The sequence below is a fragment of the Ahaetulla prasina genome, chromosome 1 (genome assembly GCF_028640845.1).
Source record: "Ahaetulla prasina isolate Xishuangbanna chromosome 1, ASM2864084v1, whole genome shotgun sequence".
NCBI lineage: Eukaryota > Metazoa > Chordata > Lepidosauria > Squamata > Colubridae > Ahaetulla > Ahaetulla prasina.
The window spans coordinates 275,171,193-275,293,444 of NC_080539.1; the positions used below are offsets into that span (position 1 = coordinate 275,171,193).

Below are 122,252 nucleotides of genomic sequence, written 5' to 3' on the forward strand. Positions count from 1 at the left end.
GTGTTCATCTACCCAGCAACACCCAGGCTACTGCATGCTGGATCAAGTGTGGCTCCTGGATGATCTTTAAAAGTGGCTGTATGTAGACAGAACTACATGCTATTAACTACAAATGACAATCTAATAAGAATAAAAGTCATTAAAACATTTTGGATAAGGTTATATTCCAACATGATTTTAAAAAATTGCAGGTATATGCTAGAAGATAAGGAACCTTACCAATCTTACCAATTCAGCTCACAACTGAATACCTTATGCCACCAGGCTTGAAATTTTGGGCTTAAACAACTTAGAACTATGCCGCCTTCCATCTGACCTAAGCGTAGTACACAAAATTACCTGCTACAACATCCTACCTGTCAATGAATACTTCCGCTTCAACCGCAATAATACACGAGCATACAATAGATGCAAACTTAAGGTAAACCACTCCAACTCAATTGCAGAAAATACGACTTCAGCAACAGAGTGGTCAATGCCTGGAATACATACCTGACTCTGTGGTTTCATTCCCAAACCCCCAAAACTTTAACCTTAGACTGTCTACAGTTGACCTCATCCCATTCCTAAGAGGTCTGTAAGGGGCATGCATAAGTACACCAGCATGCCTACCATCCCTGTCCTACTCTCTCCATTTATTCATATCCATTTCCTGTATTCATAATCATGTTTATACTTACATCTGTTACCTTATACATGCTTGACAAATAAATAAAATGAAATAAACAAATAAATAAATCTAGTATATCTTCCTGAGAATAACTCCCATTTAACAAGGGAGATGTGTTCTGGATTGTATTCTAAAATATACACCCATCTACCTATGCAATTCTGCCCTCTTGTGCTTTATTTAATGTATACAAAAACCAGGCCTTTTTTCAATGTGGGAGTTGATATTTGTTGAGATTGGCATTTGAAATGATACTTTAAAAATTTGCACACCAGTCTCAATCCTGCCAACCTACTGAAGCTTGTTTTCTTTTTAAAAAATCCTAATCACATTAAATGTCAACATGCAAATTGTATGTCACCCAACTAAGGGCCGCGGTGTGGCTCAGGCTGTAAGATAGCCTGTTATTAAACACAGCTGCCTGCAATTACTGCAGGCTCGAGTCCCACCAGGCCCAAGGTTGACTCAGCCTTCCATCCTTTATAAGGTAGGTAAAATGAGGACCCAGATTGTTGGGGGGGCAATCAGTTGACTTTGTATATAAATATACAAATAGAATGAGACTATTGCCTTACACAATGTAAGCTGCCCTGAGTCTTCGGAGAAGGGCGGGATATAAATGTAAATAAATTAAAAAAAATAAGTACTCAGTCAAGCTTGGTTTAACTCAAACATTCATACAGACTCAGTTAGTTAGTGCTTCATCTGGAAACCATCAGAGAATCTCAGGGCTGCAGACAAGAGTGGGAAATAGGAAAATCATAATAGAAGTTAATGGTAAGTGGCGTACCCATGTAAACCACTCTATGGACTTGTCCTGAAATCAAATCAAGTCAAGTTCAGTTTGGACCTGTTCCTTATTGCTATTGTTGTTTAGCTGCTAAGTTGTTCCTGACTCTTTGTGACCCCATGGACCACAGCACACCAGGCCCTCCTGTCCTCCACTATCTCCTGGAGCTCACCCAAACCCATGCCCACCATGTCAATGACATTTTCTAACTATCTCTCATCCTCTTCTGTCCCCTTCTCCTTTTGCCTTCTATCTTTCCCAACATCAGGGACTTTTTCAATGAGGACCTGCTCCTACTTTATTACAAAAACAAAATGAACATTATTTGTTTTATAATTTTCTCTATTTTTCCAGAGTCCTCCAGAAACATAGATCTTTCTGATCTCAAACAGTTTAAAACAGGTTGCTCCTGAAAACAGAGAGAAAGAAGAAAATAATCAAATGTTTTCATGCAGAGCAACTGCCCTTCTCTTCAATCAAATTGTCACTTGAGCATTGCTTTCTGTTCGCTGTGTGGGCATAGTATGCATATGATTAATGGGATCATATATCTTACTCAGTCAGTTGGTTCATATGATATATTGAATTGTAAAGGAACTACAGATATTGGATTTGCACAACATAGGCAAAATGTGGGTTGCAGTTCACTGTGGAAGCACAGGAACTTACATGGAAAGTGTGGTTACTGTGGGGCAAGTAGAAAAAAAAATCTTGATCTTGTAACCTCAGATAATCTGAGTTTGCAGGCAATTTTCAAGCAGCCCTTTTATTTCTACCTGAACGCAGATAGAATGTTCACATAGAATTTTCCATCCACTGAGTTTTTTTCTGAATAAATAATACATAGATCCAGGGGCATGGGGAGCAAATATGGTCCTAGGCAGTGGTGGGTTGCTCCTGGTTCTTGCAAACCGGTAGTAAGGGGGGGGCAGGAGGCTCCGCTCACCCGGACAGATGTCATCACAGATGATCTGTGCATGCGCAGAAGCGCATGCACTCCTGTTGCGAACCGGTAGAGGAGGTAAGTAGAACCCACCCCTGGTCCTAGGACCTCTGGAGATCCTCCAAGATCTTCTCAAGGATTTCAAAAGAAATACTATTTGCTAGCCTATGTTGAAAAATAAGCAATATAAAAATCCCATCAAACAATGGTAACAAGTTGCAGAGGAAGTGAATGCACCAATTTTAAATTCTAATACGGTAAGTATCTATAAATATAATCCATACAAAACAAAAGCTGTTTTGAGATCCTACATAGTTTTTGAATGTGGAAAGAGGTCCTGAGATAAAATATTTAAGAAACACTGATTTAGAGGATTTTAAATTCAGTTATTCCCAGTTTTGTACATCAGATGGCAGTACATGACTGTTCTATTGAATGTAACCATAACTTGGCTATTATCATTAACTTTCCCAATAACTGTTAATCATTCTGAATCTTAAGCAATTATCCGCTAAATACACCTGATAAAATGGCAATACTCAGATTGAGTTCTAGTTATGCACTTATTCAAACAAATGATAGTGCAAATATATTTAAAAAAAAAAAAAACCTGTGTAGATTGCATTGCAGTTCTTGGCCAGGTAGGATGAGTGTTAGTAATAGAAGCAAAGAGAACTTCATGCTACTTTGTATTTTTCTCCCCAAAGTGGTTATATTTATATATTGTTTTCCTTACCTATGATGAGTTTCCTTCTAGAAAACACATCTTTTGAAGAAGATGGAGAGATCCTTAGTAGCACTTTGCATCTAGGTGTTCTCATTTGTCCAGAATGGTATATAGCTGTGATGGCGAACCTATGGCACGCAGGGCCCTCTCTGTGGGTACGCGAGCCACTGCCCCAGTTCAACTCCGTCGTGCATGCATGTGCGCCTCCTACTGGCCAGCTTGTTGTTGGGTCTCTGCCGCGCATGCGCGGGGGGCGTGCGGAGGCTGCGCACATATGCGCAGGGGGCATGGTACTTGCAGGGGGCATGCGGTGCATGCACAGGGGGCAAGGCACATGTGTGGGACCATGAGCACATGCGCATGAGATGGGCTACATGCATGGGGGCATGCGCATGCATGGAGGCGCACGTGCATTGCATTTTGGGGGTTTGGGCGGACACGCACACATTTGCCACGCACACATGCATGCTTTGGGTACTCAGCCCAGAAAAGATTAGCCATCACTGGTATATAGGGTCTCCTGCTTGAGCAGGGGGTTGGACTAGAAGACCTCCAAGGTCACTTCCAACTCTATTATTCTGTTATTGTTGTTGTTGCACAACCCTCCCATTTTACCAATGACATGAACCAACAACTTCAAACAAACTATACACACCTTACAAAGTATCATTCAACCATATCAGCAAGTATCTCCCTTTCTCACCACCTGTGGAGTCCCACTGTCTCTAGGATTCCAGATTCAGCTTTCCTGCTAGCTTCTGTGTTTCACTGTATTAACACTGAGGAGCCAGTGCTGTCCAAAGGCGTCTCTATGGTCATGTAGCTGACATGACTCAACGCCAAAGGCGCACGGAACACTGTTACCTTCCCACCAAAGGTGGTCCCTATTTTTCTACTTGCATTTTTTTAACCTGCTTTCGAACTGCTAGGTTGGCAGAAGCTGGGACAAGTAGCGGGAGCTCACCCTCTTACGTGGCACTAGGGATTCGAACCACTGAACTGCCGACCTTTTGATCGACAAGCTCAGTGTCTTAGCCACTGAGCCACTGGGTCCCCCTTAAATGCCTTTCTAGTCCAGCTTTTTATTACTACAGTAGTGAAGCAATTATCTGTGGAAGGCTCATAAACACCATATCAGCCATTGTACTGCCTCTTGTTCTTGTTGCCCAGCAACTGGTTAGAAAAGACAAATTGCTCTGAAAAATGCATGTGCTGGGGTTAAAAGCCAGTGATAGCTTTACCTGTCATTAATTTGGTTCATCCTCTGTGGGCCTCATGATGCTGAGTTCTTTGCCCTGTGTTGGAGTGGCAGTCTTCTGCACTTGTGTTTCTGTAATGTGGCCCACAAAAGATCTACAAGGGCACTTCACATCATGAGTGAACAAGGCTGACATCTGAAGGTGGGATCTTTATAACTGGGTTTCTAAAACTCATGTGGATGTGCCAAATTGTTTAAGCAGTTTGTTTCGTTTGCCTCTGAAACCTGACAAGAAGTATTGCCTTTGGGAGTTTGCCATTGCATTTCAACTACCGGTATGTGGTCTTGAGATGTCCAGGGTCCACACACAGCTATGGCTTACCCAAACCTGCACACTATGAAATCCTTCTTCACATCTATCCTGAGTCTTCCAACAAAGGATTTGGAATTATAAGAAAGGAACACAAGTTTTTCCCTATCCACTTTTTCCATCTCTGCATTTTTCCATGTTCTGCTCAGCTCTAATAGGTTTTATTTGGTGTTATTCACAAAAGTGAAGTTAGGTGACATACCTGTGGCAAAAAATCACAGCATAGGAAAGGATCCTCCTTCTCAAACTCACTTCCCACCATAAGTATTTGATCTAGAACAGGGGTCCTCAAACTATGGCCCACCAAAGCCATTAATCTGGCCCATGCAAGACCACAAGGTTGCCCCACCCATATCGCCCCACCTACCCACCAGCGCCCACCTGGAGGCCTCAGGAGGCCAAAAACGGGTCTGATTTTGGGTGGCAGTGTGGTACTGGAGGCCTCGGAGGCCAAAAATGGGCCCATTTTTGGCCTCCCAACCTCCAGAGAGAGAGAGAGAGAGAGAAAGACAGAGGGAGGGAGGGAGGGAGGGAGAGAAAGAGAGAGAGAGCGAGAGAAAAACACACACAGAGAGAGAGAGAGAGAGAGAGAGAAGTCCCTCTCAGACACACATCCCTAGGCAGCCACATCCCTTCACTAATCTGTTTTCCTCGCCCAGGAGCATAACAAATTAAAGTGTAATTTGGGTGTATTGTTTAATGGACTGTTAAATTGGCCATGCCCATCCAGTCACATGCCCACCTAGCCATGCCCACCCAGCCATGAATTGGCCCCCTGTTTAAAAAGTTTGAGGACTCCTGATCTAGAACTATCAGAGCTCCAAGCCAATACAGATGGAAATCTATTTATTTATCTCTTTTTGAGATTTATAATCTTCATCTCTTTCAGGAGTAGAAAATGATATATACTTCCTCCTATTTTTTTTCTCATATCAACAACCCTGTCAGGTAGGATAGGATCAGAGAGTGTCTGGCCTTAAATTATCTGACCCAGTGAACTTCCAGGGTGTAGGATGTCCTAGAACCTGTTAGTCCACCTCCTTTGCCTCTGCTTTGGAACCTACAGTTCCAAAATATATGGATGACACAGGTTTGGGAAGGTGTTTTATGTTATTTGTAAAATGAACATCTTATTAATGATATTTAGTGAATAGATAGCTTAATGAATTGGAGAAAAAAGTAGAGAGTAAAATGACCTTTTGGTATAATCTAATTGAGTAGGTCATGTATTATGTTTTTAAAAAAAGAATAATCAGTATGCTAGTTGAGCAGATTTAACATAGTGAGGATGACTAAGAGTAACTATGGAAATGAAAAGATTTCATTTTCATTTGCCTGGTATATGTAAAGCCTAATAATATAAGCTTTATTGGTATCCTCTCAGAACAAGAGGAGCATAATTAATTTTGTACATATCAAAGCAACCTCTCTCGGTGTACAAAGAAAAGGGTCCTTAGAGTTCTTGTGGTGGTCCCTCTTGCAAATAATTAAAAAAGCCTTTGATCTCACAGAAAATACAAAGTGGAGACTGATTTCTGTTGGTAGAAACCCAAATTGACTAATGTCAATAAGTTCCTATTTCTATCAGGAGAAGAAGGAAGGAAGGAAGGAAGGAAGGAAGGAAGGAAGGAAGGAAGGAAGGAAGGAAGGAAGGAAGGAAGGAAGGAAGGAAGGGTCATCTTAATCTGATTTGTCTTCAAAAGTGCTTTCAATGATTTGTAAATTACTCCTTGCCATTATTTCTCTTTGCTGGGTTGCCATCTGCTATTAACAGATGGTATAACTTTTAGTAGCAGAATGGCTACAAAATAAAGGCACGTAGAAGGAAAACAGTAAAAATTAAGAGGGAATATGAAGGTTTGGGGAAAATAGATATCTGATTAGTTTTCACAAGAGAAAAACAGAATCTGCACAGAATAATTTAGCTGCTGAACACTTCATACAAAGCATTGACAACATCAGTGGAAGAGAAGGCAAATGCAAGAAAAGTATCTTCACTTTGTTTTGTGCATTTAAAAGCAGCACATCATTTATTGACACTTTGATTTTTTTAAAAAATCACAGCATCTTGATTGTGTAAGTGTTTGAAGTTATGTTCTATTTGTAATTATGATAGGCAGAAATTATGAGTATGTGTTTAAAATGGAAAATGTTATTGTATTATAAAGTATTGCTGTTTTAAGTGGGTGAGGGAGGGACAAGAAAAAAATTACTGCTTGACTGAACATCAAATCTGACTTTGATCAGATATTTATGATAAAACCTTAGCTAACACTAAAATCAGACCATCATGGTCCTTTTGTCGCTGAGAGAATTCTTGCATTATCAGACGGACAAATGTGTTGAACTAATCTTTGTGATAGATTTTAGTGCCTCACTCCCTGCTTTGGAATAAGTCTCAACTCAAGGGTCCTTGAGTGGCTCAGACTGCTAAGACAGTCTGTTATTAACAGCAGCTGCTTGCAATTACTGCAGGTTCAAGCCCCACCAGGCCCAAGGTTGACTCAGCCTTCCATCCTTTATAAGGTAGGTAAAATGAGGACCCAGATTGTTGGGGGCATTAAGTTGACTTTGTATACAATATACAAATGGATGAAGACTATTGCTAACATAGTGTAAGCCGCCCTGAGTCTTTGGAGAAGGGCGGGATATAAATGCAAATATAAAAAAAAGTTTAAAAAACATGGCAACGTTGATATCTATATTTTATAGATATTTGACATCTGGATATTTGATATTTTGTTTTGTTTTTTGCACAAGAAAAGTATCACAAGAAGGCATGGATTGTTCAACTATTCCTGTGTAAGTTTCTGTGCATTAAGCAGCTGCATAATATGCCCTTTTTATGGTTCCCAAAGTTCATTTGAGGTTAAAAAAAAAAAAAACTTGGAGGGAAGGTAAATAAGTAAGTACTGTGATTCATGGAGGAAGCCTCTAATGAAAGAATCTAGATGACATCAGCGTTGAGAGGTCAGAGTAGTAAAGCTGGAAAAATCAGTGGGATGTCATCAAGCAATAAAAACTAAAATGTCAGTTCATAAGGCCAAAGTGGACTAAAAGATCTGAAGATGGGTGGGGTACAACCAGGAGAACTAGAAATGAACTTAGACAACAATCATCCCTGGAGTGAAACCAGGAGGCATCTTGGTCCAAGAATAAACGAATTGTAAGTAGATACAGGTAGTCCTTGACTTGCAACAGTTCACTTAGTGACCATTCAAAGTTACAACAGCATTGAAAAAAGTGACTTATGACCATTTTTCACACTTATGACCCTTGGTAGCAGCCCCATGATCATGTGATTAAAATTCAGATGTTTACCTATAGATGAAAATGTAATAAAGTAAATACTAGACTGCGCTGAAATGGACAGGTTAACAATCAGAATTAAGGACGAAGAGGAATCAGAGTATTATTTAACATGTTGTTTATTTTATAAATGGTTAGAAAACAGAAGCAGAAGTTAGTAAATTTATAATTCAGAATGATTAATAGACTAGAGTTAAATGTATATATAGATATATACCTTATATATAAGCATAATATTATAAGCAATACTAGCTGAATACCCGTGCTCCGCTACAAAACTATGTGATCGGGCTTGATAAATCGACACTTAGAGTTTGAGAATTAATGAGTAGTTATGGCCTCTCCTCTCCTCTTCTCTCCCTCAGGCTGGCCCCATAGATCCTCTCCTCTCTCCTTCTCTCCCTCAGACTGGCCGCTGGCCCCATAGATCCTCTCCGCTTCTCTCCCTCAGGCTGGCCCCATAGATCATCTCCTCTCCCCTTCTCTCCCTCAGACTGGCCCCACAAAAGCCTCTCTTACTAACTTATCAACTGCCGTGATTTACTTAACAACTGTGGCAAGAAAGGTCATAAAATTAGCCCAAACTCACTTAACACATCTTTCACTCAACAACATAAATGTTGAGCTCAGTTGTGGTCATAAGTCAAGGACTACCTTACTTGGCTATCAGAACTCAGAAGAAATTGACATTATAATGTTAGGTTTAGAGAGGTTTATACTAGGGGTGTCCAAACTTGGCAACTTTAAGACTTGTGGACTTCAGCTCCCAGAATTCAGTCCACAAGTCTTAAAGTTGCCAAGTTTGAGCACCCCTAGTTTATATCAATGTAACTATAAGAAAGTTCCCACTTCTATTTCCAAACCAAAACATCTTCAAATGCGATTTGGTGAGGGTATTCTATCCAAAACTTCCAGCTATGCTTATGAGCACAAGAAAGTGTAATGTTTATGGCTGGCTGGAGCAACTAGATCCTATTAACATTGATATATTCAGAGTTCTAAACAACATGAAGAAATTGTTGGAAAATATTTTCCAGGTGTCCAAGAGCAGTGATGGAAAGCTCCCCCCCCCCATTCTTCACTGATAAGACACAGAAGATCATCCAGATAGCCAGTGCTTCTTTATTCCAAAACATAATAGTATAATTAGTTTTATCCTGACAATCAAGCTCTCATTTGCTTTAGTAACAGGGTCAGAAAGTGATATTGTTCTTTCAGTTTGATGTGGGACGCATTAAAGAAAGCAATAGGTAGATTTCCTGTGGATGGGGACAATACATGATAGGTCTAGAACTAAGGAAAAATATTTTGACTTATGGGCTTATTGGGCAAGCTATATAATTTGACCATGATACAGTACATCAGATACCTGGCGATTATTTTAACATTTCTCAAGGACTGGTAGCAGGTTGAAAAACACTCCTGTCAGCCACCAGCCCCTCCAGCAGCCAAATCAGAGGAGGAGGAGGCATGAGTCAGGGAATCAAGGCAATCTGAGATTGCCAAGGGGGAAGAGGGAATGGAGTTGGCAGAGAGAGAGAGAGACAGAGGCAGAGTCTGGGCCATCCGTCAGCTCTCAGATGGAGAGTCAATAACCCCCAAATCTGGAGGTAGCTGATGAGGAAGAGGAGGGACAGCTGGGTCCAGTGCCTGATGCATGGATGTGCAGAAGGCAGAGGAGAGGAGAGCAGTGGAAATCTGTGGGCCAATCCTTGGGAAGGAAGAGCCACCGTTGATGGAAGTTTTAATAATGTTAATGACTATTGGGAGTTACTTTGACTAATCTGGGATGAGTTATTTCATACATATACTGTATGCTGCTAGCGAAGCCCCATCCTAGCTCTGGGGATAAAAGGCAGAGGGCGGAGATGAATAGATGTGGCAGACAACTATTCATCTCTCGGCCGGCCGAACTTGTTAGCCTACGGTGAGAGAGAAACTTTTTGCCGGGGCTGCTGGCACTCCTAAAAAAGGAATCTTTGAGTTAACTTCAGAGGGTTTGTCGTGTTTTGGGAGCTGGGCCAGAACAGAAATGTTGCCACAAGCTTTTTCTTCCTACCATTCCAAGGTAATGGAGATTTAGTGGTTCCCTTGAAGACCTTGGACTACTTAGATGTACTTTTGTAAGTCCTCTCTAGTCTCGGAGCTGCAGGTTACCACCTTGCCAAAGTCAACCTTACACAAAGGTCTTGTGCAGCTCTTTAACCTTTCCTCCCAAATGGATTTTCTGTGCTAAGAAAAAGAATAAGAACACCGTGTGATGACAGGGGAGAGGAAAGAAAAGCATCCAAACCTCATTTCCTTCCTTAAAATTCCTTGAATGAAGCGAGTTCAGTCAAACAATGCTGTAAAAGCTTTATCTGGAATTCAGCGAAAAGCTTCGTCAAGCTACAAAATGCTTTGTTATGCTACCAACCCAGTACCGTTGATGGAAGTTTTAATAATGTTAATGACTATTGGGAGTTACTTTGACTAATCTGGGATGAGTTATTTCATACATATACTGTACGCACTATACTGTGAATGATTCATTTAACATTTAACGGATTGTGTTTTTCCCATAACAAAGGCTGATCGAAATTGCAGACAAAAAGGGATTTGGCCCTTGCTTCTATGTTTATGACACAGAAATCTGATAATTTAAACATTCACCTCCATTCCAATCAACTACTTCATATGAACACTGTAGTCTTCTCTGTCCAGAGAAGATGGAGCTATTGGCATCTGATATATAAGCTTTCTAGATGCCTATTTACACAATAGTTTATCAGAATGCTTAGCATCACAGCTACTCTGCCATTTACAGCTGCTTTGTATAAACACAATCCATATTGAAAGGAAGAAGAAAGGCAAATATGCAGACCCAACTGAGCTACGTGGCAGATATTGGCAGATAGGGACAGGATTGGTTAACAGAGACATGTGTTTAGCCTACCATGTTTCCTCTCAGCAAACCCACTCTCTTTGGATGGGATGGGCGATACTGGTTTATCACTGGCGCTGAAAGGAGCCTCAGTTTCCTGTCTGAATGGTATGGGTTGGACTTGGTGGAGACAGGGAAGAAATTTTGTCCTTTGTCCAGGCAAGAAAATATATTGGGCTAGTTTTGCAATAATTTCAGCACAAATCTCTGTGTGGAATATACAATATTTATTTATATTTAAAACATTTATATTGCTGCCCATCTTGATGCAAACCGTGGGAAGCTCACAACCCAAAAATAAACAATAGGACTAGGTGGCCCCACATTTAAAATATGCCTCCCTCTGTGGAGTGTTTTGAAAACAATAGCAACTGAAATATCCAATAGATCACGTAAATAAAAGACTGACTGATTGATTGATAAATACTAAATATGAGATTTGCATTGTGTCTCTCTAACGGGAATGCTTTTTTTAGTCAAGAAATATTATGCAGAAATCTTCAGATGAAGCACGATTTCTGTATGAAAACACATTGTAGAACTGGAAATTATTATTTAAATTTTATCAAAGCACTTGGCTCACAAAAGGGTCAAGAACAGGTTTTTAAGTTAACAATCTCTCTTTTATGCCATTAAAACAATATGATTATTTATTTTACTGTATTTATGCTCCTAATTCAGGAAATTACACCCACAAGAAGAAATTATCAGGAATCTGAAATGGCCGTCAGCAAGTTCATAATATTCTGTTTATAGTGCTGATTTATTGTTCTACTATTTCAAGTATGAAATTGTAAATGCTAGGTTTTAAATGCTAGGTTTTGTAATGATATTTAGAAAGTTGGATATTTGGGGCTGGTTGTATTTTCCTTTCTTCAATCATAAACTGTTGCCATTTGTAGTATAGCGGTAAAAGATGGAGAAAAGTCACCATTAGCTGTAGCTCTTGTCATTCACAATAATGTTATGAAATAATAATGAAATAATATTTTCTCATCCATGTCAATAGTGATTTCAACTCTTTTTGAGTCTTGGATCATACAAAGTTGAAATAGTACCACCTATTAGCAAGAATATAATAGCAGTTGATTTGAAGGGAAATATATACAGCATGTGTACGCACAAACAAGGACTGGCTTAGATTTTAAATTTTAGGGGTTTTAAATTGGTTTTAATATTTATATTTCTATTTTTAATAATTGGGCATTAGAATAAGTTTTTTAATGATTATTTTAATTTGTATATAAATGTTTTATATGCCTGTGAACCGCCCTGAGTCCTTCGGGAGATAGGGCGGTATACAAATATGAATAATAAATAAATAAATAAATAAACACACACACACACATACACACACACCACACCACATACGATTAGGGGAAGTAACCTTGAGGCCAATAGGTAAGACACAGAATGCATATGAACAGAAAAAATGTATTGCTAAATAAATATTTAAAAACCATAAAGGAGCCGCTAGAATTCTGTACAGAGAATATTTCGCACACTTTCTTCCAGCCCCTTTTCTAAAAGTTAAACTTTGAATGAAATTTAGTTTTAAAAAGTGTGAAATAAACTGTAAAAGAAGCTTGAAATAATTCATTTTCTGAGCGTCTGCATGATACCTAAGGAGGCTGTCTAAGTTTTCCAGGATGAATGACTCTGCTGCTCATATGGGTGAGATCGAGTTGCAAAGGATTGTTCAACACTTCTTGGAAACTCCCTTCTTAACTACAGTCTGATTCACCAATAGGAATGAATAATCCCCCTTGGAATGCTTTTCCAAGTACTTCCTATCCGTCTCCATGTAAGGCGGATAAAATATAGGGTGCTTCTTGGTTTTGCATTAGCCAGTTATTAAACATTCACCCTTTGGTAGAATGAGACTACATTCCCTGGTATGTTAGTTAGAACAATCCAGACAATACAATCCAGACATTTTGAATCCCATTCACTTAACAACAGCATAAACACTATTTTCTTTGAGTTTAACTTATACTGCATCCATATCCCTAAAGGTTTACTTCTGTTTTGAATGAGTTGTCTGTCTCCCAGTATAATATTGAGAAAAAACAATAGTAAAGAAACAGCACCCATAGTCAAGATAGTACCAATTGTATGATGACTGACTGTAAATATTCCAACCAAACACTTTAAATTTTGTCTAAAAAAGAAAACCTCTATCTATAATTGATGGGTGGATTTATTTATTTTATAGTATTCCTATAACACAGGTCAAAACAACTTTCACAGGGGCACTTCTGATTCATAGCGTTCAGTTTCCACAATTGTGTAGCAATCATCTCTGTTTTTTAAAACTATCCCTAACAATTGAGAGACAACTAACTTCTGGGATAGAAAGAGAGACTTACATTATCTATTTTGTTTTCTTTTTGGCTACAGGGTGATGTTTATTCCACTTGTTTCTGAACTGTGTTCACATTTCTCCCTCAAGGTATTTCATGATTGCAGTATAGGTTTTTTGGAGGAGTCTGTTGACAGAATATTTATGTATGATACTTCCTAGTTGTAATTTAGACAACTGAGAATGCAGGGACTCGATCCCCGCAAGACTATTCTAGTTATTTTTTCCCCCTGCATTTCCTTATATCTCCAAAACACAAAGCAGAGAATGTTCTGAATACAGTGTTCCCTGGCAATGAATAATATGGGGCAATTTCTTGTGTGTCAAATAGACCAATACACTGAATACAGTGAATATCAAGCTATTTCTGGCTATAGCATATTAATCATAGGTGGCTTGATCACCTACCCCAGTGGTGCCAACTTTTGTGGCTTGGTGGCCTGGGGGGAGAGGGGAACTGGGCCACGCACATACACATCCTTTCAACTTGTGAGATTGGTGGGTTGGTGCACACATGTATCACGCACAGCTCAACTTATGCAAATTGAGCTCTGCATGTATGTGCACAAGTGCCAGCTTACTGCTTGTGCAAGTCAAGCTCAGTTGCAAATAGGCCATGGGCCGATAGTGGGCTGCAGCCCGGGAGTTGGGGACCCCTGACCTACCCTATATGTCCATTTCCCCCCATTACAAAGCATATGTAAACAGATGTGAACAGAACTGTCAACTTGGTCTTGGGACAATTGAATTAAAATCCTTTTATTAAAATCCTTGAATTAAATTATATAGATCACTGGGTGACCTTATTCACACATTACATTAAGCCATGGTTTAATTAGCAAAGTGTTTGTTGACTAAGCATTATTTGGCTGGGTCCATGACTTCTCCCAATGTTTTTTCCTGACACTCACCTATTGCCCTGGAGCTCTTCCCTCCGAGCCCTAAACAGCCAAGTCCTCTTTAGTCTTTTGAGATCATCCAAGATCATTCAGGTGATGTCACCTACAAACACTGGTAGTCCCTTAATTAAGGATGTTCAACATCATTATGCATGGAAATTCAAAATCAGAACATTTTATACAAGTAATAATGCTAACTAATGATGCTGCAGCAACATATCGGGATATCTAACAAAGTAGACTATCAGTCCTGTCAGATAATGTTGGTAGAGAGCGCAACAGTGAAGTTGTAGAAATTTTGATGTCAGGAAAAGATAGGGCAGCCATTGGAGATGATGATTTCAAAGGAAAAAGAATTAGACATCATGTATGCATTCTTTTGCTGATATATCACCCACAACTGTTTTAGAGTCAATGTGTTGTTTTGTCAGCCATGTCTTTCGGTGCCGTCCCTACTTGATGGTACAGTTGGACAGCATGATGTCATTTTTAGGCATTGCAGTACTTATTCTAAGGCATTTTGTGGGGGTTGACGTTGCCATGGCAACTCAAGTTGCGACTCTGGAAGCGTGAGGGGGTGGATGCAGTTACTACTGTAGCAGTGACATTGACTTTGGGAAAATCTTACAGCACTGTGTTATCATGAGGAACCAGAGATAGGCTGCCACGGAACCCTTGAAGATAAAGGGCTTCTAGAATTACCAATTCATAGGCATCACGCAGCTACGCTGTCTCCCTAGCGTCTTTTTTGCTTTAATAAGAAAAAGCTCACCTCTTCTATCATATAATTCTCTGAAATCAGAGATGATTGCAGAAGAAAACTGTTGTCTTAAAAGCACCCTAAAAAAACCCAGAGGACACTATTAGACTCATAGACTTGTGATGTCAAAAATCTTAAAGATGGCAGAAGGACAGCATGGAAAGAAATTCTTGAATGCTAAAATGTTCTCATTCTCCAAGTATAAATTTGCTGCTGGACAAGATTATATAGTTATAATGGCACAATCCAAAATAAAGAGGATGGGCGGACTGGTTGAATGACGAGATTGTCATAATTAAAGGATTGGAGCAGTGGTTCTACCAGTTTGACCCGATTCAGGCGAACTGGTAGTGGCAGCAGCTACCAGGAGGCTCAGCCCACCTGCCCAGATGTCATCATGGATGCTCTGTGCATGCGCAGAAGCACCATGCACGACTCATGTGCAGGTAAATGGAACCCACTACTGCAGTGATGGCTAACCTTTTTGCCATATCATGCCAAAAGTGGGGGGATCATGGGAGGGATTGCATGCATGTGTGCTCACACCTATAATTCTATGCGCCCCGTGCATGCATGCACGATACACACACCCCGCGCTCCCCCCACTTTTGTCATGGTGGGCCTGGTAGCCCCATTTTTTTGCCCTCCCCAGGCTCCAGAGCCTTTCTAGGAGCCTGAGAAGGGCGACAATGGCCTCCCCCTGGCCCATTTTGGGCCTCAGGGGAGGGGAAGGCTGTTTTCATGCTCCTCAGGCTCCTAGAAAGGCTTTGGAGCCGGGGGAGGGCAAAAAACGGGCCTTCCTCACCTCCCCCCCAGGTCCTCTGGAGGCAGGAAACAGTCTGTTTCTGTACTTCTGGTGGGCCCAAAAGGCCCGAATGGAGGTGAGCTCGCATGCCCACTGATATGGCTCCGTGTGCTACCTGTAGCACGCATGCCATAGGTTCGCCATCATGCCACTACTGGATTGGAGGGAAGAACATATGGCGAGAACCAATTCTGTTAACTTTTAAAGGGCGAAGCAAACAAACCCAAAATATCCGAATTAGGACTGATTTATGCTCAGTGGGGAGGAAAAAGAAAGGCCACAGCTGACTGCATCATTGAATAGGAACACTGCATTATGCATTTTATTGCAAGTCCCAATTGTGTAAATGTAATACCTCCAATTTCCTGTTATTTTGCTATACTTTAGAAAAGTTCTTTTGACATCCAGTACAGTCATCATTGCTGAATTCACTTAAAATAGTAAAGAAGAATAGAAAAGTAGAATAGCAGAGAGTGTTTTAAGATAGAGAAGCTTTAGGCCAAAAATAAAATAAAATAGAAATTACAACTCATTTTCATCAATTTCAAAGTGATAAAGTAACAGTAGTGGAACTTATCTGGTTTACAGTTACATTCTTCACAACAGCATCTTCTTGTTTTATTTCTTATTTCCTTAAAATCCTAAATAATTACCAAATATTTCTTTACTTTGGCAAAATTACATAATTTTGCAGAAAGTTCATTAACTATGGTAGCAAAGAAGCATTGAATAAGGGATTCTACTACACATTTCTGCAAAGGGCAGACAGTAATATGGAATGGGCAAGTTACTTCATATATGTGAGACTGGCCTTTTTCTATTTGCTTCTCTGTTTTGCCTGGAACAATAATAAGATTTTTTTCCCCTACAGACTTTAAGTCTCAAAAATTATGAGAAAGCCCATGGTCGACATTCTTTTGAAATTCAGTGGGATGATCAAAGGGGGGAGTGCAAAACTTTAAAATTCTGTGTAAAATAAAATTAAGAGAATACTGCATGAATATTCATTTTTAGTAAGATTAATTATTAGTATTTTAAGATACTTTATGTTATTTGTTTAAACGTAAGATAGTCTTTTTGTTATCTTTGCACTAAAAGAAAGCCAGAGGTCATCTTATAAATTTGTTTGATATAGTGTTTTTTGGTCACTTTCAATTTGTTTTGTTATTCCCTTTCCCTTTTATGTTGGTTTGTATTTTAATCTTTGATGTTGAAATTTAATAAATATATTACTGTAAAAAAAAATTCTAGGCATGAGCCAATCAGATCACAGTAGGATTCAGTTATTGATGTCATGTATTGAAGCTGAGAGGAGGACATTTTGTCAGTGTGTTATGTGATTGCTAATAAGTTGTTTGGGTTTGTTTGTGTTCTTTCATTTAGTGAGCTTGTAAAACGTAATAAAATTAAAGTAATAGTGCAAATGGTGCAAAGAGTTGACTGGTCGCCCAAAAGCGATGTAAAGTAGTATTATTAAGTGAACAAGACTACAGTTATAAAGAAATTAGAAGAAAATTGGCGGAAACTTAACCAAAGGTGGCATTTCTAAGTTTTTGAAGAGGTATAAGGAGACTCGGTCACTACAAAACCACACTGGTAAAGGCAGGAAAAGGTGCACAACAGCAAGTAATGATATAAGAATTAAGAGACTGCCTACGTGACAGAAGAAAATCATCTGGGTGTATACAAGATGAAATGGCGCAATGCAAAGTTGAGTGCAAGGACTGTTTGGTGCAGACTGAAGGAATTTGGCCTAAAATCTAGAATTCCATGAAAAAAGCCACTTTTTATCTCTCAAACAAAGGTTGAAAAGAGTAAACTGGGTTAAAACCCATGTTACCTGGACAAAGGAACAATGGGATAGTATTATTTGGAGTGATGAGACCAAGATCTCCCTTTTTTGTATTTCAGGTTACCTTTTATCTGATCGTTTCTGATTATTATCTGAAAAATTAATTCCTTTAGCCTCTCTCTCATATTAAATCTTATCTGGGACATTCAAATTAAATGACAATTCATATGACTTATCATGTACGTTTAATGTTCCCTATAAGGTATTAGATTATCAAATGCATTTTCTCACTCTAGGTGACTCTCCTCATTGACATATGGCAACCAAGAAACAGCAGTTTATTTGAATATATACTGTTGTCTACTGAGTATTTCAGCATGCAAGTAACTAGGCAGCATGGCTTTGTAAATTTATGGGGCTGTCATCTGAACACATACGAGAAAATTTTAATATTGAGCAGAACTGGGTAGTATATTGTTGGGACAAAATAATTTATAAAGTTCATTATGAGAGTCAACCAGCAGGACTTCAGTTTAAGAGAGTCTGTTTTACTTGGCAAAATTTAGTTAAACAGCAAAATGAGGATAATTCCATACAAGGAATGAGGCAACTTAGCATAATTTTATCAAGAATGGAATAAGCAAGACTTTTCACAGTTCATATTTTTTCCCCATTAAAGCATTCTTTTGTTTGTGTTATTACAAAGCTGGGCTAGGCACTATCTCCCCCCCCCCTTTTTTTTTTTGAAGTGGAGTAGTGGGGCATGTTCTTTGCCAGAAAGTTGAATGGCAGTCAGGCGGATGGCAAATGGAAATTTCTCTGCATTGGAGATCAGCGATGAAGAAAGCCACTTTCATTGTGTCAATCTTCTTAGATATATTTTTTTCCTGTATGTTTCTTATAGTAGGCCTAGGATTTATCAACACAGAAATGGGGTATACTGGAAACATAGTTACAGAGCACATACTTGGAAAGAAAACTAAATGAATGAGGTTTCACATAAAAAAAACTATAAAATTTGGGTTTCATAAGGATTCCTTAATTCAGAGATAGGAAGACTTTTGGTCTGGAGGACTGTCTTTTTTTTTTATTAGGGCATTGAGATCAATTAACCAGAGGTTGATTCAAAATATATTAAAGAACACTTAATATCCCAAGATGTTTTTGTTTCAGATATATGATTTGGGAGTGTAACTTTCTGCTGGTTTTATAGTTAAAAAACAGATGAGTCAGAAACCATTGGCTGGTCTACTGGTATTCAGACACGCTTTAAATACCATTGATTTTTCCCTACCATTATCTACCCCAAAGCTTTGAAAAGGCTAGTCTCTTTCAAGTTACAGTCTATTCCTGGAGTCTAAAATGTGCAGTTTTTGGTAGCAATGCCAAATTCTTTTCTTACTTTCTTGCGTTCTTTTGGAACATGTTTCACTACCCAGTCCAGCCTAGGATTTCCTAGTGGTTTCCCATCCAGTTACTAGCCAGATACGACACTGCTTACTTTCAGAGATCAGCCGAGCAATTAGGCGCTGCTACTAGCATTTAACAACGGAGGTGTTAGGATCTGTCACAGGTAAATGTTATTTGGAGACAGAAAGTAGCTGCCCTACGAGGCAATACGCAAAAAGCGGGGAAAAACGAAGGCTGGGTGGAGGGGGAAGCAGCGGGCTATCGGTCCGCAATCCGCAAGGAGCAAACACAAGCAGAAACAGACGTAGGTAGCCCAACACTGCTCAGCACAGCCGGAGGGGGGATCACTGGGCAAACGGAGATCCCGATCGGCAATCAGGACCTCTAGATCCGGGTCTCACCCGTTCCAAGCAGCCACTTACGCAACTCCTCTCAGGGCGGGAGGGAGCGCGAGAGCGAGCGAGTGCGCACGCACACCCGCACGACAGTCCTCTTGCTCGCTCGGTCTCCCCCCCCGCCCCTTCTCTCGCAAGTTACAATCATTTAAGCGGGCGGGCACGAGCAGAGTGTTATCCTCGTTCTGAGTCGTTTACTCTTCAGCCGCACGGTTCGGATTGGTCGGCCGGGTCGAAGGCGGGACCTAAGCACCCTCTTTTGAAGGAGTATTGGGCGGCGGGCGCAAACCCCGTCCCGCGATTGGCCAAGAGGCGGGCAAGGGCTTGATGCGGGGGGAGAAGCCATTGGCTGGAAAGTAGGTTAGTGGTGCGACGTTCAGCGGCAAGCCAGGCGGAAAGTAGGTCAGGTATAGGGGTTGCTGGTGCCGGCCGTCGTTTGCTTGGGCTACGCCGGCGAGTCGCTGCGAGAGGAGGCCACGGACGAGACCCCCCCCCCCTTCTCCTTCTAAGCACGGTGAGGACTGGGAGGTGGCGGAGGGCTGCTGCTACCTGCAGTCGGGCTGGCAGGAAGGGATCGGGGCGGCGGCGTTGAAGGAGAGGCGAGGCGGTGGAGGAGATTCCCCTTTGATGCCCGCGCGCGACCAAGGGGATTCCTCGTTTGGAACGTTCCCCGGCAGGATGGGGGGGGGGACTTCTGCCGAGGTGGTTCCCGTGCAGGCTGCATTCCACTTCGGTCTTCTGTCCCTGGACAGGTGGGCGGAGGAAGCGAGCCAGCGAGCGCTGGTTTGTAATGGGCACATTGTTTTAGCGAGGTGGGTGGTTGTGTGTGTGGGGTATCCTACGGACGAGAGAACCGAGGGCACGAGAAGTTTCAGGTGCGGCGGGGCTTTTTTTGGGTGGGTGGGTGGGTATGGTGCTTCCCGTGGCTTCCCCTGTGCTGGGAACGACGGGGGAGACGTTTCCTCCTTGCGGGAGGGGGGGTCTCCGGCGGCATTATCGGGGCGCCACCTCGGGAAAGGTGTGGGGAGGGGGATGGAAAACGGGGGTGGTAGGGGGAGGAATCCATACTTAGGTAGAAAAAGAATGGTCCTTCCCCCCCCCCCCGCCTTCTATCGCGGGGCATTTGCTCCGGAGAGATGTGGAAGTGAAATTAGATGCTCTTCCTCTTGATTGGAGAGCAGGAAACAGCGTTTATTTACATAGGGTTGTCCTTAAAAAACCCGTAGCCTTGCAGTGGCAGTTCCTTGCCGGGTTGTTTTTCTTTTTGTACGGGATTTCTTTCAAACTAAAATCCAGTCCGATATACCTGGGATGGAACTTGACGTCGGAATTTGTCACCCTCTCCCCCCCCCATCCCCCGGGTTTACTCGCTCGCCCCTTTTCCCTCTTTTCTTTATTTTTGGAACCGGACTTATTTTGGAAAACTCGGCTTCTAGGAAAGCTGTAGTTGACCTTTTCGCTTTTAATGTTTCGGAGTGGAAATTACGGCAAACGTTAGGAGTTAATTCGTAAGCGTGTGAAAAAGCAGATAAGCGGAGAGTCGAGGGGAGCGAAAGAGAGAAAAGATAGAGCGGGCTCTGTTTCCCTAAGAAGGAAACCTGTTTACGATATTGAGAGTGAAGTCCTAGTGATTTTCATCTGGACGTAACTTTCTGGTAATTGGACATATGAGTCACTTTTCTGGATTCTGATGCTTTGATTTTTTTTTTTTCTATGAGAAGAGATGTCAGCTACGTGTTAATGGAGTCTTCCCTGGTTTAGATTTATAAGTAAATCTCATGATGTTATAATTGATAAAATGTTGCTCTGAACTACTAACAATTTAATGAAGAACGCATGTATGTTTTACATGTGATTCTTGCTTTTAATGCGTGCCTATAGCAACCACATTTTTTAAAAAAAACTTGACACATCAGACAATATTTCATCATTTCTTTAATGCAGATCTTGATGCATAATTATATACTGTGTTTCCCGAAAATAAGACCCTGTCTTATAGTTTTTTAAATCCGAAAATAAGCGCTTGGCCTTATTTTCGGGGAGATCTTATTATTTTGGGGTGCGTGGAGCGAAATGGGACTCCTTGCCATCTTACCTATTTCCAGCTCTGTCTCTCTAACACTAACCAGAAGAAATGGCGGGGACTGGCTGTGGATGCGGTTAAATATTTTCAGGGAGGGCTTATTTTAGCACATGCGCTCAAAAACCAGATTGCGCTTATTATCCAGGGAGGTCTTATTCTTGGGGAAACACTATATTTCATGGTATCACTGAGCATAAGTTTATCTCATTTCAGCTTGATGCTAAAATAAGTGGTTTAAAAAGTAAAGCTCCAAACATGCTGTTAAAATATTTTTTTTAAAAAAAATTGGGGGCATTAAAATATCTAGAATGGAAAGAAAGAAAATTATTGCGTTACTATTTATGAAATTTCTATCATAATTTAATAAGCCTAACAATGTATTCTTTTATGTATTTGGAGGAATTCCTACTGTGTTTAATGACACTTACTTCCTTATTAAGCATTGCTTCTTGAAATTTATTGGCAAGATGAGCTTTTAAAGGTTAAGATAATAATTTGAAATCTCATCTTGATGTCTGGATAGTTTGAACTTTGGAGTATCTGGTGCTCTTCTGAATGTGGTTGCTTACAGGTGTTTCATACCCAACTAAGTAACATCATTAGTAATTTGGACTCTCCCCCCACCCCCACAATTCTTAAGGACCAGTATCCCTTTTTAAAGCCATAACATGGAAACATCCATTTCCTCTTTATTTGCCTTGTTTTGAAATACTCTTTCTCACATTCTAAGAGTTTTCTCGCATCTCTGTCTCTCTCTCCCCTCCCTCCCCCCCCCTCATTTCTGTTAGAGCTCTTTTAGATGACTTTTCTTCCACATACATGAATACTCAGGGCAACTGTAAATAGTGTCTTCATTGTGGCATCTCAGAAGTGCTCTCTAAGCTTGGTTGTTTGCTTGCCAACTAGGTAGCATCATCACTGCTAGTGAGTGTTGATTTGTTCCATGTTTATATACAGTAGCTTGTCCTCCCTTACCACTAGTCATCAATAGATACGTAAAGATAAATCACTTTTACACACCATTCAAAAGAAACAATACTCTAAGAAGGAAACAAAAATACCAAAACACATCCTCTCCAGCAACCAGCTCCCAGATAAGTGGGAATTAACACTGGACAAACAGTACACTAATCAAGAAATGCCAAGGAGAAAGCCATGAATACTGGTATTGTATATAAATAGGGAGCAAACCCCACATTCACTAGCATTGTGGGAGTAGAATATAATTCCAGTCCAAGAAGTTCTTTTGATTATTAATATACTTCACTTCTGGGGCAAAATGTATAATAATGTGAGTTTTGGAAACAGACATCACAAAATATGCCCTTATCTATCTTGCTCAGACAAAGAATTTTAGGAGGCGCCTCAAATGCAAATATACCTCAACATATGGTTAGGAATTCAATTTTATTTTATTTGTAAGCAAGATCCTGTTAATGAGAGAGATATCCTTGGTCCACATAATGCAGGGAGCTTTCCTTTCAGTGGAAGTAATTATGCTGCAATTCAATGGTTATTAGTAAGTTGGTTGCTTTAGCTCTTGCTTTATACCATACCAGAAAATCTTTGACCCATTGGGCCAAGGGGCCATTGTTTCAGAAATATTTCCTTGCCAGATTCCTCAATGAATTCAACAATGGCAGAGGTTCTAATATATTGTCTTCACTAGAGAAGTTCTTTAAAAACCAGGGAAATATTCAGAAATGCATCTATCTTAAAAATAGCCCATGTTAAACTGTATAGCATAGTCAACATCAGGAGTTGACCACAGGAAATGTTTTATAAAATTTGGCCAATTTCTTTTCTATAAGAGTCACAGGTCCCTAATTTCGGATGCATTCTATAAGTTAGCTCATTTGAGGTACCTTGGTTCAAAACTTGTCCCATGAAGTACCATTTTGCTCAGTTAAAGGTTAAACACAGAGCTTTAATATATAGCATAGTGGTACATGATAATAATTGTAACTGTATACACAATTTTCCAGCGAATTGAACTAAAATGTAATTGTGTACACGACTCTATTGCAGATAACGACCCACAAAATATAGTTTTTAAAATGCTAGCCATATGACAAGTAATTAGTGGGTGGATATTTTTTAAAGAGAAACAGCTCCTCTCCCGCATGTATTTCAAAAGTATTGTAGTTGGTGGCCATGTGTGTTGGTTTCATTACTGTTCTCACTGACAATAATACCCAGTGAGCACCTGACGATAAACTATGCATCCACTTCCCACCTAATAAGATCCTGAAAATGTTTGTTAAGATTAAGAACATTTTCATAGCAACAAAGTATTTTTATCTCAATGCTAAAAAAATATAATATTTCTGCAATTAAAACACTGCTTTAAGGGATTTCACCTTGATACTGAATGTCATATGATAATTTTTGATGCATAGGCTTCTAGTATAAACTCATCATTAGAGGGGTACCTGTACTAAAATTAGTGTTAATTACTTACAAAGAAGTGTGTTCAAGACTATGCCCAATTAAAAGAAGAGAACCTTGACATTATGACTAACATATTATTTGTTGTAGCCATATTACTTCCAAACAACATTTAATTAATCTGAATACCTGCTGAAACTCTGGGTTTATAAATTAGAATGTAATAGAGCAAATAAATATAATGTAATTACTTAAACTATCAAACCTTTATCTAAAATGTTACATTGCTTCATAAAATGTTCATGGATTGGAGTAGGGATGATTATTGAAAGTATGCACTGAAGTAATCCAGGTTTAAGATTGTTTTGGTTAACTTTTAGTCAACTGTATGAGAAAGATGGAAATATGTTGAGCCCAAATTATAACAGCTAAGAATTATTTTAATGAAATACAACAGGAATTAGAATGCAACTAATATATTTCACTAGACATTCTCAAAACTCTTTTTGAGCAATAACTGCAAGACAAGAAGGACCCCCAAGTTACCCACTAGTCATGAAAGGAGAAGTACAGCCCCATCCAAAACCACCAGTGGTAACATTCCAAACCCTGAGGGGTCCAACAGCAACAGTAACTCAGCCATGTTAGGATAGAGCTGAGGTCTGCTTTGCTCCACCCAGACCCAAATAGCCTCCAGATACTGGGTCACTACTTTAACAGATTCACCCGTGAGGCTCCGGACTGTGGTATAGAGCTAGGTATCATCAGTATACTGATAATATAGAACTCAACACTAGTGGGTGATCTCATCCAGTGGTTTTATGTAGATGTTGAACAGGAGAGGGGAGAGTGTTGAGACTTGAAGCATTCCACATAAGAGGCCACAGGCATGGTCTCTTCTCCCTGCACCACCAATCACTGAAGAAGAATGTGAATTACTCGAACACAGTGCCTCCCATTCATAAGCCCTATAGCCAGGACAGAAGAATACTATGGTCAACAGTATTGAAAGCCACTCCAAGATCAAGAAGCATTAGAAAGGATGCATCAATTAATGCATCATCCACATGCTGCTCTGCCAAAAGTCATCAACAAATGTGAATAGTGCTCTCTCTGTACTGGATCCTGGCCTGAAATCAGACTGAAATGGTCCAGATAATCTGTTTCTTCCAAGAACCTTTGTAACTATCATCCGGCCAGCTTTTCTACAGCCTTCCTCAAGAAGAGAAGATTGGAAACTGGCTAATAATTGTCGAACAAGGAAGGGTCCAGTGATGACCTCTTGAAGAGGGGATGTACCATTGTTTCATTCAGGTCTGATAGGAACATCCCCTCTCTCAAAGAGGCTGAAGCCACCACATGAAGCCACCATGTGGTCATCTCCCATATTGCTTTAATAGAGCCAGCATCTAACAAAAAGGTGGCTGAACTAACAACCAGTATCCACTTTCTTGGATACAACAGAATCAAATTCAGTCCAGATAACATCACAAGATTGTCCCTTGGACTTGCCTCATTGGAATCTAACTCTGAGCGATTTTGTCTGTCAAGTTGCAGGAATGTTCCTCAGTGTGGCTTTGCAGATGATTCCATGCACTCCCTGCCCCCTGAACAGTTTACCTTAAACAAGGCCATTGGACAGCTATCAGGAGATGCAACAGGGTGGAGGAATAGCAACTTTTCACTACCCTTATCACCACAATGTAGACTCCCAATTCTGGTTGGTCGGATACACTCTTTGACTTTCTCACACAGTACTCCAGGCATCACCTCTAGCATTTCATCTCCAGGAACTCCTCAGAAAACTGAGGAGGACTTTCGGATTGGTGGACAGAAAGAGGCTGCATAGGAGCAGTCTCATCTAGGGTGTCAGTCACATGCCTGAACCCAACATCTCAGCCAAACTGTCTTGATAAAATCCCCAAGCTCTTTCTGGGACCCAAAACGGACCATCAGTTGCCGGGGTGGGCCAATCTGTTAGGTCCTTTCAGATAACAGAAGTGACAGATTATATATAGTAGCGATTAAGGCTACAATTTTTTTGTGCCTACTTAAGTAAAAATAAATTCTACTTTTGAATACAAATATATCAGATTGCTGAGTGTGATGGAAAATTTGCCTGAAAAGAATTTTCTTTACTTGAATGTAGTTATATATTTTGACAGTAATTTCATCTATTCTTCTAACCACCAGTAGGTTATGGGCTATTATGTGAAGAGAATAGGAAAAATGTACTGCATTAGTGACCTTATCCTATTACACAACACACTATAGAGAACAGTATAAAGTAGCCCTTGGCACAGTCAGAGTTCTGCTTGGAACTAAAGAGAATACAGTATATAAATGGGCATCTTTGAAAAGATTAAAAAAATACCTCCTCCACATTCACAAATGAGAGGAAAAGCTAATAACTTACTGAGGTAAATGGGGGGGGGGGGATCAGTAATTTCTCACACCCCCTGAAGCTAAATGTCTATAGGTACATACTTAGTATGATTAAGCTGTCACTGATGCACATCTCTTTTTTTATGTACAGAATTCCAAAAACTAGTTGTTGTTTCTCGTTGACAGGAATTCCAGCTGTGCTTCTTTCTTCAGTACTTACCTCTTAAAATATCATTGGATAGTGACTGTATAGTCTTTATATCTTGATATGTTGTCATGGAGAACCTTTAACTGCAGGAGCATTCGGCTTGATAACGTATTAATTTTATTTACATAAATGTGTTGACAAAGTTTTTGCCATTATTTTTTCCTGATTTTTTTGCCCAGTTTAATATTATGACAGTCCATGCCATTTCAAAAAGGTGAGATAATATTCAAAGAATAGTTTCTACTTTATTTAGATTATATATCTGGAGAAAAAGATTTGCTGAATGAGCAGTTGTGTGTTATTGTTTTTGTGACCTGACCCTAGCCAAGGGGTCATTTTTTTTTTGTTTTTTGCATTGAAACAAGCCACTTCCAGTTCATCTTTTTTTCACATACAACCTCAATAGGTTTTACATGCTGTACATGAACATTATAACCTTTTCAACCTTGTGCTATTTGAGAAGCTTGGTATTAAGAATTTCAGCAGCCCTAAGATGTTTCCAAGTCAGCTGTACAAGCTGGAACAATTTGTAATATTGGTTTGATGCCATGCTGTGGTGGTCTAGTTGATTTCTAGTAGGAACTATGCCATTACGCTTATCCTGAAGCAAACAATATTATCAATGAATGGCATTAACAGTTCTAAAAGTCTTGTAAGTTCAGTCACAATTCAGTGAAGTTTATTCACAGACAAAACTTAAATACATTATACAAGTCAGACTATCTACTTGGAAAAAAATCTTCAGGTCAACTGGAATTAGAACTGACCTCAAGTCGATCTTACAACTTTTTTTGAAGATTACTACAAGTCTCATTTATTCCCACTAAGAGTAATAAGAACAATGTTTAACCTAGCTTGCAATACAGTAATAAGAAATTTAGTTCCAATTACTTAAAATGCATCATGTGACAAGGCTGCAGTAGGCGGCTTGTGAAATTCTGGCAGTGGAAAATGATCATTATTTAGCTTAAAATGCAGCTTTGAGCTCTTTGAGGGAAAGATCAAACAAAGCACCATATCTAATGTGGCAGAAGAATAAAGTACTTGCCTAGCTTTCTCTTCCATGTGCTTTTGGTTCAGAGACTGTATTTTTAAAAAATCCTCCAGGAATTACTTCTTTAATCTCAATATATATATGCAGGTTTAAAACTTCTTTAAATACAAACATTCAATGATATCCACTTGATTTATATCCTTCCTTAGAGGAAAGTAGATGTGTGGAGTTTGTCATGTTATATTTTCACAACAATATCATGCCCTAGTAAGGGCTGAAAGAAAGAAACTGCCCCAAGGTTTTATTTATTCTCCAAAGTAAAATTAGGAATGTGCTTCTATGGAATGGAGAAAACAGATTTGCTTGTATGTATGAATTCTACTAGGTTTAGAAAAATTATTTGGGAAGCTTCATTAAATGGGCCTAATATATTCTAAATCAAATTCTTTATTACCAGTATTTATCAAAAAAAATTGAAAGTGACAGCATTTTTTTAATGTATTGAAGTGTACTTTTCATTTGCTGGAATGCTAAAATAGCATTGAAAAAGTAGAAATAATAATTCCTTGATTTTTATTTTGTTTTAGAAGGACAAGCAGTTGCTATGAGGCACATGAATTATTATTGCAATTTGTTACAGATTACTTGGTATTTTATTGACTACTTGATAAGCACAATCTATATGCAATAAATGCTGCTTTGCCTCTTTAAAAATGTCATTCTTGTTTTGCTTAAGCCAATAAAAATAAAGATGTTAAGGCCATTGTCAGTTGTAATATTTGTTCTAGTACATAACAGCCTAGCTGTTGGAAGTGTAGCTGTACTGCAGCTTTGGTTTTCTCTTTTTCTTTTATGGAGAGTACTGATAATCTGTGTTTATAAGTAATTCAATGCATGGAATGTGGATTAAGTGTGAAATATGGAATGTTTATGACAACTTGCTGAAGTAGAAAATGCACAGAACTCTTTCTCCTTGTGGATTTATTTTTGTGCTGTTGTGGCAATGTGCAGTGAGTTCTCGGCTATAAAGGTAAAGGTAAAGGTTCCCCTCGCACATACGTGCTAGTCGTTGCCGACTCTAGGGGATGGTGCTCATCTCCGTTTCAAAGCCGAAGAGCCAGCGCTGTCCGAAGACATCTCTGTGGTCATGTGGCCAACATGACTCAACGCTAAAGGCGCACGGAACACTGTTACCTTCCCACCAAAGGTGGTCCCTATTTTTTCTACTTGCATTTTTACATGCTTTCGAAACTGCTAGGTTGGCAGAAGCTGGGACAAGTAATGGGAGCTCACCCCACTACGGTTCGAATCTCTGCTATAGTGTAATCTATTTGATATTCTCATTGTGCTCTTTCTTCAGTGAGGTATTTAGAAAGCAGCACAGGGAAGATAAGAAAGAGTATAAGGAAGAAATAGCTGTAGAAAGTGTTGGATATTGCTGATTAGGGGTTAGGTCAAGGAAAGTTCACTGAAGATTGTTAGAAAGAAGCAAATAAGGCAAATAAAAGAGCAGTTTAAGCTGAGCTGAATTTATAGGCTTTGGAACATTTGAGGCAAAATAGTAGATCTATTTTAAAAACCAATCTGGGTAAAGAGCCAAGTGGAGATGTTGCTGTTTTTATAAAGACGCATGTAAATAGGGCAGTTAAAAACAAACAGAAAAAAAGCTGAGGAAGAAATTGCAGCAACCTGGCAGTGATACTTCTCTCCCTCCCCCCCCCCCCCAAAAAAATCTCTCTCAGGAATCTTAGTAGTAAGTGTAGTGTTTGCAAAGTTCCTGAACGGTGGAGAAAAATAGAATGAAAAAAATTGTGCTTGCTGTTAAGCCATTAAATATTTTATATATTTATATGCATATAATTTTGTGTTGAGCACTGGATCTGGAAATCTGCTGTACAAATCATTCCTTTCTACTGTTTGTATAGATTATCACTACTCTAAGCAATTTTGTGATTTTATGCCATAATTATGCATAGCTTGCTAACTTGATAATGTGTGTACAGCAGACCAATGCCTTATACCGCTTTTGAAGATGGTAAGTAGCAATAATGATTAACAGGCCATGCCTTATCTCTTGTTTGTTTCTATGTCATCAGATTGTATACTACAATATACAGCAGCTAACAGGTAGTCTAATTAGTGGTATAGGTTTGCATAAATATCACAGTTGTGGTTTGCTGTGTGGATGTGAACTGTCACACTCAGTCATGTAGCAAAGAAAGACTCCTGGCCATTTGATTTTGCCAAGAGTATACAGATAGTCCTCGACTTTAACAGCAGTTCATTTAGTGACCGTTCGAAGTTACAACGGCACTGAAAAAAGTGACTTGTGACCATTTTTCAGAGTTACGACCTTTGCAGCATCTCTACGATCATGTGATTAAAATTCAGACGTGTGGCAACTGGTTCATATTTACGACCGTTGCTGGGTCTCAGGGTCATGTGATCCCTTTTCACAACCTTCTGACAAGCAAAGTCAATGTGGAAGCCAGATTCACCCAACAACCCTGGGTTCCTGACTTACCAACTTCAGTGATTCTTTTAACAACCGTGGCAAGAAAGGTGGTCAAATGGGACAAACTTCACTTAACAAGTGTCTCACTTAACAACAGAAATGTTGGGCTCAATTGTGACTGTAAGTTGAGGACTACCTGTACTTTACTGCAGCTTAAGCGGTTACAGAAGTAGTGTAAGCTGAATCTGAGGTTTTCTCATGCAAATAATACAAAGTAAATTTTCCTCTCCCACCCCCCCCATCTGTAAATGTCCAATTAGGTGCTTGCATATTGTTTAGGAAACAGGTTCTTGGTTTCCAACTCTGCAAATCTATCTTGCCTGGCTGGCTGAAGCTTCTCATAAGGCACAGCTGAGCTTCTATCCCCCACTCTCTTCCTTACATTCCAGTCTTTCCCTCTACGCCCCCCCCCTCCAATGGCTGATGTCATGCTGTCAGATCATGAAGCTTAGATAGGAGAGATGCAGCCATGACAGCGGAAGTTAGATTTAGAGGAACAAACTTCCCAAATCACTATTTTACAGAGAGTTACGATATGGGGCAACCTAACTTTTTCTATGTTTGGTCCCTTTAAATTTACAAGTTTCTTTGTCTAAAACAATTCTCAGCAGTGCCTCACATTATCCGACATTTTTTTAAATCCTTCCCTGGATAATAAAGACTCTCCATTATAATCAATCATAACAGGAGATGGACAAAATTCTCTTATATATACAGAACAGGAACTATTAGACTAGTATGCATACATGCAATACGTTTATTTCCATTTATAATAACCAGGCAAAAACATATTAAAGACATAGCTGAAGATCTTTTTAAAAAACAAAACTGAATTCAGAAGGTTCATTACCTACAGTATACAAATGGGCCACTCTGAAGATGCATTTTCTGCCACACTTTTGGCTCCTTTGGTAATTGTAACTGTGTAATCCTATCATGCCTCAAAATATGCTGTGGAAAATGCAGTACTGCAAGCTACTTCAGCTGCCAGCAGTTCAGCAGTTCGATTCTCACCGGCTCAAGGTTGACTCAGCCTTTCATCCTTCCGAGGTGGGTAAAATGAGGACCCAGATTGTTGGGGGCAATATGATGATTCTGTAAACTGCTTAGAGAGAGCTGTAAAGCACGATGAAGCAGTAGTCTAAGTCCTATTGCTATTGCTAAATGATAAAGAAACTTCCATGAATGCTCATTAGGTTTCTTTTGAGATAGCTAGCATAGTAGGACTGCCTCATGGGATGCTGTCCTGTGAAATATACCTCATGTGATTGATAAGATAAATTACTCGTGCCAGTTTTTATCACATAAAAATTAGTGTGGAACAAGGTCTAAGATGGAAAGATCAACAAGATGTTTAAAGCACAACCCCTGGTCTGTGGATCGGAACTAGTCTGTGGCATGCCAGCAACCAGGCTGCGCAAGCAAGTGAAGCCCCATCCACGGGAAGCAGGCAGTATGTGAAACCATGCCCCTTCCGGGCCCCAAAAAAAAACCTTTCTCCACAGAACCAGTCCCTGGTGCCCAAAAGGTTGGAGGCCATTGATTTAAAGACTATCAATGAAAATGCTCTTATTTATATATTTGTGAGAAGATACTTCAAAAACTGCCCCCATTTAGTAAATGCATTTTTGTAATTTCTCTTCTGAACATTTGTTCCTAAAATTCAAACATATCATCCATAATGAATGAATATGCACCATGGAGATAACCACCAAGATTTTTTTCTTTAAGTAACATTTCATCAACAAAAATGTTACACTCAATCTGATTTGATAAATGAGCAAATGCAAAAAAATAAATAAATCCTAACAATTCAAATCTGTCCTGGAAGATTCTAACCACTGTGCCACCATGGCTCTTGAGATAATATTTAAGTAATATGTCCATTAAAATAATTGCAAGCACCACTAAAAGGAGTCTTTTCTCTGTTTAGATGAAGAAGTTCAGCATTGATTAATTTCTGTATGTGTGGAAAAGCAATGAAATGACATGTTTACCATGCAATCTATATCTGTAGCAATGCCACAAATTTGTAAATAACTGCTGTCTTAATTGAGCAGCAGAATTCCTTACCATGGGCAACCAGGCAAAGATTTACTGATTGAAAAAGAATAATCTGATTTTTTTTTCATAGAAGGTACTTATGTGCCTTGCTTACTTAACAATACTTACAGTCAAGCAGAAAAATAGTTTAATGTATTCATTATTTAAGGTAATTGGCTATATATGTTTCTGATTTCACAAATCCACCTTTTCTACATATTTTCTGAGTTCTTAATGAGTCCTGGTGGTGCATTGATTAGAATCCAATATTATAGACTGACTCTGCCCACTGCCAGTAGTTTAATTCTGACCAGCTCAAAGTTAACTTCCATCCTTCTGAGGTCCTTCTGAGGTCAATAACTTCAATATTGGGTTTGCATTGGTAAGGTAGAATGAAAACAAATCATCCAAATCATGCTGCTATACTGTACTAGAACTATGAAAGTACATCTAGAATTGATCATTAAATAATAATGGCTTGATATTTTGCTATAAGCATGTGCTGGGGTCATAATTTGGTTATTCTGAAACAAAGATGAGTATAGACATCTTGACTTGCATATATTTCATGATTGTGCTTTAACTATACCAACATGCATTTAGTCTTGTTCATATCTTTTCCAAAGTATAGTATATCATTTTTAATATACCAGCGTTTAATGTGCCAGTATTTTGTTCTCAATTAAATGTGACAAGAAGTCAGAATAGTTCGAAGGCTTTCAGTTAGAATTAAGTCTATTCGTTGAAGAGTATTGGCCGTTAGAGGAATGCCCTTGATGAAAACATCTTAGAATATAAAGAACTTAATCTGTCATTCCCAGTAGTGAACACAACTACTATAATACAACAATATTTGGAAATCTGAAATTGGAAAATGCTGAACCAGGGTTACCATTCTATTTCCTCACAAGGAAGATGGAGTTTCCCCCAGTTTTGTAAATTGGGAGACAGGCTATTTTCCTAATTCTGCTGGAAAATACTGTTGAAAGCTGGAGAATGGGTGGGAGATGCAAATAAACAGCTGAAATCGAGGTAGAAGAAGAGAGAAAACCCACTGTGGTTCTTTCTGTCAAAAGGAAAAGGAGAAGAAAATAAGCATAGCACATTGTCTGAACAGAATTAGAAGTGTTGAACATATTTACCTCAGAGTAAGAGTCCCTAAAATTAGAATCAGACTTACTATAGATTACACATACAAAAGTTTCTTGTGTTGCAGTCTAACCTCCAACAACTTGTTTCCTTGTTGAAAACAGAAACAACTCAGTGTTAGAAACTTTTCCCTTCAGTTTTTACCAGTTATCTGGAGAAAACAGGGCTAAATAACTATTTCCATTATATATTTACCAGAATATATACTGTGGTCCAGTCCATGGACTTGTTACAGAGTATGTCTGTCTATCAGTCATCTATCCATCATCTATATATCCATTTATTATTTGGGTGGTTGGGGGACTTCATAATTTGTTTCAGTGGAGATTTTAGTTTTAGATGACAAAGAAGTAGAACTAGACAGTACACAGGATTTTTGTATGTGTTTTTAACCTTTAATCTTCCTTTGGAGAGAAGATTGTCTTAAATTCAGAACTGTCTTCTTTTGGGATTAATAGAGCATGTAATCATCCTTGGCCTCTAAATAAGCACTATTGTCTGCTTCAAATATTTCTATTCATCCAAATTTGGACTGAATGTATCAGCTTGTGTTCCCTCTTTCTTGACTGAGTTTTAGATAGCCTCCATAAATCTGTACTGCACAAAGAAATAAAGATAACCAGGATGAAGCACAGGAAGAAGTGAAATATTAATAAAGTATTTTAAGTAAAAAAATAACGACAATTCTTATATATTGAAATATAGTTAATAAAATACAAAATATTCCAAATAATGTGGGCAAGATCATGGTATGCCAAAAGATAGAAAAGTAATGAAATTTCTACAGTGGAGGATTGTAAAATTAACTAAACTTGCAGAAATCGAGAAACTGACCAGTCTAGTCAGGGGGGAAAAAATGATAAAGGCTTTTTTGAAACCCTATATGGAGATTTTGTTCAAAGAAGAAAAGACTGAATTGATGGTTTCTGGATTTGGGGATTAAAAAGGGCCAAAGAGGATGGGGAAAAGAATAAGATGATAATCATCCAATAGAAGGGTGGCAAGCATAACTATGTTTTTATTTCTCTTTTCTTTTTCTTATTTTATTTGGATACTCAATAATTTTATCTTCTCGAAAAATGTTAAATGCATATGTGTTTTATTTAATGTAGGAAAAATGTTTAAAAAATGAGTTACTGCTAGTAAAGCTGACATTTATTAACTATTTTCCAAATGTTTTGCTTGCAACCCTCCATCACTCTATCATCTATGACTAGAAGTTCTCATATGTTAAATCATAGCATGATTTTTCTTCGAAGTTTCTGTATAATATGGGAATTTTTTCCTAGAATATGGAAATTACATGATGGTTTCTCACCGTATAAAGGGTTACTCTCCAATGATTGCTATCATGGTTTTACTGTCACTGTATTTCTTTCCATCCTGCTTAGTGTCTTTCCTTTAAGTTGAATTGTTTTAAAACAGCCATACTTGAGGGGAAAAATATCATTTCAAAAACCAGGTTTGAGTTGAAAATAATAGCAGTCTGTTTGTATAGTACCTCCCTAAACAATAGTAGTAGAATAGCTGTTATTCATGGTGACCATATGCTATATACAGAAGCTAGGAGGGGGCATAAATGACAAAAACAGCATCATGTCATAATGCAAATGTTCTGTCTTTTTTGTATGTGTTTCATAATGTTGCACACATATCCAGCTTGCATTGCAAGGATTGCTGCTGCTTTCCTCATTTTGACAAAAGCCTTTGATTCTGTAGAGATTTCTGATTACACATTTGAATAGTAAATTGGAAATTAGTAGGAGAGACTATTATCTTTCAATCCTATTTGCTGTTTCCTATAAGGTACCTCTCAATTAAAAGATAGTCATTCCTGACTAGGGGGCGGGGCTCATCTCTGTTTCAAAGCCGAAGAATCAGCGCTGTCTAAAGACGTCTCCGTGGTCATGTGGCCGGCATGATAAATGCCAAAGGCGCGCGGAACGTTGTTACCTTCCCACCAAAGGTAGTCCCTATTTTTCTACTTGCATTTTTTTACATGCTTTTGAACTGCTACATTGGCAGAAGCTGGGACAAGTAAAAGAGCTCACCCCGTTAAGCAGCACTAGGGATTCAAACCGCTGAACTGTCGACCTTTTGATTGACAAGCTCAGCATTATAGCCACTGAGCCACCGCATCCCATAGCCCTCATTTATTGACCTTTAATTTAGCAACCGTTCAAAATTGTGATGGTGCGGAATGTGTGGTACCTACAATGGGTCCTTAAAGTTCCATCCATCATATCTCCCTCGCAGTCATGTGATTGCCATCTAGGCGCTTGGCAACTGGCTCCCACATGATGGTTTCAAGATCCCTCAATCATGTGGTCGCCATTTGCAACATTCCCTGACAGCTTCCCACAAGCAGAATCAATGAGAAAGCCAGAAGGAAAGTTGTAAGTTACTCCTGCTGCTTTTCCCCCCCCAAGGCGCCCTCCTTGAAATTGTAAGGATCTAGTAGTGATCTTTGTAGTGCATGCGCCTCACTCCCTAGCCTTTATACACTTGCATTGCACTACAACACACCCAGGTGCTGCCCAGGATTTAAATCTTCCAGCTGTTTCCCCATTGACTTTGCTTATGGGAAGACAGCAGGAAGTTGCAAGACACAGTCAGTGAGGTCTTGGGTTAATGATCCTTAATTTTCACTTAAAATTGGTGGCAATGGGGACTGCCAGGATTGCTAAGCAAAATGGTAATGTGATTTCATGCTTGACCATATCATTTAGCGACAGAAATTTTAGTCCCAATTACTGTGCTTGTGCAAGAACTATCTTTATGATATGATATATGATAATCCATCATATCTGGTCTCTGACCCAGAAAAATTTTCAACTTAGGCAACACTTTCAAACATGTTGAAAACAAAAATTTGCATTATATATAGGGGTGAAATGTTCCTGGTTCGGACCGGATCACCCGATCTGGTGCGATGGCAGCAGGTGGTTCAGAGAACCAGTAGCAAAAATCCCTGCCCCTCCATGCCCAGCTGAGCTGCGCGATTATCAGTAGGTTTTTTTTAACTTTTAAAAGCATTTTTTCTTTGGACGAAAAAATGCTTTTAAAAGTAAAAAAAAAAAGAGCCTCTGATGATCGTTCGGCTCAGCTGGGATCGTCAGCCTTTTAAAAGCATTTTTTCTACAACCTTTTTGGCTGAAAAAGTTGTAAAAATGCTGTTAAAAGGCTCTGGCGATTCCAGCTGAGTTGCCTGATCGCCAGAGCCTTTTTTTTCTTTTAAAGGCAAAAAAAAGGCTTTTAAAAGAAAACAAAAGCCTCTGACAATCAGGCAACTCAGCTGAGATCATCAGAGCCTTTTAAAAGCATTTTTTTACAACCTCTTTGGCCAAAGAGGTTTAGAAAAAATGCTTTTAAAAGTAAAAAAAAAATGGCCATACCCACCCAGTCACATTAATCCCCCCCCTCTCCGCCATGCCCACAGAACTGGTAGTAACAAATTTTACATTTCACACTTCACAACTTTTCATCTTCATGTCAGTGAGTACAGTGAAACTCTGCATATATTTCATTGCTACTGAATTCCTTGTCTGAAACGTTGTCCTGCAGACATTGCTGGTACAGTATTTAACATATAATTGTTTTCAGGGTTCATGGGGCTTGAGAATTTGGTCTTGTTGGATGCTGACAATGAATGTTCTCGTAGCCAGAAAGAGAGGTCTATATATACATCGCCTGTTCAAATCCTACTAATTAGAAGGGGTCTTGGCAGGCTTTTTATGGTTGTGGTTCTGACCTTGATTTGCTCAGTAGGATGTTTATTTTATTTATTTAAAATGCTTATATAGCTGTCCATCTTGAATTGAACCTTGGCTGGCTCCAGTTTTGATGCTTGTGGCGCTTATGATCTGATTTGCTGCATGATTAAGCTGATTCTGTGAAAAGAGGCCATCTCCAAAGAGATGCTCCAAATCAAACCACTGGCTGCCTTCTATGTGGGGAAGGAATAAGGAGGAAGACAGCATATCTATGCCTTGGCCCTTTATTTATCTATTTTTCTCTCAAAAAAGGTAACATTTCAGAGGAAGCACTGAAGAGAGAATGGCAGTGTTCTCGTGTGAGATTGTCCTTGGAAGTATCTTGGCAACAAGCTTTGGTCACAACATGAAGAAAGTTAAGGGTGTTTTTGCAGTCTGTTACAGCAGGCAAATGTTTTTTTATAGTGTTTCAATAAACAAGTGGTATAAATCTATTCACAGTATCTCATCTAATTACAGTACAATAAAACGGACAGCTGTTGCCTCCACATTTAAAATAAATCACAGCAGAGATTATAAACACTTTATCAAGTTACAAATCATGGAAATAATACTTTTTAAGGTTACCTGAAACCGGATTTTGAAAAATATATAGCTTTTCCACTTCGAGTGACAATAAAATAGTTAAATGTTGGTATAGATTTTCCCTGCAATGATGACTAGGAATTCTGGGAGTTGTAGGAAAAGAAGATTCAAATCTCTGATCATTTATGGTTTGGCCTTGGCCAAAGCTCAATGCACTCAATGTATGTCATGGATCGCTTTAGCACAATGGTGGAAAGAAGGAACCTTGGAACTGTGAGAATGTGCTGTGGAAGAATTTACATGAAATCTTGGAACTGTAGCTAAGATCCATGATTATATACTTGAGGTTTGTAGGGGATTTTAAAAGGGAAAATGAGATAATGTGAGTTGATGTTTGATTTAAATCTGCTGAATAATGATAAATGTGAACCATAGTTGAATAAGCTCTGCAGGCCGGACATTTCTTACACAGTGGGGATGAAGGAGAGTAATTTTCATTGATGCTGTCTTCTTTAACTTCATTCCTTAATAATGAGACACCAACCAAGTCAGCTGGAATTGCAGTCACTAAGCAATATGAACACTTGATGTCATTTTTATGACCACATTACTTAGCAAAAGAAATTCTGGTCCCAGTTACTGATGTTAAAGAAGAATTACCTATACTCTCAAATAGAGTTCCTTCTTAAATATCCATAATTGGGACCAGATTTTCTTTTGCTATGTAATGTGGTTGTAAAATATGACATCAAATGATCACTTTGCTTAGTGACTGCAACCCCAGCAGTCCTGGTTGATCTCATTAACTGAATCCCATTCCACCATTAGGCAAGGACCCATCCCAATCCAAGCCATTTCTGGCTTGATTCCCTCCCAGCCTTAAGCCTCAGTAGCAACTGCCTTCTTCAACTCTTCAACCTGCCTATCTCCTCCCCATCTCTGTCCCTTTGACTGCCTTGCACTCTGTTTGCTCTGCCACACGGCTGGCGGTGTGCTCCACTCCCTGCCCCTCTACACACCAGTGATTCTGCCAATCCTGAAACCCCTAGCTGTCCTTTGCTTCTTCCTCCCACTGCTAACCTTCTTCCCATGAGGCCTTATCCTGATTGCATGGGGGCCTTCTTGCTAGGCTTGAAGCAGCAGGGCCAATGTCGTGCAGGGTAACTGGACCAGCAAAGATGGCAGAATGCAGGGCAGCCAAAAGGGCAGAGATGGGAGGGAGAGTACATAAAATTATCTGCTACAATGTCCTACCTGTCAATGACTATTCAGCTTCAGTCACAACAATACATGAGCACACAATAGACACAAACTTAAAGGAAACCACTCCAAACATGATTGCAGAAAATATGACTTCAGCAACAGAGTGGTCAATGCCTGGAATGCACTACCTGACTCTGGTTTCTTCCTAAAACCCCAAAACTTTAACCTTAGACTGTCTACTGTCGACCTTACCCCATTCCTAAGAGGTCTAAGGGGCGTGCATAAGCGCACCAGCATGCCTACCATCCCTGTCCTACTGTCCCCATTTATTCATATCCATTTCCTGTATTCATAATCATGTATATGGATTATTTAATACATGCTTGACGTAAGTAAATAAATAAATAAATAAAAAATAAAAAATAGAGTTAAGCAGGTGGGGAGAATCGAAGTACCTCTTATGTGTACCTCTTATGTGGTCTTATGTGTGGGCAGATTGCCAAGAGCATGACTTTTGATCACGACCATGGGAATAACTGCACTTGCTATAACTTTGGAGACTGCGCATAACTACCATTCATTTAGTGCTGTCATAATTTTGAACTGGTACTGAATGAGGGTTCATTAATTCATGGCTACCTGTACTGAGCAACTTGATAGGACAATATCAATAAGGCGTGCTTAAGAGCACCAGCTTGCCTACCGTCCCTGTCCTAATGTTCCCTTTAATTGTATTCATTTTTTGTATTCAATTCATGCTTATACTTATATATGTTGTTTAATATGTATTTGACAAAATAAATAAAAAATAAATATGTTTTAGGGTCCTACAGTGGAAAAGGAAATAGGAATAAAGTTCTTTTTCTGTTCAGTATTTGAAAATAATTGATTAAAAGTTCTTCTGGGTTAGCTTTAGTTAAGCAGATTGGAGCCCCTTTTTTTTCTTGGAACAAAAGATTTGGATCCAATTCAATATCTATAAATTACTTTAGTGGTGTATCAAATAAACAAGTGGTAAAGCTTAAGTAAGAATGTCAGGCTTACAGGCTCAATTTGTATTCCTTGGCAGCAATCATACTTATTTTACAATCCAATATGATAAAATCTAACGAAAGGTTAGAATTAATCAGTGTTTAAATGTAGTATAAGTAGTGGAAAATAATGTTGGCAGCAAGGCTAGATCATATTTTAATGGAATATTCCTTAGATTTTGTATCAGTATGTAATTATGGAATGCAGTTAGTTAGCATTGCAGCTTTGTTTGCAATATTCATATGAAGTTATTGAGCTGCCAGGGTGTATGCCTCTAAAATATGCATTATGCAAGGCACGAAATGCTAATCTCTTTAAAACTGGTGCCCAAGGTTACCTCTAAAAATAATTCATGTAAGTGTTTATGGCATTTAGAAGACCTCCCAGGTAGTAATGGGAAACATTTAATTTGGAAATTTTAGTAATCCTGCCTTTATCTTTTTAAAACCATTCTCAACAAAACTGGAGGAGGAAAAACAGGGATTTTCTAGCAAAGAGTTTACTATGTCTTCTGTTTATTGTTTATTTTTATTGTTTTTTATTACTTGAAGTCACATTGTTTCATTTGGCTGGCCTTATAAATCCATTAAATATACAAGTATATAAATATCCCATGTTTGTACAGATCTAAGATAACAGCAAAAATAAGTTCATTTGACACTGTGCAATTTTGTTCTGCATTAAAATGAATTGCAGATAGCATTTCATATAGCTTGTATGTATATCAAATATATTGATCGATTACGTGGCATCAAGATACACTGTGCATATCAAATACATTAAACATACTAGAATATCAGAAGAAAGAAGTGCTTGAAGGCATCCTTTAGGAAGAAGTCATAGATCTGTTGCTTCTCAGTAGGAGACTAAGCCAGAGATGTCAAACTTGATTTGATTGTGGGCTGCATCAGGATTGTGTTTGACCTCGGGGAGGCAGGGGCGTGGCCAGGGGGGGCATGGCCAGCTCGAAGTCAGCACCTGTGGTGGCCCAAGCATTCTGCTAGTAAACACCAAGCTCCATTTTCATTGGCAGAGGGTTGCAGGAGGCCATTGCAGCCAAAAATGGAGCTCGGGAGCTCTGATTTCACTGGCAGAAGCACTGCGGGCCGGTCCTTTGCTGTTTCCAGGGTGGCTTCGCAGGTCAGATCTAAGCCAGGATTCGGTCCATAGGCCTTAAGTCTGACACCCCTGGTCTAAGCATATATCTGATGGTTTGAATATATGCATCTACTTTGCAAAACACTTGGTTATCTTGGATTATTTTCTTTTGTTGATTGTCAGGAAGAAGGAGATTCCTTTTGCAATCTTCCCAGAAGAACCAAGTTTTTTCCTTGGTGCAGATTAAGTGTGGGAAGCAATAGAGAAAAAAAGCTCTGTGTATTAATGGAAGACCTCTGTATATTAGACCCCTAACTTCATGCAGTGAGTTATGCCATGTAACTCCAATATGAGTTACCAACGTAAATCTGGTAAAGGTTCTCCTGTGCTCAAACTCTCCTCTGTAACGCAAAACAAAATCTCCTTCATGAACAGGTTTTATAAATATGAATATAAATAGTGCCCACTATTAGTAGTGAGTTAATAGATTTTATTGGCATAGTTTCAAGTCAGCAAAAGCAACCAATATGTAAGCAACTCTAATTTAACATGGATCTGTGAAATTCACATACAATGAGAATCTTAACTAAGGCTTCTTTTAACTGCACCGAAGGTCTTCTTGTACTTTTGACCATATGGATTGCATTAATTTATGGAGAGAAATTCTAGTTTGTTTGTTTGTTTGTTTAAAGGTCAAAGACTATATCCAGTGATTGGCGGTGGTAAATTGACAGCTTGATATTTGTTTTCTTAGCACAGAGGCACCTTGAAAGTGTTGACAAGCAAGACTGGAGGAAATGAAAGGACAGTTAAGGTAACTGGGTTGCTTTGCCGTCGGCAACGGTAGAACAGCACATCTTTGCAAAGTGATTCTAGGATTAAAGAGATCAAGTTTACAGGTAAGCAAAGCCACAAACTTAACCACTGCTATTTAATCATATTTTCTTTCACAAAAAAGAGAATCCCAAATGTCCCCTTTTCAGATGTTAACTGAAGCTAATTAAAATTAATTGTATTGCCCCACTTTTATTTAGAACTTTAAAAGTTATTTTTATTTTTTCCCCCTGTGTTGCTTTCTCTTACAAATTGTGTGTTGTTGTTTTGTCTTCTTTTATTTCTTAATTAGAGACATCAAATAATTACTCAGTGCATTCCAAGAGCTTTAGGCACACTTCTTAGGAATACGAGCATGTTATGCTACTTCAAGTGTGATAAATTCATAAGGAGCTAAAATCCTGAAGTGTTTCATATCATAATCCTGTTACCGTAGCTTCAGTTTATCAACTGATACTTTTGTTTACCTAATTATTTATTTATATTTATATTTCAGTCAGATTTGACTCTTGGACCTCCATAGGCAAATCCACACCCTTTTTGTTGGCAACATTTTTCATAAATCTTCCTTTTATAGGATTCTTCCTAGAGTTAGAGAAAGAGACTGGTTCAATGTCATCCAGCTGGCTTCCATGACTAAATCAGGATTAGAACACACAATCACCTAGTTTCTAGTCGGGCACCTTTAGTCTTGACACCATCTTGGATTGCATAATACTGTATTATGATAGGAATAATATTAACAAAGACTCTTGTGACAGCTAAAATATTGCATAGAAAGACACTGCTCTTAACAGATTCACCTTTTTTTTTTTACAACGTACATCAGTATTCAGCATTTGCCTCAAGAACATGAGAATTTGATTTTGACTCAAATGATATGTGTGCTTCCTAAATTCATTTACAAGCTATGAATGGTCCCTGGGTCAGCCAACTATCTGTTGGCATTACAATGTTAAAAAGAGATCTATCATTAGCAGATATAACCAAATGTCCATAGTTAGAACCTTTGGGCCATAATTAGTCTTTTGTTTATAAGCTCCCCAAAAGCATATAGGAGACCATGATATAGCATGGGACTTTTAAGAAAAACTGTTCCTTCTAGCACAGAGCTTCTCCATTTTTTCCTTTGTTAACCCCAAACTGCTTATCAGAAAGTCCTTTCTACCCAATGAAGGTAAAACACTTCAAATCTATTTAAATGTCCCTGTTGTGATTGGGTAATGGTTTTGCGTGTCATTGCCTAAAGAAAAAACATTTTTACCCCATTTGGGGTAATTTACCCAGGTTTGGGAAGCTTTGTTCTAGCAGGTTACTTTCCTGTTTGATGCACAGGAATACTAAGGGATGAAATAATAAATCAACTAAGCATTAGAATACAAGTCTATGTAACTATTCAAACAATTGACTTTTTAATGTAATCCTTCAGAGTTTTCCCTCTTAATAATTCCAGGCAATCCAATGGCTGACCAAAGGATGGACATTTCCTCTACGATCAGTGATTTTATGTCACCTGGTCCCACTGATTTGATCTCTAGTTCTCTTAACTCTTCAGGAATGGATTGTAACAGGAAAAGAAAAGGAAGTTCTACTGATTACCAGTAAGTATTTCCAACCCATATAACACTTCAGCTGTGCTTTGGCTTGGTACTGCACTTCTGTTTTGGGATTTGCACCTTACTTTCAGCAAAAAGAGTTAGGTCTTCTTCAAGCAGTATAAAGTGCTTGCGTAATAAATACCTATCTGTCTGTCTGTCTGTCTATCTATCTATCTATAAAAAACACTTAGCCATGTCTGATTCTTGGAGACTGTCTGGATAGGTCCCTGCAGTTCTTTGGGCAAGAAGTGGCTTGGCACTGCCTCATTCCTAGGGATGAGAGAAAGTGATTAACCCAAGGTCATCAAGCTGACTTCATGCCTAAAGTGGGATTAAAACTCTTCGGGTTTCTAGCTTGATGCCTCAACCGCTATATCAAACTTATATGTTGAAGGTTGTTAAAAGTAAAATTCAAAGTGTTGTCACTATTGCAGTTGTATTATTTTCACAGTTTGAACAAATGTACCAAAAATAAAGTATTTTCATAATGCAATGATTATAAGAGGCATTGCAGTCATTCGTGTGTGTTTGTGTGTGTGTGTGTGTGTGTGTGTGTATGTATGAATCCAGATAGGATTTCTTAATAAATGTCTTCAGGGTGCAATTTCTCAGCTAACAGTGGAAATTAAAATAAATGGATAGTATGCAGATAGACATTTTTATTAATAATACAATGTACGATTTATCTCTTTTCAGGCTCGATGGGTTTTCTTTTGAGTAAGTATAAAAATTGGGTGATGATGGGGGTATCTTGTTATAGAATTAACTATTTAAAAGTGCCTCAAATAAGAACAATGTGAAATAGATTCAGGAGCACTAAATTATATAATCCTGATTCAGTTCTTTTAAAAAGCAAATACTTGGGATCATAAGCAACAAATAGGAAAAGTTTCCACCCACCAAATCATACTTTGAAGTGTGGTAGAGCAGGGGTGGTCAAACTGGCAGTCCGCGTTGGCCATGCCCACCTTAACTCCGCAAAGGGGAAAAATGTCACGTGATGGCAACGTGACGCTGTGAGTTTGACACCTGTGTTGTAGAGGGAATATAATTTAATAAAGAAGGTATTTCAAAGAAACAGGTTTATAAAAACCATTTTTATGTTGTTGGAATCTTGGGGCTTGGTGAGCAGTGATTAATTGAAAAGAATAAACAATTCAGCATTTCAAAACATTTTTTATATTTCAGTAATATATTAAAATGGCTATTATAATAAATGATAAAATATAAATCAACACCCCAATCGATTAATAAAAAGCCACATACAGCCAGGCACTACATAACTACTACACATAGAATAGCCTATATTTCTGGTGTGAGAGAAGTTCCCTGAGGATGGGTTCCAGCACGTGTCCAAAAGCTTGGAAGACTAAATCTCTAGTCTTGGTGACCGACCCATTGGATCCTATTGGATCCTGAAAAAATATATAAATGATTACTGGCAGTTTAATACATAGGGTTATATGACTAAACCTTTACCCGCAGTTTTTATTTGTGCTGCTTAACATCCCAGTATATATTGACAAGAGAGGAAGATAAATGTCTATAAAACCTATTATTCAAACCAACAAAAAATCATATTGTATATTTCCCTTGGAAATAGAAAATTTAATAGCTAAACTTACAAGAATTATGAAAATTGTTTTCTTCTAGCAATATACAATATGTGCCCCACATGGATTTCATACTCTGGTAATAATATAAAATCACACTAGGCATGCCAAAGTTGCAGATATGAGGAAAAATGTCCAGTCTTCATTTCTTCTTACTGAGGGAGTAGGGAGGAGTAGAGAGATGAAAACCTACCCAAATCTTTCTCATTTTCTTTCTGTGCTTTCTCATTTTTAGCCATGCCTTTGATATAAAGGCTTACTGAGTTTTGGACTGTCCCTGTTTTATCATTTGGACCAGCATGGTTACTTTTGATTTTTTTTTCTTAAAGATGAACTATCAGTGGAAAACTTAAATGTTGAAACACAGTTTTACAAATTAGAGGGCAGAAAGTACTACACTACACATATAGTACGTACAGTACTCATTCTTAACTGAATGAGTACTATGGTGTATGCATTAATTCTGTTTTGCTAAATGCATCTGCTGCTTCAAATAGTAATGGAGTGCATGCTGATTGTTATTTTTTGAGGAGAAATTTAAACCCCCTTGTTTTGATTCATACATACCAATCCAGCACTGATTGTTGATGGCAACAGAAGCAAGTATTGCATTGCATTGCTGCAAAACAAAAGATACCCAGATGGAGCCAACACTAGAGATAACCCTGCTGTTTTTTTGTGGCAACCATCAGTGTTAATATTTATTTGATCTTCATTGATCTCTTCTGCTAAACATGGTTTCCCCTTCTTTTAATTAATAAAAATAATGTATCAGAGTATTAAACGGTATGGGCAGGTTTAGCTATTTTGGGAAGAAAAGGCTGTATGTGGCATCTCAACTGTTTATTTCACAGTACAATTTATATATTGACTGTATCATAACATTTGATTCCAATGACATGAATGTTTGTGTTTTACCAAGATGGTATAAAAAGTTACAATTTTTACTTCATTTAGTGTCTTGTTCACTTTTCTTTTGTTTTGATTTTATAGCGAAGGCATGGATACAGATAAGGATGATCAACATGGAAGGTATTTATTTGTTCACCATTGACAAATTGATTGGATTTTTGAAAAACCTTTTAAAAAAAACTTTTCCAAAAGTATAACTTTATAATTATTCTGAAGTAGGAGATAAAAGGATGGTTTTACTCTATGTGGACTGTAGTTACAATCTCTGGGAATCTAGGAATGTTCAAACGCCCAGAAATGGATTAATATTACTGGAGTGTCAGATCCTAATAGAACGCCCTCGTGACGTCTCGTCTGGATTACTGCAATGCTCTCTACATGGGGCTCCCCTTGAGGGGCATCCGGAGGCTTCAGTTAGTCCAGAATGCGGCTGCGCAGGTGATAGAGGGAGCCCCTCGTGGCTCCAGTGTGACACCTATCCTGCACAGACTGCACTGGCTACCTATGGCCTTCCGGGTGCGCTTCAAGGTTTTGGTGACCATCTTCAAAGCGCTCCATGGCATAGGGCCGGGCTACTTACGGGACCGCCTACTGCTACCGAATACCTCTCACCGACCCGTGTGCTCTCACAGAGAGGGACTCCTCAGGGTGCCGTCAGCGAGACAGTGTCGTCTGGCGACACCCAGGGGAAGGGCCTTCTCTGTGGGGCTCCGCCCTCTGGAACGAACTCCCCAGGACTTCGTCAACTTCCGGACCTCCGAACCTTCCGTCGCGAGCTTAAAACACACTTATTCATCTGCGTAGGACTGGATTAGTTTTTAAATTTGTTGGTTTTAATGGGTTTTTATTATTTCTTCTAAATTTTTAATCTAGGCCAATTGAATAAGTCTTTTAATTGTATTTTAATAGTATTTATATTGTAATATTATTGTTTATTTTATTTGGCTGTGAACCGCCCTGAGTCCTTCGGGAGAAGGGCGGTATAAAAATCTAAATAATAAATAAAAAATAAATAAATAAATACTCAATGAGAAAGAAATGGCAATGTTGGCGATCCATCTGAAACTGAAATAACGTCAGTGACCTTGCATCTAGTGCCATGTAGTCAGTGAGGCTTTGGGTGTCACTTTCTTCAATGCCTTCTTTCTCCTGCTGCATTATAAATAGAGAGCTGCTATCAAATCTAATTTCTGTCACTTCGCTTTCCACTAGATTGGAATATACAGACCAACAGGGCAGAATAAAAAATGCAAGGTAAAGTAATAACAATTTTTATAATTATCGGTTGTGATAAATGCAGATCTTTTCGATGTATTCCTAAATGGAGTTTCATGCTTGTTTTTTTTTATTATTACAAAGTTTTTACGTTCATCAGCACTAATTTATATTTTTAGACAATATGAGACTATATTAATCTATTTGAAAACAAAATGCTCTTATTTGCATTTACTTATTGGGCACAACAGTCTCCAGTCATCAGCTCTTAAATTAGCTTGCATTGGCAATCTATTTTGCAACTAGCCCGCTGAATTGTGTTCAGTCGTTAGATAGCAGTTTTAAAAGAATTTTTATAATCTGAAAAAAAAGAATTAAATTAACCATGGAAAATAAGTCATAGTTTAAAATGTGATTTATACAAATAATGGTGGTCACAATTTACCATTAATGTTCCTCTTGCAGTATGAAAGATCTGTTCCTGATTAGTTGAGAATGCTGTTATCCAAGGCTTATTTTTCACTGTGTAATTTGTTTCAGACTTGATGAAACTTTCGAGCCTCTTTCTTTCTTTCTTTCTTTCTTTCTTTCTTTATTTATTTATTTATTTATTTATTTATTTATTTATTTATTTATTTGTATTAGCTGCTTAACTCCAGGTGAATTAAATGTTTATGCATTTGCAAAAAACTGCAAATGTTTATAATCATGTCCTACAAATGCTGTAGATAAGAATTGAACTATAACACTGGGTACTGAAAATGTCATGATTTTTATTTCATGATTGGTTAGAGAGGCTCACAGTCAGATTGAAAAACGGCGACGTGATAAGATGAACAGCTTTATTGATGAATTGGCTTCTTTAGTGCCAACATGCAACGCTATGTCCAGAAAACTAGATAAACTTACTGTTCTGAGAATGGCGGTTCAGCACATGAAGACTTTACGAGGTAAGTATGTTTGAAATAAATGTTTAAATAGAATGGTTCCATGTATGGGTTTCAGGCACTGAGAAATTTGTGAGTGCTTTTGTGTAATCAAAACACTTTGGAAATACTTTGGATAGTATTTCAGGAACACTTATAAGACTACAGTAAGGAGGATCAGCATTAGTATTCCCTCTTGTAAAAATCTACTGGGAGAATGGTGGTATGCCTGAAGATAGCAAGAGTGTGACTGAGAAAATATTCTTAACTGCTGTTTTTCTTAGTTTCAGATTAGCTAGTAATAGTCTCCTATTGCTGAAAGGTCCAAAATAAATATGAGAGTTGATCATGGTATTATTGTATACGCTGATTTCAAACTAAACATATTAAAATATAGCTTGGTGATTCCGAAAAAACATCAAATTTATTTTAGAATTTCAAGCAGATGATACCAAAAATAATTAAGATACTGAAAATAGCTGCATACATAGGAGTTTAACACATGTCTATAATACTATAGATTGTTTACTTAAAATACTTTCCCTTTGCCTTAAGGTGCTACAAATCCATACACTGAGGCAAACTACAAACCTACTTTTCTCTCAGATGATGAATTAAAGCATCTAATTCTTAGGGTATGTATAAACTTCAGCTACATGAAAGAGGGTGATGAAAGAGAAGGTTTTCTTTTACCAGACACATTAACTGCAGTTTCCTTTAAAGTAACAGGTGGATGCTGTAAGCCAGGGGTGTCAAACTGGAGTTCTTTGAGGGCCAGATCAGCATTGTAATAATAATAATAATAATAATAATAATAATAATAATAATAATAATAATAATAATAATAATAATAATAATAATAATAATAATAATAATAATAATAATAATAATAATGGCTATCCAACATTTTCTTAAAAATTTCCAGTATTGGAGCATTCACAACTTCTGCAGGCAAGTTGTTCCACTTATTAATTGTTCTAACTGTAGTTCACCTCCACGGGCTGGCGGGAAGGGAGACGGGATGAATGCCCCTTTTGGCCTGAATCGCTTCCTGCAGCACTTTACTAGCCAGAAAGGGGCGCGGGGGACCCTCCCTCCCCGCTTACACATTCTGCTGGCCAAAAACAGGCCATTTTTTGGCCACCCCAGTCTCCATCAGCCAAAAACGGACCATGCCAGGGCCTTGGGAGGCCTCAGTGCAGCATGTTTTTGGCCGGCAGAGTGCTGCAGGAGGCCGGGAAGGCCGAAAACAGGCCGTGCAGGGGCCACACATGGCCTGTTTTAGCCAGCAGAGGCCCCATGGGCCGGTCCTTTGTTATTTCCAAACTTTGGTTTCCTTTTTATTGGTTATCTTGTCAGGGCAAATTATTTAGAATTGGTTTTCGAAGGATGTGGGGTGAGCAAAGCAATTCTATTTGAAGTGTTGTGTCAGTTAAATTTAACAATTCTGAATTATTTGATACTTTTTAATCCTGCTGTGCTGTATACATCTTCAAATTATTTGAAACGAGTCCTTTAGAATGTTTGGTAATACAGCACCTCTCCTCTTTAGCAAGCAGTGTTAACTACTTTGATGAGTAGTAGAATAGATGTTGCACTTGCCCTAGTTCCAAAACACCTCTATGAAGCCTTTTTCAAAGTGTACATCAATGTTCTATTTCCCAGTTACTTTATTGGCTACTAATTTAAAGTCCCACATTACTGTAAAATCTACAATGCTCTTGTTTTAGCATGTCAGTGTTAATACAGTTGTTGTTTTTTAACATTGTAAACAGAGGTGCACAGCATCCATCCTCAAAGGTTAAGGCAGCCAAACACACAGAGATCATTTTGGATCTTTGAATTGGCCTAACACTAATAATACATTGATTGCATTTTATAGATAGTCCTTTACTTATGACCAGTCATTTAGCAACTGTTACAAAGTTACGATGGATTTCTCCAGCGCTACTAACAAACTGAATTCGAAGTTCTGATGGCCATGCTCCCACCCCACAGACATATGATCATATTTTGGTCACTTGGCAGTTAGCCTGCGTTTATAGATGTTTGCAGCATCTTGGGACCATGCTTTACAATGTTTTTTACTGGAAACCGGCATTTACCTCCAATTTCCAGCAAAACACCAGCTATTGCGGACAATAGGTTTGCATAACGACTGTGGTGATTCATTCAACAACTGCAGCAAAAAAGATCATGAAATCAGGCTGCCATCATGGTGATTCCCTTAACAGTCAGCATAACTTGCAACCCTAATTCCAGGATTAATTTACAATCATAAATTGAGAATTACCTGGATTTTTGTTTTCATATGACCAGTATTGCTGTCTTTTCTTTTTAAGGTGAGCACCTTTCACTCTGTAATGGAAGCTTGGTCGGATCTTCCTAATGAGATATCCTTGAGATGATCTGTTGAAAGATCATATTCTTTAGCCAGTCGGCTCAGTGACTTTGCTGACTGGCATTGTATTAAAATTGAACAAATATGGAAAGGGCTAGGTTGGCAAAAGTTCAGTAAATCCCTCAGCGGGTCCAAAGATTACAGACTTTATTTGAAGCCACAGTTGCATTGTTTTGCTTTTGTTCTATGGTATATAATATGGCATATAAAACCTTTGTCAGGCCTATACTTGATTACTGTTCACCTGCCTGGAACCCTCACTGTATTTCAGTCATCATTACATTAAAGAGGGTCCAGAGATATTTTACTAGAAGAATACTCAAATCTTCTGCTCGAAATAAAATTTCGTATACCACCAGGCTTGAAATTGTAGGTTTGGATAGCCTTGAAGTACGTCATTTACGTTTCAACCTATGCTTAGTTCATAAGATTATTTACCAAAATGTTCTACCTGTGAATGAATACTTTAATTTCAACCATAATAATACAAGGGCCATCAATAGATTTAAACTCAATGTAATTTGCTCTAATCTTAATTGTAGGAAATATGACTTTTGCAATAGACTAGTAAACGTCTGGAACACTCTACCTGATCCTGTTGTTAGTCTCTCTAATCTCCATATCTTTTACCGTAAACTGTCTACCGTGGACCTTTCATGTTTCTTAAGAGGTCCCTAAGGGGGCATGCATAAGTGCACCAGAGTGCCTACCATCCCTGTCCTACTGTTCCCAATTATATGTAATTATCCTATGTGTTTATGGCTATGTTTTGCCTATTTATATCCTTTTTTTTTAATGCCAAAATTTTTTCATGTGTCCATGTCTGTGTCTACTCTGTTACTTGTTTTCTTGTATTTGTTGACAAATGAACAAACAAACAAACAAACAAACAAATAAATAAATAAATGTCTTCCAAAACATGCAGAATGAAAGTTCACAAAAGTAAGGTGAATTAAAGTGACCTATTTCTAAAACATACTTTTCCCCTGTATGATTGCAGATCATGTCAGCAATTAAAATCAGGCATTTTGCCTTCTGTGTTTCTGTGGCCTTTCCAAACACACATTGGAACTACTCCTGGCAGCTTTTAATAACCTGCAAAGATTTACAACAGAAAGAGGGGAAAGAATGAATTGCCTAATCTTCCTCTTATAAAGACAATAACAAAAACATTTCCCCATGGGAACCTTAAAAAAGTCAGAAAAACTATTTTTGCTCTTTCATTTTTAAATCAATATAGTTTAAAGACACTGGATTATATATTTTTAAGTAGATATTTAGCTATGACATGTGATACTGCTTTTTTTGTTTTTAGCACTACCGAGACAGTATAAAAAAAGTACGCAGATCTACTTTAGCATTTTATTATGTGTTAGTCTTGTTATCTTCAGAGAAAACAGTGTAATTCAGTTGCACAAAGTTATAATTAATTTCAAAAATATGTAAATAAGACATAACAATTATTTTTTTGTATACCATTAGGCAGCAGATGGCTTTCTCTTCGTTGTGGGTTGTGACAGAGGGAAGATACTCTTTGTTTCAGAATCGGTCTTTAAAATCCTCAATTATAGTCAGGTATTATTATTATTGTTTGCCTATTGTATGATTTTGAAGAAAAAGAAATAGAAGATGATGCAGAAATAAAATATTTGAAAAAATTGGAAATGGAAAATATTGTTGAACTAGTCACTATGAGTGAGATGGACTGTTTCTATATCTATTATCTGTCTGTCTGTCTGTCTATTTATCTATCTATATGTCCCACTATATCTATCTCTATATTGGGAGAAATGTTGTAAGTTATAGTTTAGCAACATCTGGAATATCACTCTAAATTTAATGATGTATATAATCAAATGAATGCTTAAAGATTGTCTCCATTTTATGGTTAAAAAGACTTTTAGCAAACTTAAGACTGGGTTGTTCTGCCAGATGATTCCCTTTGGTTAGTTATTAGTTGGTTGGCTTTGGGGTGGTTTTTTTGGTTGCTGTTGTTTTTGGTCTTTTCTTCTTGATATATTTTGTTTTCATCACTATGGCCTTCAAATTTGAAAGAATAAAAATCAGGTAAATAAATCAGCCTATTCTTGGTACAAAATATATTAAGCAATCTATTTTATTTTCCCACTACTTTGAATATCAATAAACTTAGTGAAATCAGTGCTTTTCTTTGCTGAAAGCACCATAGCCGATTATAATGACTTTACTAGTTGTATGTATTTTCTATTGATAGAATGATCTGATTGGCCAAAGCCTGTTTGATTATCTGCATCCTAAAGATATTGCCAAAGTTAAGGAACAACTCTCTTCTTCAGATACTGCCCCACGGGAAAGGCTCATAGATGCAAAAAGTGAGTACTTGGGGAGTTTATCCAACTTTTATTTCATTTTTATTTTCTTTTGGAATAGCCCAGAATAAAATGCTTTATAACAGTAAAGAGCTATTTTTAAAAAAAAAAAAAAAAACCAGAGATTTTTTTTCTAATTACAAAGGACTGTAGATGGTCATTTAATATATCAATATTATATTATACTACCTATAATTTTAGAGTTGATATTGGTTATCGGATGTGCGGTTGATCTGGCTGAAACATCTATCACCCCATTGATCACCAGGATTGACTTGGCTGATCTGGCTGGCTAGGAGGATGTCCCCTTCCTCTCTCCATGCTCCATGTGTGTCCCACCTACTGCGCTCTTGATGAAAGACCCAGCAATCTCAAATAAGAGGAAGGTTCCATTTTTTAGTCAATGCTGTTTGAGAGCTGTGCTGCCCAGCTAGAACCTTCAGACGAGCTTAAAGTCCCACGTGTAGGAGAACGTAGAATACTATTAGTTATAATTCATCTTAGAACTCTTTGTAAACTATAGTCCTATACTAATTCTGAAGTTTTCTGTTATTAATATTATAATTAATTGGTTAATTTTAATGAGTTACATAAAATAAAGGTGGGATAAAAAATATATAATCATTAATATGTTAAACTTTATTTTTCTCATAGCTTCTATAGTTTTCTTTTATATGGGACATTGTATGTACAATATGAAGAGAGTCTGAAAGAGAGACATGGTCTTTGGTTATACTGCTGTTTTGATCTAATTAGAGTTGTAGATTTCTCCATATATTTGACCTCTGGATATGATTTGACATTTTCCTTTTTTTTCTTATTCATCTCTCTATTTTCTCTCAAAATGCACCTGAGGAAGGGATAAACCACTTCTGCCAAGATCCCAACAAGGGGAAAATTACCTAGCTTACTTCTAGATCATTGTCATATCACTCCTGTTAAGATTTTTCCTTTTTTGGCGTAGCAACCACGTGTTTCGTCAGTGTGCCATTTTAAAAACAGCAATTAAAAACAATAGAGACATCGAACAGAACTAGAATACATTCCACACAGTGGGAAAAGGTAACAAATTCCCAAGGATTTTAAAAAAAAGGGAAAAAACAAACAAACAAAAAAAGCACCAGGAAGTGGATCGCTTTATCCTATCTCAGGACTTGCTGAAAGAGATTTCAAGTTTTTACACAGTTCAAAAGTTTGACCAGGTGGATTTGAGTACATTGTTTCATAGGGCAGCACAGCTGCAGACTAGGAGCATTTTATAGGTCCTACAAGATGACAGTACTTTAGCTTTACTTATAATTGAATGTATTAAAATTGATAGCCATTCAGATATTTCAAGAAAGTTTCAAAGATAGACTCATTCAATTTTAGTGTATCCACTAATTTTCATTTTCATTCAGTCAGCAGATGACTTTTCCATAATATTGATAATTTTATTGCCATTTCAATTTATCATTCATATGAAAGCATATCCCATAGAATTGTGCCCAGTGTTCAGATGAATTTTTCAACTGGGCTGCTCATGCAGCCAAAAAGTCTGTTTAACCTTTTTGGTAATCACATGATACTGATGATCAAAGTGAAAAAGTCCGATCTTGAAGTCCTTCAGAAATATTTTGCTAACAACCTAGATACTTATATTGGTACTCTTTATTCATACATAACTTTAATTTTCTCTCTAATGAATTCCATTCCTGAATTTCAGTTCTCCTTTTTTCTTTTCTCCTTGGTCTTTCCAATTATCTCCCCTGCAAATTGGAGAACGAACCTCTTTATCCAGTCACTGCATTTGTTGGTGCTATGTTAAAGATCAGTAGGGCTAGGACAGGGACCGATAGGTTGTTGGGATTTTTTTTTTTGTTTCCCATTAAAATGTAACACCTAACTCAGACTAAACATAATAGAAGTTTGTAGACTTGAAAAATAAAGCTTGGATCAGACATACTCAACCATTTGGAATTAATGCTTTTTCTCTTCATGCAGCTGGACTTCCAGTCAAAACAGATATTACCCCTGGGCCATCACGACTCTGTTCTGGAGCAAGACGATCATTCTTTTGTAGGATGAAATGCAACAGACCCTCAGTGAAAGTAGAAGACAAAGACTTTCCTTCCACCTGTTCTAAAAAGAAAGGTATTACAAAGATTTAAGTAGCATTAGGTGATGCAAAGTTGTATACAAAGTAGGATAAAAAGCTATTTTTTACAGTCTCGGACAACAACTCTTCAGATCACTGAATCCAGCAAAATCAAAATTATTTGGTGTTATATATTCCTTCCACCTGTTTTTTTTAAAAAGGTATTACGAAGATTTAAGTAGCATTTTGTATGCAAAGTAGGATTAAAAAACCATTTTTTATAGTCTCGGACAACGACTCTTCAGATCACTGAATCCAGCAAAATCAAAATTATTTGGTGTTATATAGAAAATGGGTATTAACTTCTTGTCATGATTTATGCAAGCCTGCATATTTAATGAAGAAAAGCTGTTGGGGGAAAAAATTTCTTTAGTATCCTAGGAAAATATCTTTCAAATGGTATTTATTAAAGAGTAAAATACAAACTTACTAAAAATTTAAAAGCAGAATTTAACTGTGTAATGTTTATTTGAATGGCAGGATAACAAGTTTTCCTTGCTGGTACGATTTACAAAAACATTAGGTTTATGAATAGAACTTAAAATTATCTCAGTTTAAATAAATTCACATTGAATTCAAGAATAGATATAATTTGTAGTTTGTTTTTTAAGTAAAATAATGTTAATTAAAACACCAAATGCAAAGCAAGTGAAAATGTATAAAAATAGGATTCAATTTAAAATATATGGAATACAAAACCCATTACTACATCTTTGTTATAGAGAATGATGAAGAGGTAGGTTTTCAACAGGCATCTAAAAATATTGCTGTTGGTAGCTCACAAATCATGTAGGGAATGCATTTCAAAGTGAAGGCAGTATGTTGAGAATGCCTGATAAGAAATTACCAGAATATGACACTCTGTGGTTCTGGGCACAGTCAAGAAGTCCTCCCCATTCAATTTTAGCAATTGATTTCCTAGGCAATCTGTCAACTATCATGGTTTATTCCTGGCTTCAGAACAATACAGCATGTCTGTGGCCACCAAATCAAGTGTCAGGCAGTGCTGATTAAATGTTATTTTGTTTGTATCTATCTTTCTGATGCGTTTGAGTTAGTGTTGACTTTTGGTGACTGCCTGAACTAGTTCCTGCAATTTTCTTAGCAAGATTTTTAGAAGTGTATTACCATTGCTCTCTTCCTATAGACCCCATTTCTGTCTCTAGTTACTGGTTTACAACATGCAGTTTCTCTTGATTCCAATTTGTGAATGTAATTGTTTGCTTATTTTTTTTAACCTTTTTGTTTTTGTTTTGTAGCAGATCGCAAAAGCTTTTGTACTATTCACAGCACAGGATATTTAAAAAGCTGGCCACCAACAAAAATGGGACTAGATGAAGACAACGAGCCTGATAATGAAGGCTGTAACTTAAGTTGTCTTGTTGCAATTGGACGTTTGCATCCTCACGTAGTTCCTCAACCATTAAATGGAGAAATCAGGGTTAAACCAACAGAATATGTTTCTCGACATGCAATTGATGGCAAATTTGTATTTGTAGATCAGAGGTAAGAACAGCATTTAATTCTTGCTTTGAGGATAATAGTTATTATTTTGAGATGGCCTAGGTGGCTTGTTAGAAGAAACAGTAATGTTTGTATGATGATGAACAAATTGCAAAACACTTCAGCACTTATAAATATAAATGAAAGGAGTTTGTTTACTCTTTGTAATGTAAAATGCAAACTTGAAAAAAAAATGCTTAAGGATATTGATGATTAGCTGAAGGATGACAGTGGTAATGTCTGAATGGAAATACTGGCACAATCCACAATCTTTCCTTGCTGTGCTGAAGTGACCTTTGAACTACCTACCACTGCCCAACTCCCAACATAGTACAAGAAGCCAATTTGAGAATATCATTTCACAGTTCAGCGTCAGCTGACACAGCCCTGATCACAGGAGTCATGAGAGGTCTCTGCCTAGAGATACATAATCCTCAATTAAATTGCAAAAATACACTTGATAGATTTTTAAAAATGGTTCCTTTGATATCTGTTGATCTATAATTATGTAGGAGGGAGTAAAAAGTTCCATTAATGAGCTTATTTTACTTTTCTAATGGGGAAAGCAGAGGAAATTAATCAAAATGCAGGGGGCTACTGAATGTGTTGCATCAGCTGTAATTAATTTTCAACAGTTGTATTAAGCCAACCAATAGCTGTATTAAGCCAATGTCAGATGTATTGCTGAACATGTATTTTATTTTATGTATATATTAAAAAAAGCAAAATAAAAAAAATATTGTATGTCAATATATGCAACCTAACTCTCTAGACTGGCAGAAGCTGAAGTTATTTTGAAGAAAGGTTTGCGTGTGTGTATATATATATGTTTGGAGGGAAGATAATTTAAAACCTCACTGACAACTCTTATTTCAAACGTCCCCAATAATTAATTACAATAGGTTGTCATCAGTCAGGCTGAAATTCTGAGCTCTTTCTCTGAGAACTTCTCTTTCCAATGCAGCCATAGGGGAAAAAGTAGAGAGGAAGATGCTTTGGATTGTCCCACTCGAAATCCAGTAAATATAAAATACAAGGGATAGCTATGAATAACTACGCTGCGTTTCTCAGGAAGAAGCTTTTTTTTTAAATTAAACCAATGAAATTCCAGTGTTAAACCAATCCACAATAAATAAATCTTTAATTGAGGTAAAGGGAGTAGAGGAGAGTGAAAGAAAGTAACATTCTCATACACAAGGAATTCCAGTTAAAATCAATGTTAAACCAGTTACTTGAATTCTGGCATATGTGCACTACTCACGGCTCAGAGAATATTTACAGATTATTGGTATTTTCTGTTTAGCTAGACAGACCTTTCTGCCCTAATACCTTTTGAACTTTTCTCAGCTTTTAGAACATGGAGGGTAAGCAAAAGCTACCCTTAGCTTTCTCCAGTCAAGCAAAATGCTCCTAGATCAAATCAGCAAATTAGAAAATCTTCCTGATGACCCCTTGTTGAATGATAAAGTTGCAGATTAGTACCACCAGATTATAATGAAATGGTTATGTGTGGGGGAATAAAAAAACCAATTTTGCATAGTCAGGTTTTTCAAGATGGGATCCAATTACGAGCTACTCTAGGCGTATGCTTTTATCATGCTGGCATTTCCACAGCTACAAGTGTATAATGGGATATAACTGTTTTATGTATTTGCTGTGAATGAGTTTTGCTGTATTGTCATAACATAATAAAGATACACCTTAGATAAATTTCTGTGTACAAAATACTAGTTTAAGTTTAAAACTCTCTTAAATGTTGTCATAAAACTCTATTTAAAACTTGTACGCAGCTGAAATGACATAAGCATTGAATGTTGGTTCATTTGGGAGCTCTTCCTCTCATAATTCATGTATTCTTGTGTAAGAATTCCTTGCATTTTAAAATTTATGTACACTGCAGAATTGGTGGGTGAACTTTAGGTTATTAATATTTTCAACTATATAAATCTTATATGTGATAAGATTTTTTTTTTAAAAAAAGAATATATCTACATTTATCATATTGTTCATATGTATCTGTTGGGTGGTGATAGCCTATGCCACCAAATAAGAAGCTAATATTGTGCAAGTTTAATAGAAGACAAATGTTTATTTAAAATTTACATAATTGTATAAGTAATATCTTTTTTTGAGGATGACAGCTAGGTTAAAAATACTTGGTAACATTTATTGGAATGATCTGAAATATAGTTGCTAAAATTGATATCTAAAGTTTTAGTCATAGAATATTCTTGCCAAAATAATATTTGCTTATAAAAATGTCAAATATAATGGCAACAAAGAAAACATTATTGCTAATAGCAAAATATAGCATGCAAATTAAAGATGGGGAAATACATTTCATGCCTATGTACTGAGGATAGCACTATTAAGTATATGAATACACACACACACAGAGACACACACACGTATTTTATATACACATATCCATATTATGTTAAATTTGCCAATAAGCAAACCCCAATCTACAGTTACATATTTTAATATATTTTAAGTTCTGTGCATATTCCATCACATCTGTGTTAGGGCACATTTTATGTTTGTGTATATATTTGTGAAGCTCAGTTTTTAACTGGTTGTTTTTTTTGTGTTTGTTGTCTGAAATGGTTCTCATTTTGAGCTATAAGCACCACCATTTGTATTTGTTTATAGAGAAGAATTTGAGTTCTTTATAATTGAACTCCCAATTTGAGTTTTCGTTTCAAAAATAGTGACATGTTAGTTGTATTTGGATTTTTATCTTCTAGTTGCAGTTTGATTTTCTTCAGCCATAACTGTCATGATAATCTATGACTTCATGACAGGTCATAACAAATTGAGTATATTAAAAAATTGTTGATTTCCTTATGGATCCAAACATATAGCATAACTATAACAGCCTAATTTATGAACGTTGTCCAACAGATATAAATTTTTGAAGAAGTCACATCCTGATTTCTGTAATTATGTGTCTCTTAAAAATACAAGAAAATAGAAAATTGATTTTCTTTCTACTTTTACACTAATTTCTACGTAATTAATTAGAAACACTGAAGCATTTGTCTGTTTTAGGGCAACTGCAATTTTGGCATATTTACCACAGGAGCTTCTAGGCACATCATGTTATGAATATTTTCATCAAGATGATATAGGACATCTTGCAGAATGTCATCGACAAGGTAAAATGTTATCTGTGGAGTAGCCAAATGGTTCATATTTTTTCCCCTGGTTAGAAAAATGATCTAGGAACCTTGGAAAAAAATTAACATTACCATTGTACCTGTATGTATTACACACAAAATTGTACAAGCCTGATCCTTTTTGTCCTTTTTTCAGTTTTACAGTCAAGAGAGAAAATCAGTACTAACTGTTACAAGTTTAAAGTCAAAGATGGATCTTTTATTACACTGAGGAGTTGTTGGTTCAGTTTCATGAACCCTTGGACCAAAGAAGTAGAATATATTGTCTCAACAAACACAGTGGTTTCGTAAGTATTTTTCTTTTCTTGTGGAAAAAAAAATAACAGTTGACTCTGCCTTCCATGTATTAAGGAAGGGATACATCAAGTATTAGTTTGTTAAATTTGATAAGAATCCGCAACAATTTATATGTTGCATGATAATAAAGCTGATGGTAAAAAAATAAGTATTTTGCTATGTTAAATAATTAGTAACATAAAATGATACATTTATGTTTCTTCTTAATCCCCAGTGCTAATATGCTTGATGGTGGAGATACGTCTTTTCCACAGCTAGCAGCTTCACCTCACAGCATGGATAGTGTACTCCAAGCAGGAGAAGGTAATTAGAAGACTGTAACAAACTTCTTTGGTTTTGTTTATTGAACATATGCAATTTGAAACGCTTAGTATTTGAAGCCTGTAACTGCATGATCCTTCTATATCATACTCAAGAAGCTGAAGAAATGTCAAGGAGGTGAATTTAAAGAGCTAGGAAATGTCAAGAACATTGATCAGTGAGGATGACAGCCCAAATTAATCCCTAACCCAAAAATAAACATAACAAATTATTTGGAGTATAAAGCAAAATGTCAGGATGATGGGTGTTTCCCACCAAAATCCCCATGCGATGTTTGTATAATATCCTTTTTCTTTAGCACATGATGAAATTAAATGCATGGTGGATAGAATCATTATTTTGGATCCATATTCATTTTTTATTTATATTCTAGTTTTGTTATTTTTCATAAATAATTCAAGGTGATGAACATATATAAGAATCCTTCCTTCTCCTATTTCCCCCACACCAACAGCCTTGTGAGATTGGCTGGTCTGAGAGAGAATGACTGGCCGAAAGTCACTAGCTGGTTTTCATTTCTAAGGCAGGATGAGAATTTACAGTCTCCCAGTTTTTAGAGTGGTGCCTTAAGACCAAACTTCACTAAAAACTTTTGACAGAAGGAAAAAAAAACTTATGCTGTCCTTGCCTACACATGAATAGAAATACAGATTAGCAAGATTTTTCTCACTCTGGATTCAGCAATATTCTAGATTCTCTGGAAAAAGAACTTGAAATGTCTCCCTGGCCTAGAATCACTTGTGAATATGCAAAAAAAGCTATCATAGGAGATTTTTCTCTCTCTAACTGTAACCTTCAACAGTATATTAACAGTAGATAGTGGAAATAATTCTTACTTCTTCCTTTTCTATGCTAAGGTCCTTAAATGGACCGATAATTATTGTTCCTTTAATAATCAAGGAAGCTTCAGTGTAAGAAGCTAGCTAGGAACTCAGAGATGTTTTAAGCATCTGTCCAAGAGACTACCTTTGTGTTGTCAAATAGTACTAATATTGTTAATAGCTCATAAATTTATGTCCCTGTGTTAAGTCTAATACATAGTGATTCAGATAATTTCCAATATCTGTTTCTCAATCTGACCCAAGAGTTCAGTTCTGTAGTTTCCTAGGAAGTACTGTGTTCTGTCCCTCCCCCACCTCAGTCCGGGAGGCATGAGCGATGACTTAATTAGCCGGCAATTCAGTCCACGGCAACTATCAGCTCTGGCAGCAAACTAGCGAGCGTCTGCCAAGTTTCTCTGTTATCTTTTCTTGATGCCGGCGAGTCAACCAGGAAACCAGGAACAAACAGTACTTCAGCTCAAGTTCTCTCTAAGCAGTTGATTTGTTCGCCATGGAGTAGTATAGCAGCCCCTGCTGCTTTTATACCCTGATTTAGCACTTCCTAGGCCTGCCCCACCCCTGCTTCTGTTGTTCCCGCCTCTCCTGTCTACGAAACCTAGGGTCCAACCAGGACTGATTGTCCTCAGCTGGATCTGGGAGCATTGCCTGGGCGGGGGGAGATACAGGAGACAGAGGCCTCATTATTTCTTCCACCTGGCCTGCCTCTGGCTCCTGGAGCTGAGCCAGGGAAGCTGGCCCTGCAGAAGGGAGCCCTGACGGCCCTTCCCCCTCACTCTCTGAGTCACTCTCTGTCAGGGGGCCAGGCCCGGGGGGGGGGGGGGCTGGAGCCACAACATACTGCCTTAAATTAGCAGCTTGTTGATACAGCAACCAAAAAAGAAAGAAAAACAACACTTGAGGTTCAAAGCATATTTTTACTAGTAATTATGGATTATCTGCTGTTTCAGGCAACTGAGTCATGGTACTAACTTTGCCTTGTTTTGTGTTTAGTTATGTAAAATGGCTGGGCATATTTAGATATATATGCTCAGGTTATGTGGTGATTTGGAATCAAGTGAACACTACATCATATTGAAAGAGGAGCAGAAATTTCTCCCAAATATAACACAGCCATTTGGAATTGCTGAAGAATTTAAGGCGTATGTGTACCTAGTATGTTAGATATGTGAGAAAATAGCCAAGAAAATTGTGTTTTGAAGGAGATTTTGTAATTGTGGTCAATAAGCTTGCATTTCTCATACAATGCATATTGTATCTATTTTAACAATAGAGATGCTGTAAGGTCTCCATCTGCAGTGATTTTCTCCTGTGAGAGGTTTGCAATACCCTATAAACTCATTGTGAAATGCAATACACTTGGCTAGAAAAGCCCATTAAATGATTTTATATCCCAGGGCAGTCTTTTAAATCCCATGCAGCAGGGCTACTTTTTTAACGGGCACTTAACTCCTCCTAAGTACACCAGGGGCTACCTATAAAAAGTAGTAGTAGTATATATATATATATTTCATTTCTTTGCCATTTAAAGAAAATTGAATACCGTTAACATAAGAGTTGTAGCAGGAAGTAGAAATTACTTCTTTTCAACAGGCAGAAGGACTGTTATCCCTGGAAAAAACATAATCTGAGTTTTGAAAGAGATTTCTCCTATGATGAAAAAGGTCATACATAAAAATGCATTCAACAGCTCTCAAGAATCAGGATTAACAGGGTCAGGCTCTGCATAGGAATGCATGCCAGTGACCATGAAATATATTAAAATCATATTTTACTCATTAAAGCGTACAGTGCCTTGCTCTTTGTGTAATGTTAGAGCAACTTTACTGCATTGAAATTAATGGTTGGTGAAATGAGATTGAAAGCAAAGGAAGCAAAAAAGAAATAATAATAGAATTATAACAATTGCAAAAGGGGCTTCTGGGTGGCACCACCTTTCTCGCTGGGTGCTAATTTATGGCACTCCGCATTGAATATGGTAAAAGCCGGACATAACAACTGATCCCGGCTTGATTTCCCTCTCTGGTTGAAAGAGAGAGAAAGAGCAAGGGGGGGGGAAATGTGGTAGATTCCCCTAGGGGCTTTGTTTTTGTAATGCAAAGTCCTGCAAAGGTCGAATACCCTTACCCCTCCCCCAACCTCCAGTATTCACTGCGCTCCTGAAAAAGCAGGAAAAGAGGAAGGTGTCCACTTCTGCTAGCAATTGATTTCTTTTTGTGGTTACTAAAGCAGGCGGAACAAGTGTGAGTGAACAATTATTGGTTTGCAAGTATTTTTGATTTTCTGACTTCTACCCTTTTTTAAAAAAAAAAAACAATTGCAAAAGGGTATGTGAAGTGTAGAGGTGCAAGTGCAGGTAATCCTCAACTTACAACTATTTGTTTAGTGACCGTTCAAAGTTACAATAGCATTGAAAAGAGTGATTTATTATCGTTTTTCACATTTACAACCATTGCTGCATCCCAATGGTCATGTGATCAAAATTCAAACATTTGGCAACTAGCATGCACTTATGATGGCTGCAGTGTCCTGGAGTCATGTGATCACCTTTTGCGACCTGACAAAGTTAATGGGGAAGGCAGATTCACTTAACAACTGTAGCAAGAAAGTTCGTAAAATGGGGCAAAATTCCCTTGAAATTTTAACATTGGAGATTTTGAACTTAAATGTGGTCATAAGTCAAGAACAACCAGTACCTATATTCAGAATAAATGTGTAGATTGCAGGTAATATATTAGCTTGTGTGCACTTTTTCCCCCCTTTTATTTAATTGCATTGTCCTTTCTTTTTTGAAAATCATTTTAAGGTGGTCCAAAAAGGGCCCTTCCCACAGTTCCCGGTATTCCAGGTGGAACGAGAGCCGGTGCTGGTAAAATTGGAAGGATGATTGCTGAAGAAATAATGGAGATCCATAGGTAAGGAAAAGCTCATATTATAACATTATTAAGTATATGTTTCTGAATTTGTTCTATTTCATTCCTATTTTTAACATCTTCCTTTCACAGTAACATGGGGTATAAATCCAATAAATTAATTTCTAAATAGGCTGGTCACTTGTTCTCTTTCAAGGTAAAATAAGCATAACTGCTTGTATGTTTCCTTGTATAGTTAAGTATTTTCCCATGGTTTATCCACAATTTAGGCTTAAATTGAAGGAAGTAGGGAAAAGCACTAGACCACTCAGGTATGAACTAAATCATATCCCTGATGAATATACAGTAGATGTGACAAATAGATTTAAGGAATTAGATCTGATAGAGTGCCTGAAGAACTATGGATGGAGGTTCGCAACATTGTACAAGAGGTAGCAACTAAAATCATCCCAAAGAAAAAGAAAGGCAAAAAAGCAAAATAGCTGTCTGAGGAAACTTTGCAAATAGCTGAGGAAACAAGGGAAGCGAAAGGCAAGGGAGAAAGAGAAAGATACACCCAGTTGAATGCAGAATTCCAGAGAATAGCTAGAAGAGATAAAAATGCCTTCTTAAATGAACAGAGCAAAAAAATAGAAGAAAACAATAGAATAGGAAGGACCCAGAGATCTCTTCAAGAAAATTGGAGATATAAAGGGAACGTTTCATGCAAAGATGGGCATGATAAAGGACCAAAATGGCAGGGAGCTAACAGAGGCAGAAGAGATTAAGAAGAGGTGGCAAAATTACACAGAAGAACTATATAAGAATGAGTTTAACATCCCTGATAACCACAATGGGGTGGTCACTGACCTTGAGCCAGACATCCTAGAATGTGAAGTCAAATGGGCCTTAGGAAATTTGAGCGACAATAAAGCTAGTGGATGTGACAGTATTCCAGCTGAGCTATTCAAAATCTTAAAATATGATGCAGTAAAAGTACTACACTCAATTTGCCAGCAAATTTGGAAAACTCAACAGTGGCCACAGGATTGGAAAAGGTCAGTTTACATTCCAATTCCAAAGAAAGGCAATGCCAAAGAATGTTCAAACTATTGCACCATTGCACTCATTTCACATGCTAGTAAGGTTATGCTTAAAATCCTAAAAGCTAGGCTCCAGCAGTATGTGGATTGAGAACTACCAGAAGTACAGGCAGGATTTCGAAGAGGCAGAGGAACTAGAGATCAAATTGCCAACATATGCTGGATCATGGAGAAAGCTAGGGAGTTCCAGAAATAAATTGTGGCAAGTTTTTAAAGAGATGGAAGTACCAGACCATTTTATTTGTCTCTTGAGAAACCTATATGCAGGTCAAGAAGCAACAGTCAGAACTGGACATGATGGTTCACTGATGGTTCAAAATTGGGAAAGGAGTCCGGCAAGACCATATACTGTCGTCCTGCCTATTTAACTTATATGCAGAGCACATCATGAGAAAGGTGGGGCTAGATGAATCAAAAATGACAGAAAGTGAAGAGGAACTAAAAAGCCTCTTGTTTCAGATGAAGAAGGAGAGTGCAAAAGTTGGCTTGAAACTCAACATTAAGAAAACTAAGATCATGGTATCCGGCCCTCTCAATTCCTGGCAAATAGATGGGGAAGAAATGGAGGTAGTGACAGATTTTATTTTCCTGGGCTTCAAGATCACCACAGATGGGACTGCAGCCAAGAAATTAAAAGACACTTGCTCCTGGGGAGGAAAGCTATGGCAAATCTAGACAGCATACTAAAAAGCAGAGACATCACCCTGCCAACAAAAGTGCGTATAGTCAAGTCTATGGTTTTCCCAGTTGCAATGTATGGCTGTGAAAGTTGGACCATAAGGAAAGCTGAGTGTCAAAGAATTGAGGCTTTTGAACTATGGTGCTGGAGAAGACTCCTGCGAGTCCCTTGGACTGCAAGGAGATCAAACCAGTCAGTCCTAGAGGAGGGCAATCCTGACTGCTCTTTAGAAGGCCAGATCCTGAAGATGAAACTGAAATACTTTGGCCACCTAATGAAAAGGAAGGTCTCACTGGAGAAGAGCCTAATGCTGGGAAAGACTGAGGGCAAAAGAAGAAAGGGATGACAGAGAATGAGGTGGCTGGATGGAGTCACTGAAGCAGTAGGCGTGAGCTTAAATGGACTCCAGAGGATGGTAGAAGACAGGAAGGCCTGGAGGAACATCGTCTATGGGGTTGTGATGGGTCGGAAAAGACTTTGCAACTAACAACAACAATCCACAATAAGTAAGCAGTAATTGTGAAAGAAGTTTCATAAAATAACCCAATGTGATTTCCAAGATTATGATGAACAATAGTCAACATATAGTCTTCCAAATCATAGTAATCACAGATAGGCAAAATAGACTTGAGCTTGTAGAAATGTAGCTTATTTGCCAATTTTATTTTCCTTTTGCCATATCCAGGCATATTCAGTACAATAGCAAATTGGAGCCATATTCCTTAGGAGATTATTTTTATTATTTTATTATTATTTTATTAAATTTTTATACCGCCCTTCTCCCGAAGGACTCAGGGCGGTGTACAGCCAGAAATAAAATACAAGATATATACAGTTAAAACGAATTAAAATGTAGCAAAATTTAAAAAACGGCTGATAGTTAAAATTAAATTTAAAAAATTTAAAATATTAATAAAACCCCAATTTAAAATCAAACTGTTATGCCAGTCCCGCTTGAATAAATAGATATGTTTTTAGCTCACGACGGAAGGTCTGAAGATCAGGCACTTAACGTAGGCCAGGGGGGAGTTCATTCCAGAGCGTCGATGCTCCCACAGAGAAGACCCTACTCCTGGGGGCTGCCAGCCGACATTGTTTGGCGGACGGCACCCTGAGGAGACCCTCTCTGTGAGAGCGTACGGGTCGGTGGGAGGCATAGGGTAACAGCAGGTGGTCTCGTAAGTACCCGGGTCCTAAGCCATGGAGCGCTTTAAAGGTGGTAACCAAAATCTTGAAGCGCACCCGAAAGACCACAGGAAGCCAGTGCAGACTACGGAGCAGTGGTGTTACGTGGGAACCACGCGCGGCTCCCATTACTACTCACGCAGCTGCATTCTGGACTAACTGCAGCCTCCGGGTGCACCTCAAGGGCAGCCCCATGTAGAGAGCACTGCAGTAATCCAACCTAGACGTAACCAGAGCGTGAGTGACTGTGCATAAGGCATCCCGGTCAAGGAAGGGAAGCAACTGGCGGACCAAGCGAACTTGGTAAAAGGCCCTCCTGGAGACGGCCGCCAGATGTTCACCAAAGGACAGCCGTCCATCCAGGAGGATGCCCAAGTTGCGAACCACCTCCTTTGGGGCCACTAACTCGCCCCCAACAGTCAGCTGCAGGTGCAGCTGACTGTACCGGGGTGCCGGCATCCACAGCCACTCCGTCTTGGAGGGATTGAGCTTGAGTCTGTTTCTCCCCATCCAGACCCGTACAGCTTCCAGGCACCACTTCGACCGCTTCGTTGGGGTGGTCCGGGGTGGAAAAGTACAGCTGAGTATCATCAGCGTACAGGTGATAACTCACCCCGAAACCACTGATGACCTCACCCAGCGGCTTCATATAGATGTTGAACAGGGTAGGCGAGAGAATCGACCCCTGAGGTACCCCACAAGTGAGGCGCCTCGAGGATGACCTCTGCCCCTCTGTCAACACCGTCTGCGACCGGTCGGAGAGATAGGAGGAGAACCACCAATAAACGGTGCCTCCCACTCCCAATCCCTCCAACCGGCGCAGCATGATACCATGGTCGATGGTATCAAAAGCCGCTGAGAGTTCTAATAGGACCAAGGCAGAGGAACAACCCCTGTCCCTGGCCCTCCAGAGGTCATCCACCAATGCGACCAAAGCCGTCTCCGTGCTGTAACCAGGTCGGAAGCCGGACTGGAACGGGTCTAGATAGACAGCTTCCTCCAGGTGCCCGGGGAGCTGCCACGCAACCACACTCTCTACAACCTTCGCCACAAAGTGAAGGTTGGAGACTGGACGGTAGTTTCCCAAAATAGCTGGGTCCAGGGAAGGCTTCTTCAGGAGAGGTCTCACCACTGCCTCTTTCAAGGCGGCGGGGAAAACCCCTTCAACCAAAGAAGCATTTATAATCCCCTGGAGCCAGCCTCATGTCACTTCCTGAGCAGCCAGCACTAGCCAGGAAGGACACGGGTCCAGTAAACATGTAGTTGCGTGCAACCTCCCCAGCAACCTGTCCACGACCTCGAGAGCCACAGAATCAAACTCATCCCAAATAACCTCAACAAGACGTGTCTCCGCCATCTCGGTTGGATCATCGCAATCTTGGTCCAAGCTATCACGAAGCTGAACGATTTTATTGTATAGATAACCGTTAAACTCCTCAGCTCGTCCCCGTAGGGGGTCATCCCGTCCCTCCTGTTGAAGGAGGGAATGGGTCACCCGAAACAGGGCGGCCGGGCGGTTATCTGCCGATGCAATGAGCGTGGAAACGTAGGAACGTTTCGCCTCCCTCATTGCCACTAGGTAGGTCTTAGTAAAAGACCTCACTAGTGTCCGATCAGCCTCGGAACGGCTGGACCTCCAGATACTCTCTAGGCATCTTCTCCGGCGTTTCATCTCTCTTAGCTCCTCGGAGAACCAGGGAGCCAATTGAGATCTACGCCGGGTCAGAGGCCGCAAAGGCACGACACGGTCCAAAGCCCCAGCCGCGGCCCGTTCCCAAGCCGCAACCAGTTCTTCAGTCGTGCCGTGGGTAAGATCCTTAGGAAATGGCCCAAGCTCCGTCAGGAACCTCTCCGGGTCCATCAGGCGCCTGGGACGGAACCAACGCTTTGGCTCCGTCTCCCTGCGGCAGTGAGCGGCGGTCCGAAAGTCTAGGCGAAGAAGGAAATGATCTGACCATGACACCGGTTCTTTCACTATATCTCCTAAATCCAGATCATTTACCCACTTAAAAACTTAAATCATAAAACCTGACAAGAATGCTGTGACTGTCCCACAATGAACACAATGTGAGGAACCCCAAAGGTTTCAAGAGGCAACTGGATTTTGTTTTTTCTTTTTCTTTGAAGATGTTTCATATCTTATCTAAGAAGCATATTCAGCTCTGACTGGATGGTGGGGAATAGAAGGATTTATACTCCTTGCAGTCAGCTGTCACTAAAAGAATGCAAATGACCAGCTGTCTGCAAGGAGTATAAATCCTTCTATTCCCCACCATCCAGTCAGAGCTGAAGAAGCTTCTTGGATGAGAAGCAAAACGTCTTCAAAGAGAAGAAAAACCAGAAAGCCCAGTTGCCTCTTGAAAAATCACCTTTGGGACAACCATGACCTGGATGACTGAAAAATCTCCATAGACAATGTGAGGAAAAGCCATGCAGTCTAAGAATAGAGATTATGATTTACTGGAATATTTTATAAGTATAATTTACTACCTTGTTTCTCCGAAAACACGACCCACCTCTTTAATAAGCTCAACCCTAATCTTGGGAAAGAAGGGTAATATTACCCCTACCCTGAAAATAAGCCCGGGGGATGGGCGTGGCCAGCACGACTGGCGGTACGGGCATGGGGGGGGACAACTGTTCGACTACAGCTGCTGCCTGCTGGCCCCTTGGGGCAGCGCAAATACCGCTTTTGCCCTGCTCTTTCTGGATGCAGCACTTCTGCTTGTTGGGCTACTTCCCCGAAGCCGGCAGCTCTGCGGCCAGCTGGTTTGCTTTTTCCCTTTTTTTGGGAGGGTCACAGGAAAAAACCTCCATTCCGAATGCTGAAGGTTCAGAATGGAGGCAACGGTGCATCCACAGCGCATCCAGCTGACTGAGTCTAGCCTGCTGCACCTCAAAAAAAGTAAGACTGCCTCGAAAATAAACCCAAGTGCTTCTTTTCAAGTCTAAAAAAAAAAATAAGACTTGGTTTCAGATTATAATTTTGGGGTTGTTGATAATATGTCATCCTAAAAAAAAATGACTTTATTTTTTTATGCCTTTTGTAATTTGGCTGTCGTTGGTGTAACAGGATACGAGGGTCTTCCCCTTCAAGTTGTGGCTCTAGCCCATTGAACATGACCAGCACACCTCCCCCTGATACTTCATCACCAGGAGTCAAAAAGGTGAGACAGGAGAAGGAGTTTTTTTTAAAAAGCTATATTGTCAGACTTCACCATATACATTAATCCAAACTGTTGTAACAAATTTGTAAAATGAATGTATTGCAGCATTTGCAATCTGTTGAAATAGATGATAGGCATAATAATAAAATAATTCTAAGTGGAGTTTTAAAAAGTTGTTTAAAAGGATTTTTAAATACAAACCCAAACACAAATATGAACATATTTTGCCTTATGAATGTATAAATCCATCCATTAAGTTTAAACACCGAAAGCTTCAGAATTCAAGCTATAGCAGAAATCTGATTTTCATCGTTCAAAAGAATCAAAACTGCTTTCATAATACAAAAATTGCCTGTACTAATAAATGCTTATCATAGAAATAATGTTTCCCTTATTGACCAGTGCTTCAATAATAGGTAACAAATTTGAGAACCATTAAACTGATTTATAATGACAAGTGCCCATGCACAAATTTGAAGAGCTTATTAAATACACTTGAGGTAGGATCTTAAGTACATTGTGATTAATGGTATCCTGGCTCTGAGTAGGAACAGTATGTAACTATTGATCATGTTGCAGTATTTTCTTTGTGGGTATCATTAAAAAAAGCCTCAAGTCTGTGGCAGAGATCCAGAAAACTGGAGCTGTGGATCCATCCATTTCTTATTAAATGTTCAGTGGAACCAGATATATTTATAGCATACAGCCGTGATGGCGAACCTATGGCACACGTGCCACAGGTGGCACGCGTGGCCATATTGATGGGCATCCGAGTTCAGCTCCAGCACACATGCGCGCACCGCCCAACTGATTTTCGGGCCTTCTAGGCTCACCGGAAGTAGTACAAGCTGTTTCCTGCCTCCGAAGGGCCTCGGGGGTGGGGAAGGCCGTTTTCACCCTCCCCAGGCTCCTAGAAAGGCTCTGGAGCCTGGGGAGAATGAAAAATGGACCTATCAGGCCCACCATGCCATCGTGTGCCAAAAGCAGGGGTACGGGGGGGTGCGCGCGCATGCTGGGGGGTCACGTGCATGTGTAGGGCTGGGGCGCATAAAATTATGGGTGTGGGCACGCACGCACCACCCCATGCTCTCCCCACTTTTGGCACACGATGGCAAAAAAGTTAGCTATCACTGGTATACAGAATGCCTATGAACCAGGGTGCCTAACATTGTAAAAATAAGTTTTTGAGTTATTGCTCACTGCTGTGTGATTATGTGTTAATATGAAGCTACTGGTATCTTATCATCAAAAATTTACCAATGTATTTCAGCATATCCCTGCATCAAATGGGATCTAAAGTAAAAAAGGAAGGTCAAAATATAACAAAGTTTATCTCTTTCCATCACCTAACTGCATTTAATTTTTTTATTTCTGTGCTCACCCATTTCATCAAATGTGACTCTGGGCAGTGTACAATAAAAAAAAACCACTATAAAATACAGGTAGTCCTCGACTTATGACCACAACTGAGCCCAACATTTCTGTTGCTAAGCATGACAGTTGTTAAGTGAGTTTTGCTCCATTTTATGACCTTTCTTGCCACAGTTGTAAAGTGAATCACTGCAGTTGTTAAATTAGTAACCCGGTTGTTAAGTGAATCTGGCTTCCCCATTGGTTTTGCTTGACAGGTCACAAAAGGTGATCACCAGACCCCGGGACACTGCAACCATCATAAATGGGTCAGTTGCCAAGTGTCTGAATTTTGATCACGGAGATGCTGCAATGGTCGTTAAGTGTGAAAAATGATCATAAGTCACTTTTTTCAGTGCCATCGTAACTTCAGTCATTACACAAATGGTTGTAAGTCAAAGTCAAAAAACATTTAATAATTAAAAAACATTAATATTATTAAATGGCAGTATTTTAATATGATTAAAACGATATCTTAATACATATCCATGTAATTCTTCTAAAAGAGAGAGACCAAGCTTTTTCAGCATCCTGCTATTTTGTTTTGAGAGCAACAACTGGCATGTCTTATGACATCGATATCACTCAATGGATTATATAGAATTTTTTAACCTGAATTTCTTGGATTATTTCAAAATGGGGAGGGATATTAGATATTAAATAGCAATAGCACTTAGACTTATACACAGCTTCATAGTTTACAGCCCTCTTTAAGCAGCTTACAGTGTCAGCATATTGCACCCAACAATCTGGATCCTCATTTTACCGACCTCGGAAGGATGGAAGGCTGAGCCCACCTTGAGCTGGTGAGATTCGAACTGCCAAACTGTGTGTCATGCAGATGATTAATATGGAATTTTAGAAGAGGGAAGTAGTGATAGGAATATCTGTAGCTCAAGTGTAGGATGAGGCTAAAGTTTCGTTCTCCAAGCTTGTGGGTTGGTTTCTGAATGTTTCGTTACCAGTCTAGTTAACATTTTCAGTGGAATTTAGGGAATGTCCGTGTTGGTGTTGTTCAGTTTATAAGGGCTTCGTGCGATCAGTAGATAGGAGGGTCCTGATGAGGGTCTTGTGATGGGGAGGTCACATTCAGGTGAGGGTCCTTTGGAGGTGTAGTGCTGATTGGGGAACGTTGCGTGTTGCTTGAGGGTCGGTGCTGTCACTGGTTGGTTGTGCAGTTGATTTTAATTATCCGGGGTTCTCTTAGGTTGTAGGTGTTATGTTCTGTTGATGGAATTGCTTGTGGAGTGCCAGGGATTTTGGATTGTGGCAATTGATTAACAGCTGGTGTTTATGGATTCTAGTTTTCAGTTGAGGTGATGCTTGCCCCAGTAGAATTTGTTACAATGGTTACAGTTGATTTTGTAAATTACATTGTTTCTTTCATCCTTCTGTATCATGTCTTTAGTTCTGGGATAATTCCTGGCAGAGTGTGGATGTGGGTTTGTGGGCTATTGTTATTCCTAGAGCTTGGAGAATTCTGGCTGGGGAAGTAGTCTTCTCACTAAACGTTAAGAGGGGTTTTACAAAAATGTGGTGTGTGATGTTGGAACGTTCTCATAGTTAAAAAATTGGGACCAGGAGTACATTGAATTATGGGCTCTTGGGGTTTTCAAGATGCAAACATCACCAAGCATTTTTTGTGACTTTTCCCCCACTTTTCACTTGCCATAACAAGCAGAAAACAATTTCATTTTTAAGTTGCATTCCTTTACAGTACTCGTTTCTGGCCTCCCAGCTCCCTGTAATTGGTAACAGCAGCCACAAAATAACAAATCCTGGACCTTAGAAATGACAAAACAGAATTTTTAAAAGAATTTTTTTTCCTCTGCGGTACTAGAAAAATAAAGCTTTCTCCCTCTGGTGAAAACTACATTGCTATGTGTGCAATCCTATATGTTCGCTAAATATGGTTATTAGTATATGCTATCCCTGCTTTACAATTACTTTACAGTTAAGGTAACTGGTATTTTGTTTCTCAGATTGTCATTCTCTTTCTTTGGCTGGTTGAATGTGATATCTCTCCTCCTCCATGGTGAATTAAAATTTGGATAATTTGTGGTCAAGTCAGTGTTGCTGTGCTGCTAGCTGGAGGTTCAATAGACTGGTCCTGCCCTGCCCTTTTGGCCATCTGGAGGCCAGGATAGACTGGCCCTTCCTTCAGCTGCTGGAAATCAGATAGACCGGTCCCATCCTAGTCGTCCAGAGACTAGGTAAACCATTCCCACCATCAGCTGCCAAAGGACGGTCAGCCATAGTCAAGCTGCCAGGAAATCAGAAGTTGCTCCCACTTCCACTACTTTTTTTCCCTTGATCGTCCTTCCTTGATTATGTAAGGCAATATCTCTGAAAAGACCAAACAGGTCCCGGTGTCAGGGTTCCAAGTAACAGACACAACAAAATCAAAACTCTGAGACCTGGAGATTTCTCAAAGTAAAATTTTACTAGGAATGACATATTGGCACAGCTGATGAAAACCCAACTCTGAAAAACCCTAGGTTTTTCCCACCCAAGTCAAAACCCAAAGTTCATGCCCCCCCAGGTCACACATCCATCACATGGTCCAATCAGGTCACAGTCCTCCTCCGGCTGTCTTTGGTCCACACCTTTCAATCACCTGGTTGGGACGTCCTTGGCTCCCACAGGAATGAATGTTATTTTGGCTACACTGTCCCCCAGTTATCGCTATCTACCCCTTCACATTCCCTCAGCTGCAAACAGCCTTGCTGTGGCAGCCCTGAAGATTTCCAAAATGGTTTCAGGGCTGACACATGGGTTATCTATTATTATTATTATTATTATTATTATTATTATTATTTATATTCTAGTTTTCAGTTGAGGTGATGCTTGCCCCAGTAGAATTTGTTACAATGGTCACATTTGATTTTGTAAGTGGATAAAAAAAAAAGAACAATATACAGTTAAAATACAATTAAAAAACTTATTATACAGTATGGCCGAAATAATTAAGAATTATGAATCTAAAAACCCCAATTAAAACCAGAGAGAAAATTTAAAATTTAAAATGGTTTCAGGGCTGACACATGGGTTATCTAGTAGTATATAAGAGTATATTATATCTAGTAGTATATAAGAGTATATTATATCTAGTAGTATATAAGAGTGTAGTGTAGCCATTACATATGAAGAATTAATCCATTCTTCCATTTAAAGCCCTGATATGATTCCTATTTCCCAGAAATTAAAAAGATAGGGCATACTATCTTATGTAGTCACATTTGATTTTGGTAAGTGGTATAATTACCTAGTTTCATTTTGTCTACATAAAGTATCATCTGGAATGTAGTGTCATCACTTGGGATATGTGTAAGGATAATATTGGTGACAGCATTGCTTTTGAAGTATGATATTACAGCAAGCATGTGCATGTGAAGCTTTGTAACATAATGAATCCATTTTATTTCACAACACAAAATTTGATAAGGAAAATAATCACATGGGATTTTTCACATGGTGAATAGGTTCTTACTAACTGTGAAGCATAGGGTGTAGCTAAGATTCACCAAAAGTTGGTTCCCAAGTTAGAAATCTCTAGAATGATTGTAATTGTAGCAGTAATGAACTACATAGGAAGTATGTATTCTGCCTGAGTAGGACTTCTTTGTCACTAATCTGACATGTGAATGTACAAAGCAAATTATTGAGGAAGTTGCATAGCTATATAATGTAGATGAAATTTTATTTTTAGAAATATACTGACATTACCATTTATAGATTTCGGTGAAGTGTTAACTTTATGCTAGACTTTTATATAGCTTCCAGCAAGATCAAATGTGTAAAATAGGCTGAATATGAAGCCTTCTATTTTGTTTTCATTTTCTTTCAGATTTTGAATGGTGGAACACAAGACATTCCTCCTGCCAGTATATTGCCTGGCCAGATACAAGACAATCCAGTATATCCATATTCTGACAACAACTCCATTCTTGGTAGGCCAATTCATGAAAGACACAAGATTAAAATGAGGAACAGGAGAGTAGAGTCCTTTCAATGTATATAGCTAGGTGAAATCCTGAAGAGTGAATCCTGCCATGGAATGAATAGAATTTCTAAGGAAAGATATATCAAATTAAAATATGAGCATATTGTAATATTGTATTAATAAAGCCCTGGAGTTTTAGAGGATCGTTTTGTTGGAAGATGTTTTTAGTTTAGTTCCAACATTATTTCCTAAAAGAAATTCTACAACTTTGGTAGCATACTAGTAATTTTGCAAGTTACTATGGTGAAATATAAGATTAATATCTTAAATATTTCTATTTAGAATATTTTATAGTGATATTTAATAACTCTTAAAAACAGGTTATTTTTTTCAGTTTCAAACTATCTCATCCCCTGGAAAAATTCTTAAAGACATCTAAACAATGACTAGCAGTATTTTATCCCAGTTTTAATTATTTATACTACAACGTAATCAATTACACAATACTATATGGATGTTTCATTTCATTGTACATTTGACAGAGATAAAGTCAGCTATCAAATAAGAGAGTTCATAATATATACAATTGCTCTTAACGTTGCTCTCAACTATATTGTATGCTTTTCTAAGTATGATAATTAGTTTAGGAATAGAATTATTATAACATTTAATTTTTCTATTCTCTTTCTAGGGGAAAACTCACATATAGGAATTGATATGATAGACAATGACCAAGGATCCAGCAGCCCCAGCAATGATGAGGCAGCCATGGCAGTTATCATGAGCCTTTTGGAAGCAGACGCAGGGCTTGGGGGCCCAGTTGATTTTAGTGACTTACCATGGCCCTTATAGATGCTGCTCATGAGCTTTGACAACAGAATATATCAAAGTGCATTATTGGTGGAGTTCTCCGATCTGTGAAGCTTGCTGAATTGCTTTGGTGTTTTAATTTGATAAGCCATATCAGAGAACAGTCATACTTCTCCCGTGTGTACTTTCTGACCAAGTGGAGATGAATTTGCAATGGTGTTCCTATCATTTTTGTTAGCTGTGTATAGCTTGCATTAATTGTATATTTTGGGTATTGTTTTTGTGTTGACTTTTTTTTTAAAAAAAATCACTGTGCAAATTAAGCACTAGCATCACTGGTAGCTTTTATATGCAAATGTCATTTCAGCTATATGGTGTTTTTACACTACAGAGAAAGTCCCTATGTGGATAAGGAATATTTCTTATACTAATATATCAAAGCTGTTTCTTGTAAGATCCTTTACTATAAATATTGTTGAAGTGTAATGTATTAGACAGTTAAATATTTTTAAAATAAAATGTTTTCTTTGTTCTAAATTGGAGTTACTTTGTAAAGTAGGTTTCTAGATAATTTATTATATTAAAAATAGCAAACTTCAGCTGTTTTATGCAACTTGGTTGACTTAATAAGCCAAATCCAGGATGAATATAGTTTGACTATTTGCAATATAACCTATACAACTGCAATTTGGGTGGGTATATTGTATTTGATCCATAGATTTGTAACACCATAGGGATACTTGAAATACTTGAATTGGGTAAACTTTAAAAAAGGGAAATTTTCTTCCTTCCTTCCTTCCCTCCTTCAATCCAATATAGGCAAGAGCTTGGACCTTGTCTTGCTTGCTTTACTCCTCTTTCTTTCTACATCTGGCAAAATAAGAGAGTGAGAATAAGTCACAGAACAATGACGCTTAAGTGTAGTGGTATTTGGAAGATGGATTGCTCCTTGAACCAAGTAGGTCTCATCCTAGAAGATAAACTGTCCTACTAAAAACCAACAGGATGCCTGAGGCATACATCAAACATATTATTTTGGAGTGGACCCATACCGAAACACAGCATAGTTAATATTCAAATATTATAGTATTAGTTCATATTCATAGTTCAATAGTTTCCTTACTGAAATGGAAGGAGAGTAAAGGGAGTTGAATGAGACAGGAATGGGAGACTGTGGACCCTTTGCTGATGCAGATGGTTTCCTGAGTATTGGCTGAGTGATTGCCGATCATTTCTGGAGTGAATGACCACTATGCCTTATTAGAGTCTTGTTCTTGCTAACCTACCTGGGGCAGCTCCAGGGGATATATAAACAACCCCTTTTCCAAAAAAACAAGATCAACAAGCAAGGAAAAAGGAGTTTGAACAAAGTCAAGAGGAAAGCACAGGGAGATATCTGCGTTCTCTTCTTTTCTATTTCTTTCCATCAGTACTACCGGTAGGTAATCATTTGCTAGAAAGATAACTTTTGAGAACTTGCAACCAAAACTCAGCTGTACATCTCCACCCCGAACCACCCCAACGAAGCCGTTGATGTGATGACTCGGTGCCTTGAGGCCGTGCGGGTCTGGATGGGGACGAACAGACTTCGGCTCAACCCATCCAAGACAGAGTGGCTGTGGATACCAGCGTCCCGGCACAGTCAGCTAACTCCATTGCTAACTGTGGGGGGTGAATTGTTGGCCCCCAGGGAATCGGTGTGCAATTTAGGCGTTCTCCTGGATGCACGGCTGTCTCTGGAAGACCATTTGACAGCCGTCGCCAGGGGAGCTTTTTATCAGGTTCACCTGATTCGCCAATTGCGCCCTTTCCTGGATCGGGATTCGTTATGCACAGTCACTCATGCCCTCGTTACTTCCCGTCTGGATTACTGCAATGCTCTCTACATGGGGCTCCCCTTGAAGAGCACCAGGAGGCTCCAACTGGTACAGAATGCGGCCGCACAGGGGATTGAGGGAGCTTCTCGTAGCTCCCATGTAACACCTCTCCTGCGTAGGCTGCACTGGTTACCGGTGGTCTTCCGGGTGCGATTCAAGGTCCTAGTTATCACCTTTTAAGCGCTCCATGGCATGGGACCGGGATATCTATGGGACCACCTGCTGCCGTCAGTTACCTCCCATCGACCAGTGCGCTCTCATAGGGAGGGCCTCCTTAGGGTGCCGTTGGCCAACCAATGTCAGCTGGCAGCCCCCAGAGGAAGAGCGTTCTCTGTGGGAGCTCCGGCCCTATGGAATGATCTACCTGTGGGACTTCGTCTTCTCCCTGATCTTCGGACCTTTAAGTGCGAGCTCAAAACCTTTTTCTTTCATCAAGCGGGGCTGGCCTAATGACTAATTTTAATATTGAGGGTTTTTAGGGGTTTTTTTAAGGGGCTTTAATATATTTATTATTTTTTATTCTACAATTTTAACATGCAGCGTATTGAATTAGATTTTTAATTGAATATTGTATTTTAAAATTTTTCGATATTTATGTTTTATTTATGCTGTACACCACCCTGAGTCCTCGGAGAAGGGCGGTATAAAAATTTAAATAATAAATAAATAAATAAAATAAATAAAACAAGCAACAGGAAAGATTCACGTGTTCAGGTAAGGAAGTTGACAGAGAAGGCTCCAAGCAACAAGTGAGGGAAGCATCATTGTAACTTGTAAATAATATATAGCGTTTCTCTTCCTGCCTACAAATGCCAAGAGTGCATTCCTGCTAATGTGCTCCCTTTATTAGGGGGAAAAAAGTTGTAATTCTGCAATGGATCAGAAATATTAAGCTTCTTGACTACACAGTTGAAACTCTCCAAAAGAAATGTATTGGAATAAATACCAGTTGGTGAGGGAGAGGACCTCTCTGGTACAAGCAAGTATATGGAAGAATGGGATATAAAATAGAAGAATCACTGGTCTCAAGCTCTCCTAAAGGTTTCCCTCACACATATGTGCTAGTCATTCCTGACCCTAGGGGGCGGTGCTCATCTGTTTCAAAGCCAAAGAGCCAGCGCTGTCCGAAGATGTCTCCATGGTCATGTGGCCAGCATGACTAAACGCCAAAGGCGCACAGAATGCTGTTATCTTCCCACCAAAGGGGCTCCCTATTTTTCCACTTGCATTTTTTATGTGCTTTTGAACTGCTAGGTTGGCAGACGCTGGGACAAGTAACAGGAGCTCACCCCATTACATGGCACTAGGGATTCGAACCACTGAACTGCTGACCTTTCGATCAAGCTCAGCATCTTAGCCACGGAATCACTTTTCAAACTCTCCTAGAGGAGTATTAATAGTCACCTGGGCAAATCATATCACTGAACACGTAGAGAAGACAGCCTCATACTAGCGAGAGAAAGTGCTATCGATGTGGCCTGATATTGGGTAAATATCATTTACTTTTAATCTTATTTCGCATACTTTTTACACATGCTACATTTCTATGACCTGGTTTATACTTATTTTACTTGCTCAGCGTTGAATGTTATAGGTCTACAATTTGAAAGTGCTCCCAACACAAATTTTTAAAAACCATAACCATTATATTAAAAAAAAACCTTGGGGCCCCATGGGCTGAAGAAACCTCGGAGCTTCCTTAAGAAAAAAGTTATGTCAAATTGATGGGTGCTGCCCAGTTTGCAGCCTGATCATTTGGCAGAAAGTATTAAAAAGAACACGGGAATCTAGTATCTTGTACCCCAGCCCCCAGTAATAGGAATTCGTTGAACTGAAGAAAACTGGTACCTTGGAGGAAAGTGAACACATTGTCCCTTGAATTTGTGATATCAGGAGTTTTGGAGAAGAGTCAGGCTTGCATACTGGGCTGCAGAAAAGCAGATTTTGATGAACTCCAATTTTGAATGGAATGTGAAACAAGATACTGTACTGAACGCAACCACAATCTCCACAAGAAAAAGGGAAAGAACTTTAAGAGACCAGTATGGATCTATGCAGAGCTCTCTCAGATACTGAAAAGGATATTTACAGGTAACAGGAGAAAGAAAATCAATTCAAATACAAGATAGTATCCAAAAGCTGCAGGAACCTTTCAGAAAAGCTAAAGTTCAAAAAGTACTGACGCTTGCAATAGATGATGTTGGTAACGGGAGAGAAAAAGAAAGCAAAACTTAAGAGTAATTTCTATTTGGCTTCTGCCCTCTTTTATAAGGTTATAAAACTCAGCTGGTCATCATCATGCGACTGGGGAGAAAAAGATAATAAGAACATTCAGCTAATTTACATGAATCTGAATCGCCAGAGTCACTTGGATTATGTCCCAGAATACTCAAGGAACAAGCAGAGATTATTATAGAATCACATTCAATTCTCTTTAAGGAATTCTAGAGCAATTGTTACCTTCATCTTCAAGGAATATGATAACTACAGACCTTGATGTCTAACTGGGCAAGGATCTCAAAATAGGTTATCAAGCAGCATGTCTGAGCATTTGGACAGGCATGCTACATTTAAAAGGATGGGATTCTCACAAGTCATGACAATTTTTTTTTAATAAACTAGCTTAGAATTACATATTCTTAAAATTGTAACGTGGATAAATGTTGTTACATGGACTTATAATTGACTGAATGACCATACCCAAACAGTGCTAATTAATTATTCAATTTGAGGACATTATCAAGTGGAACTTCAATATTTTTATCAATGATTTGGGTGAAGAAGTTGATGAGAGACTTTTTAACAAATTTGCAGAGGATATAGTGCTGAAATGCATCTACTTTAGAACAAAACAAAACAAGATTCAGAAGTGAATTAGTAGGAGTTGAATGGACCTTTAATGAATAAATTAAAACCCTGCATTTGGAAGGGGAAAAAATATAAAATACAAATATAGACTTAACTAGTAGTACATATGTAAAGAATTTGGGCATCCTTATCAACTACAATTAAACACAAGTTGGCGATGTGGTACAACTGCTAGAACAGCACATGCTATCTTGTGGCACAGGAATCTAGAACCCAGATGGGAAGTATTTATTCCATTTTCCTCTGTCCAAGCAAGACCCCTTTGAAGTACTGTGGCCAATTCTAGAGAGCAAAGTTGAAGAAAGGACAGTGAAAAATTCAGAAGCTACAAAGATGGTGAAGAACCTGGGAACTAAGCTCTTTATTAACCATGCTCCAAGAGAAATGATTAAAGAAGTAAGGATCCTGATTAAAGGATCTATAAGAAAAAACTAGGGTAGATATGGTAATCTTTACATATATAAAGAATTGTCGTACAAGAGCGGACTTAATCTATATAATACATGGTGGGATCCAGCCAGTTTTTCTGGATCCGGAGAACCAGGAGCAGCGACTGCGGGATGGTCCGCCCACCCACCCGGACTTAATGCAGAAGGCCATGTGCATGCACAGATACACGCTCACATTTGCAAACCGGTAGGGAAAGTATCGTATTTTTTACCTTAGTTTTTGGGGAGGAAAATAAGAAAAAAGCTGATTGGCAGGTGGATTGGCCTCCCGGAATACCCCCAATCAGCTGTTCCCAGAGGTAAATTTTAGCAAAAGGTTCCTTGGTTGTGAGCTCTGTGCCTTGCTTTTTTTGGCTTTTTTTCCCTGCCTCTGAAACTCTGTTTCAGAAAAAACTTTTTTCTGCCTCTGAAAGCCTCCAAAACAGAACTTCAGAAAAAAAGCCTCTGAAGCTCTGTTTGGGAGCTTCTTTTCTGAAGGTCTATTTGGGGGCTTTTTTTCTGAAGCTCTGTTTGGGGGCTTCTTTTCTGAAGCTTGGTTTCTGATGCTTTTTTCAGCCTCTGAAACCTCCATTTGAGAAGCTGGGCGGAGCTACATTCGGAGTATAAGACACACCCAGATTTTCACCCTCTTTTTTGGGGGGGAAAGGTGTATCTTATACTCCAAAAAATACAGTAAGTGAATCCCACCGCCGTCTATATTGTCACAGAAGATACAGCCAGAACCAACGGATTAAAGCTAAAAAGAGATATTTAAACTTCAGGAGGAACTTCTTGATTGTATGAAATGTTGATCAGTGGAATGAGCTGCCACATAAAATGGTAAGTTCTCCTTTAGGCATCTTGCGGTTGGATGGTTCTCACAGATGCTCCAAAAGATTAAGGCACTAGGCTAGAAGCCAAAAGACAGTAAGTTCTAGTCCCCACTTTAGGCACGAAAGCCAGTTGCACGGCTTTGGGACAGTAACTCACACTCAGCCCAACTCACTTCATAGAATTATTGTTATGAAGAAAACAGAGGAGGAAAGAGTACTGTGTGTGTTTATTGCCTTTATTTATAAAAATAAAGGCAGGATATAAATATAAATTAAATAAAAGTTGATTTCCTTCAAGATTCCTTTTAGTGTTATGATTTTACATATCCACATAGAAACCCACTGATCATCATGTTTTCAAATGGCAATTATCAAATGAATCACGCTGATAATATATAGTCAAATTGCCAGGATAACATCCATTCTAAATAGAAAAATTCAGGAAGTACAAAGTATCAGACATCAGTTGGACAAAACAGAATGCATGTCTTTCCTTTTGTGTTGCTTAAATTGAACTTTTAATTATGTGCACATGAATGCTATTTTATGTCATTCTGAATACTAATTACCTAATGATTATAAATTACAGGAAGTGTGTATCACAGAGCTATGCAACACTTCATCATAGCATCTATCAATGACTCAAAACAATCACTTCTATTCCCAGGGTTCTATGGTTGCTTTAAGGTGTTGCAGGCATAAGCTATATTCATGATTACACATGCTCTGAAGCATCATTTCCAACTTATTTCAGAAAAATTACAGGCATTATGGAAAGGCACTTAAGTTTCCCATTCATAATTTATATACACCTCTAAGCCTCAAATTGTTATTCAAAAGAATATAGTGGTTTTTACATTGTGCCAAAATTAGGTAACTTCTGCCAGTTCAATTTATTCAATTTATTATTAAAAACAATAGCCCTGTTCCCAACAAATTTAATTGGTCAGTGAAGATGACATTAATATACAAGAATATCAAGAAAGGTCAACTGACCCTGTCAACCAATCCAAAGATAGTAGTCTAATTCTACAAAAGATTGAATGAAGTCAATTCTAATCAAAAGCAGTTAATCAACTATATCATGAGAATTTCCAAACTCTCATAAATTGCCCTATTTTGCCTTATTTTTAGAGGAAAAATTCTAAAAATGGGGAATCATAGAAAAAGTCACTTCATATTAAATAGAAGGAAAGATGATCTGATTTTTTTCTGTAAAATGTAAAAAACTTAGACTGTTAATCATCAATTTCAGAAGAATGAATAAATTATATTACTGCTAATATTAAAATAATGGAAATTTTATTTGAATGAAAAACTTGAGTTTACAATCAGTTATTAAGTGAAGAGTGAACAATTTGCATTTTTCTATTCTATGACACATATGAAAAACCTCTCAGTAAATAAATATTTCTGTGAACAGATTTAAGATAAGGCATTTTTTAAAGATAAAGCCCATATCAGTTGTTCCTGACCCTTCAACATGGCTCACATCAAAATGTGAAAAAAAAATTCACTGGATAATTCTGAAAAAAGTAGGCTGTTGGATTACAACCCAAAAGTCCCAGTGGCAAGAATGTTGTGCTCATTCATTAGAGAACAAGTTAATTAACCTATCACCCCTATTCAGAACAAACTATTTACATTTCGCTGAATAGAGAATCTCTGAAAGCAGCACTCTGTTAGAAGCAACATCGTGCACCCAGACTATAAAAATGGCTTTGAGAATATTTTTGTCCACCATATGTAAAGTGCCACTATCAATTTTAAGTCTGCATTTTGCCCACTGAGTACCAAAACACTGAAGAAACCATAGCTTCCAAATCCTGCTGTTTTTGACAAGAGTTTGAGGCTAATAACAGTCCACCATACAACCAATACCACAAAAGCTACTTACTGGGAAACAAATGCAGGTATGTAACTGAACCTCATGATGTTACATATGTACTCCTACAAACCATAATCAGATCCCACTTTGGTCTTTGTGAAGTCCATACTGCAATATCCTGAAACATTTTATGTTCATTACACAATGGAGAGAAGCTGGAATTGCAGTGCAGTATGAGCTCATTACAGCATCTTCAATTTTTTTTAATAATAGCATGCTTTTGTTTAACCCACAGTTTGGATCAGAGTGGCAAGTTCTGTCCTTCAGGATCTGTGTCGCTGTTGCTAGGTTGAGGATGAATTGGTAGAATATCTAGCTCATCCACCTGGGGGGTGGGGTGCATCACCACTAGCTGGTCCTGGGGAATGTCTGCTGCAGCTGCTGCTAGGTTGGTAATTGATTTACTTTTCACACACTGGAAGTCAACATGGCGACTTTTCCCTTCTTCCTTCTCCCATGACATTCTTATGAAAGGTCTTTGGACATAATTATAGATTACTTCTGGTCTCCCACCAGGTCGCTTCTTAACTTTTTCTTTGTATGTGGGATAACCTAAAAAAAAATACCAATAACATTAATAAATTTTATTTCACTCAACATTTGAGGACTCTGAGGTAGAATACAGCATTTTATTCAACAAAATATTTTATTTATTCAGCATATTTAAGGCACGCCATTTTGTAAATTCTTTATCCAGCTGTTCACTGCAGTTTAATTGACACTCTATTTTTAACACTTTTTGTAATTAGATTCACTTCACGAAAGATACTGTATATGATTCATTCTAAGCTGAAATTTCAAGATATGTTTCTGTATAAGAATGAAGCTCAAACTCAAGCAGAACTACTGTTTGCCTGAATTAAGACATGGTACTGAAGAAAGGACAACACAGTGACTGCCAAGGCTTATCTCTTTTTTTGAAGTTACCATGTTGCAGTATTATGTGGTCCTCATTTAAGAATCACTTGTTCAGTGACTGTTCGATCTTATGAAAGTGCTGAATTAGGGTACTTAGATCTTTTCCTCAAGGTTCTGGCTGTTGCAGCATCCCTGCATTCGTGTGATTGCTATTTGCAACCTTCACTGCCAACTTCCGATAAGCAAAATCAATAGAGAAGCCAGTAGGTGGCCTAACTGTTGTTCTTAACAACCACTACCTGTACTCCCTCTTATTTCACTGTGGTTTTAGATCATAATTGTCTACATCCTAGTTTTTCACTCCATGTTGGATTAGACAGCAAGAACAAATTATCTTACCTTCTATACCTAATCGAATCTTCTTAAGACCTCTTTCCTTCAGTACTGATTTGGCCACATCTCTGTTCTCAATATACTTGAAGAACCTATATAACTTTGTGCTATAAATAACTGGGGAGAAAAATACATTTCATGAACTCAATAAACTGTATATACGTTCAGTCAGTATACAATAATGGTAAAAAAATCAAACTAATGCATTTTGAAACAATTTTAAAATATGCATATTATTATTTATATTATCTAAGAATCCATGTATTACTAGATCGAGGAGTGATCCAATATGGTAATCCAGGCTAATATGTCACCTGCACACTGACTACATTGTGACTTTGCACACACAAATGGAACAATGTGATCATAAGCCAAATATACCTAAATGACAGATTTGACAGGGCACTTTACACAATCAGTGTGCTGAATTACCATAAAAATTGTGTCTACTAAATGATGCAGGTCCGCACAAGGCATAGTGATCAGAGGTACTGTAGTGCATATATTTTAAAAAGTAATGATACAATTAATTTTATAGAAAAGGGAATGAGCCAAATTCAACTGGAGTGCCAACTGACTTACTCTGAGAATATTCTTCTCCCATTTGAGGTGGGTACTCTTCATCCCAATCAACAACATCATCATCAGTGAGCACTACAATATGACACTCTCTTTCCCCACTCTGAGCACTGGCTACCATCAGTGGGAGTATCATTTCTTCAAGGTAAAATTCAAACTGTTTCCGAGCACCATCATTTGATAATTCATGCATGAGAGCACCTGAAATGAAAGCAATCAAATTCATTACTCTCTGCTTATAAGAATACTGAGCTGAATGTTAGATGAGCCATTATTAATTGTTTCAATAAAAATATTGCCTTTGGCACAACAGAGGTGCAACTTCTCATAGTTCTTGTAATTGCTAAATGATGCTCAAAGATTTTAAATATGTTACCTTGTACTTCCTAGCTTCTGGGCTTAGAATAGTAATTGTTGGTGTTTACAAGGTATCTCTGACTTGCATATAAAGCTAAATAAGCTGGACCAAAGTAATGTAACCTGAGAATTAATCAACACATCAAAATCATTAAGGTTTTGCTGGCACCTCAAAAATCATGCCTTGCAAATAGTCAGATAGTTATTTGAGCAGGTAACATCCTTTAAATATTTTTAAATATTTTTCATATTAGAAGGAAGTCTCATGCTTCCTATATTACCCAAAGAACTCAAAGGGTTGCATCTACTATCTTTCATATAGCAAACAAAATGGAGTAGTAATTTACCTGCTCCAGTGAGTGAAAATATTGGCATCAACGTTTTATGGAGGACCTTCAGTCCCTATTTTAATTTGACTGTCTACAGAAAGTCTAATCTAAATGTTTAAACTCAGTAATCCAGGTCCTCCACTGTCTCAATAAATGCACATTTCCTCTAGAGGCTGCTGTGAGTGGAGGCTGAAATATTAATATTAAACTATCAGCTAAAATATATTTTTATCTTCTGGCTTCATTCAGTCTCTTTTAACTGTGGAAGGTAAATTCCAGTCTGTTTGGAAATAATTCCTGTTAGATAAATAAAGTTGTCTAGAACTCTCTCCTTCCTTATTTACTATTCTTGAGATTTGATCAAGCCTCTATGCTGAACCAAAGTGGTGTATTAGTTAAAGTGCTGCTCTAAAAACCAGGAGACTGTGAGTTCCAGGCCTCATTAGGTATGAAAATTAGCTGGGAAATTTTGGACCAGTCTCTCTCTCATAGCGCAACCCAACTCACAGGGTTGTTGTTGTTGTTGTGGGAAAAATAGGAGGGAAGTATGATAGCCATCTTGAGATGACAATACACACACATAATAACCCTGAATCCAATTATGCATTACTCATACAATATTAATAAATATAAAGCCTGATCTAAGTAGTAATTAAATTCTTCCTAATATTGACAGCACAGACATACAGTAGCACCTGCAGCATATCTTATTCAATTAAAGTATCCAAAACGTAGAAGGGGCACTACTTTGACTGCTTTGAAAGGAATATACAGGAAAATCCTACACTTGGGACATTTAGGTCTCTGAAAGTTTAGGGAAGCCGAGTCTACTGAGCAGGTTCTCCTTCAACATATATACATTGGAAATAACTTCAATCTCTTCACTAATTGAAAAGTTTACAGGTAATAGAGTTCAAGCTAAACCTGTTTATTAGACTAGAATCCCTTTGTAACAGCTTGGTTGTCTTATTATTATTTATGATTCCTGCATGTAGTTTTTAGAGTTACGATGTTCATAGTTTTGGGCTATGGATGCAAAGTTTTAGCTCTATGTTCCACAGCTTAAATAGATTATGTTCAGTGACACGTTTTGTAGTTCTTATCTACTGGTATTAATATTTTAAAATATATTTTATATAGCATCATCTTTCTAAATAATCAGTAAAAGTATTTAATGTTAGACATTTGTAAAAGTAATGCTAATACTTTAACTATTTCTTCCAATCTAGTCCATTTATATATGCAGGTGTTGGTTATAAGTTGCATTGTTATATGCTATATGATTCTGGTCTATGAGTGACATAAAATTTTATATATAAAGCCTCTATGAATTTAATGGGTATAACTACAGTATATATTACTAAACCTAATCTATAATCTATTTTATGATGTTAAAATTGATAAAGGCTCAAATATTACTTGAAGTAGTTTATGGGGAGAAAACAGCATCATAAAAATGTGCATATAGGTATAGGTGGTTAACAGCAATGTTATACTTACTGAGGTCTCTACATTTGATAGTACTATAATCAAAAGAAATACATAGATAGTCACATGCTTCTCGCAGTTCAGGAATAGATATTCCATCAGGACAACGTATCATCCCAGTCTTGTAATAATCCTTAAATTAAAAAAGAAAAAAGAAACGGATTTATGGGGAAACATTTAATTTGCACAGAAAAACTCTTTGTTTTTCTAAATCCTTGCATGTTTTTCTGCTGCTACAAACAAACTGAGTGTCCAGTGGTGTTGCAGAATGAAGCAATCTTCTTCCTGTCATATGGAGACTGAGAAGAAACCACAAAGAACTACAGCAATAATTAAATTCGAAGAGCAATTCAAATTGCTTCGCTAACAACATTATGCTTAACGAAGCTTAGGAAATATCTCTCCACTCAAAAATGGTATCATACAAAGATTTTAATGTCTTAATTCTGTCTCTCAACTTCAGTCTTCTACTCCCTTGCTTACAAATAGCAGAGTTGAGGAATTCTGGTGTTTTATTGGGCAAAGTCTTTTCAATTAATATATTAGTAATCATAAACACACTTCTATGAAAAATAGCTTGCTCACTATTGCTAGCTTTCCCAACAATGCACTGCCATATTCTAGAAGATGGCACATAGATGGTAAGCCCAGAAGGAATGGCCAGTATCTTAACTAAGCTGAGAATCCTTTAACATTTAGATAATGTTAATGAGATGTCTGAACAGAGTATGTCATAGACTTACAACTAAATTCTTTATTCCTGAATTTTCAAAGTTTTTGTAAAATTGCAGTACAAATTAATAGTACTTAGAATATTATTTAAATAAGTTATAGAAGTTCAGCTTTTATAGGAATGTTCCATTTTTAAAAATTTCATAAATATGAAAGGGTGGGAAGAATAGTATCTTATGAAATCTCACCAAGATAGCACGAAACACAGTGGAACCAATTCCTTCAGCCACTTCATATTCTCCTTTTTCATTGGGCCGTGTGAAGTTATGTTCCCTTCCGGAACCAAACATCCTATATATAGAAGAGAAAAAAAAACCATGTTATTCAAAATCCACACAGTGCACATAGTTCATTAGTATTTGAATTCAATTTGGTAAAACTTTAGAAGGAATTATAGGAAATATAATGCAGAATATGCACTGTTAAACTTGCAGACTTTACAAGAGGTTACATTATGTTCATACTTTATATCCAAAGGAAAACATTTTTTTGGAAATGTTTATTTTAATGCATGCAATATATGAATTAATTCAAAAACATTCATCGCTGAACTTCAAAGTTTAAGATAGAAGTGTTTTGCAATTTTTAATAATATTTGTGTGGAAATGGATGAGTAAGAAAAAAACTGAACTAAACACTAGTAGTATTTAAGTAAACGGACTATTCTTCAGAGCTTTCTGAAGCTGAAACAGTAATTAAAAAGAAGTTCTCCACATTAAGACAGCTAACCACTCTGCTTTTTGGAAGATTTGCAATTAATGTTGAATTGACATGTTTCAAAATAGTATGTTAGCATATACTGAATGTGTACATTAAGCTTCATATCTTTTTAAGCATCACCCTTTCCCCAAACTTTGGGCTTGCCTACAAGAGCCTCTCTGAAGTTGCCCAACTGTTATATTTAACCTGAGAGGATATAATTAAGTAGGTAACGATAATAGCAGTATTACATTTTACTTAAATTTGAATATAAATTAAATCAGCTGTTTTGTTTAATTACTTTTTGCATTCCCCTTGTCTGCCCCTATTACTTTTTCAATCACGCTCACCACATATCATAAAAAAGCCAACTATAGCTCCTGGTATTTTAAAAAAATTTCTTACTATAAATGGCAATGTATGCATCCTCATTATTACATACTATACTCCAGAATGAATTTGACACTTTACATTAGGTAATTTCAAAATAACAGGAGTATTATTTTAAAAGTAATTATTCAGGAAAGAAGTCATGAAGTTTCTTATTTCCAGGAAAGATAGACTTGTCTAAAAAGAAAACACACAACAGCTAAATTGTACTTCATAAAAAATACAGTAATACAGATTAAAGGAGTTTAAACTGCACCTGAAATGTTACACTCAAGTATCTGACAACAATAGCAATAGCACTTAGACTTACGTATCATTTCACAGTGCTTTACAGCTTTCTCTAAGCAGTTTACAGACTCAGCATTTTACCCAACAATCTGGTTCCTCATTTTACTGACCTCGGAAGGATGGAACACTGTCAACCTTGAGCCAATGAGAACTGAACTTCTGGCAGTCAGCAGAATTAGTCTGCAATGCTGCATTCTAACCACTGCACCACTAGGGCTCTTGGACAGAAGCAGCAAATAATGAGATCAAAAATATTTCACAATACGAAGACATTTGTTTTTAGCCATGATTTACAGGGATAGCTGATGGTATATATGCAATAAAAAGCAATACCAACCTGCCCAGCATTGTATTTGGCTGTGCAGTAAAAACGGAAGGATCTACAACAAATCGAGTATTGTCTACTATAAGTGTTACTCTCTCTGACATTCTTATGTTCCGTGCTCCTTCTTTTGCATTCTCATACACAAAAACCATTTCTCCAGCATTCTTGCAACTCCCATCCGAACTTGACTGACTGCTGTTTCTACTACTGTTTACTAGATTGCTACTGGAACCATTCGGAGAAGCTTTCTGAGGACGAGGGCTGCTTGGTCGAGATGAGCTTTGATCCTTCTCACGTTCTGTAATGAAAAGTAATACAAGTATTTAAAACTGAGTTGCAGTATCAGAACATGTTATATCTCAAAAACATATTTACAAAGGCAACAGTTTTTCCACATTAAGCCAAACTTATTTTTGGATTTTGGATTGGTGCCAGTAGTAACTGAGGGTATTCTCTCATGATGTGTCAGAGAAAAGAGGCAGTCTCCTGGCACTAGTATTAAGTATGTTTGCTGTTACTTATAAAGCAATAAAGGTAGGACAAAAAACTAATTAAAAATAATCCAGCAATAGGATTTTGCTGGACTTTAAATTATTCTAAAATCTGAGGTACCATAGACCAGTTTTCCCTAAAGTGGTGCTCTCCAGATAGTTTGGATTACATATTCCATCACAAAAGGCTTGCCAGAATCCAATAAAAGTGGAAGGGGATAGATTGAAGAAAAATGCCACATAACCAGTTTCCATGCTTACGCCTCAAAACAGTGTATCAAACAGAACATATACATGTAATATTGTGCCCAAACATTTATGTAATTAAGGTTTAAATAATTTTCTTGGTAATTTTTAGTTTGACACAAATTATAAATATTAAATGGTGAATGAGTATTTATATTTCTTCCATCCTGGAGGCAGTTACTGCATTAGAAGATTCCTCCTCCACTCTACTGAATACACTCCACTATCTTAGATATTTCTTTATTTGTAATGTATTTATTCTCTTATCATTTTAATCTTTTCTATTGTTTTACCAGATCATAAGCCACCCAGTGCCATGTGACATGGGCAGTGAATAAATTTAATAAAAATTCCCAGTGAGATTCTTTATCGTGTTAATTTTGGAGCTTTCACATTTTAGGTTTTGTGACACAAGAACCCAAGTGAAAAGATTTTAAGTTTGACAAAGATATGTACTTTCTAATAAAAACTAGCAAGTAAATATCTAAAACAGATATGTGTTTCTCATGATATACCTCCTTGATGTTGCCTTGTTGGTGAAGTAACATTTCTGATGCATGGAGTGAGCTGGGATTCAAGACGTTCATGGGATGAGTCACGTGATCGATCACTTGACCTTCTTCTGTCTCTTGATCTTTCATGCCCACCACTAGCCCCATGAAGACTCATTTTGCGGCAATTACCCTTAACAAGACGAGATGAAGTACTAGAAGATAAATGAACATGAGATAGTATTTAGAATTTTTAAATAGCAGTCAATATAAAATAGATCTTATATTTTTATTTATTTTTATTTATTCAATTTCAGTAGTAATCTAATATTAATCTCTTTCCTGAAGAGTTTAGAAAGAGTTACGTTGCTTGTGGGACAATCATATCAATATGGAAAGATTTTCACCTTTTCATGACATCCTGACAACATGTACATAAGGAGTTGGGAAATGCCTTGGAAACAAAATGAGCCAAATCAGAAATGCAATGCATGTCTGGATCGGATGCCTGAAGGCTATCAGGCACTCATGCTACATCACATCTCAATGATTGCAACATCCTGGGCCATGGGGTTGCCTTCTGATTAAGATTCTTAAGTTTGTACAAAGTGTTAAGACCATGTGCAAACAGATGAAAGCTGTTTCACAAAATAGTAACTCAAATTTAACCAGTATACTGGCTGCCAATAGGTTTTTAAGAATAATTCAAATGCTGATTATTACCTATAAAACAGTGTGTTTCTAGTAGAATCTGTCCTAACATTTGAATTGGGATTGCATGTTTTGCCTTTTCAACCCTTATGGAGTTAAGGGGTCAGGGATCAAAAAATTTGTCTTTTCTATGAAATAGCCTGATACCATCCATATAAGAACAGCTCCCTCTTTCTCCAGTCTTTCAAATGTGGTCATATATTGTTATCATACATTATCAACTATGCTTATTATCTTTCAACAATTTTGTGATTTTTTTAATAATTTTATAGATGAATATATAAGCCACACATAGTTTTTTGGCAAAATCATGAAATGTAAATACATTTTACATTATGAAGCATGCCAAGTTTAATTCAAAGTTTGGGATTCATATTCTTTCCTTTTCCACAGGAATCCCAAACTGCTCTATTTGAAAAAAAATCAAAACTAGATGAATATTTCAGGCTACATCGAACTGAAATTTTAACTAGTCGCTTAATATCAAAGTAAAATGCTAATCAACTGGAACATTAAAATCATATTTGGCCTGGTAATTTTCTATTAAACCAACTAAACACAATATGAAGGGTACCCAGAAAAATACAGTACTACTTTGCCTTTGAAGTTTAATAACTTCTTCTACATACAACCACTGAAGGAAATGTATTTGGCTTCCAGTTCACATTATTTTCCTATAATCTCTAACTCCAATCTTACTTGAGGCAATTGTGAAATCAGCAGCAAATCAAACCAATTTTTTACATATTTAAGGCTTTACATTTTTACATATACATATTTACATTTGTTATTTTATATATATATATATATATATATATATATATATATATATATATATATATATATATATATATATATATATATATATATATATATATATATATATATATATATATATATTTTACATATTTAAGAAACTTTACATTCAGGTGTTATAATTTTTTTAGAATTTATTTAACTTCTTATATAAAGACTGCATTTTTCCCATTTATACCGTACAGTACTGACAGGATTAAAAAAAAATTGTGACATCCTATGGCCATCCACAACCAAAGACCTACAGAAATGCAAAAAGCCCAAGGCCTGAAGCCAAGGTAACGCAAACACTATGTTACAAAAATACTGAAATTGGTTACAATAATATTCAAAAAAAGTGAATACAATTCAGGCAGGGGTGAAATCTACTTACCTTCCTTACTGGTCCAAAAGTGCACATGCAGAAGGTAAAAAATACATTACTTCCTGGTTAAAACCAGGAAGTAATGACACCAGGGCAGGTGGGCGGAGCTTTGCTCCGCCATCACTACCGGATCACCAAACTACTGGCCACTATTGCTACCAGATCGTGTGATCTGGTCCGATCCAGGAGCATTTCACCCCTGAATTCAGGACCAAAAACAAAAGTCACTTCTGAGAAAGTGAATATATTCAAACAATAGATCCATTTAGGAAAAAAAAAGAATTGCCCCATGAAGTGCACCAGCAGCACAATTTTTATCCTACTGAGCACATCAATTATACTGAATGCATTAAACTTTGGGATCAATATCACTATAGTTTCAATTGTCTATAGATACACAGAACTTAGGACACTGTCCTAAAAAGGATGAAATGGCAAACCATTTCTGAAAAACCTTGCGAATGAAACTGCAGGGACTTGTTCCGGCACACTGAGAATCCAACATGACTCAACTGAAGGAAGCACCAAACCTCCCAGAACTACAAATTTTTATGCAATTAAAAAGGGAAAGGAAGAGGCAAGTCACTGGTAGCAAGGTGAACTCCAAATCCCTCTCTCTCTTCTCTCTGCATTGCTTTAAGTAAATGAAGGAAATGGGGATACAAAAAGAGAAACTAATGTGAAATTATGTAAGATAAAGATAAAGGTTCCCCTCATACATATGTGCTAGTTGTTCCTGACTCTAGGGGGCGGTGCTCATCTTCGTTTCAAAGCTGAAGAGCCAGCGCTGTCCAAAGACATCTCCGTGGTCATGTGACTGGCATGACTAAATGCCAAAGGTGCACAGAACGCTGTTACCTTCCCACCAAAGGTGGTCCCTATTTTTCTACTTGCATTTTTTACGTTCTTTTGAACTGCTAGGTTGGCAGAAGCTGGGACAAGTAACAGGAGCTCACCCCATTACGTGGCACTAAGGATTTGAACCACTGAACTGCCGACCTTTCGATCGACAAGTTCAGCATCTTAGCCACTGAGCCACGGCATCCCTGAAATTATGTAGTTATCTGCAAATTTAAAATAACCAATGTTATAGAAGTACTTAACTATATCAAACAATAACATTCCTTGCATTAAAATAACTATCTGAGAAAGAAAAAAAACAAGATTACATAAATTAGGGATAGTAATTTATATAAATTTGTAATAGTCAAAAATAGTATTTTAAAAAAATGTTACCAGTAAATAACTGAATTTTCCTTGCTGTTCAATATTATATGCAAGTTTTCAAGTCCAAATCATGTTTAATGGCCCTTGTGAGCCTTATAACTGTAATGTTGGTAACATCAAGCAAAACGTTGGATAATAGATTCATAAAAATACTCAACTAATCCATTTAAAAGGTTTTAAAAGTTTATAAAATGAATACAAATTATAATAACCAACTAAACATACATAAGAGGTTTTTTTTAAAAAATTTGAATGAAAGGAACTGATCTAAAATGCACAAACTAGAGTTAAATGCAGAATACATAAGAACACAAAACGTATGTAAACGACTATTTTTAAAATTCATTTTAATTGTTCAGATATTTTCAAAGTTCTACTGGTTCCATACAAACAACTACTTCTCACAAAGTTTTGTTAATTACATCAAAAACCTCCTTCGCCTTAAAATTTAAGATCTTTCCATATTTATTTTAAAAATGAATAGAATAAAAAAATGAAATCAATGGCAATAAGGTCTCAATAGAAAAATATTACTAGTACTCTTAGCATCATTGTTATAAGTTGCCTAGAAGTAGCCCTACAGCATGATAAATACATACATAGATTTCAAATTTTAAAATTCCAATTATTATATTAGGCAGTAAGAAAAGAAACTACATTTTAAATAATGATAAAAAAGAATAAGAGTCCATTCCATCCAAAAGAAATAGAAAATGGGAAAACACACTGAAATAACTCATGCCGGTATTATATTTTATTATTTCTCATCCATTTCCTAAATGCTAAAATGCTTTTCTGAAGTCATTTTCCAAATCTATAAGCTGCTTAAGGAGAAATGTTAGTTGGTAAAAAAGAAAAAAAGAAATCGCAAACTTTAAAACAGGGAATAAAAAGACAACTTTAAAACCCTGCATTTTAGCCATGGGAAATAGAATATTTTCACCAAGTAAGTAGACATTTTGCACCTATTTCTGGACATAAATGAAATCCATTTGTAGCTGTCCACTGATGCAAGAATTGGTGGGCATTTTCCGTTTTTATTTCTATTCCTCTATCCACTTAATTAGTTCTAGATACTCTAGCATAAGGAAACGTGATGCAGAAAGAAAAAAACAGGAAACTTCAATTATAGGAGCAAAAATCTGCTTACCACAGCATTAGATGAAACACACAGTTTTTGCTCATTCCCGAAAGATCACTTTTGCTCCATAGCAATCTTATAAAACCCGCATAATGAAACGCAATCCTCTTCAGAAATGTCCAAGCTCAAGGCAAGTTCATGCATATTAATACTTGGATATATCTACAGTAAACACATGCTACAGGAAGCATGCCTGATGACTCAGATAAAATGCTTCCTACTCAAATGATAAAAACTATAGTGAGATAGTAATCATGTTACAAAAATTTCCTCAAAAACAATAGTATAAGGGTTTATACCCAACGTTCTCATCAACCAATTGAATGGCATCTATTAAGGAAATGGAATCTATTTCACTGTTATATTGGAAATTAAATAACCCAAACCTTTTAAAAGTTATAAGGTGTGGGTATATGAAAAATGCACAGGAAAATTTTATAAAATAACACTGAAACGGCAGCTTTATAATGTAAAGTTCAACCAGCTGCATTACTCAACTTTCCCTTCCCATTTTTTTGATCTTAGGTTTTGATCTTATCTTGCATAATTCCTTTCTTTTGCCAAATTCCTATTAGTCAACTGCTACTACTGTGTTTTGTTTTTTTTCTTCACTTTTAAAAAAAGCATGTAGCGTCTGAAAGTGATTTGTGTTTAGGGACATTTCATTCCAAGAAAAAAATACTGCCAAATAATATTTTGATTTATTTGAACATTTATATTCTAATAAATGAGTTATGATTTCCCATTTTCCTCAAATATTTTAATTCCATTACATTTTGTTCAATGAGAAAAGAAGATATTTTGAGATATTTATAAAACATGTTAAATTATATGCCACATTTGCTTTTGTTTATTAAACAAAACTATTTTGCTAGATTAGATTTCAGTTTTTCACTTTCTCCCCCTAAAAAACCCATGTTAACTATAAATCCACGCAGAACTCTTTATAAACCTCTATATAATTATAATTAATACTCTCATATACAGGCATATGTAACACCAACTTCTATCTAAGTCCAACCTACATAGGGTGATGTCCTTGTTCAACTTCCATATATTGTTGTTATAATACAATGTTGCTATTATAGAGCAAGGCTCTTCACATTATTTCAGGGTGACAGCTGATCCAAGCTGTTTCCATACAGCAATCTAACACAGCTTGCTAATAACAATTTACCGGTCAGCCAATCGCATACAGCAGAAACGTCTTAATAAAATACACACACCCAACTTTAGAATGCTCTTAGAGAGTAATTCCCATATTGTGACACTGCCATTTATTCTAACTATTCAAATCAATAAATTAAGCATCACCAATAACAGCTGAAAAAAAATGTATAACATCATTAACAGAAATTGAAAAGTAAACTGTAAAAAGATGTGATTCATTTTCATATTGCTGTGTAAGACAAGGATGATATGACCTAACTTGCATCATACTCTCATGAATCATCTTTTTACTTCCTTATTAATACAACCAGAGTGGACTTGAAACTTTAAACATTACCTTTATAAATTCTTGGTCTAGAAGACCACATATAAAGAAAAAATGATAATCTAACGAAAGCTAAACAATAATCAAACTTTAAACACATAATTTTGTATATTTTCTATTTCTGCTAAATACAGCTTTTGCTCAATAATATTTCTATTTATGTTATAGCTGTTACTTTAGATTCATGGTCACACAACTTCTCTTTATCATATAAATATTTCAAGAGATCAATTACACAAAGAACTATTCCTCCCTTTTACATATTCCCTTCTCAGTTAAGTACTGAAAACTGTATTGAATTGTTAACAGATACCCACCTGCTTTTCGGGTAGAAAAAGGCAGGAACACAAAAACATGGAGAAAATATTGAAAACAAAGTACAAAAGAAATCTGCTCCTCTCCAGACTGCAGGTTTAGAAGCCAGTTCAGCATTCTCTGGCATTACTTGCTAAGTTCAGCATATTTGTTCTTTCCATTCTCCTCTCAATACGCTAAAGCATTATTAGCCTCACTTTCTAGCATCCTCTTTTCTTCTCCATCTCAAGGGTAACACTCTTGTTACAGCTTTTCAGTCCATTAAGTGCTCAGAGAGGTAAGCCCCCAAGATATTATTTCAATTCATTTTCTCACAGCCACTGACTCAGCCGTGCACAGTGCAGCACTGACGTCTAACCTCACAGCCTCCAGTAAGCTGAATTGATGCTTACCATTTCCTTTTTTCTAAGCTGCCATTGGCTGGCATATTTGATGGATAGTGTACAGAACGCATAAGGAAAGAGCTGCTTGGTATACTGCCAAGTGCCATCTGTGAAGCTATTTCTAGCCCTACCGGCTTGTCAGATTTTAATAAACTAATAAAGCATCTGAAATGTTTCTTCTGTCACCTATCTTTCATGCCTCATTCTTTAGGCTTTCATTGCAGCAGAAACACCAGAATTCACTCAGCATATAGAAATTTGTCTGGACAGGAATTCACAGCAAAAGATTTTTAATAAAAATCCTGTGTGGTTTGTTTAAAACACAGGAGAAAAAGACAATTGCCATGAAAAATTTATGTCAAGAATTTGCATGTACAAAATAAGGAAGATATATTGTTAATTATTCTAAGTATAATATTTCAGCCCCTAATATAATATTTCAGTTACATTAATGCAAACAAAAATCTAAGGTTTTAATTTTAAAGAACAAGTCAGAAGAACAAATAAAAAAGTTTCTGGTCTAATCCCAGCAAGCAAAATTCAGTTTGTGAAAGTCTGTGATTTTCAGAATATGTGCAATATATTTGCACAATGATAGCTGTATATATGTTTGTATCCATATTATAACTTCTACAAAGTTCTGAATTTGGAAGAGATGCTGTGCAATACATAGTTATATAGCACCCTTCTATGACTTATTGAAGCAACCATACTATTTCCCAATTAAACAGCAACTACCAAAACCTTCAGAACAGTCCCACAACTACTGTTTATATCTGTTCCATACTAATCTTTTTTTACACCTACTATCTTTCTGCTTTATTCAGGATACAAACAGTTCTTCAAGGAATGCTAAAAAAAAACCGAGGGGACATAGTTAAACATGCAAAAGACATAAGGCAAATATGGCTGGCAAATTAAAAAGCCACATCTGCTCACATAGATGGGGTGGACAGGTTCTACTAGGTTAGGGGCTGCAAACCAGTTTTCTCGCTTGCTAGCAGGCCACAGTAGGCAATCTACTTAATGTCACTGGAAGGCACAGAGATGGAAGGTGTTAAAACAATTTCAGTTGAAGGCTAGGGGTGGAATGGGATTCCAAAGCCTCTAATATGAAACTATATTCATTATCATTTGTTCATTGTTCAAAGAAAAGTATTATCATAATATATAATTACCAACATAACTGCAAATGGTGTCTAAATAAGGCAGTCAGATCAGATTTTCTTCAATAGGAGTTGCTTTAACCTCCACTTTTCAAGACAAATGTGATCATGTCCTCTCCTAAAGAAAAAAGGACATGAGGACCAGTGGTGGGTTGCCCCCCACCCGGTCTATAGAACCGGTAGTAAAACCTGCAGGAGGCTCCGCCCACTGACCTGAATGTCATCAAGTGATCTGTGCATGCACGCAGGCATGATGCGAATCAGTAGTAAAGGTAGTAAAGGTAAGGTAAGTAGAACCCACCCCTGATGAGGACTACCTATATTTCTCTTCTGCACACCTCAATTTGCATAAAAGTTATTAGAATCTCTGGAGTGGGACATAAACAGAACTGTACATGGGAAGAACAATGGAAACCATTGTTACACAAGCAACTTACAGGCATAACACTGCATAAAGTTGGTAACCCTATCCAGAGTTACTGCAGCCATGAAGCCATATGTTTCTAGAAAAATAGAAATCCATTATGTTGAGATTAAATCCAAGCTTGTTTATACCCATCACAACTCCACTGTTTATACCCATTGCAATTCCACAAACTGGGTTAGATTGGCTGGAAATGTTGTAGAAATGTTGTAGTCAGGCTTGAAGCATCAATGAAAAGCTGACTATCAACAGTGGACTCAAAATACCTTGGACCAAAGAAATATATGACTTCTCCCAGTAGCTTCATATATATGCGCTAGAGCAGGGGTGTCAAACTCAAGGCCCAGGGGTCAGATTTGGCCCACCCTGGCCAGTCGCGCCCCAGGCCCCCAAGGTCAAACACAATCCTGATGTGACCCTCAAAGAAATCGAGTTTGACATCCCTGCGCTAGAGCTACTGCCACCCTGACCACTCCTTACCCATCAGTACCAGCTGAAACCACCCAAAAAGAAAAGAACTTTTGCAGGAAGGTACCTTCATCCCTTTACCCCAAAGGTAGTCCAGAAAGATACCATGATAGTAACGAAAGCTTCTGGGAGAATCTAAATTGAAAAGAATTTAGATTAACCACTTCATAAAGGTCCTTTATACCTGAATCACCAATACTTCCTGAAAAAGAAATAACACCACCAAGAAAGTAAATTGGCAATAAGGCAATAATTCTCCAAGAAGGCTAGATCAGACTTTCTTTAATATAGGAGATTCTTCAAACCACCACCTTTGTCAAGACAGATAGGATCATGTTTTCTCAGAAAGAAGCAATTTAGCCATCTCTTGGATCCAGCCACTGACATATCTACTCAATGCTAGAAGGAACCAGGAAGGGCATTGTCCCTGATCATATCTACCAACTTTCACACTAGAGAGAGCCCTCAAGTTTCCCAATGTTCAAACTACCAGTAATCTCAGATAACATTACAACATATTATCTCTATGTCACATCAAAAATTATTAAAGATGCATCAAGCTCAAAATTAATGTAAGCAATTTTATCCTTGAATTATTTAGCAAAAGTGTCAGTTGCCAATTGAAATATCAACTCCTCTATTCCTCTAAAAAAGGGAGTAGGCTAAACTAAACAAAACCACTAGAAATTCTAGACACAACAATAACAGAGCTGTCAGCATTTCACCATTGTTAACCAACAATGTATAACAACATATTAATGTAGAACATGAGCACATACCTGTGGTCAGTCTTATTCATTCCTTGCTAAATAAGGCTGGAACTCATGTAAGTTAAAGGAAAGGAGAAGCAACATGAAGCATCAAACATATCCTCTTAATAATCTAACTTTCTATATGTAGGAAGATAATGTCCCTAATTAGATAAAGCTGGACTATGTTTATAAACAAGCTAGGATTATGGATCATACTGTAACCCAACATTTTTAGTCAGTTTTTATTAATTAAATACAAATTGGCACCCTATGAGATGTGGTATTGCTGTCTGAACTATTATTACAACTATTTAAATGGTGAATCATTCAATAAAAAGTGATAGTGACTTTGTGTCCAGGGGAAGCTGCCTTTATGGATATTTTACAATGATGCAAGTATTTTAAAAATAATTGCTATAATTATTTGATTAATCAGATTATCAAAGTTTTAAGCATATTATTTTAGCCAAAAATTATAATAATATTCTGTCTTCTGGTTACAGCAATTCATGCACATACAAAAGGTTTTCAGAAGAACCATCACATGGAAAAAGACCAGAGACAGGTTTCAGATACGCAAATCTATACTAAATATACCATTCAAGTTTCTAATAAATTGATCTATTTTTTTACACATTTTTGAATATCCAAATATATACCAGTAATTAAAATGAAATTCCATTCAATATTGTTAAAAACCTTGATTATTTTAAAAATATTTAATGATTATACAAAACATGTTTTTAATAAGTTTCGATCCAAAATTAATAACCTGATTATTACAAACAGAAGTTATAAATGGAATATATTGTTTTAAAAATTATTTCTACCTGAATTCACCTAACCCTAAACAGGGCTTTATTTGCATTAACTATAGTTCCATATCAAATGCATTAAGCCATGGTGCAAAAACCATGTTTTTAAAATAAGCTATAGGTAGTTCAAAATCAAACATAGCCCATTCTATTTTATTATAGAAAATCTAGCTAGATTTTGAAAAATCTAAGCAGATACATAGGTCTGCATGAGAAACATGCCTTGTTCCACAACAGCAAATTGGCCATTTTGTTGGTCTTTATCACAGAAAACAATATCCTTGAAAACATCAGTCATAGTCAGTTTATTTCTCACTGGAAGGTTTTACAAACCCCCAAATGTGGCAGCTAGATACAAGTATTCTTGTAAAGACTGCCTTTGGTACCTGGCAAGTCAAACTCCATTCCATTCTATTTTTTTTTTAAAAATATTTTAAATACAATTAATTAGGAGGGTTGTCATGCTGTTAAGCAAAGCAGCAGATTTTAATATTATCTTTACTTCGTAGAATGCACTTCTAGATAGGCCCAAAAGGCAGTCTTAGAAAACAGTAATAGTGAATTGGTGCTATGTTTCTAAATTTGTCCAACTGCCCAGATGTGTCTGCCTGCTTAGATAAAATGCCAGAGTAAGCCAATCAAAACTCAGGCATATAGGCCTATTAACAAATAAGCCTAACATAACTTCAAATGTAAAAGAAGTATATATTTTAGATCAAATAAAGGCAATACCAACTTTAGGTTCTAATTAAGTGAAATATACACAAACATAAGGCCAAATATCATCGCTCTTAGAAAGGAGACTGTTTTAATCTTCAAACTGGATTTTAATATGGTCTGCTGATGAATAGAGTGTTTTAGCTGATTAGGTATTCATATATTCCATATAATATTATTACAATTGATAAAGTGTTCATTCAGAGCAGTAGTTGTAGCTATTAAGAATTAGGAATTATCCTATCAGAAATTTTTGCACATTACCAAATAAAGAAATCAATAATACAAATTAAAGGCAAATAAGTATAAAGCCACATCAGAAAATAAATTATCTGACTTTAGGAAGCAAATGTCTATTATAATATTATCTATTATAATAACTAAGATGTTTTCAGAAAAGAATTATAATTTTTATTTATTAAATTTATATGCTACCCCTCTTGCTATTAAGCAACTGGGTATGATTTTAATTTCTACAAAATTAATTAAATATGATCCAAAATAAAACAGAGGTATGAAATAGAATAATAGGATCATATTACAGTAATACAAGGGCCACAAATATCTAAATCACTGACAGGCTTTAAAGGAAATTTTTATTAGTAGCAAATGAACAAAAATATCAGTATTATTTCTACAGTATTACAATGAAATTGTACATTTTACAAGTAGTTTATAATTTAGAAGACAAAGAATTGCTCATTGAAACATAAGTATTTAAAAAAAATATGTTTATGTATTAGCCCATGAACAGTAATCCTATGTTTTACACTGTATAATTTTAATGATTAATCTGAATCTCTGGAATAGTAAAAGAAAATACTGATTTTGTTTAAGAATTCAAGCAAACCCAGTGATGAATTAGTACTAAAAAAACTTAAAAGGAAAATCTTGTATGCCCATAAGGCAGTTGTACTATGAAAATAAATGATTAATGATTAAAAGGCAACTTTTGTTAGACAATAGCAGCTAAAAGACTATTTTTTAATCTATTCAAATAGTTACATTAGTTAAAATCTTTAGAAAATATTGTCTAATGAAAGGGAGAAAGGGAAATTTCTCACACTGCCTTAGTCTCATTCTTAAGATCAGCAGCCCTGGAAAGGTAGCTATGGAATACTAAAAGTCTGTGACTGGCAACTTCTCCCATTCAAATGTCTATTAATGTAGAATCACTAGAGTGCTAACCAATGCTTTAAATATATTATTTAAAACACTAACATTTAAGTTAAGGAAATAGAGAATTGAAATTGTTACTCAAGGGTCTCAAAATACACGACAAAAAAGAATAATAACACAACCATTATAATACACTGGATTTTTAATACTAATATGGATTATATAATTTGTGACTTTTTTTTATTAAATTCATAGAATAAGTCCCGCAGGTAAGATAAACTGAGGTTCACCCTATTAATATACAATTTACGGTTAAGCATGTTAAAAACCTTGTCCCTGGATACCAACTGTTGGAATTAACTCAGAGCAGCCATCCAAACTCCAAAAATAAAATGTTCACACCATGTTCACCACAAACAAGATGTTCACAAGGCAAACTGTGACCGTTCCGATTCACAGGGCAACTATCTAAATATACAATGCAGCATTTTCAATGAATTTTCTATAAAAAGGTGTGGAAACACTACAGCGCAGCAATTAAGACTTTGGAGAAAACGTGACACCCGGTCTCCCTAATACGGTTCCTTAACCGGGACCACCACTTCGTTAACTCTTAAAAACAAGGAAAAAGTACAAACGGCGGCCCCACAGTACAGAATTGCGCAAAACAGAAGGAGCGAGGCCATGACAAGGCAAATTTTCGCAGGAACTGCCACGCACACAAGCCCTCCAAACGCGAACGTCGGTTGCCAGATGCTTGGAGGTTAACAGGAAACCTTCATCCTGGGCGTCAAATTACCTATTTTTTCTCCCTCGGGGACGGCTCGTTCTGCGTTTGCCGCAACGGAAATCACCCCTCCTCCTCTCCCTCTGCCACCCCCATCGCATCTAAAAAAGCAGTGCCCAGCCTCGCATTGCCATCAGCGATGTCTCCCCTCGCCAATGCCACCATCCCACATCCCCCGTCATCCTTCCCACACTTGTCTACGTCGCACACCGGTACCTGGCAAGCCGTTCTACTTGTGGCACAGCAGGGCGATACCATCGCCCACGACGCCATCCGACCAGCATCCCCACAGCCCAGCTGGCGACCTACAAAAACCTTCCCGAGTATTTTATACTCCTCCCAAGTATCACACAACCCGATATCAAACCAGGACTCGGCGAGGTATTTATTTAAAGGCTAGTGCTTCCCTTCCCCTCCCCCGACAAGCACAATCCAAAGCGCGATGAAGGTGTCTCCTCCAATGGGGATGAAACGTTTGCAACCCAAGCTCGGATCTCACACCAAAACGGAACTTACCAACCCGAGCTACTAATATTCGAAGGCATTTCATTACTCCTCCCTCCCGAGGTCTCCGTTTCAAGAAACCTACCTTCACCGGCTGTGCCACCCTACCTGTTGGTGTCGATAGTGCCCTTTAAAGCAGGGGTCTCCAACCTTGGCAACTTTAAGCCTGGTGGACTTCAACTCCCAGAATTCCCCAGCCAGCTTTGCTGGCTGGGGTATTCTGGGAGTTGAAGTCCTCCAGGCTTAAAGTTGCCAAGGTTGGAGACCCCTGCTTTAAACTACTAAGAAGTCCCAAAACTGTCAGTTTCCGAAACTGTCGTTCCTCCCACCATTGGGCTTCTTCCCCTGCGCTCCAGCCAGCTTCCCCCATCTATTGAAAGCGCACACACACGCGCTATAAACGTCTGGAGGTCCCAAAAGTGGTGTGTGTCTTCGAAGACGTTTCGCTTCTTCGGCTTCTTGGATGAGAAGCGAAACGTCTTCAAAGAAAAAACAGAAAGCCCAGTTGCCTCTTGTTAAAAAAAAAAGCACCTTTGGGACAACCACGACCTGGATAACTGAGAATCTCCACAGACGTACAACGTCTGGATTGTGGCGAAAGAAAAGAGACCCGCCGCCGAACATCCTTCGCTTCCCCTACTCCACATGTCATCCTCAAGGCTGGCTTTTTTTTTTTTTTTAAGATCCCTTATTATCACCAGTCCACCACCCAGACCCCCAGCGTCCATCTTTCAGGGGCTCCCGAGTCTCCCTTGTCACTCAAGTCTCCCTTTTTAAGGGCAAAAGAAGCCGAGGCGATGGCCACCACTTCGGTCTCTCAACCCTCAAGGGACCCAACGACCGCCAATATTCCTTATCGCAAAGCAATTAGAGGTGCGGCACCCACCCCACCTACCCCTCCCCTCCCTCCTTCTTCGCCTCACCTGCCGCGCCCGACGTCCGGGGGCTCAAAACGACTCGCGCTCCCCAGCCCCCCCACCCTCGGCAACAACCGAAGGGACTACTACCGCCGCTGCTGAGTACGATGCCTAGGCCCGGCCAACCGTCCGCTCAGCTATCGCGAGAACAGAAGCAGACTTGGTCTATTCTGACGTTTGAACGCTCGCGATGCTTCGAGCAGAAAGGGGAAGTCAGGGGAAACCAAATCGAAATTTCCCCCGGGGAATCAGCTGATAGCGCGCGACTCGGATCAAAGTCGCCGGAGCGGGAGTTTTGTGGTGGCGCGGCAACGGCTTTGTTTCTTCTCGCTGGGAATTACCCTAATCTGGGAATTACCAAAGAGAAAACCACACACACAAACACCCCTACCCTCTGAAACCCTCTTGTTTCAACTCCTACCCTCAAAACAACGCTATAGAGCACTGAACAGCAGAACAACTAGACACAAGAACAGTTTTTTCCTGACCGCTATCACTCTGCTAAACAAATAATTCCCTCAACACTGTCAAACTATTACTAAATCTGCACTACTATTAATCTTCTCATCGTTCCCATCACCCATCTCCTCCCACTTATGACTGTTTGACTGTAATTTGTTGCTTGTATCCTTAAGATTTATATTGATATTGTTTCCTGATTGCTTATTTGTAGCCTATGACTATCATTAAGTGTTGTACCTTGATGAAGGTATCTTTTATGTACACTGAGAGCATATACACCAAGACAAATTCCTTGTATATCCAATCACACTTGGCCAATAAAAAATTCCTATTCTATTCTATTCTATTCTATTCTATTCTATTCTATTCTATTCTATTCTATTCTATTCTATTCTTAGGACAAGCTGCTGTGTATAAACAGAGCAAACCCCACACTCACTAGTCCTGTTGATGTTGCCTCATTGGATAATGTAATGTATGCAAGTAAGCAACCAAGAGTTTTATATTGTATTTTTTTAATACTGCTTTCATAAGTTATGTGTAGGTAGGTTGTGAAGTATTTCACATGCCTTTGCAGCTACAATAGTTCCTAGTTTGTAAACCATTAAAAAAATGTTTTAAAAGACTTTTGAAATCCATGAAGTCTGGTCAGACTCAGGCATCCCAAGAAGAAACTCTGCTTCTGTTCTCAATTTTACCTTAATGCTGTTAAAATTTAAACCAAAACCACAGTAGAGTGCCTCAGGCAACCCTCTTCCAATCCTGTTCAATTTAGGTCTCAAGACCAAGCAGAAGAGTTAAACCTCAGTGCTGATTTAATTTATTGAGCAAGGCCTCACTCCATTAGATAATTAGCAGTCTGGGATTATTTGGGGGTGTTTGCAGCCTGATCTAGAAATTCAGTTTCAAGATTCTGAACCTTTAATGAAATGGTTAAAGCATATATGGTGAATTAGTCCCTGAAATATCCAAGGGCTACAATAGCTATTTTGGGAGCAGCATTTCTGAAGCTTGTCGGGCTGTCCTTTTTTTTTTTTGTTTCGTGTTGTTTTTCAAACTCTTCAAAATGATACAAAGCCAATGGCCTTTCTCATGTTGGAGCAACTATATTTAAAGTACAAGACTTTTTGGCCTCTTTCACTAACCACCACACTCATGTAGGATGAAAGAGAGGGGACAGAGTTGCTTTACCTGTGACTCTGTATTCAGAGGGACTAGAATACAGGTGTCAAACTGGATCGCATCACCTTGATGTCACGTGACATATCGCAATTTTTGCCTTTGCTGAGCAGGGTTGTCATAGCCTGTTCCTGATGCATCTGGCCTGCAGGCCGCCAGTTTGACACCCCCGCTCTAGAAAAATGTTAAATTAACATTTGTTCTTCCTGTTCAAATGAAGGTGATGTACAGGAAGTCCTTGACTTACAACAGTTGTTTAGTGGCCATTCAAAGTTACAATGGCACCTGAAATTTTTTTTTCGCATTTAACGACTGTTGCAGCATCCCCATGGTCATGTGATCAAAATTCAGTCACTTGGCAACTGACTCATTTATGACAGTTTAATGTCCCGGGGTCATGTGATCACCTTTTGTGACCTCCTGACAAGCAAAGTCAATGGAGAAGCCAGATTCGTTTACCAACTGTGTTACTAACTTAACAACTGCAGTGGCAAGAAAGGTTGTAAAATGAGGCAAAATTCAATTAACAACTTAGCCACAGAAATTTTAGACTCAATTGTGGTCGTAAGTCGAGGACTACTTGTACTCAGGGTTACCTTTGTACAAACACAGCCACAAACAAACCAGACAACTCTGTTTGAACATTGGGTATTCCATGAACCCAATACTATTTTTCAAATAGAAACTGTCTTCAGTAGCGAATTTGTTAATTAATTTAGTACATTCATAAATTAATAAATATAATTCTGTTTAGAAACTGTTTGGCCAACTTTGAATCTAAATTTGTGATTAAATTTAAGCAATTCTTAAAGAGAAAGGAAATACCATTTTTGATGTACAGATTTTTCCACTGTATTGCTGCTGACTAGTTCCTTCCGATTAAGCCAGCTACTTTCCTTTAAGTCCAGCTATTTGATGAGGACCCAGATTGTTGGGGACAATAGGCTGACTGTAAACCACTTAGAGAGGACTGTAAAGCACTGTGAAATGGTATATAAGTCTAAGTGCTATTGCTACTGCTACTGCTACTTGCTGAAATGGAAATAAAATATCTGGGAGAGATCCTTTATTTTGTTAAACTTTTATAGCTCCCTCTGGTGGTGTGATTTGTAAGATATAAATATTTCTGGCCATTGTGTTTTATACTGGTAGTCTTCAATTTACAAACATTCATTCAGCAACCATTCAAGTTATGATGATGCTGGAAAAAAGTGAGTTATGACTGGTCCACAAATTAGAACCATTGCAGTACCCCCACAGCCATGTGATCAAAATTAGTGTGTTTGACTGCCCATACTTAAAGCCACATGGAATTTCCAGCTCCTCTCACTCATTTATCTCCACTTTTTGGCTATCCTAGATAGCAGCAGTTTGCAGCAGAGGGATGGAAATAGAGGCTTGGGACCCTCAGCAATCTCAGCCAGTGCTACTACCCCCAGATCTCTATTTCAGCACCAGCACCATAGCCAAGCACCACAGTACAAAGCCCCAGTTAACCCTGCTTCTGTGTGCTCCATAGGCCCTGCTTACACCCAGCTGACTTACGGCATCTTCCTCTCACTGCAGGGCAGTGCTAACCATGCCAGGCCTTCTTCCTGAGGCCACTAGCATCATTCTTCAAATTGCCCATGCCACTCTCCAAATAGTGCAATGCCATTCTTGCAGTGCTTTGTAAAGCCTTTGTAAAGCTGCTGAGATCTTCCAAAATCTTGCAGAAAACAAGGTGCCTGCCTTTTTCCAAAGATTGTGCCGGTTCTCATTAGACCTGGAGAAGATGGCCTCCCATGGCCATCAACTGCCTCACAAAGACTCAGGGAAAGGAAGCCTCATCAGCAGTGGGAGGAAGCGGATGGTAGAAATAGCTGGGAGTGTGGGATAGTGAGAGTGGATGGGCTGAGTCACATTTTTTGGCCAAATATTTGCACTTGGTACTTGGTCCTTCCTAAAACACAGAGGCTTTGTGCCACATTTGGCATTTCCTGGCAGCTTTGTGTTACTCTTTTGGTCTTTTCTGGAGACACAGCAGATTTATGCTGTATGGCTGGGCTGTGGTTCAGGGGTTTCTTACAGCATCAGAGCTGTAAATGGTGTACCAGGATGCCCTTGAGTCCTAGCATATTCTTTCCTGGCCGTCTTGTGGTCACATACAGTACATACATGCATGGATTCTATACCATCTTTTCCTGGCTTCCCCGAGCTTGTGTTGTACTGCAGCAAAAAAAAAACAAAACACCCCTCCAACTAGTGCATTGCCTTTTCGCAGCCTCCCCACCTCCAACACCACCCCCACTCCTTACCTGGGACTCCTACAGTTCCTGTTTAACAACCCATGCTGGAGTTATGATGACAAAAGGGAGTGCTAAGATTGCGGTTGCTAAGAGACATTGTCACATGATGTGTTTTATGACCACCTCCCTTAGCAATGGACATTCCAGTCCAGTTGTGGTTATAAGTCAAAGAGTACCTATGATAGGTCTTTTTATAGTTGTGTTTGCAGAGCACACCCTACCTTGACACATTGTATAGGGTTTTCCTTCCAATCTTAAACACTCCCACATTAGATTTTTTTGCTAAATGCTACAAAGCTTGTTATAGATCACAGAATTTGGATAAACGAGGACCAAAATGGAAGCTATTTCTAGTTTGAATGGCACGGTGACTACATTCATATACCATGCGTACTCATGATTAATATTGTTGGATTGAGTCCAATTTTCTCAGATTGCATAGATCAATCTGGGCCAATCCCTGGGCTGTGGCCCACTATTAGGACGTGAGCTGTTCGGAACCGGGCTGCAGAAGCAGTAGGCAAGCGCACACATGGATGCATCCCCACTTTCGTGATCAGCACGTATGCACTTCATTTGTGCAAGCGGCGGGGGCATTTGCCCACCAGTCACACAAAGGGAGCTGTGTGCACTTGTCAGCCACTCATATGAACCATCCCCTCTCTCACCCCACCCCCCTGCCAGTCCGCAAAGCCGGAAAGGTTGGGAAACTCTCACATATACCAAGTCATTAAATAACAAGCCATATTTAAAGAGCACCTTAGGCCAAAATCCTGGGTTGTTTGTGCTTTGGTGTGCCAGGCAGATAGCAATAGGATCTTTGTTAGTGAATTCAGCTAAATTATTTCATTATTTTGTATTAGAAGAAAAATCATATAAATAATGACAGAAATGCTGAAGAGTTTTGCTTTTTAACTACTGTCCAACAGCTTTTGGTCCATTTATTTGATAAGGCATTAGCAAGATACAGTTATAAAGGAATTAAATTGAATTTGTATAAGGTAGATGTGAACATACAACAAAAGAATAAATAAAAGGTGCATTTTTAAAGTCTTGCTTCCATAAACACACAATATCTCATATCTGAACCCTGTTCTCATGGAATAGTACTGAATGCAATGTAGATTTCTGCAGTTTCTAGGGTCTATATTAGAGTAATTCCTTGTTGTCAGTTCAAGTCAGTTAAGGTACAAAAGTATATTCTGACTCAGTTAAAAACTTTGCCAGAGGCTATAAAGAAGCCAGAACATCAGTTGCAGATGCAGCGTAATGATTATCAGATTATTCACTTCTAGATTAAAAATGGTGAACATATTTTTATATTATTTATTATTTATTAACCAACTTTTGCAGAATGTCTGAGTTGCAAAATCTAAGAAAGGAATATAGAGACCGTATTTGATAAATCAGTATAGAGTATGATTCTGATGTTTAAAAAGCTAGCCTAGATCATCTGGAATAAATGCAATGACCAGCCTGTTTTATGGCTCTTTGTGTGCTTGAGCCCATCAATACTGCCTTTATTCCAAAGTTAGTTCCACTGAATTCTGTGACCAAGAAATTATCCGTAGGTTCAAACTAGATTTCTACATAGATGGTTTTTTTTTCTTGACAAAAATTGCTTTCTAGAGAAATATATTCAAAATTTCAGACTCACTTCAGATTCATGTAACTCAAAAGTTCTTTTATAGGGCTGTTCAATTGGTTTGTTTGAATGATGAGGGACTACTACCCAATCATGTAGTAATACCGTAGCTATATATTGTAAAAGTATGAAGACATAGGTAATGTACTACTGCACGTTCCTCCATATCCAAGTGGTGTTTCAGATTTCAATATTATGAAATAACATGTCCCAATGAGATAAAATAGGTATGTGACCCTAACTCTTAAATTATTTTCATTGTATTAGGATTTTAAAAAGTAATTAAGGCACGATTTTCCAAGGACAAGGTCCCAGTTGTTCCTACTGCATATTTTTCTTGTATTGTCATCTTCTGGAGAGCAACCTAAATAGAATTGCCAGGATTTATGCATTCCTTTGTTACTATGATATGTTAATGTGCTAAATCTGGAAATGAAGCTTCCAAAGCAATAAAAAATATATCACCAGGTCTTTGTCTTCTAGCTTTCAGAAACTCCAATGGCTAGTAATGTAGATTACTCAATGTGATTTCACAATTCGTTTTGTAAGTTACATAGACAACTGAAGAAACAGTATAAGACACAGGATCCACTGACTATAGGCAATGGAAATAAAATGCACAAAATTAGTACATCCAATTTTCAGCAAGTGACATTATGCAGATATCCCCTTAGACATCGTTGTTTTATAAATAATAAATAATAAAATGCCCTAATTGCTCATTACTACTGAATTGGGAAGAAAGGCTGTGATACTTTCACTGTGGTTTGGTTTTGAAGGTGATATCTTTATAACCTTTGTTCCAATCCTTTGGTTTCTTCTGCATTTTTGGCTTCCCGTGATCAGGGCGCAGTCTCCAACTCCTCGCTTCCCGGGGCTTAATTTCTTCAATAGCCTCAGGTTCATGATGCACAGTTTGCAGTTTCTCAAGGAGCCAGTTTTGCCGGTCTGCTGAATGTAGGTGTTCCCCCAAATCATGCATAATCTGGACTTCACTTACAGACCTCTTCCTGTAAGGAAGAAAGAGGAGAAAAGACAATAACCTCTTGGAATAGCAAAAAGACTAGACCTTTAGTTCTGCAGAATTACAATCAGTGGTGGGATTCAGCGCGCGAACCGGTAGCAGTGACTACGGGAGGCTCCGCCCACCCACCTGGACGTAATGTGCAACTATTGCGCATGCACAGAGGCGGCATGTGCGCTCACATTTGTGAACTGGTAGGGAAGGTAAGTGAATTCCACCTTTGGTTAAAATAATTGTGACCCTGTGTAAAGCGGGGGTGGGGGGAGAGGTTATTCAGAAAATTGATAGGTTTGCTAGCAGAGATGCTCTATTCAGATCTTAACATAATGGAAAAGATTTCTGAGAAAAATCAGCTCAAAAATGCAATTCTACAAGCAGCATGCTTAAAATACTAGCTGCCAGGGAGAAATAATGGAAGACAGAAATTTTATTTCTACATGAACTTTCATAGTGTATCTAATGGGTCACTGTAGGATTCTACGTGCAATTTATTTATAATATTTATATATTCCCCATTTAACACTTTGACCAATGAATACAAAGCAACACAGAAACAACAGCAAATACAAAGAACAATATATTTTCATGCACAAGTGGAGCAGCCATAAATGCTTTGACATGAACATAAGTTTAATGAGTAGTTTGAAGTGGCTTATGGAATATAAAGGGAGAGTCCAGGATACCTCTAAAGGAACCTACTTAAGAGCTTGGCAGTTCTGATGGAGATTGTGTTCTGCTCACCGTACCCTTTCATCTTTTCATAAGAAAGACATTTTAGCAAAGACACTGGGTGTTAGGACTGGCCAAGAAGATTTGATTCTAGCAACACAGTGTCAAATAGGTAAAGGTTCCCCTCGCACATATGTGCTAATTCCCAACTCTAGGGGGTGGTGCTCATTTCCGTTTCAAAGCTGAAGAGCCAGCGCTGTCCGAAGTCATGTGGCTGGCATAACTAAATGCCAAAGGCGTACAGAACGCTGTTACCTTCCCACCAAAGGTGGTCCCTATTTTTCTACTTGCATTTTTTATGTGCTTTCAAACTGTTAGGTTGGCAGAAGCTGGGATAAGTGACGGGAGCTCACCCTGTTACCCGGCACTAGTGTTTCAAACTGCTGAACTGCCAACCTTTTGATCGACAAGCTCAGCATCTTAGCCACTGAGCCACCACATCCCTGCACATTGTCCAATACTACACCTTAAAAGGCTTGAAAGGTGAAAAATAGCACTAGCTAAACTAATTACCTCAACTAAAACACCAGAGATTAAACTTTCCTTTTGTTGCTTTTCAACACTTGTCAATCTCCCAGGAAAGGTATAGCTTAGTTGTATACTTACATCACAGCTTTTCCATCAGAATTTATGAAGAAACAGATGGCATATAAAATGAATGCAGATTTAGTCATATCCCTGGCTGAAGTCATATTAACTGAAAGAAAAGTCAAAATACATTTTCATAGATAAAATTATTCCGAATCGCGTAATCAAAATAATCATAGAAATGATGGGGAAATTATTTATAAAAGGAAATTGTGTTTCTTCATGTAACATGAAGAAAGGAGAGAATTGGTGGTAAAATTAATCATAAATATTTGTCTAATATTTGCTATGCTTTAGATTCCCCTGCCTTAGTGCCTCTGTCTTTTTAAAAGATAATATATGGTATTTGTATTGCTGCCAAAAATTTAGATTGACCCAGCCAATATAAATGGTTCTCCATCATATTCCTTACCTTTCTTTAGCTCCAATTATATCCACATTAAATAGATATGAAGTGCTTTTAACTCATTTAATAATTTCCACATCTCATACCACTCCATCCAAATAGATTTGGAAGGCAGCAAATATGACAAGCGCCAGTCTAGAACATCATCACTATTTCATTAACTCATTAATTCCATATCTGACAGCATACGGTTAAGGTTAGAAGACTAGAAACCAGAAGATTGTGACCCCCTCATCCTCTTTTATGCATGGAAAATGACTGGGTTGACTTGGACAAGTTGCTCTCAGTCCGTGTCATCCCATAACATCTATGGAAAAAATAGGAGGTAGAACAGTACCTTGAGTTGTTCAGAATAAAGATGATGGATAAACAGTAAATCTAATAATAATATCACCTCTGCAATACTGTATACATACTCTTTGTGTGTATGTGTATTTTTATCACAATGTTTCAATGATTAAAAACTAACAAGAAATAATATAAAAAAAGAAAAGGCAACAAGTGCAAGAAAGAAAAAAGTTGAAGAAAAATAGAAAAGAAAGAAAAAAGTTATAAAGAAGAGGCATCCAATAGTCTTCACAGCAATTATGTGTACAAATATATTTTAACCTTTCTCTCCAAAGTTACTTCATTTTTGTTCCTCTTTCTATAATCTATCTTTTCTAATCATCAAAACTATAGATGGCAAATTCATTTTTTCATTTTTACACAAGAAGACCATAAGAGGCTTCCAGTCACCAATAAAATACTGTGTACAGTTCTGTTGACTAAATTTGGAAAAAGATATAATAGCTGGAAAAAAACCCCAAGAAAAATAGGCAACCAAAACTATCAGAAGACTTGAATATCTTCCTTATGAGAAAAGCCTAAAACAGGGGTGTCAAACTTGCACCGTCACGGCGGTGTCATGTGACATATCAGGACTTTTTCCCCCTTCACTAAACCAGGCATGAGTGTGGCATGTGTGTGACACATCCAGCCCCTGGGCTGCAAGTTTGACAGCCCTAATAATAATAATAATAATTCAAACAGAGTTGGAAGGAACCTTGGAGAGCTTCTAGTCCAACCCCCTGCCCAGGCAGGAAACCCTACACCATCTCAGACAGATGGTTATCCAACATTTTCTTAAAAATTTCCAGTGTTGGAGCATTCACAACTTCTGCAGGCAAGTCGTTCCACTTATTAATTGTTCTAACTGTCAGGAAATTTCTCCTTAGTTCTAAGTTGCTTCTTTCCTTGATCAGTTTCCACCCATTGCTTCTTGTTCTACCGTCAGGGGCTTTGGAGAACAGCCCGACTCCCTCTTCTTTGTGGCAACCCTGAGATATTGGAACACTGCTATCATGTCTCCCCTAGTCTTTCTTTTTATTAAACTAGACATACCCAGTTCCTGCAACTATTTTCATATGTTTTAGCCTCCAGCCCCCTAATCATCTTTGTTGCTCTTCTCTGCACTCTTTCTAGAGTCTCAGCGTCTTTTTTACATCACAGCGACCAAAACTGAATGCAGTATTCCAAGTATGGCGTTACTAAGGCATTATAAAGTGGCATTAACACTTCATGTGATGTTGATTCTATCCCTCTGTTTATGCAGTCCAGAACTGTGTTGGCTTTTTAGCAGCTGCTGCACACTGCTGGTTCATATCTAAATGGTTGTCCACTAGGACTCCAAGATCCCTCTCACAGGTACTACTATTGAGCAAGGTACCACATATACGGTACCTGTGCATTTTGGTTTTTTTGCCTAAATGTAGAACCTTACTTTTTTCACTGTTGAATTGCCCTAACCTAGAATGTCTCACCTAGTAAAAAGGAGTTTGAGGTGAAATATGAGCAAAGTGTGTAAAATTCTTCATGGCATAGAGGAAGAAAATAAGGATTTTTTTCCTTTTTTCCCCTGAAATCATTAGAATCAGAGGTTGTCCCTAACCAGAAATCAATTTAAAATTGACAAAAGAAAGAACTTCGCACAATGTATAATTAACTCACAAGACCTGGTGGCCATTTGGCTACTCTCAAAGGGGGCTGCATAAATCAATGGATAATATGACTATTATATCTTGACAAATCTTGATAATGCAATATTTCTTCCAAGGGTTTTTTTTGGGAAGGGTGAGAAATGTGCCTTCATATATCAATTGCAGGGGAACAAAGGTAGGAGAAGGGTTCATCTCCATCTCCTCGGATCAGGCATGGATCTGGTTGACCGCTGTGAGGAGCAAAATACTGAACTAGAATAGACCTTGGCCTGATCAGCCAGGCAAATACACACATATTTAAGCAATAGCAAATGTCAGTTCAAACAATTTTTCGTTTGAGTCATGGGACTTTCTCTCCCCCAAATCCCTCTTATGTATATCCCAGTTTGCTCTACATTGGTGCAAATCTGCATCATACATACAAAAGAGAACTCCTTCTGCATCTATTCATTAATTAAGAGATGACTAACCCACTAATTCTGATTAAATTATTTATATAGTGGAGGTCACATTGGCAGAATGTTTTTAATAAATCCTACTTTGCTGTATCAAACCATAATTATATCTTACCTCCCATTCTCTTTCCAACAACAACCATCCAATTGTTCTCAGGAAATATACAAAGTGTGGAATTAATAAGGTTGCCCATTATTTATTTGCTACGCCTTTATGTTGTTTTCATAGATAATTATTTCAGTCTTATTGAAAATTTGCAGATATCACACATTTTGTTCTTTTGAATTTCTTACATAAGTTATGCATTGATTGAAGAACAATTTATTTATTTTGGCAAAATCTTTTTATAATTAGAGATTATCTTGGTTTTGGTAAAATTTTATTCATAGACCCAAAGTCTCTTGATTACATGACTTAAATGGATCATGTGGTCTTAAAATGTGGTGATGCAGTCAATATGGTTGCTTTAACAGCTGTGTTAATTCATCTCATGTTAACTGGACAGAACTGATTATCTGCCTTTTGATGTGCATCCAGGTAGATAATTAAGAGTAAGGTTTAAGAGATGGCTTTGAGATGTTTTAATCCAGTATGGATGAAAGTGGGAGTGGGAAAAAACAACCCGAACAGGGTGTTCAAAATCATATGCTGTATATTGCATGCATGTTCTTCGATACATATAAATATTTCCCATTTAACACTTAGACCTATTAATTTTAATCTTAAAAATCCAATGAATGAAAAATTTGACAGATTTAACCTCTTAGCTATGAAGTAAATTAAAGTCAAAACTAAAATCACGGGTATAAAAGAACAGTAACTATTGTTCCTGAGGTAACTTTGATTTCAAATGAAAAAAAATTAGGCATTCACTTAACTATTAAATGGCTATTGGCAGTAGAAGGGCAGCATAAATCAGATAGGATGATCAGATTTGGCCCATGGAGTGTAAGTTGCCTGTCCTGGATAAATGTTGTCATTGAACCAATGACTAGGAGTCATTAATTTGACTGGAGCAATCAAACCAATTTTGTCCCTAACATAAACCTCCCATCATTTACAAATTCATTGTGCTGTAAATAATACTGCAACACCTCTTTTTTCCCTTTCAAAATCTTCCTATTTTAGCTGTAGGAGGTATTTCGTTTTATTTTTTTCCTCCGGAAAATGTGTAGGCATCAAAAATCTGTTCTCAAAAGTATTTATACCATCCTAAACTTATTATTATCACTGGAAATTTTATTGAAAAAGCTATTTGAGTTTCTCGGGGGAGAACAGAAAAACTGATAAGGATTCAAGAAGTAAAATGTAACTTAAACTTAATTCTGAATCCAGTTATAAATTCCAGTGGTAATTTTGATTGTCGGTGAAATGTATAGCCACAGTTAAAGTTTTTATGAAGGTGCTATAGCAACGCTAAATAAAATATTAAGTGATTTACAATTTCTGTATATACATGTTTTTTATTACAACCTAAACATAACTATAATTTGGATATTTCATATTCCTATCTACATTTCTTTTATCCAATTTTATATACATATATGAAAATTAACTTTCAAAATAAAATATAGAGCATTCTTACCAGATAGCTTTTTAAGTTGGTTCTTCCTTTAGATAAAATCTCAGCAAGCAGAAGTTGATTTGAAGACTGCTTAATTGGTCTAGAAGACTCCTTAAATGCAACTTTAAATAGAACTTCTCAGTAGCTAAGGAGCCCTTTTATTGTCTCCTTTTGTTGATGTCACTTTTGAACACACCCCTGACCTTGATGTACCACCCATCATGTGCTTTTGTTAATGGGGCATTGAAAGAACAGAGAAGAAAGGTTTAGGGCAAAATACAGTAACCTGGGAAACTTCACAAGAGTTTGACTTTTAGAGAATCTGACTTTAAGGTTGGAAAAAAAATGCATATAAAGAAATTATGTCAATTAAGCAATGATGATCAGCTTTAAATGTTAATGAATCATGGATAACTAAAAACCAACTTTTGTGTGTGTGGGTACCAATGTTCAAGAACACGGATGGCCCGCTGCAAGAATCTTTATTCAGTGTCATTAAATTTAGTCTATTCAAAATGGAAAAATTAACATTGCCCAAGAATTTTACAAATCAGAAATAAACCTTGAAGTCTTATAAATCTAGCTCATTAAAGAAAATTGGGCATCACTTTAAGTACAAACATGGATATTGCTGTGACCGAAGACATCAAACCTCAGTTTTGGTATTCAAAGAAATAAATTATTAATAGATATATACTTTCTCTCAGACATATATATATCCAGAACTGTTTAAGATAGTAATTTCATTTCCAAACAAATATTCTACATAAGGATATGTGGGGTTTTAACTGAATTTTTCCTTGGAACAGATAGAATGTTTAAAACATTAAAAAGTACTTGCCATTTTAATTTTAATAAAGATTGTGGAGACTTTTAAAATGCATTCCTCAAAGACTGCTAAGCCCTCCCCCACAAATAAAAATAAAAAATAAAATAGGTTTGTGCTTGCTTGTTTTCTCCTGCAACAGGTGGCTTGATTTACTTATTTGAGTCAGTGTCTCAATTCTGCAAGCAAATTCTTATGTTCAAAAGCTTTATTTGTCCAGTCACACTCCTGCAAGTTTTAGATGGCATAGATTATTGTAGAGCTATACATACTGCTTCATGAAAAAAAATAAGATTTTTGGAACATTTTACTCATATGATGTTGTATCATTTGCTTACAAATTAGTGAATGCATCAGGACAAGACTATCACAAGGCAAGATTTATTTGTAAGATTCAGCGGATAAATAAAAAAGATATAGGCTTTAAACAGGTAACAGTTTATCTGTGAATTGTGCTAATAATTGTCCTAGTATGCTAGGGGGAATATGAAAGACAATGTTTTCTCTTCATTCAACAGAAAAGCTTTTTCAAATTTTGTCCTTATTTTATAGAATGTAAGTCACATATCGGGTACATTAATATTAAAGATAGAAAGGCAGATAGATGAACAGAGTGTTCACTTTATTCAGAAACAACCATTTCTTGCATTTCTATATTTATTTTATTATTTATTTTATTATTATTTACATTTTTATACCGCCCTTCTCCGAGGACTCAGGGCGGTGTACAGCATAGATAAAACATAAATACCAAAAAATTTAAAAATACAGTATTCATTAAAAATCTAATTCGATAGGCTGAGGATTTAAAATAAGTGTATAAAATTTTAAATAAATTAAACCCCTTAAAAACCCCACTAACAAACCCACAATTAAAATTTATCATTAGGCCAGCCCTGCTTGGTGAAAGAAAAAAGTTTTGAGCTCGCGCTTAAAGGTCCGAAGATCAGGGAGAAGACGTAGCCCCATGGGTAATTCATTCCACAGGGCCGGAGCCCCCACAGAGAACGCTCTTCCCCTGGGGGCCGCCAGCCGACATTGTTTGGCCGATGGCACCCTAAGGAGGCCCTCTCTGTGAGAGCGCACCGGTCGATGAGAGGCTACTGGCGGCAGCAGGCGGTCCCATAAATATCCCGGTCCCATATGATATTTCATATGAATGAAATGAGAGCCACACATTCATTTATATCCCACCTTTATTATTTTTACAAATAACTCAAGGTGGTGAAGATATCCAACATACCTTCCTCCTTCCATTTTCCCCATAACAACAACCTAGTGAGGTGAGTTCAGCTGAGAGGATTGATTCACGCTCACTCAGTCAGCTGGCTTTCATCAGTAATGCAGGACTAGAACTTGTGGCTTTTGGTTTCTAGCCTGGTGCCTTAACCACTAAACCAAACTGTCTCTCAACAATTACTCCTAACCCCAACATCATGTGCACCCACATGCTCCCACCTATGATAGCTATGTGTTTATTTCAAGCACTTACAGTAAGGAAGACTTGTATATTTTATTCAGTATACAAAAGAGTCTCCATCATTCAGAACTCCCTGCAGCTGCAGATTATGTTGATGCTGCAGGCCAACATTTCCTTCTTGCAGATACCTACAACAAACTCACATGTGTTAGACAAAGTAGCATCCTTCATAACGCAGCCTCCAGACATTTACACATTGATTCAGCATGAATGTTTCATTTCCTAAAAGGACTCTTGTTTGAGAAAACATTTTAGGCGTAAATACAGTATCTAAAAACACATGTTTAGTAGTTAAGAAAGATTGGGGGGGAAAAACTATGAAGAATAAATGATTAGAAAAGGTTTGTATTGAATGTGGCAATCATTAATTAATTGCTGCCTGATCAGGAGACCACCAGCATCGTTAGCTCTTGTCTTAAATTTCTGTGAGTGTCCAGAAAAACCACTGGCATTAAAAACAGCTGATAATGCAATAGTATATCTTATCACTGCATCTCTTTGAGTCCGATGTTTGTTTATCTATAACCTACAATAATATGTGAAAATGTACAATAGAAGTAATGATGACATTGGCTTGATTCTTGAATGTATCAGCTCCGGGCATCAGGAATTTGTAAAAAGTAGTGATAGGGCATGAAGATGCTGGCTACCCACTAGAAGAGAAAGAGCTGACAAGACTTTTTCCACTGAAGAGATGGGCATCCTTGACTAACCTTCACACATGCAACAGAGCAAAGCATGACAAAATGTTGCTGCCATTGCACTGTAAGAAAGATGCACTGACATGCAGCTATTCAATACCAAGTGACAGAAGAAAGAACCAGTCGTGCTGATGTAGATTGTCTTCCTACTGTATCAAATACAGCTGGCCGTGCATCTATTCTTTTGTTCAGTTTTCCAAAGCTTTGCTTATTAATTTGGGACATTTAGAAAATGATGATGCCTTTCAAAGACAAATAAATCATGGCTTTCTAAGTATTGATGAATGGCGAGTCCCTTCATCACTCACCACTGAGCATTATAGCGGGGTATGATGGTAGTTCATCACTACAGGTAGTTCTAATTTGGCAACCACAATTTGTTTCTGAGAAATGGTGGGTTAGAAACATGGTCGCTAAGTGAACCACATGACAAGGAAAGAATGAGAGATCCTGCAAAGTTTGCTGGTTGCTCTTGTCTCACTTAAAAGAAAACAAACATTATTGTGCAGCAGTGCTAACGTTACTCTCACTTTTGCACATTGTTCTCAGGTTCAGAAATTTATGGCATTCATTGACCAGAAATGATTTTTTAATTACTGTTTATGACTACTGTTGAATTTGCAAATGATCATTATCCAAGGCAGTTGGTAACAAGGATTACCAATCTCTCCAAAGTCAGAAATTCTCATCACTTTTCCTTGCTTATCATAGGATTACGCACACTTTAATTTGTTCATAGATATCCTATAAGCTCTACATTAGTGGAGTGATTACAGCTCATGGATGAGCTCTTTTGCTTTCTTCAAAGGCTTAAGTGTATTTACTAATATACTTAGTAGATTCACTACTATAGCCTGAAAATAGCAACTAGTAAATGGTGACACAGTGGATGGTTGTAGTGAGACAATAATGCTAAAAGTGTCTAAGGAATGTTTCTCTCCTGACACAAAGAAATCTGAAGAGAGCCAGTAAACCTTTAGATCTTCATTTGATTGACAAGATTTGTGGTTTCTTAAATACCATAGCAGCATGCCTAGTCAATGGCATAATCATCATGATACAGCCTCAGGTGTCTTTTGCACTACGCTAGCAGCTAAAAGAAGCCTCTTGATGAAGGATAAACACTGCACAAGTACCTTTGTACTAAAAGACTCCTTATAAGCATCTCAGTAAGTACCACAGCTAGACAATTCAAGTGTTCACTAAAGATGACTATACTTTTA

At 37.8% G+C, this 122,252-nt stretch overlaps 3 protein-coding genes across 7 annotated transcripts; 1 reads left to right on the forward strand and 2 right to left on the reverse strand.

The window, feature by feature from the left end:
• The first annotated feature begins 19,709 nt into the window (after positions 1-19,709).
• Positions 19,710-78,449, forward strand: BMAL1 (basic helix-loop-helix ARNT like 1). 2 transcript variants are annotated; one of them, XM_058160300.1, is made up of 19 exons: positions 19,710-19,867; positions 41,504-41,648; positions 43,037-43,184; positions 43,878-43,898; positions 45,788-45,826; positions 46,919-46,960; positions 47,714-47,871; positions 48,403-48,482; positions 51,731-51,823; positions 52,482-52,599; positions 54,580-54,729; positions 55,993-56,239; positions 59,288-59,394; positions 59,552-59,702; positions 59,927-60,015; positions 63,679-63,787; positions 69,765-69,858; positions 75,116-75,218; positions 75,903-78,449. In XM_058160300.1, the coding sequence occupies exons 3-19, from the start codon at positions 43,045-43,047 to the stop codon at positions 76,061-76,063; spliced, it is 1,902 nt and encodes a 633-aa protein (XP_058016283.1). In that variant the 5' UTR covers positions 19,710-19,867; positions 41,504-41,648; positions 43,037-43,044; the 3' UTR covers positions 76,064-78,449. The 2 variants fall into 2 exon arrangements, with proteins under 2 accessions (XP_058016283.1, XP_058016292.1); XM_058160309.1 differs by having other exon boundaries at positions 41,509-41,648.
• A 3,788-nt stretch (positions 78,450-82,237) lies between these two features.
• On the reverse strand, positions 82,238-105,831 carry BTBD10 (BTB domain containing 10). 4 transcript variants are annotated; one of them, XM_058160340.1, is made up of 8 exons: positions 105,709-105,831; positions 91,606-91,796; positions 90,366-90,651; positions 88,840-88,942; positions 87,932-88,052; positions 85,749-85,946; positions 85,173-85,283; positions 82,238-84,467 (listed from the first exon to the last, which is right to left on the reverse strand). In XM_058160340.1, exons 2-8 carry the CDS (start codon positions 91,757-91,759, stop codon positions 84,157-84,159), a joined length of 1,284 nt encoding a protein of 427 aa, XP_058016323.1. In that variant the 5' UTR covers positions 91,760-91,796; positions 105,709-105,831; the 3' UTR covers positions 82,238-84,156. The 4 variants fall into 4 exon arrangements, with proteins under 4 accessions (XP_058016323.1, XP_058016316.1, XP_058016331.1 ...); XM_058160333.1 differs by lacking the exon at positions 105,709-105,831 and adding an exon at positions 104,498-104,632; XM_058160348.1 differs by lacking the exon at positions 105,709-105,831 and adding an exon at positions 99,637-99,657.
• A 6,153-nt stretch (positions 105,832-111,984) lies between these two features.
• Positions 111,985-113,721, reverse strand: PTH (parathyroid hormone). Its single transcript, XM_058168300.1, has 2 exons — positions 113,636-113,721; positions 111,985-112,286 (listed from the first exon to the last, which is right to left on the reverse strand). Exons 1-2 carry the CDS (start codon positions 113,719-113,721, stop codon positions 112,034-112,036), a joined length of 339 nt encoding a protein of 112 aa, XP_058024283.1. The 3' UTR covers positions 111,985-112,033.
• Positions 113,722-122,252: the final 8,531 nt, after the last annotated feature.

Excerpts from the sequence above, each read along its gene's own strand:
- BMAL1 (XM_058160300.1), top strand. The coding sequence starts at position 43,045 with ATGGCTGACCAAAGGATGGACATTTCCTCTACGATCAGTGATTTTATG. Across the intron at positions 69,859-75,115 it reads CATCACCAGGAGTCAAAAAG|ATTTTGAATGGTGGAACACA; the intron begins GTGAGACAGGAG and ends ATTTTCTTTCAG. Across the intron at positions 75,219-75,902 it reads TGACAACAACTCCATTCTTG|GGGAAAACTCACATATAGGA; the intron begins GTAGGCCAATTC and ends TTCTCTTTCTAG.
- PTH (XM_058168300.1), bottom strand. The coding sequence starts at position 113,721 with ATGACTTCAGCCAGGGATATGACTAAATCTGCATTCATTTTATATGCC. Across the intron at positions 112,287-113,635 it reads TCTGATGGAAAAGCTGTGAT|GAAGAGGTCTGTAAGTGAAG; the intron begins GTAAGTATACAA and ends TCTTCCTTACAG.
- BTBD10 (XM_058160324.1), bottom strand. The coding sequence starts at position 97,777 with ATGCCAGAGAATGCTGAACTGGCTTCTAAACCTGCAGTCTGGAGAGGA. Across the intron at positions 90,652-91,605 it reads AACAAGGCAACATCAAGGAG|AACGTGAGAAGGATCAAAGC; the intron begins GTATATCATGAG and ends TTTTCATTACAG. Across the intron at positions 88,943-90,365 it reads CCAAATACAATGCTGGGCAG|GATGTTTGGTTCCGGAAGGG; the intron begins GTTGGTATTGCT and ends TTCTATATATAG.